Here is a 144179-nt window from a genome sequence, read left to right as displayed (position 1 = left end):
ACACCTCGCTGGTTTGGCTGCCATGTCCACTCAGGCAGCGTTGCTCGCAGAAATGAAGGCGTTCGTCCGCGAGGAAGTTGCCCGGCAACTCTCGTTGATGGATTTTGCACAGCCGCAGTCGGTACACGCGCCTACGCCAAGTTTTGCGCCTCCGCTTCGCCGCGTCATAGCGCAAGAACTGCACGAGGTTTTACCTGAGCACCACCAGCGTGTTCCTGCGGCTGCGCCTCACAGCTACGCCGAAGTCATGGCCAGGCCCCAACAGATCCCGACGGCTGTGCCACTCAGCTACGCGGAAGTCGTCACCCAGCCTCAACAACTCCCTCAACGGGGACCTCTCACGTACGCCGAAGTCCTCGCTATGCCCCGACAACAGCCTGCTATGCAATCACTTCACCAGGCGCCACGTCCAACGCGTCCTTCCACATGGATGGGACCTGCCGCAACGACTCGGTGGCGTACAGCGGACAATCGACCAATATGTTTTGCGTGCGGCTATGCAGGCTACGTCGCACGCTACTGTAGTCGCGTGCAGTCACCTAGCGCTACACCTTATGGGCCAAGTTCTATGGCGGGTTCTCCGCGCCCTTATTACGACGACGAACCTCGGGCTGCGTCACCACCATTCCGCCGGTCCGCCAACATCCGCCGCTCAACTTCTCCACGCCGACGCTCCCCATCACCGATGCGGCCTCGTCCCGAAGCTCGGGATGAGGAAAACTAATTGTCGCAGTCCATGAGGCAAGGGCTGCGACGCCGTCGAAACGCGGAAGTCCTCAACGTAGCCCGACCAATGTGATAGACGTGTTAGTTGACGGTGTGCGCACATATGCCCTCGTGGATACCGGAGCCGCTGTATCAGTTATGGACGCAAAGCTTTGTCGCTTCCTTCGAAAGGTTACGATGCCCATTGCTGGATTCGCCCTCCGCACAGCAGGCGCACAGCGTATTCACCCGATTGCGGCGTGCACCGCTCGTGTTCTCATCGAGGACGTTGTATACGCCGTCGAATTTATTGTGATTTCCTCGTGCTCCCACGAAGTTATCCTGGGGTGGGACTTTCTCGCCCGCCACGATGCCGTCATTCATTGCGCACGGGCCGAACTAGAACTGTCGCCGATCTCAGATATGACGCTTGCCGATAATGCATCTTTTGCAAACAAACTACTCGTCAGGCACGACACCAACGTTCCTCCCAACTCGTCAGTGATTGTATCAATGCATTGCAGCAGCCTCTCTGACGCCATCGCACTACTTTCTCCATCAGGCCGCTTTTACACTCGAAAACGTCTGCTGCTGCCTTTTGCGACTGTGAACGTCAAACAGGGCTCCACAGCTATTTTTGTCTATAACCCCTTCTCATACCCTGTGATGCTGCTTCAAGGCGAATGTCTTGGCCACGTGGAAGTGATCGACGCCGTACAAATTACGGATGTTCCCGAAGACACGTCCTGCACCTGTTACAACACGCTCGGTTCTCTCGCGACGTCCGACCCTTTGCCCACAGGTGTGTTCGATTCATCTATTGCCGATGGCCTTACCCCACCTCAGCGTTCGCAGCTTCTGCGCATCTTAGAAGAATTTCGTTCTTCTTTTGATGTCGAGCAACCTTCCTTGGGCCGGGCGTCTGCTGTCACGCACCATATTGACACTGGCTCCCAACCGCCATTGCGGCAACGACCATATCGCGTCTCGGCCACGGAACGTCGTGTGATTAATGAGCAAGTGGACGATATGCTTCGCCGCGAAGTGATCCGACCCTCGAACAGTCCATGGGCATCCCCTGTCGTCCTTGTTACGAAAAAAGATGGCTCGGTACGGTTCTGTGTAGACTATCGCCGCCTGAACAAGATCACTTGCAAAGATGTATACCCGCTGCCTCGAATTGATGACGCCATCGATAGCCTACAAGGAGCAGAATTCTTTTCATCTCTAGATTTACGCTCCGGCTATTGGCAAGTACCCATGGCTGGCGTCGATAGGCCGAAGACAGCCTTTGTCACACCCGACGGCTTCTACGAATTTAACGTCATGCCGTTTGGACTTTGTAATGCGCCAGCAACTTTTGAACGCATGATGGACACAGTCCTCCGCGGTTTGAAGTGGCACACGTGCTTATGTTATCTCGACGACGTTGTTGTTTTTGCCTCTGACTTCACCACGCACCTTCAACGCCTACGGCATGTTTTGACTTGCTTAGCGAACGCTGGCCTTCAACTGAACCTAAAGAAGTGCCGTTTTGCGGCGCGGCAGCTCATGATACTAGGTTATGTCGTCTTGAAGGATGGAATCCTCCCCGATCCAGCCAAACTTCGTGCCGTAGCTGAATTTCCTAAACCGACGTCCGTCAAAGAACTGCGCAGTTTTGTAGGTTTGTGTTCCTACTTCAGGCGCTTCATTCGCAATTTCGCCGCCGTCATATCACCCCTGACGAAGCTCCTTGGCAGCAACGGACCTCTCCATTCGTGGTCGTCCGAGTGCGACGAGGCGTTCACTAAGCTCTGTCGTTTGCTGACGTCTCCTCCCATTTTGCGCCACTACGATCCAACGGCACTTATTGAGGTACACACAGATGCCAGCGGTGTTGGCCTCGGCGCTGTCTTAGCACAGCGCAAAGAAGGGTTTCCTGAATATGTTGTGGCATATGCCAGCCGTATGCTTACTCAAGCCGAGACCAATTACACCGTCACGGAAAAAGAATGTCTGGCGATCATCTGGGCGCTTACCAAGTTCCGGCCCTATTTGTATGGTCGCCAATTTGATGTCGTCACGGACCACCATGCACTATGCTGGCTGTCGTCATTGAAGGATCCCTCAGGCCGTCTCGCCCGCTGGGCGCTTCGCTTACAGGATTACGATATCCGCGTACTGTACCGCAACGGACGCCAGCATGCTGCTGCTGACGCCCTCTCACGTTCTCCCTTGCCGGACGACAATGCCTGCTGCGCAATATCCCAGCTTGACGTCTCTTCCGTCGACATTGGGACCATCGCTTCTGAGCAGCGCAAGGACCCCTGGATTGCCTCCATCATAGACTGCCTTGCTGATCCGTCATCGCAGCCAACCACTCGTGCACTGCGCCGTCAAGCTCGCCATTTCGCCATTCGCGACGACCTGCTTCATCGACGCAATTACACCTCTGACGGCCGCCAGTGGTTATTAGTTGTACCTCGAACCCTGCGTTCTGAAATCTGCGCATCGTTCCACTCTGATCCACAGTGTGCGCATTCGGGACTTTTCAAAACCTACCAGCTCCTCCGACGACGCTACTACTGGCGAGGAATGTACAACTACATTCAAAAGTTTGTTCATTCATGCCCCGACTGCCAGCGCCGAAAATCTCCACCCCACCTCTCGCCAGCTGGCCTGCAGCCTCTACCCTGCCCTACCCAACCGTTCGGGCGCGTTGGCATCGATTTGTATGGACCACTTCCCCTGACGTCGGCTGGTAACCGCTGGGCCATTGTGGCAGTAGATCACCTTACCCGATACGGTGAAACCGCCGCTCTCCCAGCAGCTACAGCGCGCGATGTTGCATCATTCCTGCTTCGCCGATTCATCCTGCGGCATGGCCCACCCCAAGAATTGCTCTGCGATCGCGGACGCGTCTTCCTGTCGGAGGTAGTTGAAGCGATTCTCAAAGAGTGCCACGTTGTTCATCGTACGACTACGGCGTACCACCCTCAAACGAATAGCCTCACAGAACGCTTCAACCGTACGCTCGGCGACATGCTTTCAATGTACGTTGCCTCCGACCACACGAACTGGGACTCCATTCTGCCATTCGTCACCTACGCGTATAATACCGCTACGCAGAGCACCACTGGATTTTCCCCCTATTTCTTGCTGTATGGTCGGCACCCTTCGCACACCATCGACACCATTCTTCCGTACCGGCCGGATGCATCCGAGTACGTCCCTATTTCTGACACGGTCCGACATGCAGAAGAGTGCCGCGACCTCGCACGGGCCTTTACTTCCGATGATCAAGAGCGCCGGAGGAGCACTCGCGGTGACGCCACTGCCACGGTCACCTTCGATCCGGGAGCGCTCGTGTGGCTCTCAGTCCCTTTAATTGCCCCTGGCCTCTCATCAAAACTGGTCCCTAAGTATGAAGGCCCTTATCGTGTTCTCGAACGCGCATCTCCTGTAAACTATGTCATCGAACCAGTTGAGCCATCTGAAGACATGCGCCGCCGTTGACGGGACATTGTCCATGTCGACCGTTTAAAGCCTTACTACGACCCGCTCATAGTGACGAGCTCTTAGGTCGCCGGACGGCTCCCTTCTCGCTCCCGGGGGGTGGTTGTAGCGAAGAGATTGTAGAAGAGACGCTAGTGGGTTCAGCGCTACTGGCTGTAAACGCTAGTGGGTCGAGCGCTCCTGCTCAGCAACGGCTCTCGTGCTTGGAAGCTGTGACTGCCCTGCCCGTCGACGTGGCGCTGCTCCCGAGCTCTGCCAAATAAACACCTTTAGAATATATATATATATAAATATATATATATATATATATATATATATATATATATATATATATATATATATATATGCGTTTGTGTGTGTGTGTGTGAGTGTGAGTGTGTGTGTGTGTGTGTGTGTGTGTGTGTGTGTGTGTGTGTGTGTGTGTGTGTGTGTGTGCGCGCGTGTACAATGTCACAAGCTGTCATGAACCACGCCTGCCGCGCAGACAACCAGATGAAAGAAAGAGGAGAACGACGGTAGCCAAGCTGCCGAGAGACCGCTCTTCAACAACCGCGCCTATCGACCAGATTCATCTAGTTGTGCATTAAACACCTCGTGTGCAACATTTGGTGGAGGTGCGGGGTAACTCCCACGACCTACAACGGAGCCACCAGCACAAGAGTTACGCCGAAGCCGTCGCCTCGCCGGACTTTCACCGTCGCGCTCAATCATGGACACAGAGCAAAATACTCTCACCAGCAGTGCCTCGGCGAGCCCAGTCCCTATCCAGCACTACCGAGAGCCACGCACGTTCTCGGCGAAGGCAGAGGAAGATGTAGATGAGTGGCTAACCCATTATGAAAGGGCAAGCCAATACAATAACTGGAACGCTGCCAGTCAGCTTAGGAATGTTGTCTTCTTCTTGGCCGGCATGGCGTTGGTATGGTACGACAAACACGCGGACATGCTAACTACATGAACACGCTTTGTTGAGGAGTCAGTGGTGAATCATTATACCCGGTCGGTGTGTGTAACGTGGATGTGTCTTTGGGTGGGAAAGTTTTTAATGCAGAGTTTACTGTTGTTCCTCGCTCCTCGCATGACGTGATTCTGGGGATTGACTTTTGCAATTGTGTGGTACGAATGTTGACTGCCGGACGGGAGAACTCAGTGTCGACACCAGTGTTTCACCTGTGCTCTTTGAAGGTGAAGCTTGCCCGGAGAGTGTGTTGTGCGTGTCTGAGGATACAGTTGTGCCCGCCTTATCCGCGATGCGTGTTGCCGCCGCCTGTTCATCTCCGACTCCTATCTCGTTCGATGCTGCAGTGGAACCTGTACATCGGAACTGCCTCAAGAAAAACGTGTTAGTTCCGCACTGCGTGGTCTCAGTGACCAATGGATGCTTGGGGCTGTGGGCGCTAAACTGTTCCACTGAAGAGGCAGTGCTACCTCAAGGCCTAAAGATTGCCACGTTTCAGGAAGACTCGCCCATATCGGTGGCAGTACTTAGAGAGCTGCCCGATGGAGGAGCAACCAGTGTCTCGAGCCCCGGGAGCTCGAAGATACTTTCCATGGTTGATAAGTCCCTCAGCGATCACGAGCGTCGAGTTTCGATGGCCCTGCTTACGAAACGTACCTCGGTATTCGACTTTGCGCAGCACGATGGCCCACCATCGATTCCTGTGTCCAGAACTCATCACCGCATCAACACAGGAGCCGCCCAGCCCATCCGACAAAAACCCTATCGTGTATCCCCGTCAGAACGCAAGATAATCAGCGATCAGGTCCAAGAAATGCTATGCAAAGGCGTCATTCGAGAATCATCTAGTCCTTGGGCAGCCCCCGTGATATTGGTGAAGAAAGACGGCACGTGGCGGTTCTGTGTTGATTACCGTCGCCTAAACGCCGTTACTAAGAAAGATGTATATCCGCTCCCACGAATTGACGACGCCATCGACTGTCTCTTTGCGGCATCTTACTTTTCCTCAATCGATTTACGGTCAGGTTACTGGCAAATTCCTATACACAAAGATGACAGAGAAAAAACAGCATTTGTAACACCCGGCGGACTAACGGACGTTCGAAAGGTTCATGGACACGATATTACGGGGCTTAAAATGGGAAGTTTGCATGTGCTACTTAGATGACGTTGTGATCTTCGGTCGAACGTTTCGTGAGCACAACAAACGTTTGGATTTGGTACTGAACTGCTTGGAGAAAGCGGGTCTTGTGCTCAATTAAAAAAATGCCGTTTTGGGGAACGACAACCTCTTGTGCTAGACCATCTGGTCGCTAAAGAATGCATCCGACCAGATCCACAAAAGACTGCGGCCGTAGAAGCATTCAGAGCACCCAACTCTGTAAAGCAGTTAAGAAGTTTCTTGGGCTTGTGCTCCTATTTTCGCCGATTCATTCCCCGGTTTGCTGTCATGGCTCATCCCCTTACACGCCTTCTCCAAAAAGGCGTTCCCTTTGAGTGGACTGCAGATTGCGACTCATCGTTTCGCCAGCTCAAGTTCCTGTTGACATCCCAACCAATTCTTCGCCACTTTGATCCTTCATCACCAACTGAGATTCACACCGATGCCAGCGGCGTAGACATCGGTACTGTGCTACTTCAGCGTGTTGGCGACAGTGAGCACGTGATCTCTTACGGTAGCCGGTCCTTGAGCCGCTCCGAGCGCAACTACACAGTCACCGAACAAGAGTATCTGGCGGTCATCTTCGCCGTGCAACGGTTTCGTTCGTATCTCTATGGGCACCCCTTCACTGTGGTAACAGATCATCATTCGCTATGCTGGCTTGTGAATCTGCGGGATCCCTCAGGACGACTAGCACGCTGGGCCCTCCGTCTACAGGAATACGATTTCGTTATTTGCTACAGAAGTGGCCGGCGACATGCTGACGCTGATTGTCTCTCTCGGATGCCACTTCAAACAATTGAATGTGATGCGGACAATTTTGATGAATACATCGCTTTTGTGTCCCCGGAATTTCCGGAAATGGGTACCGTCATATCCGAGCAGCACAAGGACGAGAGCTTACAACCGCTCTTCGCGGCAGCACAGGAGTCACCTGCAGGCAGTCGCTTTCGCCTACGTGATGGTGGCGCGCTGTATAAGAAGAGCTACTCGACCACCGGTGCACGCCACCTTTTAGTTGTCCCCAAGAACCTTCGCCACCAAGTATTACACGCCATGCGCGATGACCCAACTTCCGGTCATCTTGGTTCCACACGTACACTCTACCGGGCTGAAGAACGTTTTTACTGGCCTAAGATGCGGAAAGATATCGAATGGTACGTCGCCAGCTGCTCTCAATGCCAGCGCTACAAGTGTCCACCACAAGCGCCACATGGCCTGCTTCAACCAGTTCCCCCTTCTAGCGTCCCCTTTGAGCAAGATGGTATAGATCTTCTGGGCCCTTTCCCATGATCCTCCAAGGGTAATAGTTGGGTTATCGTTTGCGTAGATCACCTTACCCGCTATTGTGAGACCGCCGCATCGCCGTCGGCCACACCTACAGAAATTTCTATCTTCTTGCTGGCTAACGTTATACTCCGACATGGACCTCCTCGCATAGTAATCAGCGATCGTGGGCGACAGTTTACCGCGGACGTGGTTGAAGAAACCCTTCGTCTGTGTTCATGTAGCTTCCGCCATTCTACGCCCTACCATCCACAAACTAATGGTCTGGTCGAGCGCACAAACAGAACGTTTGCCAACATGCTGTCCATGTACGTCGATTCAGCACACAAGAATTGGGACAGTATCTTGCCTTTCACTACCTATGCCTTCAATACCGCGAGACACGAGACCTCTGGTTACTCACCATTTTTCCTTCTGTATGCTCGTCCGCCGCGCTACACCCTCGACACCATATTTCCCTACTTCACTCATTACAACAAATCAATTGATGAGATCCTACGTCGAGCAGAAGAAGCGCGACGTCTCGCTAGGCTACGCGCCCTAGCATCGCAAGACCGGTCCAAGATACGCTATGACGGGCGTCACCACCACGTTTACTTCGATCCTGGTGACCTTCTGTGGCTCTGGACGCCGTTGCGCAAGCGTGGCTTGTGCCAGAAGTTTCTCGCCCACTACGTCGGCCCTTACGTTATTCTGGAGCGCCTCAGCGAAGTAAACTACCGCATTGCGCGTCTCACGAGCAGTGGACGATGCTCGGCCAAGGCTGAAGTGACACACGTCACGCGTCTGAGACATTACAACCCACGAGATGACTGACTCGCCCGGCGGGCTTCGTCTGCCGGCGGGGAAATGTCACAAGCTGTCATGAACCACGCCTGCCGCGCAGACAACCAGATGAACGAAAGAGGAGAACGACGTTAGCCAAGCTTCCGAGAGACCGCTCTTCAACAACCGCGCCTATCAACCAGATTCATCTGGTTCTGCATTAAACACCTCGTGTGCAACAATATATATATATATATATATATATATATATATATACGGCTGTCGTAGACAGCCGTTTCTATGAAAGCAGGTTTATTCTGGGCGAATCAAAAACAACTCTCGAGCTTCGCTTCTTCGGACGTCGTTCTCTTTTTCGCCTCCTGTCGCGTGCCAGTGGTCCGATTCTCGCGCACGAACCGTCGATCTGACAGCACTGGCCCAGCGTTGGCTTGCGGTGCTTTGCTTGACGCTTGCGGTGTGGCGGCTCTTTGAAACGCAGTTGGGATGTGGCGGTCGTCTTTTTGCTATCGCAATGCTGGCGGCATTAGCCTCAGAAAATGCGTAGAAAAGGCTTAGAGATGCCAACTGCTTTAAAAGCACAGTGGTGAGAGGATGGCCGGTGTTAGGCATGATCGTATGTGCAAATTTTGTTATTCAATGCCTTTCATGATAAGGCTTCATTCGTACTACCTGTACGATCTCTGGACGAGTCCTGCGTTGTGTGTAGCAGACTTGGCCTTCAGTAGTTACCTCGTAATTCAAGGGACTTAGCCGGCGAAGTACTCTGTAGGGGCAAAAATAACGGCGCAGTAACTTCTCCGAAAGATCGGGCGTACGTATAGGCGTCCATACCCACACTTTCTCTCCGGGGTTGTACTGTACCTCTCTTCGCCCTAGGTTGTATTGGTTTGCGTCGACGTATTGCTGTTGTGTGATACGGTGCCTTGGCAACCGCCATGCTTCTTCTGCCCTTTCTATGTACTTACTAACGTTGAGGTCGTCTTCGCTGCTGTTGTTTACAGGTAACATCGCGTCTCGTGTCGTTGTTACTGTCCGACCGTAAACAAGTTCAAATGGCGTGAAATGTGTCGTCTCTTGTACTGCAGTATTATATGCAAAGGTAGCATATGGTACAATACTGTCCCATGTCCGGTGCTCGATGCCCGCGTAGATTGAGATCATGTCAGCGAGCGTTCTACTGACCCGTTCAATCAGGTCTTTTGTTTGCGGAGGGTACTCTGTGGTTTTTCTATGAGCAGTATGTGTTAGTTTCATAACAGACAGCATCAAACGGGCCATACAAGCTGTTCCTTTGTCTGTTATTAGTACCTTAGATGCGCCATGTCGTAACACCATGTGTGTGACAAAAAACTGAGCCACTTCAATGGCGGTTCCTTTTTCAAGAGACGATGTCTCAGCATACCGGGTCAGATAATCGGTTGCTACCACAATCCGCCGCTTTCCTGAGGTTCAAACGGGAAATGATCCAAGTAAATCCACTCCTGTTTGTTCAGATGGCACTGCTGGTGGCTGTATTGGTTCCAGAAAACCTGCCGGTTTGAGTGGCGGTGTTTTGCGTCTTTGACAATTTCGGCACGATTTGACATAGTGCTGCACTGAATTCATCAACTTCGGCCAGTAGTATTTTTGGCGGAATCTCGCCAGAGTCCTACTAACGCTTAAGTGGCCAGCTGCAGGATCACCCTGACAAGCTTCTAAGATCTCAGCTCGCAGCGATGATGGTAGGAGAAGTAGAAAAGTCTCACCACGGTGCTCGAAGCTCCGTTTGTAGAGGACGTTGTTGCGGAGGAAATACGAACACAATCGACGAGCGAAAACTCGAGGCACTTTCACTTGTAGACCCTTTAGGTACTCGATGAGCAGGAGTAATTCCGGATCAGTACGCTGATGATGAGCCATTTCCGTCGTACTGACAGCCCCAAGAAATGGGAAATCTTGCTCGTATTCATTTGACGTAGCTTCGATTGGTGCGCGTGATAAGCAAGCATCATTGTTCTTGAGACCGGACTTGTAAACGACCGCGATGTCATACTCTTGTAGAAGCAAACTCCATCTAGCGAGTCTTCCAGAAGGGTCCTTGATGTTCGCCAGCCAGCACAATGAATGGTGGTCGCTGATGGCTCGAAACAGTCTGCCATATAAGTGTAGCCGTAACTTACGGATGGCCCATATAACCACCAGGCATTCCTTTTCTGCGTCTTTCGATAAGGTTCGGCTTGCGTACGAATGACTTTTTCTTCTCCATTCGGCCACTGAATAAGTATGGCACCAAGACCAACGTTACTCGCGTCGGTGTGGATGTCGATTTCGGCATTTTCATCAAAATGCGCAGGTATAGGAGGACTCTGCAAGCGACTTCATAGCTCAGAGAAGGCGTCTTCTTGTTCTTCCTGCATCACAAAAGGGACATCTTATTTTGTCAGTCGCGTCAGTGGTTCCGCAATTTTAGAAAAATTTTCTACGAAACGCCTGTAGTAGGCACACAGTCCCAGGAAACGTCTAATAGCTTTTTTGTCTCTTGGCTTCGGGAACATTTCTACTGCAGTGATCTTCTCAAGATCTGGGCGGACGCCTCCAGCACTTTCAATGTGTCTGAGAAAGAGCAGCTCGCGAAAGCCGAAGTGCCATTTTTCGGGTTTTATGGTCAATCCCGCCGTGCGAATAGCATCCAGAACTGCTCTCAGTCGCTGCACGTGCTGCTCGAATGTAGTGGAGAAGACCACCACATCATCAAGATGTGGAATGACTGCCATTTCAGTCCGGAGACGAACAGTGTCCATCATCCGCTGGAAGGCGGTGGGCGCAGAACACAAGCCAGATGGAAGCACCTTAAACTCGTATAGACAATCCGGTGTCACAATTGCCGTTTTTTCGCGGTCTCGCTGGTCCACTTCTATCTGCCAGTATCCGCTTTTGAAGTCCCAAGAAGAGAAGTAAGCATTGCGTAGTTTGTCAAAGGTGTCGTCGATGCGCGGGATTGCATAAATATCCCGCTTCGTGACGAGGTTGTGTTTTCTGCAATCAACACAACATCGTAGGGTTTTATCCTTCTTTTTGACCAGGACTACCGGAGATGCCCGCAGGCTATTGGATGGCTGTATTACATCGTTCTTGAGCATTTCCTCTACTTGACTTCTTATCGCTTCTCTTTCTTTTGGAGCCACTCGGTACGGTTGTTCGCGCACTGGTCTTGCAGGTTCTTCAACCACAATGCGGTGTTTTGCGAAGGCAGTACGACGGACTTTCGATGAAGTCGAAAAGCATTCAGCAAACCCTGTGACCAAGCTCACAATCTTATCTCTTTGTGTTGATAACAGCTCTCGGTCAATGTCGATAGAGGCAAGGACACCGTCTAAAGTGACAGAAAATGGTGATGCTGCATCGAGGGTTGCCACATCCGCAAGTTGTACATAGTCATGAAGAGACGCTATGGCTGTTCCCTTCGCCACGTGTTGTGCCTCATTGCCAAAATTAGCCAAGAGGACATCCGCACATCCGTTACGCAGGTGAACTAGGCCTCTTGCCACGCATATTTGCTTTTCCAGTAGCAGCCCGATATCTCCGTCTGCAAGTCCCTCATAGTCACGAAATACGCTGCTCCTTACAACGACAGTCACACTGCACCGTGCCGGCATCGTCACGCGTTCATTCACAATACGGAGAAAGGAAATATGGGGCTGTTCTGTATCAGAAATGGTAACAGCATTTTCTGTAGAAAACAACACACGTGATTCTTGCAAGTCGAGAATGGCGCCATTCGTTTGCAAAAAGTCCATCCCCGGTATCAGATCACGGGAACACTCAGGGAGAACAATCAAGCTGCTGACGTATGTAAAGCCTCTAATTCCTATTCTTGCTGTGAACATTCCTACGGGGTCAACTAGTGTCCCCTCGCTGTAGGTATTGGAGATCTGGTCGAATGCGTAAATACCTTTTTTCAATTTTCTGGCGAGTAGACTGCTAATAACTGAATAGTCCGCCCCAGTGTCTATCAACGCACTCACTTCGAAGTCGTCGATGATGACGCGCAATTCAGAAGTAACGGCGTCATCACTGCACCTGTTCGTCGTTTCGTCACTGCCGACGTCTTGCCGGATTGTCGATGGACGGCTTTCGGTGTTCCGGGCGTCAGCGACCTTGCCTCCAGAGGTCGTTGGCTCTAGCTTACACGTCACGCACTTTGTGAGCGACGCCTCGGTGGAATGGAAGAGGGACGCGGACTGGGCGACATATAACGCATAGGCGCTGCCTATCGAGGTTCATGTTGCTGGGAGTTCCGAATAGCTTGACGCGTAGATAAAGATGCTTCAATTTCGTAGGGCGCTCACGGTTCCGAGGGCAAGGCGCATTCACAAAGAAAACACGCAGCACTACTCGGCGATACTGACATTCCCAGTATAGGTGACCAGCCTCTCCACAGTGGTAGCAGTCTGCGGTGCGCCATACATCGCTTTTACGTGGTCTGCCTTCTGCCATGGGCGGCAGTTTGCGAGGAAGTACCTGCGGTATTGTAGCCGTTCGTCCAATGTCGGTGCGTCCCAGGTCCTCACGTAAATCCTGGGCGTACGATATCCGCGGCTGACGCTCTGGTTTTGCGCGCGGCCGTACCTGAGGCTCTGGCTCACAAATCACTTGCCGGAGTTCTTCGCGTATGACATCGGCAAGTGAGGACACCGTAAGAAGGCTTCGGGCCAGCTGCAGTTTCTGCAGCTGTTCCCTTACTAAGGACCTCACCATTTCACGTAGTATGTCCATGTTGTTGGGGAGGGCGTCTGACCCAACGTCAAATGATGCGACGCTTACATCTCTGTTGTACTGCCTCGCACACTGCTGCAGCGTCTTCTCCATCTTCGTTGCCTCTGATCGAAATTCGGCTACACTGCGGGGCGGATTACGGACCAGGCCAGCGATGAGCTCCTGTTTCACAACGCGCATTAGGTGCCGCAATTTCTAGTCCTCAGCCCTGTTTGGGTCAACTCTGCGGAAGAGGTGGGCCATGTCTTCAATGTGCATGGTCACACTTTCGTTGTTCCGCTGGTTCCTCGCCTGAAGAGTGGCTTCTGCCCTCTCTCTGCTGTCGATGCTCGGGTATGTAGCAAGCAGCTCTCGTCGGAAGTCGTTCCACGATGATAACGACGCTTCGTGGTTTTGAAACCACGTGCGTGCAGATGCCGCCAGCGCGATCGTATACATACTGGAGTTTCTTTGTTTCATCCCAACCGTTACACCTGCCCACACGCTCGAAGTTTTCGAGCCAGTCCTCGGCATCCTCGAAAGTGTCTACGTGAAAGGATTCTGGCATCCGGGGTGGGTCAACGACGGCGTGAGGAGGGGTTACTTGAGTAGCCATTGCACTGGTACCTAGGCTGACTGCCACCGCTGCCCTGGGTGAATCGGCGAGAGGAGAGGAACAAGCTCGGGGGCCTCCCCTCGCATGCGGCGGCTCGTGCGTTGGTGGACAGACGTTAATTCCGTTGGCTCCAAACTTCGGGGATCCGGGCTACCTTCCCTGGAATGTGTGGGGCTTGGAATCATACCCCGCACCTCCGCCAGATATGTACCCAGCAGTTACGACAGCCGTTCCTATGAAAACCAGTTTATTCTGGGCGAACCTGTGCCCGTCAACAAAAACCGACTGTGCACTACACAAAAACGTCCCTCGAGCTTCGCTTCTTCGAACGTCGTTCTCCTCCTTTTCGCCTCCTGTCGCGTGCCAGGGGTCCGACAACTACATTAACGGCAGAATCGGTCTAAAAGCGCTCCAAATCTTCCTCCGCGCTGGCTCACAGAATAACCGCATTAGACACACCATCTTTTGGCTACCGGGGCATACTGAGATTGAGGGCAACCAAAGGGTAGATAGGATCGCTCGCGAGCATACAACCCGAGCGGACCTAAACAGAGATCCTTAGGACTTCATGACAGTGATCCCAACGTACTCTTACATACTAAATTACCATAGAGGGACGAGGATCAAATATCCCCCGCTTCACAATATACTCACTCAAGAACAGGCAGTTTACTGACGAAAGCTGCAGACAGGAACTTTCCCAAATTTACATAAGCTATGCAAAATGTTCCCAGGTCAATACAGGGACACATGCCCGTGGTGTGGCGCAATACCCACACTTTATCACATCACATGGGGGTGCAATACGAATAAGGCATTCCACAAAAAGGAAAATCCGAGTGCGGAGCAGTGGGAGAGCGTGCTCTCCAGCGGCGACCCTAGCCTCCAACGGAGGCTGGTGGATCATGCCCGACGAGCAGCCACGCTCAGTGGTCCAGTGGAATAGGGGCGCCAACCATGCAGGCCGGAGATCGGCATCAACCAATAGAAGATGAAGACATCCGGCCCCACCGCTGAATTACTCTTTCTAGGGCAATAAAGTTTACTTCCTCCTCCTCCTCCGATTCTCGCGCATGAGCCGCCGGTCTGTCAGCAACGGCCCAGCGTTGCCTTGCAGAGCTTTGCTTGACGCTTGCGGTGTGGCGGCTCTTTGAAACGCAGTTGGGATGTGGCGGTTATCTTTTTGTTATCGCAATGCTGACGGCAATATTACGGATCTTAACCTCTCTTTTAACACAAAACTTTCTGCTTACGGCTCTGTATTACACCGCCGAATGCCTAAAACATCTGATGTTGGCACCATACCATGTTACACTTGAATTACAAGTTTTGTGCGACAAATTCCCCACGTCACCTAATCTTAGAAAGACTGTCCTCATTTCTTTCACCGCTGCCGTAAATACGCAACTCCCACCTATCGCCTCTATGATGGGTCTATATTACCAGCGAACTCTATGAACTACCTTTACATTCGCTTTTCTTCTGATTTAGCATGAACTTTGCATATGACAGATCATAAATTCAGCTAGTAAAGCACTTGGATACATGCACCCTAGCCCACTCTAAAAACAGTCACGCCCTTTGGCGTGTATAATTGCCACACAACAATAATTGTCATCTGTTCTGCCCGCATTTCTTTTCTTTTACGCTGCGAGCCCAGTACTTCCAAGTCAGAAACGGCATGCGCGTTATCAGCATGACAGAGCATTCTCGACAGGAAAGTAACGAGAACAGCATTTTCGAGAAAGGAAGCACAAGCAAGACAGATGACAATTATTGTTGTGTGGCAAATATACATCCCAAATCGTGTAACTCTTTTAGAGTGTTGCCCTAGCAACCTCTATTGTCAACTGGCTAACCTCCCTGTCTTTATGTATATTTCTCCTCCTTCTCCTCCTCCTTTTTTGTTAAAGACCTCGCCTACACTACTTTCATACGCCCAAAATTAGAGTACGCTAGCGCTGTCGTTGTTCCGCATCAGTGGCACGATCGGAGATCACTGTTCAAAACGCGCGTTCACTTTGCGTTCAGTTTCGCATAGGCCAATCACTTGAAGCGAAACTGAACGCAAAGTGAACGCGCGTTTCGAACAATCATATCCGATCACGCCCCAGGTTAACCTAACAAGCATATCTGAATGAGTTCCCAAACCGCACAAGTAGATTCTTCTTTTGCATGTAGATTGATAACACTAGTATAACGGTACTAAAAATCAATTAATTTTACCACGCTTAGCCTCTCGCCGTGAGATTACACGCATTTGCCCTTATCAACAATTCTTCCATGTTCTCCCTGCGGGCAACAACTTTATCTGACCAACTCACTGCATTTCCCGTCACAGCCATTGAAATGCGATTGATCAACAGTGTGCAAATAAAAAAGATCTTCAGCACTCTTTTGTTTTTCAACATGCAGCTGAAGAATTGAATAATCTCTGCATCTATGAATGATCGATGAATGATCGGACTATGAATCACTCTCCTATATAACGGCCATCGAAATGCATAATTTTTCATAAATAATTTGCACTGCCTTTAAGAAATTATGAGACTAGTTTCACATGAAAGTCTGATGAATTTTGACATCACAGCCATTTGACTTTCTCATGTGTGTCTTTGGAATTTTCTGCTCTATTCCTAATGTCATTCTAAAACATATTGGCCACCATCATTCTGATTAACACTTGAATATTTTTCTTGTGAGCATGAGATGGCTTCGTAATGTGCGCACAAGAGCAGTTTTCTTGTGTTGTCACATGTCTTCCTAATGAGCGTCTAATGAGCTTATGCATTAAAATGCTGGCGTTACTAGCATTCCTATACCAAGATTAACCACGACCTGTGGTAACATTGTCTGTTGTCTCCAGATGGCAGTCAGACTTTATTTAAAGATGTTACCTGCGCCTGACCGTATATATATACAGGGTGTCCCAGCTAATTTTGACCAAGAGTTTAAAGATACCCAAGAGCTCTAGAGAAATCGTACCGACTGCATAGTAGCCATAGTCGTACGTATTTACGGCCAGCATTTCTTTAATCATGAAGTATGACTTAATTACTTTTACCTAGTGAACTTTTTTAATTATTGCTTGAATCGCAAACATATCAGTTACAAAGCTGTTGGGCACCTTAAATAACCTCCGAATCAAGCATTTGTTCAGTGCTCAGCTTTGCCTCGTTGTTTTTTCTGAGAAAAAACGAAAGCGCGCAAAACATCCAAAATACGAAATAGATAGACGCTGGCGTGCCGCTACTCAAGCGCTCCCAAGCGAATAGCCACGGATACACTCCTTTACTATCGGCGGCAGCTCGATACAGGGCTTCACGATATGTGATGGTCGTGGCCTCAAGAGAACACGCCACTGAAGCGTTGATAAGCATTGTGGAGCCTTGTATGATGGGACGATAAGAGAATGCAGCCGTATATCTTTTAATGATTGCTTGTAGGCGCTTGAGTAGCGGCGTGCGTGTGCGCATCTATTTCGTACTTCGCATATTTCGCGGGCTTTCTTTCTTTCTTGGAATAAACAACCAGGATCACTTCAGTACGATATAAATGCTTCGTTCAGAGGTTATTTAACGTGCCTCACAACTTTGCAATTGATATGTTTGTGATTCATGCAATAATTAAAAAGTTCACTAATTAAAAGTAATTAATTCAATAATACTTCGTGATTAAAGTAGATACGACTATGGCTACTATGCAGTCGGTACGATTTCTCTAGAGCTCTTGGGTATTTTAAAATCTTGGTCCAAGTTAGCTGGGACACCCTGTATTGAGGGCGAGCTCCACCACTAGAAAAGCTGGCGCCACCGTCGGCGTAACGTGGCATGACGGATCAGGTGGACACCGCGGCTGCGTCGGCTGCTTCGGAAGCGCCGAAGCGAGCTAAAAACGAAAGTTTAAAGTCCCACCTGCTCCGCGGTTCTGATTAAGTGGTGAGTCTTTACAGCGTTGGGTGTCTGCTTGACAACATTTGAAAGTACTATAATAGGTAGTGGCTGCCTTTGGAGGCGTGCAGAATGGTAGGATACTGCTCGGTGCCGCAGTGCCGGACGTACGCAACGGAGCCCGGTGTCAGTTTTATTCACACGTAGCCGCAGGCCAAGGAGCTGTGTGAAGCTTGGCTGGTGAAACTTAGAACCGGCAGACAGCCATCGGCTACAACTTGGGTATCCAGCAAACACATACGATTTGTGCTACGGCGCCGGGACTGCGCAGATGTTCGGTGAGTAGCAGAAAACGCCCACTGAGACGCTCGCCCACACCCGCTGCCCCGCTAATGTCAAGACGGTTAGGTCCATGAACTTGTTGATGCTAAATAGTAGCAAGTTCACTGGAACGGCAAGAGAGCGATAAGACGCACATTAAAAAAAAGGCATGGTATATGGTCCCGTTTGCGTTATGAATTAATGCACTTGATTACGTAAAAGAAATAGAGGGAAATCTCACGCTGAGAATACCGATAAACATACAGTGCGACGCAACTTCAGAGATAATATTGATATGTTCAAGAATTTATAAGACAAAAAAGATTAAATTGTGGCAACGGCACTTCACAGTCGCCGTAGGCGTCGAAATCTCTATAACGAAATTATGTTTGAACAGTTCTGATCGCGTCCACGCAACAATGGGGTTGCTAGTGTACTGTCAAATGCTCATATTCTGCGGCCTAAAGCTCCCGACATGGTGCGAAAACGCGCTCACAGCGAAAACGAAACATTCTGCGCAGACATGCATGCAGACGCGAAGTCGGTCGCGGCGAACCCGTGCTATCGCTGCATTGAGGCTTCATTCTTTTATGCCCTATTTGGTTATAGACAGCCTACTATAAGAACATAATTCACCTAGTTTGCTCACAGCGTTTGCCTACCTTTCACGCAAATAGCCGGTTCGCGCAGTGGAGTTCACTGCACGTATTCGGTAAAGAGAGATTTTCGTCTGTAAACGATTCTGCGCTTTCAGTTTGCCCAAGATTATTATACCGACAGTCAAATACTTCCCTCGTTTTGAGAGTACCTACATAAATGTACAGGAGGGCTGCCGCGTGGTGTTTTTATTGAGCGCCGTAAGCGAAAAGGAGCGCTCCGCGTGATCCTTCATACTACTACTACGCGCTTCCGACAGATGGCGACTCCGTAACTCCTCGCCACCAATATATATATATCAAGCGAAGGTGCAGCCTTTTTACAATATGTGCGTGGGCCCGTACATATGCTGCGTGTCCGACATTTCTCAACGAAAGAATGTGCACGAAAACATTAATTGAGCATATCCACGTTTACTTGAACGCAGGAGGAGGTAAATGGAAGGAAAACATATTATCCGTCTGGGTACGGTTGTGATATTTTCCTTTCATTTAATCTCGCTACTTATCATTAAGGAGACGATATTCTTGAGGTTGGGGGTCGTACTCGTGAAGTGAGTGTACGTGTATCCTGCATCGTAGAAAGGTCAGAAAATTAACGAGACCTGGCAATAAACCACAGAGATACGCACTATATCACTTGCTGCAGAACGATGTGGAGACGTTACAGCTAGTTCTGCGAAACATTTACGAGACGTCGGTTCACACAAAGTTGTTGAGGAACCACTGTGTGGCCTTTTGGTGCAGCAGTAAACACAGTGCGCAGAAATTGATCTTGGCTTTACAAACCTGCAACGTGGATCAGCTGTGGCGTGTGTACATGTTGTGAACTACTTCGGCGGTATCGGTTTCCACTCGACAAAGATCAGCAGTGTCCTTGGATTGCTAGCGTGAATTGGAAAATCTTCTCACTACCTTATTACTGGGCCTGGAAAAGAGCATAGCAGAAGCGCTCGCGTACAGGCAACTCAATGTATCCCCGAGACATCCGAGTACCAGTCGTTATATAATAATTGCGTCAGCCACCAGCATAGCTCTCGTACATTATAAGTCTACTATGTCGTGCCTGTGCTAACGTCGAGTATGATGGCATACATTTCAAACGAGAAATACACCACGCCATGTCAGGTGTTCTTTATCGCTTACACCAAAGCGCTTCTTTCAGAGGCAAGGCACAAGTTGAATAACAACTGTATAAAAGCATGATAAACAATACTTGCATAAAAAAATTGACTAAATCAGCATGGCGACTGCTGTCGATGTGTTTACAGTGTTCCTCTTCGTCATGTAACCATAATGGTAGTGATTTTATGCATTTGTATTGCAACTTCTGCCTTCCCTCAAAAATTAAATTGTACATAATACAAGCGCACACCCAGTGCTATTTTTTTAATCCTTCCATCAACATGAAAAGTCAGTTGTTAGCCGAGAAAAAGAGTGGTTGGTATCTGTTGGCAGGCTATAGTGTGTGCAAACCACGGAGTAAGACATTTAGGAGGTGAAACTCCCGTCAGCGCGAGCGAGCGCGGGCGACCAGATAAGGTCACAATTGTTGTATGCGCCGACGGGGCCGTATAAAGTGGCGGCGCCACGCGGCGCGTCGTACAAGCCGCAGCGGAAAGAAAAATGCAGCGCCTGGGCTGGCGGCTCCGGCGCGCTCTCAACGGCAGTAATTTCTTTCCAGGCCGCCAGGCGCCGCCATCCCAATAACGGCTCCGCGGGCTTGTGACCTTTTCTGGTCGCCGCAAACAGCGGAGTTTCCCCTCCTAAATATTTCTGCCTCCGTGCTGCAAACTAGCTTCAACATGGCTGCAGTAGACACAGGCTCACAACTGCTGTGGGCAGGTTTCAAGGAATATAAAGAAAGGGATAGAAAACACAGCACGCTTACCATAAAACACCTCACTACGGAAGTAAACGCAGCACAATGTGTACTGGCCTTCCTATTCCAAGAAATACGAGCTCATCAAATGTGTATTTGCCAGTGACAGGTATTCTGAGAACAAGACAGAAAATTTTCAAAATTATAATCTTAAACAATGGTATGCACGCTGAATGCTTAGACCTGTGGCATATTTGGCACAACGCTTCGAATTCTTATATGGACAAAAACTGCACATGCGTGTAGCATAAGCAGTACGACAAATACAGAAATAAATGCTACAGCATAGGAAACAGTTTCAAACCAATAAAACTAACATAAAAAGAGAACTATACTGTGTACTAAGCCGAAATAAAATTTAACTTAAGGCCCAGCGATTGATGCCAGAAAAAATACTAAACGTTAGGACTTCTTAGGTATAGTTTTATATAGAACACAATGATGCGTGCACAATGTTTGCGAACACAAATAGCCAGCAAGTGGTATAAAGTTTGATAAATATTAAGCCTACTTAGTAAGATGCGTTAAGTATAAGGTCAAAAAACTTATGCATGAATGATACCGAGATCCTACTACTTGGAAGACGTACACTCAATACGTACATGAGCGTGACCATCCAGGTTAAACGACATGCTGCTGCAGCCATGACCACAGGTTCCATGGATTTCTGGGGGGGGGGGGGGGGGGTCCTCTAATATGTGGACATTGTTGTGGGCCACGGCATCACCACTAAAAAAATGAATTCTGTGTTAACCTATAGCTGTGTCACAATAAGACTGTGATATTCTTTTATCATGCAACTTCAATAGAAAAGCGGGAGCTCAGCACAGGTGCGCATGATGAACACGAATATTTCCTAGTGTAATCTTTCTCATCGGAATAAAACGCTTATCGATGTTTTCAATTTCGCTATAAGGCAACAAATTTGCGTAAATAAATTCGGACTCCCGCCGTTCAGCAAGCATCAGCATAGGTTTCACTGTTGTCATGGGGGTTCTCTTTTCTACGTTCGCAAGGCACTTTGTGCCCACACGAGAAGCACGCACAACACGTGTGTGGTTAGCAAGCACGGCTACTCACCTTTCGAATGACACGACGCGGTGGAAACGCGCCCTCCATGCTGCCGGTGCTGCGATGTTAGTACTTCCTGCATACATGCAGTTGCGTATTGGATGAGCTGTGGCACGCTAATAATACGCATTCTTTGTGACGTCCACCCAGCTTTCCACGACAACCATAGACAAAGGGAACGCATTCCACGGCATGAACATCGTTGGTACACATTTGTTACAGGTGCCCTCTTTGGCCCAAGACAAACAACGGCGTCCCGTCTCGAAGATGGATTACGGATGTCATGCGTCATTGGCATAGGTAGATGCAGAGGGCAACGCACGGGGCTCAAGTGGCTCGAGAATCGGAGGCGCGTGAGCTGTTGTGTAGTTGGGACGCTCGTTTCACTGAACACCACGCACCAGGCGCGTCCCAGTTCTGCACTTTTAGAACTTGTAATAAATGAATTACTTCAGTTCTAGAGCGCATCACTATCGAACACACTTGAGGTATAATAAATAAATACTCTCCATTTGGATATTGGCATCTCACGTATACTGAGGCATCTTAGCGTGACCCTCGCGCGGCGGGTTCGGTGGGACTTGTCGCACACATTGCCCATGGTAATACGATGTTCTTAAATCAGTCTGTGACTGAAACTCGATACCTCTAAGGAGCGCTCGGAATACTTGTGAAGAAGTATGAGTAGGTTCTTTTGCCTGTGCTTCGTCAAAGCAGGGCTGAGGTCGAAGTTGTGACTGTAATCTACCTTCAAGGTTGCTTCGTAGGATGACTGTGAGAGGGCCAAAGAAATATTTGTTTCGGCGTCTTCCAGAAACGCCACCATGGTACACATGTCGAAGCACTTGTGGTTCGCATTGAAGTTATAAGAACATTTGCTCAGCCTTGATGAAGACGGCCCACCTCAAACTCAATGGTTAAAACGCACCCGATGGCGTTCTTGACCTGCATATACGTTGCACAAGATCCGCATTGAGCAGCATGGTGACTTGGTCCTGATGATGTTTCAAACTGGGGCCACCCTCAACATGCTACTCTACCTGCCGATAAAGCAATGAACTTTCACTATATGGCAATCCGTCGTGCCTTGTGGTCACTCGGAAAGTGTATGCAGAGGAACACATCTCAAGAGCATGGTTGCGGATGTTCATTCCCAGAGTCTAAGGGTGGCTTCGGCCTGTCACCTCCAAATGACATGTTTCTGTCGACTTTAGAGGGCTCTTGGAGGGCACAGGCGGGCGCCTAGCATCTAGTTCCCCTCTTTCTTGGCGCTGCAGTCGTGAATGCTGCGATTTCAGTGTACTTCTCTTTTTTCTTTTCTCTCTAATTGCCCCTTCCAGTCCCTAATGTGTGGGGCCGTGCTTCTCATGTGCTGCGGAAAATAGTGCATCGTCTCTCTCTCTCTCTCTCTCTCTCTCTCCGCTCGACTACTGTGTGGATTTCTCAGCCATCCCACACACTGGTGACCTTGCTCAACTGCCCCACAAACTGTCTGCTCATCACTGAGCAATAAATGCCAGTTTCTACAAGTGCGGTCATGGGACATCCGTCAATGGCCGCTTGCAAATCTAGACTTGACATCATCATATGATATTCGTCGGCCATCGAGAGCGCGAAAGTGGCTTTGTAAGCTCCCGCCGGCGTTGGGCCGATGTCCCGTGTCAGAGACTTGCGGCATCGAGTAATTTCGTCGCGACTTCGCATCATAGTTGTAGGAGTGGAAGAATTTTGCTATGTAGCGGCAGCGCATTCAAACAACGCTAGTTATCTTTTTCCTCGGCTAAAGCAAGGTGACTGTGCATGCTTAGCTGCCGCGCAGTTGGTGCGTCTAAAGAAAGAACAGAGGGAGGTTACTTCGACTTCTTGACGTCACTGACTTCGGCTTCAATGATGAGCGTCGACGGCGAAGCAAAGCAGACATGCGAGTACGTAGCGTCAATCTAGAGAAAGGTGGCTGTGTTTCCTAGAGTTGAAGCCCAGAGGGAGATCAGTGATGCGGTGATCAGGGCCGACTCACGCGCGAATCGCACACCTTCTGCACACGTTCTATTCTGTCCAGTCGGTCGTGCGGAGGTCTCGAAAAACATTCGTGAATCTTTTACGCTTTGCGGTAACTGCACATCTGCTCATCTCTAATTGGCTGATCCAATATGGCAGCGGTGAGACGCCTTCACTATAAACAGGGCTCTGCTCTTAGAGAAGCGGGGCGTGAGGTCTCGACTGCACCTAAGCTAAGCCGTCTAAGGCGAAAGCCTTAGACTGCTTTCGCCTATAATCCTATGTCCGGCTTTCTGCCGTTTGACGTTATGGCAAAAAAATTCATTGCAATAAAATTGTAGAGATTCGAACCCACAAAATTTGGTGGACGTCGAACCCATTTGGACAGATGAGTCAACCAGCCATATCTCCAAGTTGCATTCCAAGTGACATATTGAAGGTCGAGAGTCGAACCCACTACTTCTGTGGCAGTTGAACCATCAACCTTTTGATAGGCGTCGAATCCACTTGGAAATATGGGTGAAACAGCCATATCTCCAAGTTGAATTTTAGTTGACATCTTGAAGGTAGATTCGAACCCATTTGGAGACATGGGCGAACTGGCCATATTTCAAAGTTGGATTCTAATTTCCATCGCGAACGTCGAGAGTCAAATATACGACCTTTGGTGGGCGTTGAACTCTTGGCCTCTGGCGGGAGTCGAATCCACTTGGAGATATGCGCGAAATAGCCATATCTCCAAGTTGCATTCCAAGTGACATTGTGAAGTTCCAGAGTCGAACCCACCATCCTCAGTATTATATAAGGCAAAGTCAGTTAATGTATGGGTAATTAGGAGTGAACTAAATAAGGCACTCGAACCCACGACCTTTGCTGTGAGGCTTCAAATCCTATCATGGCAACGAAAATCGTAACAGAGCATTGACCAACGAGTCTCTAAGGTTGAACAAACATCGTCTACAACCCATTACCAAGACCTGTAGTGAAGTGGCAAGTCGAGCACGCATGCTAGAGACATGCGTTAACGTGCGAGCTCTGCCAAAACATCGACGAGACATGAAGCATTACATCAACATAATGGACCACAACCACATATTCTGTGCTTGGCATCAACAAGCATCGAACCAGCAGATCCCTGAGAGTTGTCTGGGTATTGTTGCGTGTGTGGCGCACGACGTCATGACAACAGTGCAGCAGGCGTAGCCATTTACGTTAAAAACACAGTACACGCAACACTCGTGGATCTGAACGGTCAATTCGACATTGGCGAAATCAATGCGGTACGATTGTCGACAGGTTTCACTGTCGTCTGCGCCTACTTCGCACACCCAATTTGTCAGAAAAAGGAGCGCGCAACGTCATCGTCCGAAACACGCCCCCCGACATCCGCCAACGCCCAATGTTTATGGTAGATGGTTTCATTCAAAACCTTCAGACAAATGCAGCATTGCTCAAGCACATGGAAGCGGTTCTAGGTCTAGACCTTGCCGCGTTTAAAGAAGTGGCGTCAACGATTCGAGGAACGTCCATCGACTTGGCATTCCACAATGAAAATTACATAAAGGATATCACGTACGTCGGATACTACTTCACAGATCACAAGGCCATTGTAATATCCGTGGACCCACACCTACCAACGCGGCAACTAAATGACGCAGTGGGGTCAGAAGATTTGCATCCATCTGACGATAAAATGTGAGGTCTACGCGACACGCGCTATGTGAAGATAAAACAAATTCATTCAGTGAACCGGCGTGTTTGTCTTAATGCTCTTCATACAGTTGGCACCTTCGTTCTAACGTCCCAAAAATCACGCAGAACAAGTGGCAATTTCTAGGCAACCTAACAAAGAGAATAAGAGAACTAGTAAAGAGAAAACAACTAACAGGAATCAACAACGCATTGGAATGATAATGACAAATTCAATTAAGTTCCCATGAGCGCGCAGGGTTTCACCGGCATCCTCTTTAGTGACTGTAAACATTTTCGTCATTTTTGTGATCATTACAAGACTTATCCAGCACCCCCGGAGATACTCATCGAAGGCAGCTAGCCGGTGTGCCCTTCTTCACATCATCAGTGCCTACGATTGCTAACATAGGCATACAGAGTGCATCAAGTGTGTGTGAATAAGGCCGTTACAATGAAAGCCTTTCTAAGCATGATACATATTCATTAGGCGCCGTGTTGAAAATATAATTGTGCTATTGCCGCACGCGGCGTACGCTACTTGGATATGTTCAGCGTACGCGCTTCATCGTATCGAAGAGTGTCCGTCAATGTTTGCGTTATTGGTGAACGGCCGTCCTCTACAAGTTGCAGAAATGATGATATGATTAGTAGCATTAGGTTTTATTGCCTCGTTATCACTGTCATTTGTCATTCCGTGGGAACTGCTTTGCCTGCTACTATGCGCCGCGGTGATTGTGAGCCCGTGCAGATCGTATCGTGTTCGAGTGTTCGGTTATTTGATTTTACAAAGTTTGTTCAGGGAGATACAAATCGTGATATCAGCGATGTGTCGTAATTGTGGGAGGCTTAAATGTGATTGTTTTGTGTGATGTGCTTGTGCTTTGAAGTGAACCGTGCATAAGCGTTTCCGGTAGACATTTCTCATGGAACTCGATGTAGAAATTTCATGAAAACGGCTTATTTTTGTCCCCAAAAATCTAGTTTGCTTCTAAAGTGCTCCCTGCCCTTTCAAATATACTTATTTCGGTGGGGATAGCTAGGAACCGCCTTCAAAGTAGCATGTATTGAGAAATGGGAGCGCACCTGATTGCGCTGCTGTCGTGAATGTACATTTGGGGTAGCAGTCATTTTCTACATGTGGACGTCGGTGTATGCGAAGTAAAATGCTTCATATTATGGAGAGGGGGAGCGGGTTATAAGCAGCTTGCACAACTGGAACCAAACCTGTGTGGTTTTGCTGGTGCCCAAGCACTGAGTCTGTTTGTGCAGATTCGATGCTTGGGCACGTTATAGATGTGAACTGGAAGTTTTCGTTTCATTCCTAACAAATTTGCCTGTTCTAATAAAACGTCACATACACGTAAAGAAAACATGCAACTCTCTGAACAACAAAGTACAGTAAATATTTTGTGAGAAGTGAATTTTCGGCTGGCCGAATCACATAAAAAATTCTGCTTGCAATTCGTCCGCATTGACCAGCCGTGGTCCCTTCACTACTTCCTGCAGGGTGATCCAATGGAAAATTAGTCGGCACTTTGTAGATCAACCTTAGTCAATTGTTCTGTGGTTCGTGCCGTTCTTTCCTTCCGTCGGCCTTTCGGTAAATGCTAACAAAATTTGCACTTCTACCAGCATAATCTGCCTGCTCAGTGCTTTAGTCTGAACCTTTCTGTTCGCTTTGCCTGCAGTCACTGCCGACATAGAGGGCTTATGCCTGCAGACTGTGACCTTAAAGTATTTCACCGATGATCTTCTATCTAGCTGTAGTTGCACTATCACTTACCATTTGAAGGTGTAGCATGCTGGATGATCCAATAGGACATCCCGTTCGCTTGTTCAGCTTGTTAACCCCACGATTTGTAGCTGCTACATCGAACTCTGGAGAGAGGCACGTTTGCTTCTTTTTGCTTGTTGGCAGGCTGACGGCCCTGGTCCTTTGCATCTCAGAAATCAGACAGTGTCGCAATAACAGCTGCAGTAAAATTATTCTGGACAGAACTTCTCGCAAATATGTCGCCACTCGTGACATGGCCGAACTCAGCTAATGAAGACAAATCGCAAGTGGAATCTTTGTCGAGCGACTGCGATAGCCGCTGTCGAAGTATCCACTCGCTATATAATGATCGTGTGGTTTTCGTAGGAGCTCTAGATTTTTCTATTAACATAAGTTTACTCAACAACCACATTAAATATCGCCTACCATATGTTTGAAAACCACAGGCAGAGGCACTTTTATACCTTTCCCCATTTTGTAATTGCCATTTCAATTGTTCAGCTTAGTTGGACAGAATTATCTCAACTCTGCGCACTTGCTGTGTGTGAAAAACAATGTATCACGTTGCGTCCACTCATATGAATTAGTCCTGCGCGCAATACAGTATTTACGTCTTGAGTGTAAAACTTGTGCTTCTGAAGTAAAACGCGCAGGAATACAGAAATGAATATATATATATATATATATATATATATATATATATATATATATATACCGTCCCGTTTTATTCCAACAGAGCTCGTGGTGCTGCCACCACGAAGTTCAAGCTGTGTAGCTGATGCTTATATATACAGATGAGAAAGATGTACAATGGCTGATATGTAGAGCTGAAGAAGTTGAAGCTCAGGCACGTGTTGCGCTCACGTCAGTTCCCTGTCGGTGCGGAAGCGCCCGCCCGGCCGCGCGGGAGAATTATGAAATGCGTCGAGTATATGGTTTTAAACGAGAGACATGCGCTGTCTCTATCCCACGGCAACGGTGATAGGACGGCGTTCTAAGGGGCGAGACGCGGTAATTAGCAGATGTATGCTGAGTCACTGTTTAAGGCGGAATAATCCGAGTAAGAATTTTTTTGCATAAGCCGGGAACACGCACAGGAGTCCAAGAACTTGGTCGCCAGGAGAAAAGTCGCAGCGCGATGAGTCGAGTAGTAGCGAGACTTCCGAGTGCCCTGGGTCATGTCGGTGTTCGTGCGGGCGAGGGGACGGCGGTTCGCGAGGCGAGACAAACATTTTTTTCTGAGAAAGAAGCTTGTTGTCGAACTTGTTGTCAGTGTTTGTGGAAGATGTACGCGGGCTCTGCCATTTCGACTGCTCGTGCCGGGTTATGTTCCCGCCTCCGAAAAGTGATCACGCCTTACTCCGGCCCTCTGTTCGTGTAGAAACCAACGCTATTATACGTCAACTTGCGCAATTCCTCGAGCGGCCAGTCACGCGGCAATTTTGCCTGTATTTGGGGGCTTCTTTCACGCTCGGAAAAACACTTTGATGTAGCGCGCATTGAGAGTTTTTCATGTTGCTCTGCAATTTTTTGATTGACACTTTTCATCTATTTATATTTCAGAAGCTGATCGTTTATTTTGTCTAACTATCTAATTAGGCGGTTAATTAAACGATTAATCCGCATATCTCCAAGCGACGCCAGACATCATTACGTTGGGTCAGTCCACCTGGCATTTGCATACTTTAATGTATGGCTCACGTTACGTGGGACACCCTGTATACACTAACAAAGTAGTTTCCTTAAAGCCCTGGGTCTAGTCCGCTGACCTTCAAGTAGTTCAGACCAAACTTTGTACTTTCTCTTCATACATTAGCTATGGTAGTTTGTCTTCATACATTACCTGTGCTATCAAATTGTTGTAATGCTCTTGTTCTTCGGGACGTTGTGCTGAATTGTGTGTGATTACTGCACACTGACTAAACTAGAAAAAGTTAGCCTCACTTTGTTATGTAACCGAGTCAGGACTTCCGGGGAAAATGCGTGCAACAATTCAGGAGGCACTGCATGCTAATAAAATTATTATTATTAAATCATAATCATTGGAAGCGTCACCCGCATCGTAGAGAAAGGTCTTTATTTGTAGGAAATGAAGCTGTTAAGGAGCTCTTAAAGACATGATAAGGGTTAAAAAATTGATATTGCCACGCTTTGACAGTGAGGAATGATGCAGGTTCAAAACTGGGAGTTATAAATTTAACACTTCGTTGCGTGAACTTGTGCTCAGAAAACCAAGTGCAACGGCGGGAGAGCTGTCGGGCTTCTTCGGAGCGTCGGAGATAGGCGGCGTGGTCGAGATTCTCTTCGTCGGTAACGTGTGGCAGCATTGTGTCGAGAGTCGTTGGCTGGTTTCTTCTTTAAACCAACTTGAACGACGTGGTCTGCTTTGTTTCTTGCACTGCCGTGTTATAAGATAAGGTTGCGTACGGAAGCACGGCATCCCAAGTCTTGTGCTGGACGTCAACGTACATCGCTAACATGAAGGCAAGGGCCTTGTTCAGCCGCTCCATAGGACCATTCATCTGCGGGTGGTAAGTAGTTGTCCTCCTGAGGCTCGCCTGGCTGAATGGCAGAATGGCTTGGGTTGGCTCTGCTGTCAAGGCCGTACCTCTGTCGGTGAAGAAGACTTCTGGGGCACCATATCGCAGCAGAATATCCTCGACGAGCGATTTAGAAAATTCGCCGCACTGCTTTCAGGCAATGCTTTAGTTTCGGCGTAGCGGGTGAGGTAGTCGGTAGCCACGATGATCCACTTATCTCTAGATGTTCATGTCGGAAAGGATCCCAATGAATCCATCTTCATCTGCTGAAATGGTCGGCAAGGAGGCTAGATCGGCTGTGGTAATCCTGCTGGCCTTGTCAGTGGTGTCTTGCGTCGCTGTAGCCTGGGCATGTCTTGGCGTGACGGGCAACGTTGGTGGCCAGGCACGGTCGGTAATACTTTCCCTGTATCCTCGATAGCGTCTGGGAGTCCAGACGTATGCCCAGTGGTCAAATCGTCATGTAGGGCGTGATGCACCTCTGGATGCATTGCTGAGGGGAGAACTAGAAGGTAGTTGGCGCGGACTGGTGAGAAGTTATTCTTTAAAGCTCCCTCACACTAGGCCGCCCCGACACCGGCGCACACTAGAGAACATGACAAAAACGCCGCTGATCGGCCGAGTAGTCAGAAGACTGTGTCGCAAAGAGGCATTCAGTCACATTAAGCCGACAGCACCGTCAACGCGACCGACGACAGCGAATCGTCGCAGTGTGACAGCATTTCGTGACGCTGACAGCGACAAAACCAGTCTGCACACTGTCTTTCAGCAGGTCTTCGTGAAATTGGCCGCAGAGAGAAAACATCGCACCAACAACGAGATTGCCGCAGTTGCTGCGCTTCTATATATACTTATTTGTGCTCAGAATTAATTGAAACATACTTCCAAAGTTGAGATGCATGATCGGCAGCCCTTGCGTGCAGTTTGCAGCAGAGCCGGTGCTGATTTTGGTCAGCGAAGAACATACCTGTAGCCGAGGAGTTCGTGGACGTATACCCATAACTGCGGGCCTGAACTAACGGCCCTGTCACGTTGGGCTGATACGACGCTGATTTTAGTCCCTCGAGTTCAGCGTAGTTCACTTCTGCCCGCAGCAACATCAAATGAACCACTCTTCGTACAATCCGGAGGCAAGAAGCGACTGACGTGGCACGGAAAGCGACAACTTACAAAATCAGAAGTTAGAATCATTTGCCAAGTCCGGCCGCTCATATATCAGTTGGTCTCTGCGTTATGCGAGGCCGATGGTAAGCGCAAATTTGTATATTTGAAGCATTCCATCAGTATTCCAGGTCGGAGCTGCATGGTTTCCACTAGTTCCCGCAAGAACGTTGACTTCCGCTATATTGAACGCAAACCACGAGCGGCGGCAAGTATTAACATAAATTAGCCTTTTGGCGCCTTCTGTTGAGCAAAAAATTTGCAAGCATTCATAATGTATCACCTCTGAGATCTGACAGCGCTTATAATTTCAGAGGCTATGTCCAGCTTACATAGCTGCCTTTAATAGGCCTAATGGATGAAAAAACCGAGAATGGAAGTCGTAAAGAGCTCCACGTTGCCGCTAATAGTTTGTTGTCGAAGCATCGTTACTCAAATCAAAAGCAAATACAGGTATATGCAGGGAGCGCTAGCTCGAAACGGTGCAGGACGAAGCACCGGCTTTCGCCTCGAAGGCGCCGCCATATTCAGTCATGCATGGTCATGTCATTGCAGTGTGCAAAGAAAATCGCCTGACTCTCTGCGGGCAAGTCCGTTCCCGCCGACGTTCCGCTGATACACTCGTCAGCCATCCGTTTGCACACTGTTGGCGTCGGTGCAGTGTGACAGTGGCGCCAACAGTACGGGCCATATTTTTTGTTCGAAAATGAAAATCCTGTGCACGTCCGCACAAACTCAATCGCGGACGTATTAGTACGTCATGTTTCGGATTGCAAAAGGATGTCCGCAGGACAATGCCCATGGAGTGTTGCGCAGTACACTGGATGCAGATTGTTTATTGCAGAAAGCCACGTGGGCTTTTCTGTCTGTCTGCTGTGCTTTTTAGGAAGTAGTTTAACCATTTTTAACCAATTTGTCAATTTGCGTGGATTATATTTACGCATAGGCCGTAAAAAACTATATTTCTCGGCAGTGAGCGCAGAGCCAGCTGTAAATGTACACTACATACCACCTTTGTCACTATTTACGCCGTCACATAAACATCGCACGATGCATGCATATTACTAAATCTAATCGAGGCGAACACATTAAAGACTACAGAAAAATAACATATTCAGGCCATATTCTCTCGGTAAACAGTGTGTTTGGACGCCGAGGGCCAACTTTATTGGTGTCTCTCCATCAGCGAGATTTTTCTTTCTGTAACATAATTAAATCATGACAAAAGGATTCATCGGCTGTCTATTTCATATACGATATATCTACCAATGAACACAGAACCCTCTCTTAAGATCGCATTTGAGAAACCACGGACACTGGAATAACACGTTTATGCAGGATAATAAAAATCTCGTTGCGGACACAAAATACTCTTGCGCGACTTTCTCTTTTCTACAATAAGGAAGTTGTGCTTAATGCAAAACGTGCTGTCATTTTTTATATACCTTTCTTTATGTCTAACGCGCGCCTTCGTGCTTGTTTACAGCCAGCGATAATAATAATGATGGTAGACCTAACGAAGTTACTAATTTACCCCATCAATAAAACGTGCACTTTTTAATGGTATATTAATTTGATTATAGAACCCACAAATGTGGAAGCGTCGTCGTGAGCACGGTGCATGGGTCACGCGTTGCCGCAAGTTACAAGTGCTACAAGCGAGGTAATGCCTGCGGCTTCGGCCAATAAATTGCTTCGGCTTACACTCGCATTCCCGCGTATTTTGTGCGTGCAGCATTTTGTGTGTTTGTGTAGGGTGACCATAGATCCAGGCCTTGGTCATTCGTTTGTTTTGTTTTTTACTCGCGCCTCTCAAGAAACCCAAAATGTAGCCGAGTTACTTTAGTTCCGGTGCGTGCTTCTGCCAAGAAGGTGAGTCTTCTTTCTTTTAAATTTGTTGTCTCGAAAGGTAGCGATTGGGCGATGGCGAGCTGTTCGCTTGTGGCATGTTTGTTTTGTTTGAAAGTCTCGACAACGCGACAACGCGTAGATTTCGCTGTAGATAGGCTAATGAGAATATGGCGAAAGAGAGGAGAAAACATTGAGGCACCTCTATAATTGTCTGCGCTGGCCTGGCGCCTCAGAGTAAACGCTGGTAGCTGAAAACGCAATTTCAGATGAGTTGTGGTTCTTCGGAAGCCACGCAGACTTATCAAATGGCAGATTACGAAGTCAACGGCACCTGCGAGCATTATGCCCAAGGCGAACAGTGTGCCATATCACTGATAGCAGCGGCGTCAGTGCCAATGCGATGACACATTGCGCCACGCCGATTTTCGAGTCGAGCGCAACGCAATCCCGCACTCTGTATGCAGAACGTCATGGTGCAGTGACTGACCAATGTTGCACAGACGCCTTACGGTGCTGGCCGGTAGACAGTTGTTTTAATAGGAGGCTGCTCACTGAACAGTTAAAATTGTTCATACAGCAAAAGGGCTTCTCGGATCTTACGTACGATGCGAACGACGCGGGCGGCCTCTTTAAGGCTCATTCACACTAGGAAGACACGACAACGATTTCGGTCTGCCCACTGTCGGCAACAGCGTTTTTTCCTTCGTGTCGGCCCCTCTGTCACACTGTACCGACGCCGACAATCTGCCGATGGTCGACGGAGAGCTCGGCGTTCGTACAATGTGACAGAGGTGCCGACACGAAGAAAAAAAAAACGCTGTCGCCGACAGTCGGCAGATCGAAATCAGTGTCATGTTGGCCTACTGTGAGTGAGCCTTTACAGCTTCCGCCAAAATCTGCAGCGACAAGTTTTTAGATGTTGTCATGAGTACAGACTACAATAGCCACTTTGGATTCGTGTCTGGCCTGCCGCATGCGTTAGGGCACGGAGACAGCTTTCCTCCTGTCGTCCTCCTCGCAGTAAGCGTGGATTGGATTCAACTGGCCAAAAGCTCTAAAACACAACCCTGTTCAATTTAGTGCGCCATTAATGACTGGTTATCTTGCACCAATTGTTGTTGGGGCATACGCAGGTCTTCCGAAGCCAACATTTGTGAATGAATTGCTGCTGATAGGCGCATTCAGAAACATACTGAAAAATACTTTTGGGGAGACGCTGTTTAATGCCAGTCAATGAAAACTGATATATAACTGTGTATTGCATTTGCACCTATTGTTTATTAATTTTCATTGACTGTGTTCACATGCCTCCAACTGCCGGGTACCGCAATTGAAGTAATGTATTGTTCTGCACTGAATTCAATTTCAGCTACAATGAGTTGGCTGTCGGATGGAGCGGCACCTATGGTTAAGGCACATATCAACTCATGGTTACGGCGTGTGCCCTAGCGTCTCAGAGCAAGACTTGAAAAAGCCTCATAAGGCTTGTACAGAATCTTTTAAAATCTAAAGTGCCTTTAGAACTTTGCATTAAGCTTTTCTGTCTTGCACAAGGAAAAATTCTTACACAAAGCTCTAAAAACATATCAAAGAAAAGAACTCCGGTACAGACTTTAGGAGCAACTCAAGCAGGTGTCGCTATTTGAGTGTCAAGTATTTTTGTTTTACTGCATCGACATTAAAGCGGTACTAACATGCAATCTTCAACTGGCTTTTTGCGTTAAGGGAAGGACTTAAATCTCTAAACTTTATAGAATATTGTGACAAGCCTCAGGATACTCTTAGAATATTATTATAATAACTTCTCTCTAGCCAGTTTTGGTGTCTCCCCTGGGGGATACTGTGACGCGATGACACGGCATGGGGTCACATCAGAGTAGGAAATTGTGACCTTTTTACACTCTCTCTGGCTTGCTTGGTCGCTTCGTATGCTTTTACTCGCTTTGAGAACCAGTGCAGCAGCTTAGTGGATGGCAGAGTGAGGTGAAGCGTGTGTCAAAACTTCACAATGTCCTGCTTTGACGTGACCACATACTACGCCATGACGTCACAACACTGTAGAAATGAAACTGAGACTAGCGGTATGAAAGCTATTGTATTAAATCATTTACGGTGTTCTGAGGCTTGGCAATATATTTTTGTGGGGTTTAGAGGTACCCCGTCTTCATTCAAGGAAAGAAACGAAGGCTTGAAAAGATTGGGTCATTGCCATTTCAATTGTTCTAATACATGGACCCCGCGCTGCTTGGTGTTTTGTATGTCTTATTTTAGTTCGACAGCGAGCTAGAGAGAATTTACTACTTACTTTTTACACCAAACGAAGTATATGTCATGTAAAAGTGCTACATTTATGTTTACTTTGTGACAGTAACAGCAACCACTTGACAATTTGTGATATTTCTCATTTTTCTAACACATATTAGTGTCATTAGCCAAAGTGACTGTAATACATTGTCCATGTGAATTTTTTCTTCGACTTGTGGCCTCCTTCGCAGCTTAGTGACTCTCTTCACGTTAGATCATATGCCCAATCATATACCATCCATGTTAGCATCATGATATTTTTAAATTCACTTACGCTAAATATAATGTGTAACCGACACCAAAGTGGAGCTAGTTGTGTTCGCGAAGGGCTTCTCATAATTTTGAAACAAGGCTCAGTCCAAGTTGCGAGATCTGTGTGGCTTGTGCAGTTCACCAATTGCACTGGTTAGTGACTGTAGCAAATTTGATGTTGATACCAAAATTTTTCAACGTGCTTTGCAACATTCTACTTTATGGTAACATTGACAAAAGCATTATTCTCTGTGCATGTCCTTATAATGTAATGTAGCAAATGTGACTTACTTATGTGTTGCATCAACTTCTATTCGTACCGCCATGTATGTCTATGAACTGTCGCCAGAGATAAATTGCTATTTTACTTTAAATTTCAGAGTTGCAGCAAAATATTTGTGTGATGCACATTCAAGTGCTTAGCTGAGAGGTCTCAACGAGAAGAAAGAGGGTTAACCGAGGGGCCCGATTTTTATTAATCATATCATAAGAAGCCAACGAAAACATCAAGAGAAACATAGGGGAATTCACTTGTACCTACGAATTAAATTAGAGAAATGAAAAATTAATGAAAATGAAAGTGGACAAAAACAACTTGCCGCAGGTGAGGAACGATCTCACCACTTCGCATTACGCGTTCGATGCTCTAACCAATTGAGCTACCGCCACGAGCTTTCCCCATCCACTTCCTTGCGTATTTATCTGTTACAACTAGAACCAACCTTGTGAGCGTCAGCCAGCGCCACCTCTAACACTCCTTGGTGGCGGATGTGGAACATCCTTTCTGTCGCAAGTATCATGAGTACACGATCTTTCTGGTGAAGGCAAGTGGTCCATAAACCCGCACATGCTACCTGAAGGCATCAATGCTGACAGATTCGAGACCCTCGTTATGCGAAAATGAGAAGAAAGGGGGATAGCCGCGGAGTCCGATTGTTATTAATCATATTATGACAACCCAACAACCAAAGACACCAAGGAAACATAGGGGAAAACTTGTATTTACCGATTGAAATAAATAAAATATCAATAAATTACAATGAAGGTGAATGAAAGACTATGGTATTGCTGTTGTTCTGCTAAGGCCGAGGACGCGGGATCACATCCCAGCCACGGCGGCCACATTCGCCGGGGGTGTATTAAAAAAACGCATACCTTGCACTAGGTGCACATAAAGAACCTCAGATGGACAAAAATTATTCCGGAGTCCCCAGGCTACTGTGTGGGTCATAATCATATCGTGGTTTTGGCACGTAAGAACTTCAGAATATTTGTCATATTTCACATATTCGTGTTATTTAGTCAAGGTGTCGAAAATATTATGCTAATCGTGTTTGTGATAATATTTATGGCGTCCTTGGTGTCTAGTGAGCCTCCTCGAGTAAGATATCGCGACACTTCATACCATTCGTGTTGGCATCATATTTTGTTGCCTTAATTCAATACTTTCTAAGAATTCGTTTATACTATACAAGTTTATTTCTGTGTTATAGTTTTTAATCAGTTTTTCACCATTTGCCCTTTTTTTGCGAGACTATACCATGTGTTCAGTCACTCATGTTTGTAGTTTGTGTGGTCAAGAGTTGAGCCATGCTCATCTAGCCACAATGCACCATGCATTCAATATTTTCTGTCTTTATGAAGTTAGGCTTTGTTGTGTGACAGTTCGCCATTTGTTGTTGCTGCTTTTACTAATGAAAATATGTCTACCTGTTTTAGCCGGCTGAGGCCTCAATTCACGATATACAGCAAACCCTCACTAAATTGAACTTCAAGTGACCCTCCCTAAGGAAATAGTTCATTTATCTGAATGTTCACTAAACTGACTACTCACTAGAACATAGAGCAGTGTTGGGCACAGTATACAACGGATCAAAAGTGTGAAATGCAATTTAAGGAGATATGTATATGAAATATACGAAGTGCTTAACAGTTATGTTGCTGCCTATCTCATTTAAAAAAAAAATCTGCAATTTTCTTTTGCACTGGTGCTCATAAAGCACAAGTAACTCTATTATTAAGGCGTAAAGCTGTCGTTGGCCACTTTTAGAAAATAAATGAATTGAAATGAACACCCCTGTACAGAGAGGCTATGTTTTTGTGCAATTCCTCCGGCATGGCTTGTTGCGGAGATACGGAAGACTTGCAACTTTCCAAGGCATAATACAGCCTCGAATAGAGTTGCAGTATTTGAATCTTCCTCTGCCATTGCATCTTCCTCGTCACACTCTTCTAAGGGATGAACACTGGAAATAATTTCCAGATCTACTAGCTCAGCACCGGCAACGAACTCACTGTCACGACATATAAACTTCAAACAAAGTGTTCTCGTCAATATCTAGCTGGCCACAGACCTCTGTCCACATCGTGGGGTCGATCACCTCATCGCGCTGTTCCTCTTGCTTGTTTTTACCGCACAGGTGGGAAAGGCCGTGCATATGCCAGCTCTTTCTAATTCTGGCTGGTGTAACTGTACACCAGGAGCCTCAAGATGGTTCAACTGAAATATTCGCTGTTCAGAATTTTGTTTAACTGAAAAATTTTTGCATAGAACGCATAGGAAACTCGGTGGGGTTTCCTAAAATCTTGTTATTCTGAAATATTTGTTAAACCAACGTTCCTAGAGCTGAAAGTTTACTGTAAATGTTTTTGAGATGTACACATACTCTTAATGGCATATGCGGAACTAAAGTTTGCTCAAGCCAACAGTGCCCACATATATACCTGAAATGGGACAAGAGCTTTACTGACAGAGTAAGTTGCACTATATGCAGTGAATTCACAATAAAGATTGAAGTAGACTGCCTCGAAGTAGAGAAATCATCTTTGTTTTCGAAATGAAAATAATGTATGCGCCAGAAGAGTAGCAGCGTACAGAACAGTACGTGTGTCACTCTTTTCATGCCAATTCCTGTCTTTGTGCACTGCCTCTTTTCTGTTTATATGTACTAGTGAGCCAGTGTCTGTTCTCTACTCCATTCACGCTTTGTGTAGTGGCTTATAATTTGAAAGATTGTGCGTAAAAAAGCTACAGCGATGTCAACTAAAAGTTATACAATCTACTCACATGAGTGCAAATTCCAGCAAAACTGAAATTTTGCCTGCCATATAATTTTTCGGTGACTTGTACAGATATTCTTAGTGAGGACTCTATACTCGAGAAATATAGGGCACCACACAACCCGCGAAAACAAAGGACACAGCAGGCTCTGACAGAGCGTAGAGCCTGTACAGTAGGATAGTGATGTCCAAAGAGAAAAAGAAGTTCGTGTTCTAGTGGACAAATTTGCCCGAAAATTCAAAAGATACTGACCACGATCTAGATTACTTCCGCTGTTCGGGTGTGTGCATTTTTTATTTAAGAAATCAATTTACCAGTTGGCAACTTTCCTGTCCATTTGTTGCTGGTCATACAGAGTGCTTCTTTTTAGCACACAGATTTTTTATAAAAAGAAGCTCTGAGCGTAGCAGACTTGGCATTTCTGCAGAGGAGCTTCCTAGGCGAGGCCGACATACTTTCCCGCTAATAGCGCTAGTTTCAGGACAGTTACAAATTCTTTGTAATTTACTATTCTATTAGGGCTTTGAGGGTAGCTAAGTGGCAAACTTACAGCCACTCAAATTTGAATGAACCCCATTAAAAATAACCTTGAAAATTGCACCCTATTCAAGATATTCATAAACGAATTTACAAGCTAATTGCAGGCAGTATCGAAAAAGGAGCACACCGGGAGCACAGTAAAGGCAGCCCCGCTATCATATCAGATAGAAATGCCCCGTAACGAAACGTGCGACAAAGTTTGAAACTGAACATCGCGGCAAACACTAATGCGGCCCATTTTGCTTGGAGCACGTGCGCCGCAACGTGCCGTACCATTACTAGCCTCGACATGCCATCATTTAAAATTAGTCACAGGACGTTTCGGTGTGTCGTAGTGGTGAGGCGTGCTCGGTTTCGATATTGCTTGAATTGAGCTTCACAATATTCCATGAAGGACACCACCGCGATCGTCGTTCTTTTCGACGGACTCCAACGTTCTTTTCGACGTTATTTTTTTGTTCTTTTCGACCTTCTTTTTGACGGACATTAAGTGCCGAACTACGTAATGTGCGGCGCCAGCTTGCTTTGCTGTAGGCTCGACAGACGACAGACGGACGTTTGCTATGCCTGCGGGAGGCTGGGTCATCGCGCCGACGTGTGCCCGGCCCCAGAGAAAACGATTTGAGGGAGATGCGGACTCGCGTCCCCCGAGGAAGGCCACAAGTGCTCGCCCAAGTGCGCCCTCTGCGGGGGGCCTCACGGCGCACAAAGCCTGCAAGCAACGCTTCCAAGTGCCCCACGTCGTCCGTCGCAGAAGGGGGCGGCGAAAGCGCGCCGAGAAAACACCTGCGCCGCAAGTGACGCCCAGCCCGCCCAGCTGCCAAGTACGTGATCCGAGCGTGCCCAAGGCGTCCTCGAGGGGGCGCTGCGCCACGCCGGCCGGCCGCGGCAGCCGATCCAGAGGATGCGCCCGCTTCAGGGGGTGTTCTCGCTCGAGAGTCACGATCCAGGAGACCACCTGGGCCGATCGAGCGAAGCCACTTAGAGCAGGAGAACCCGCAGCTCAGAGCTGTGTTGCGACAGCTCAGGGCCGAGTTCCAGTCCTTTCGCGAATCGGGTTCGTCCGCGCCGGCTCCCGCGGAGCTCCCCGCTGATGCGCCGGCGCCGGTGCGGTTCACCAAAAGAAGGCCGTCGCAGCCCCCGGTGAAGAGAAGTGACTTCGTCGATTTCCAAAGCGAGATTAGGAACACTGAAGGAATTTAGTGAGTCAATACACAGCCTCCAAGGCTCAGTCACGCACCTAGTAGGAGTAGTGGCTGCTTTCACGAGCAGGGTCAACACCCTCGAAACTGGGGCTGGTCTCGGACAGCCAACTCCCGGGTCTGCGGGCGCGGTTAAAAATGGCCTACACTCGGAGGCGGAGGGTTTCAGACGCGGTTCCCCATATGTAAGATCAAGCAAAAGCTCCAAACCTGGTGGGTCAGGATACCGTATTCCTCTTCTGGTAGTGGAACTGCGCAGGGTTCATGTCAAAAAGGGTGGTCCTCCAGCAGTTTGTTCGTTCACGCTAACGTAAACCATAAGTCCTTTTACTACAGGAAACTCTCAGGGAGACAGTTTCGCTGCAAGGTTACAGGTCTCATTCTGTCTTAGGCGGGGGCAGGAAGCATTTGCTTTCTCGTGTCCAAGCGATGTTATTTTGTCGTACCCCCAAGCGCATGGACCACAGCAAGGTCGTGCATTCGCTAATCGAAATCGTTCCAAACGCCTGGCTAAAAGCCAACATCTTTATTCTCACCATTCTCCAGGGACCATAGACACCGCTATGCGTCCCTTATGGCGAAGGCCGCAGGGCTGGCGGTGGGCGCCCTGCTAGTGGTCGCGGGCGATATCAACGCCCCGCACCGCGAGTGGGGCTACCCGTCGTCGACCGCTAAGGGGAGCTACTTCTGGCAAGCGCCCGCCTATCACGCTCTCGTATTATTGACGAAGCCGTCCTCCCCACCAGAACTGGCACTTAAAGAGGGACACCAGGCCGGATCTCATTTTCGTAAAGGGGGCGGGGCCGACCTCGTGTAGTATCCTGCATGAGAACGTAGGTAGCGATCACTTCGTACTGGCCACCTCCTTCGAGGTGTCGAACAGGCCTCCCCCCGAATTCAGGGTAACGAATTGGGACCTCTTTCGCAATATAAGTAAGGGAAAAACAGCGGATCACACAGACCTTAACGAATGGTTGTCGCAACTGAAAAGGGACGTCGAGTCCGCCACCAAGGCGGTCCGCACGGACCCCAAGGTGGACAGGATGGACGGTCATCTCGCCCATCTCCTTGAGACCAAGACTGCTCGCCTGGTTAGGTGGAAGCGGCAACGGCTCAATCGTAGACGCCGTAAGAGGATAGCTGAGCTCAATCGCACCATTAAGGAACATTGTCGCACGCTAGCTAAGCAACAGTGGGGCGAGATTTGTAATTCGCTCGACCGGCAGATGCGCACGGGAAGCAAATGGAACCTCCTGAAGCAGCTCCTAGACGAACCAGACTCCAAGTCAAACTAGAGACTAGCTATAGATAAGATTTTGCACGAAGCCGAACGGGAGGGCTCCATGGTGTAGGACATTATCCTGCCGTTAGCAGACAGATACCTACGCTCGGGCCTCTCGGACGACGTAGATTACAAAAGCTACTGATTCCTCCAGAGGCAGGACCTGGACGAGCCTTTGTGTAAAACCAAGGTCAGGGAAGCCCCTTTTTAACTTTAACGGCCGATCAGTCCCGGGGCCAGACGGCATTTCGAACAGGCTACTTCGCAATCTGGACAAAGAGGCCATCGCCACAATAACGGAAGAGATCAATCGCGTGCGGAAACTCGCGTCGGTAGTTCTCATTCCTAAGCCAGGTCGGACCCCCAGCCTAAACAACCTCCGACCAATCTCACTCACATCGTGCGTGGGAATGGTCGCGGAACATGCCATTCACAACCGGATGCCTAGGTACATTGAGCAACGCGAACTCTTCCCCTACAACATGGTGGGCTTCTGCCCATCCATATCGACTCAGGACGTCATGAAACTCAATACACATCACATCATCGATAGGGGCACCAGAAACGTCAAGGGTATCCTAGCGCTGGAACTTGAAAAGGCATTCGCCAACATATCGCGCAGGCATGTCCTCGATTCGGTTTCGGACATGGGCCTCATGTCCAAGTTTCACGGGTTCGTCAGTTCGTTCCTTCGGGGCAGGCACGCCATTATCAAGGTGGCGAGGTAAAGTCTGATCCCTTCGAGCAGGGGGCGAGTTCCAGCCCTCAGGGCACGGTCATCTCGCCGCTCCTCTTCAACGTCACCATGCACGGCCTCCCCGCGCGTGTCTCCGAGGTGGACGGCGTTAATCACATTCTTTACGCTCATGACAGCACGTTGTGGTGCGACGGCAGCAGTAAAGGCAGAGTCGAGGAATTGCTACAGGCGGCTCTGAGCTGCAAGGAGGAATTCTTGGCAGGCACGGGGCTCCGGCTCTCCCCATCCAAGTCCAAACTCCTTTTGTATCGACCGACAAGGAGGGGGCGCATTCTCAAACGGCAGGTCCCTCTCGGGAAGGTCGAAATCTCAAGTCACATGGCAATCGGGCATGTCATTCCCAGGGTGGAGGTAACCTCCATACTCTGTATGCTGATCGTGGCAAACGGTTGTAACGGACGAATGATCACTCGTATCGCCACCAAAACAGACAGCATGGTCAGGCTCCTGACTAGGGTCTGCAACAGTCGCGGAGGGCTGGGGGAGGGCAACTTTCTTAGATTGTACCACGCCTTCCTAATCAGTAACATAACATACGTGGGCGCCGGGCATCACTGGCACGTACTCGAAAGGGCAAAGCACGAAGCGATGATGCGCAAGAGCATAAAAAATGTGCTCGGCATCACCATAGTCGCCAGCACGGAGAAGCACATGCAGCTGGGGGTCGACAACACCCTCGATGAGGTTGTCGAGGCACACCAGACAGCTAATGTTGTCAGGCTCTCTTCCTAGCTTGCGGGTAGGTGGATCCTGGAGGCGCTGGACTGCAGTCCCACTGTCGTCAGGGAAAGGCGGTGCGCGCTCGACGCGGGGACGTGGCAGGCCGTCACGGTCTCGCCGTTCCAGCGCAACGTGTACCCGCAAACATGGTAGGCAGACGCCGGGCCAGAGAGGCCGCACTTCTCGGATCCGTCGGCGGCGATCCACGATCGGTCGCGTTCGTCGACCCCGCCCAATACAGTTCGTCCGACGAGTTCATGGCAGCCGTGGTGGATCGCGGGGGCAATCTTCTTAAGCCGCGTCGGTGCGGGGCTCATCCCCAGCACTGTCGGAACAGGTCGCGCCATAGCGCAGCGGAGTGATGTGGGAGAGATAGATAAAAGAGATTAGAAAGGCAGGGAGGTTAACCAGAAGGTAGATATCCAGTTTGCTACCCTGCACTGGGAAAGGGGTAAGGGGAGACAGAGCGGTCTTGAAAAATGCACGCATATGAAAGGAGTGAGAGAGGGGAAAACGATTGGAAACACACACACACAAAGGAACGCAGGAGTGTCACAGTCAATCAAGCAGGTCGCTTGACCGGTGACGCCTCTGTAGCGCCTTCACTGCCGTCTGGTGTGAAGGTCGCATCAACTGGCACTCAGATTGTCTGCTCGGAACACGACCGGTCATCGAGGTGTGCCAACGCCATCACGAGTGACTGTCTCTGGGAGCTGCAGCGAGGACAATGACAGAAGATGTCTTCGATTGTTTCCTGGCTGCCACAACTATCACAGGTAGCACTGTCAGTCATTCCGATGCAGCAAGCAAATGCATTCTTGAAAGACACTCCTAGTCATCGTCCGCAGAGAACAGGTGTCTCGATTCGGTATAGTCCAGATGGAATGCTTAGCCCGAGGGATGGGTCCAGCTGGTCGAGTAGAGTATATCGGAAAGCAGGCGTGTTCCACATGAACTGTGTAGCATCACGCTCTAGTATGGGAAGCTTTGCTGCTGTGTCAGTTCTTGGTAGGGGGATGGGTTCCTTCAGGGCATCTTCGTGAGCCCTCCTAGCAGCTTGATCGGCGTTTTCGTTGCCATTGATGCCGCAGTGGCGTGGGAGCCATTGAAAAATGATTTCATGTACTTTCTCTGCTAGCTAGTAATATAACTGCCTTACTTCTAGCACAAGTTGGTCTTGTGGTCCACGACGTAAAGCGGATAGCAAACAATACAGGGCTGCCTTCGAGTTGGTGAATATGCTCCATCTTCGAGGTAGGCCTTCAAGGATCATGCGAAGTGCGCTGCAATGTGCAGCAAGCTCGGCAGCAGTTGACGTTGTGCGGTGAGTTGTTTGAAGCTGAATGGTCATGGCTTTTTTCGGAAAGATCACAGCTCTTGTACATCTATCCGCAGTTGTCGAGCCATCAGTGTAAATCTGGAGATGATCCTTCTATGCCTCGTGCAGAATTATTATAAATAGCTGAAAGACGCATGGAGTAAAGCGGAGAGGAGGTTGCAGCGCTACCAGAGGTGCGTTTTTGCAGGAATACCTATTTTCATGCCAATGCTTTATTACGTGACGTCAGCGCTTTGGTAAATAGTGGGCGCATAGGCACATCGTTCTTTGAATAGTCCAATCAAAAGCTGCCTCAATTGGCTGGATGTTTCTTTCGTATTCTATTCTCTTTTTCCGGGGATGTGTAACAAACTTGTTTTGTGAAACAACATTTCATAAAAGCACAGTTCCATGCTGCGTAAAGCGAACTTGCTTTATAAGCTTACAATGCAAAAGCTGCCATAGTTTAAGAAAAGCAAACGCAATTGCTCTTATTTTTGAAGACGTAGTCATATATTTGTCGAATCTGCATCCAATACATGCCGTAGGGCGCAGTCGAAATGGCGGCCTCTATTGAACCCGAACAACTGATCCTCGAGCTTCTACGCTACTCCTTAAGTTGGCGCAACTAATTGCGGCCCACAGCGCTGTACTTTCGTCTGAGAAGAATTTCAGACGCTACTTCCGGGAGCCGTGAGATACCACAGTGGCATGAGTAAATATTGCTTGTTTTGTGCTACTATTGTTGTGTGATTTTCACTGCATGTATTGCATGACGTGTGATCCTTCTCTTTTAGGAAGAGCCAACAAGGATTATTCATAACACCGGAGGACAAAGCTTGCCACATGGTGGATCGAGAAATGTCACGACACTGAGCACCTTTGATACGGCACCGCCACGACAGCACAATAGCTTCGTTAAAATGATCGCAGCGACGGTAATTCTTCCTCTGTCAGTCACTTCTGCAATGGAAGTTACAAGGAGCCGTTACAAAGATAAATGCGAGCATGGACATTAACTTTTTTGTACACTAACACTATGAAAAGGTAAAAAAGAAGTAGTAAATCAAAGTAAGCATTTCATATGGGCGTTAAGCTTAGACAAAATGTTTGCCTCTACGCATATTTTGTTTAGGTATTTTATGTGGGAAACACAGCTTAATGTAAAAAATGATGCCTGAAAATTTATGTTCGATGTGCACAGACAATAGCTGTTCATGTAGCTCTATATAAATATCCGGGAGTACTCTTCCCTTTCTTGAGAATAGCAGGCAGGAGCTTTTAAGGGCATTTAGCCCAATTTCTTTCTCAAAGGCTCATGTTTACGTTTTAATCAGGCCAAGTACGATCTGTCGTTCACAGACTGCGAGGTTACAGGACTTGAAGCATATATACACGTCATCAACGTAAGTAAAATAAAACTTATCTCGTGGAATGTATGCACGTAGAGAAATAATTTTTACTATAGAAAGAGTGCAACTGAGTACGCCACCCTGTTGTACACAAGTTCCCTGAACAAATGGCCTGGATCGGGCGTGGCCAACTGTAACACGAAATGTAAGGTTTGATAGGTGACTTTCGATTATATAAAGGATTTTACCACGGTCGCCCATCTCCGAGAAGTCTCTCAAGATTCCGTACCACCAAGTTGTGTCGTATGCTTTTTGGATGTTAAGGAACACGGACAGAACTAATTGTTTCTGATCGAAAACGTCATGAATGCATGCGTCAAGCGTACGAGGTGGTCGGTTGTAGAACGGCCATCTCTAATACCACATTGATAAGGCTGATGTAATTTGTTTTATTTACGGAGATGTAATAGCTGACAAATAACCATATTTTCAAATACGTTTCAGAGGCAGCTTGTTAGTGCTTTGGGCCGGTAACTTGCAACTAAGGTAGGATCTTTTTCTTCTTTCAAGAAATGTACCACAATAGCTTTGCTAGCGCGACCGAAGAGCAATAGACCGTAAGCGGTGAGTTCCAAACACAGACTAGCTTTTTATTACCTCACGAGATGGGGGAGGTGGGGGCAGTGCGCCAGCAGACTTGCCTGTCACGTGCATGACATGGAGTCACGGGTTGACACTATAAACTAGCCATATAAACGCGCGCTAGTTATAGTGGTGCGCGGATGGCATTCACTCTACCATTCCCTTTCCAGTGAGCTGCCCGAAGGTTACAGATCCAGTCGAATGGTTGAAGTGATTCGCCTTCCAATGCGTATGCGCCGCACTGTTGTTCGGGAAGAAGTCGCAGTGGTTTCTTTTATCGCTCTGCCAAGAGTCGCCACAGCCGCGACACATGCCGGGTCAGAATTATGCGTATACGGACAGGTTTCACGCGCCTCGCATGTACCAGGAACGTCCATAGTAAATTGCTCCTTTGCGTGATGGGGCGCTTTCAATGGTCCGTCGGTGGTTTGAGAAGTCGCCGCACTGCGTGACGCCTTACGAACACATGGGAGCTAAACAAAAGTTCAGAGTGTAAGTGGATGGGTAGCGGTGCCGGCTGACGAGGTGGTGCAGCACGAAGCTTGTCCATGATGTCCCGAAAGCAGCTGGCGTAGTCGCCAGTAGCAACTGGTCTTTCACCCTTCACAGCGTATGAAAAATTCGCCAGGCCGTCACAGTAGGGTTCCATAAACCAGCTCGGCGGCGGTGCAGCAAATGTCGACTTTCAGCGTTGCGCGAATACCAAGGACGAGCGGTGGCGCTTCTGTCCAACTGTAGCCTTCCGTAGCCATCAAAGCTGCTTTCAAATGGCGGTGAAAGAGCTCCACTGCGCCGTTGCTCTGAGGATGTTAGGCAGTAGTTCTGATGTGAGAGGCGTCGATAAGCCGTGTTATGCCGGCGAAAAAAGCAGATTCAAACTACCGGCAGTGGTCAGTCGTAACTGTGGACGGCGCGCCGAAGCGAGCCACCCAGTGGTACAGAAAAGCATGGGCGATTGTGTCAGCGGTGCCGTCCGCGTTAGACCCAAGTTCAACCCAGCGTGTGAATCTGTCCACGCAGGCGAGTAAATACGACTCACCATTACAAAGCGGTAGCGGTCCGACAATGTCCCAGTGTCCATGCTCAAATCGCGCATCTGGCGCTGGAAACCGCGCCAGTGACGTCACGGTATGGCGGTTGACTTTGGAGCGCTGGCAGGCGATGCACTGTCGCATCCACTTCCACACGTCTCTATTTATGCATAGCCAGACATATCTCGCCGTCACTAGCTCTTGTCTGGCCCCAACTCCCGCACGTGCCACCTTGTGCAGCGATTGGAAGATGGTACGATGAAGGCCAAGGGAACGAAAGGACTAGGGTTGTCCGCTGATACGCCGCAGCACACTCAATCTTTTGAGCCGGGCACAGATAGCCATCGCAACTACAGTGCGGTTACTCTTGTCAGCAACGGACTCAGTTCTTCATCTGTTTGCATAGCTAAAACCAGCTGAGTCAAATCAGTTCCCTCGGAAAGGCTAACGGCGTTGACAGGTTTGCGTGACAGGGCGTCTAGGACTATGCACATCCGGCCGCTCACGTGCCGGATGTCTGTAGTGAACTACGATATGTGACATCTGACGTAGCTCACGGGCAGTGTGCATTCCTCTGTCCGATGTAGAGAGACACAGGGCGTATGTGAGAGATTTGGGGTCCGTAAGCAAAGAAATCTGCGCCTTCCAGATAATCACGAAAAGGCCGGATAGCGGCATAGATTGCAAGTAGCTCTCGGCCGAAACTCTTCTAACGCTCTTGTGAAGGGGCCAGCTTTCTCAAGAAGAAAAATTTCGGGCGCCAGACTCCCTTGCATCCATACATCGATCGGTGCTGCTGTAGCACTGCACCGATGGATGTGTCTGAGGCATCAACCATGATGTACTGTGGTATGTCTGGCTGTATATACACGAGCAAAGCAGCGTTTGCCAAAGCCTCCTTGACTCGATGGAAAGCACTGCATGCTTCGTCAGTCCAAGCGAGGGTTCCCACTGTGCTCTCCGTAGTTGCTAGTAGCCAATTAGAGGGTGAAGGATAGCTGCGCACTGAGGTACAAAACGGCCATAGAGGTTCACCAGTCTAAGGAACCGGCGGAGCTGCCTCTTATTGTTAGGTTTCGGGAATTCTCGCGCAGCTTTGACCTTTCTCGGGTGGGAGCGAATTCCCGCACTCGATATAGTATGGTCCATGAAGGTCAGCTTGGAAACACCCAGCTGGAATTTTGCGGCATTGACGACAATGACATGTGCAGAAAAAAGTCGAAAATGGTTCGCAAGTGTTCCCCGTTGTCAGATGGAGTGGCGACAGCGATAAGATCACCCAGGTGAACGTGCCAAAAATCTAGATCGTTTACAAAACCGTCCGTAAACTGCTGAAACGTCTGTCCGCAGTTGCGAAGTCCGAATGGCATTCGAAGGAATTCAAATAGGCCGAAAGTTGTTGCTGTCGTGGTGTTCGGGACATCCTCTGGGGCCACTGCTATCTGTTGGTAGGCATTCACAAGGTCCGCCTTGGAAAAAAATTGTGGCATTGTGCTAGGTTGTTGCAATATCATGAATGTGTGACACAGGATAACGGTCTGCTTCAGTTTTTCGATTCAGTGCTCAGTAATGTCAGCATGGCCGCCAGTCATCTGATGCCGCTTTTTGTACCATGTTAAGCAGAGACGCTCAAGCGATTGACGACGGCCGGATTATGCGAAGGTCCAGCATGTGATTGGATGTTTGGCCAGTCCAACAGAGCTAAACAAGGGAAATGTGGTGTGGCCTTTGATGCACGGAAGGACCAGTCATAGACCCAAGACCCATTATGGACCACGTTATGTCGAGCCGCAGTGTACGCTTTAGCTTGGTGCATAAGTTCTATAAAGTCCTTCAGTATTGCCACAAAGCGTGATGATCCGGCTGGCTCGTCCAAGGTAGGGCTTAACAGAGGGTGTCTTGAGGGTTTGCCGTGAACTGTTGCTTGTGACACAGGATCAGATAAATATCGTTTGCGCGCGTCTGCCAAAAGACAAACATGACGCAGGAAATTGGCCTCGAAGATTTCAAATTTTACTTCGGCAAGTATGAAAATTTAGCAAAATGTTCTATTATTTTTTGTCTAAGTTGAGAGAGACAGCCATCGATGACCGTAAGTAGTGATCGATGGGTTGTTGCCTGCTTGCAGCAAAGGACAGGCACAGCAGGCAGCTTGGTCTATCTGGCAGTAAGTACTGTGGGTAATGCTATAAAATGTGGGCTGTTTTTTATTCAGTAGGCATATAACGAGCTCACGAGGAACTACTCTATCATGTGGCCCCTCACGTCACACCGCAAGTCTCCCCAAAGCAAGTTATGTGCGTTAAAATCACCGAGCAAAATAAATGGCTACGGGGCTGGTCTACTATCGATCCGAACGCTAATCCGATGAGTCTAAAGTTAAGAGGCATGTATATCAAGCAAGTTGCTACTATTTTCTACAGTATCGAAGCACGAACGGCCACTGCCTCAAGTAGAGTTTGAGGTGTCAACTTCCAGCTAGCTATACTGCTTACTGCGATGACTGCAGCGCCACCTGATGGGAATATGCCGTCATCGCGGTATTTATGGAATATAAATATTGGTTTAAGAAATTTGATTTTACTCTTTTAAAGTTTGTTTCGGGAATACAGATTACTTTAAGAATAAATTTCTCTATTGGTTCACTAATGCCATCCAGATTACGTAGGAGACATCTAGCTTTCCACTGGAGTATCTGCATCGCCATTGTAATTTAATTGAAGCTGACTTCGTATACTAGGGTTACCACACTTAAGTGTAGTTTTTCTTCCCTCGGCCTCTTACCCCGCTTTTTCTTTCACGGCATTCTCAATAAAACTGTGCTAGTCCTTCGACACTATAGGTGTCGAGGTGGCTGGAGTTGTGTCCATTACCTAGAGGGAGGCCCTAGATAAGTGGGCTGGGCACGAATGGATACGACTTTTAGGCCTCCCCCGCGAGGAGCGACCCTTAGGACCACCGAGCCACTAGGCTGCTGGCCCTTTGATGATGGCAAAGCGGCAACTGTGCGTCCGCCTTGGATGCAGGAGGTGGACCCGGCAGCCTGAAGTTTAAGGTCCGAGCAGCCGCTGTAGGCCGTTGTGACACTGCCCCCGTCTGTGCCACATCGGCGTAAGTAGTGCGTTGCACAATTGAGAAGCGCTTTTGTGCTCCCTTGAACGAGATGCTTTCTTTGACTTTGAGTGTTATTGATTCTGTTTCCTTTTTTCATGCAAGGTAAGACCGAGAGTACGAAGGGTGTCCACTATGGCAATTCAGACAATGGGGTGTCTTGTCACAGCTATCTGCAGGGTGATCATGGTTGCCGCGTTTTGCACAGGTGAGCCGTCCGCGACAGCTCTGAGATCCATTGCAGTACCCCTGGCAGTTAGAGAAGCTCCGTGGATTCGGTATGTATGCTCTGACGCGAACTTTCATGTAGCCGGTTTGTACGTACTGTGATAGCATGCTTGTTCTGAAAGTAAGGATGAGGTACTTTGTCAGTATTTTTTTGTTATCACGACGCATCTTAATTGTCTGGACATCAATAACATTATGCTTTTTCCAGCCCTGAAGCAGTTCCGTTTAACTAAGGTTGATGAAGTCGTCGTGTGAGGCTACTGCACTGACATTATTCATTGATTTGTGCTGCGGAATCGGTAATGGAACACCACCGAATGTCAGGAGGCTACTGAGTTTGTCATGTTGGTTTTCATGGCGCAGTTCCAAGAGCAAGCCACTGCTCACTATTTTTGTCACTTTGCAATCAGGTACAAGGATCTCCGTTAGACACTTTGTCACAAGGAAAGATGATATTTATTTCGCTGGTGGTTCAAGGCGCTCGCTGAGATGAGATGCAATTAGGGTAATGGGTCCTTGCTGAGGCTTAGGAAGTCGAACGTTGCATCGGTGCGCTCCCTGTTCTGAGGAAGATAAGGAAGGGCGTGAGAATTTGCCATAGCAGTCTAGCTTTGTTCGGCAGCAATGGTAGCAGCTCACCACGCAGCCGAATGAGGTGATGCTAAAAGATGTGAAGATAACCTGCAGATGCCAGCTATGCATCGCCCCGCTATAACCTAATATAGATACCCGAAATTCGACATGATACGCAAAGTTAACCCTAGCAACCTGGAAATTCGGAACCAAGGAGAAGAGAGTTGTAGAAAGGAAAGATATAAAATTAAGAGAGATGGGAAAATGTTGGAGAGGGGAACCGGAAAAGGCGACTGCCGACTTACCTCGGATGGGTCGGTCTAGGGGTACCGTCTAGGTGAAGCGAAGGCGAAAGAGGTGCGTTGCCTCCACTGAGCTCCGCAAAGCTCCAAACTCCATAAAGGTCCAAGCACCCGGCATTCGCTCAACACCAAGCATCCGCTTTTCCTCGGACACGGCTAAGCCACGCACGGCTAAATGCGGGAATTTTCGACACTCATGTACTTGGGGGTGTGGTGTCGCAACAGACCAAACGCCTGCTGACGCAGGCGCCCCTGTGGGCATCACCACTATTGTACGCACTTGTGCAGTGAGTTTACGGCACTCGCGCACCCGCTGAAGCGTAAACGATATCATTGTTTTGCATGAAAACCTCCGCAGTTTTTTCACCATTCCACCTTACGCGCAGCGCAATATGAGGACCCGCGTGTAAGCGCACCGCTTCATTCTTGTGAACCAGCGTGCAGCGAATCAGATTCGAGCTGCTGCAGCTCCTCGGTTACGCGCCAGCAGCGACGAATGGTGTAGCAAAAGTAAAGGCTTTTCAAGAACGTCGCACACAGCGGCCGACATTTCGCTTTTTCAGAGCAGATGCAGTTGTTTTTACTTTTATTTTTCGATTATATATGAGATGCATCGACGAATTCGCCCCAAAATTTATTTAAGAGTTAAGCCACCGCGGCCTATAACGATTATATTCCGCGTACTGAATTTAATACTTCGACCTAACAATTTGGTGGAGGCGTGAGGAACACCCCGACGACAGTACTCTGCATCTGACACCATCTCAAAACTACCACCATGCCGCGAGGTGACCGCGCCGTGGTTGCTTAGTGAAATTTTGTGTTGTTCTGCTAAGCACTAGATCGCGTCATCAAGTCCCGGCCACGGCGGCCGCGTTTCGATGGCGGTAAAATGCAGTAACACGAGTGGTTAATGAACCCAAGGTAGACAAAATAAAACCAAGGTCCCTCACTTCGGCGCGCCTCATAATGAGATCGTGGTTTTGGTACGTAAAGCCTCATAATCAGTTTTTTTTTGTGCCACCAGGTTAAGACACATCGCCACCAACTAACCTGTCCATCACCACACATCGCCCTGTCCACCTTTTCGGGACGGGCGGCTTTGAAGTTGACCTTTGGCTGTATGAGTGTGAGGAAGACTGTATGAGTATGTCAGCAAACAAAACCGCTGGGCACTGTTAGGTGAGGGCCGTTACCTCAGCTCTTGTGAGCTTTCTGAAGCAAAAAAGAGAATTCCTCTATGTTAAGTGCAGGGCATTATTGGCCCGTATACGCGCTCCCTGAGCCCTTCTTCGGTATTACGCGTTGACCTACTTGATCGTTTTCCACCAACTGCATCTGGAAACATCTGGGCTGTCATCGCCGCTGTTTTCGATACGTGCGACGAAATAATACGAGCTTTTAGAACCAGCTGCGAGCGCAGATGTAGACTTTTCCTTCCCGTCATTTTAGCGGACAGCGCTGTGCAGCGCTCAATGATTGACCGCAATAGTAATTTTACCTGTAGTTATTCACAACATACTGTATTTCTGCTTCACTCAGTACAGACCAACGTCAACTAGGTAGCACCAGGCATGTTTACTCCGAGCTATGACATCATGCTAGTTGGCCCGACTGCCATAGAATCGGATGGGCGTGCTCCCGAGCAGGCCGTGGTGATTTTGACGACACCACTTTTATCACGCCAACTTTGGCAATGGAAACTTCGCGCCAGGTAGCATGACGTCATGAATCGCAGTGAACAGGCCTTATGTTATTTAGGTGGTGTTTTACAAACTCACCACGTTGTACTACTCCCAGACCTACACGCTCACCATGCGCCTAAAGCGAACCCAGGTGGACATGCTTTTTAAGTAGGCGTCGGCCCTTCCGCATAACTGGGATATTGTGTTACCACATGTGACATTCACTTAAAGTTCTTATAAACACGATGCTGGTATATAGTTCCACTTTTACCTTTTGTTTGGCCACTTGCAATCTTTGTCGCTGCATACCTTCTTTCCCTCCGCTGCATCTTCAAGCAGTGACTGTGGGCTTGATGCCGCTGCTCTGTTTCATCACGCGTGGAAGCTTGCTCGTAGTTCGCTTGCCACTGCCCAAGACAACCAAAATCACCTTTACGACCAGATTCACCGATACGCATTCTTTTGTGCTCCCTTGTTTCCCGTCTCGTCGCGTGAGGATTTCATAAGTGCTCCTTTCTTGTTACTCTTATCTATGCTCTGTCAATCCAAAAGCGATTGACGTCGCGTATGAGATCGTGAACCACAGGCCTACAACTTTTACGCGATTGTTCACTGACGTCGATGTCTTCAGATTGAAGGCTTGCCACTCTTCTTCTGCTGCTCCTTAGACATGCTATGACGGCGCATCGGCCGCCATTGACCATGCTATCATCATCATCATCATCATCATCATCAGCCTGGTTACGCCCACTGCAGGGCAAAGGCCTCTCCCATACTTCTCCAACAACCCCGGTCATGTACTAATTGTGGCCATGCCGTCCCTGCAAACTTCTTAATCTCATCCGCCCACCTGACTTTCTGCCGCCCCCTGCTACGCTTCCCTTCCCTTGGGATCCAGTCCGTAACCCTTAATGACCATCGGTTATCTTCCCACCTCATTAAATGTCCTGCCCATGCCCATTTCTTTTTCTTGATTTTAACTAAGATGTCATTAACTCGCGTTTGTTCCCTCACCCAATCTGCTCTTTTCTTATCCCTTAACGTTACACCTATCATTCTTCTTTCCATAGCTCGTTGTGTCGTCCTCAATTTGAGTAGAACCCTTTTCGTAAGCCTCCAGGTTTCTGCCCCGTAGGTGAGTACTGGTAAGACACAGCTATTATATACTTTTCTCTTGAGGGATAACGGCAACCTGCTGTTCATGATTTGGGAATGCCTGCCAAACGCACTCCAGCCCATTCTTACTCTTCTGATTATTTCCGTCTCATGATCCGGATCCGCCGTCACTACCTGCCCTAAGTAGATGTATTCCCTTACGACTTCCAGTGCCTCGCTGCCTATTGTAAATTGCTGTTCTCTCCCGAGACTGTTAAGCATTACTTTAGTTTTCTGCATAATAATTTTTAGACCCACTCTTCTGCTTCGCCTCTCCAGGTCAGTGAGCATGCATTGCAATTGGTCCCCTGAGTTACTAAGCAAGGCTGACCATGCTGTGTAACGCTCCAAAGGAAAACCTCCACTAAACTGAACGGCGACGACGCGTCTTGCTTCGTCTGTACTGCCCTTCATCTTTTCCATAGCTTGTTGAGCCCAAACTTGTAACTATGACGTGTAAAAATATTTTCATCTTGTAATTTTTTCCGCAAGTCAAAAATATTACCGCTTTCAGGAACGTTAGTGTGGCTCTCGCATATACTTGTATTGACACGCCCCGAGACCATTGAACCTTCTGAATCCTCAGCTAAACCTGATCAGAGAAACCAAATGCACTTATCACTCAGGTCAGCAGAAGATTCTTTAGGCTTCCAGGCTAAAAATTGACTGGCCTTTAGGATCGCACAAGACAGTCTGACTTTGTCATTCTCGACATTTCGGAGAGCCCGGACAAAACGCAAGCACTGCTCAAAGAAACTAGTTTAGGAAGCGTTTCGATATAAAATGAAAGTGCAGTATGATTCGACAGGGCGTATCCACCGACTTGGTAAAAAGAAAGGAAGAAGGAAACAAAAGGAAAGGAAAGAACTGAACGAAAATAATACCATACAAGCAAATTAAAGAAACTGAACAGGTCCAGTATATTTATAACTATCACTCGGAGGCGACATTAAAGATACGCAAGCTACTTTGGTACAGCGCAAAAAAGGCAAGCAACAAAGAAAGAAAGTATGCTTGATTATCGATAAGCTTAGGATTGACAGGTACGCATGTATCTGAGATGAGAACCAAACTAAACATGTAAGAATGACAGATCGGCAAAGCAACCAGGTAAAAGCATGGCGTGATACCAATTTGGCAGGAAAAAATTTCGCGCCTGATAAGTCTAATTGCCTGTAGCATGCAAAATAAAACTGACGCAATAGAAATATTACTAACGCAGAGTTTACTCTTTTCATCTAGCAATATTACTCAAGAACAACAATACCTCTTCTTACTACTAAATTGTCAAATGCCCTCCCAAACGTGAATACCATCCTCAGTAGATACTACCCAATTAACACCAGCAACCAGAAACTTAAGATTTTTCCCAACCCGCCCAGAATAGCCTACAGACGCAACACTAATTTTAAAAATATTCTTGTGCATCCCAAACTAAGGACAAAGACGAAGTTGGCAACCGGTCCCTGTGGCCGCCCCAAGTGCTCTACATGCAAACATATTCATTTTACTACTAGAGTAAAAAGTACAGCGTCGACTTACGCAAACAAGGTAACTTCGGCTTTCTCCTGCACATCAAGCAACGTAGCCTACTGTCTAGAATGTGCAGCTTGTAGCAAACAATACATAGGTGAGACTGGACAACAAATTCATGCAAGACTCAACGGTCACCGCGCGGACACAAAACATAATTTACCTAAAGCAGTAGCCAGCCACTTTATTGAAGATGGTCATATATTCGACAAAGCAAGGCTCTATATTCTACAAACAAATTTCCGTTCACCTCGCGAAAGGAAATATATGGGATCATACCTCATACACAAGTTTCATTGACTGCACCCCACGGGAAACAATTTGGAACGTGGAAACCTGAATCTTTAATAGCGGTAAGTTAATTCTGAAATTATCATATTATCAACCAAGGCGCAAGAAACATTATGCCATCCAGTTAACCTTAATTCTTAACCTCACTTGTTTCTCCATTTCGAAATTTTTTTCCTGCCTACTACTCAATTTATTATACTCTTTCATATTTTTTGCGTTTATATCAACTGCACGACCCCCTATTCCCATGCACACCGGCCCCCGCCCGCTTCTGCGCATGTCACCCTCCTATTTGTTATTGCGGTTTCGGTTCCCCTCCCCGTCTATTTTCTTTTTTGTCTGTTTTTTATTATATGTTTTGTGAAACACCTTCACCAACACATTCCAAAATCCCAGACGTCAGTGTACCTTTATCGGCGCCTCAGTCACACAGGGTGTCGCCATTTCTGTATACCACCGTAATGAGAGCTACGTTGAGCTACTGGGGCTAACGTCCCTTGAAAGACCGTTCCGCTGCCTACCAGTTAGCCCATACATTCCACCCCAGACTCTTTGTCGCCATCTTAACTATTTCAAGATTACTCGACGCATTGCTTTATTTCCACGTTTTTCCAGTCCGTATTTGTACCCGATAAAAACTTCATTCCTTCTTCCACTAATACAGTTTGTTCTGAAGCAAACACTGACATAGGAATTCTTGGTTCGCTATTCCTTGTGGTCATCAATATATCTGACGGTGATATACAACAAATCTTTATCATCAGCCACTATTGCCATGTCTTTATCATCTCCCTCATGGAAGTTAGCTAAAGTGCTTCCTCTATTTAATTCTGGGGATAAGCAGTCTATCGAACTACAAACCTATTTCACTAACATCACAGTCATGCAATGTCTTAGAACATAAAAAATTATGGGTTTAATTATGACAGCCATGATCTGATTATGAGGCACGCATTTAGAACACATCAATAATAAACACATAGTGCTTTACCTTGAATCACATAATCTGTTATCTAACATACAGCACGGGTTTAGGCGCGGTTTTAGTACGACGACGCAGTTGGTTGAGTTTGCGCATGACATTTTCCATAACCTTAATGCTGGCAACCATGTTGACGCTATCTTTATAGACTTCTCTAAAGCATTGGGCACAGTATCACATTCTAAATTTCTTGCTAAACTGAACGCTGTACTAAATAATCCTCAACAAATTAAATGAATTTCAAGCTTTCTTTCACATCATACCAAGTTTGTCCCTTACAGCTCGACCGTCTCTACTGCTATTGATGTGACATCTGGAGTGCCCCAAAGCTCCTGTTCTTAGGCCACTGCTTTTTTTAATTTACATAAATAAGTTGCTGGTTAACATATCTTGTAACATTCGTCTTTAGGACAATAATTATGTTTTATACGAAGTTAATAACTGTTCTAATGATCATTACCGCCTCCAAATGTCATTCGCTAGTTTTCGCACTTGGTCCAATGCCTATCAAATTAACATTAACTTTGACAAAACCATCGTTATGTCATTTTATAAAAATATCCTTTTTTTCATTACTCCTTCAATAACCAAGTTTGTGTAGGGTATCAGAGTATAAGTATCTCGGTGTTATTTTTACGTATAACATGCCATGGTCTAATCACATTGATTACATTTGTAACAAAGCACTAAAACAATCTGGTCGCCTAAGTCTTACACTATCCAATCTCTAAAATTTACTAAGCTACTGGTATATACATTGCTAATCCGTCCTGTTGTTGACTACGCATCTGTCGTTTGGAGCCCTTATAAGCAGTGTGAGATTAACAAGCTAGAAACAACTGAGAAAAAACCTGTAAGATTCATGTCACCGTCATGATCGTGAATTTCCACCCTTTTCTCCACGTCGTTCCTCAAATTTACCTTCGCTTTATTCGTTATTGGTATAGCATTGTTAGATTTCTTTCGCAGCATTGCCAATTCTTTCGTCAGACTTAGAAAACAACTATACTAACCTCGCGCCAGATTCATTGACGAGACGACACCTCAACATGAATTTGACGCCCTAATTTGCACGCCCACTAATATGCTTAAATTCAGGTTTTTTCTACATTTCATAGAAAACTGGAATTCATTACTTGGGTTCATCCTGAATTCCTTACCTGGGTTCAAACTGAATTCCTTACCTCACGCTCGCGCCTAACTTTTTATCCTCCATTTAGGATGAATGTTCCCAGCACAACCCCCTCATTGTATCATATTTTTCTGTGCGTGATTTCCCTCAGTTAACCCACTGCTGCTATAGCGCTTATTGCGCTGCAGTATGTACAAATAAGCAAATGATGATGGCAAGACGACAGTCGTGTTACGAAGCTGGAGTTATGACGATAGAATTACCACGACGCATCATGATCGCAGTGTGGCAACAATGCAGTACGACAGCATGAAGACGATGGCGTGACGATGACGGTATGACAAGTGTCTGATGACGAAGTTGAAATGACGACGATGCTACGACCCCGATGGCACCATGATCACGAACCAATACATAAATGCATAAACTGTAGATAGATAGATAGATAGATAGATAGATAGATAGATAGATAGATAGATAGATAGATAGATAGATAGATAGATAGATAGATAGATAGATAGATAGATAGACAGACAGACAGACAGACAGACAGACAGACAGACAGACAGACAGACAGACAGACAGACAGACAGACAGACAGACAGACAGACAGACAGACAGACAGACAGACAGACAGACAGACAGATAGATAGATAGATAGATAGATAGATAGATAGATAGATAGATAGATAGATAGATAGATAGATAGATAGATAGATAGATAGATAGATAGATAGATAGATAGATAGATAGATAGATAGATAGATAGATAGATATTGTTACGTAGGAAGACACCGACGAAAAGCTATTTACAAGTACATTTACAAGGCAATACGCTGCGCTTGGCCAAAAGGCAACAGCCCGCGCTAGCTTCTAATCGTCGTCGTCGTCTTCACACTGTCGATTATGTCGATTAGATGTGAGAATGCAGAGGCCTCGTTATCGCCCCACTGGAAAGGGCGTCTTTTTTCAAAAGCTCGGTTAGTGGTCGTGCTATGGCGACGAAATTTCTCACGAAACGGCGGAAGTACGAACAAAGGCCGATGAAGCTGCGCACATCCTTGACACACTTCGGAACAGGGAAGTGCGCAACAGCATGGATCTTGCCTGGGTCCGGTTGCACTCCGTTCGCGTCAACGAGATGTCCAAGGACGGTAATCTGGCGACGGCCGAATTGGCACTTGGATGCGTTGAGTTGCAGACCGGCTCGACGAAAAACGTCCAGGACTGCTGAGAGGCGCTCGAGGTGCGTAGCGAGCGTTGGGGAGAATACGTTAACGTCGTTCAGGTAGCACAGGCACGTGGACCATTTGAATCCGTGAAGAAGGGAGTCCATCATGCGTTCAAAAGTGGCAGGGGCGTTACATAGACCGAACGGCATCACTTTGAATTGATAAAAACCGTCGGGTGTGACAAAAGCAGTCTTCTCGCGGTTGAGATCGTCCACGGCAATCTGCCAGTAGCCGGAGCGAAGGTCAATAGAGAAGAAATAGCGAGCACCATGGAGGCAGTCAAGGGCGTCATCAATCCGAGGTAGGGGATACACGTCCTTTTTGGTAACCCTATTAAGGTGCCAATAATCCACGCAAAAGCGCCATGGGCCATCCTTCTGTTTGACCAGTACTACAGGTGACGCCCATGAACTGTATGATGGTTCAATAATGTTCTTGGCAAGCATTTTGCGAACTTCTGCGTGAATAACTTGACGCTCAGCTGGTGACACTCGATACGGGCGGCGATGAATAGGAGGGGCATCGCCGGTATTAATGCGATGTTTGACAGCTGTAGTCTTGGCGAAAGGACGATCGTTAAAGTCAAAAATATCGTGGTAGGAAAACAGAACGCGGTAGAGTTCACGAGCGTGCTCGGACGGCAAGTCGGGGACAATGACAAACGAGGAATCGCTGAACAATTCAATGTACACTTTAACAAAGTCTTAATAACAATGCACACTGCTTCGCCTGATGGTGCTCTCTCTGGGATTTATAGATAGATAGATAGATAGATATTACAATGACAAACGAGGAATCGCTGAACAATTCAATATACACTTTAACAAAGTCTTAATAACAATGCACACTGCTTCTCCTGATGGTGCTCTCTCTGGGATTTTTATTAACTATCCAAAAGTGCTATCTATGTTACACAACCTGAAAACTAAAACTTCTCTACATAATAACATGCCGAATGTTTCCTTGGACGATACGCCAAGGCACTCACACGTACCTGGTTATCATATTTCGTGCTTCTCTTTCGTGTTGAAAGGAACCGACTAACTGTAATACAACCGGTGTGGAGCCCATCTTTAAAACGGGCGATCATCTGCTTTTAGAAAATTAGCGTCGAATCTCACCAATGTCAACTTGCTGCAAGCTAATATGCCACACTATTGGAAAAAGCATGGACGAGTTTCTTGAACCGAACAAATTACTAAGAAACCCTCAACATTGTTTTAGGAAAGTATACTGCGTAGCTACGCAAATAGTCTCTATACTTCACTCTCGCATCTTGAAAGTCGAATAACAACAAATTGGTTCAACTTGTTCTTGATTTAGTAAAGCTTTCCATAAGGTACCTCACCGCTTCACTAATGCTCCGGTGGCGTAGCGAGGGGGGGGGGGGTCTTATGGAGCTGCAGCTCCTCCCCCGAAATTTTTTCGGGCTGTCCATGCACCGCCGACCAAAACAACCCCCGGCTCCGGAAATCAGTCTGAATTTTGTTTAGAATGTCTTTTTTCCCGCTCGAAAAGACACCTCAGCGCGTGCATTGCGAACTCGCCCTAGATTTCGCGGTACCGCCCATGCACCAGGAGTCACATAACGCAAGGAGCCCCACCCGAGCACATAGTTTCAAGGGCGTTTTGATGGCGAGCGGGCTAGTCGCGGCATCTCGCGGAGGCCGCGGAATCTACGTAGCGCATAGATTTCAATTCCAAAACTTTATGGGTATAAAGTTCTCACAAACTTTTGATGGGAAAGGTGCATTGACATTTCTAAAGTTGTGCTTTAGATTTTTCAATTCCAGAGCTTTGTGGGTTGAATGTTCTTATAAACATTTGACGCCAAAGGTGCACTGATTTTCTAAAGTCGTACATCAGAACATACAACGAGACAAACCAAACCAACACACTATCAGACAAGTTGACAAAGCACGCAGCGAGGTCCGATGAGACGAAGCGTTGTGGTGGTTTATTTGTGTTGTCATGTCACAGAAAGAATATCAACATTCTTTTCACCTGTGCCAAAGCATCCATGTCAAGTCACTAAAGCCAGAAAAAATTAACTACGTTCGTGTTTATTTTCCTATTTAGCCTCTTATTCGCGAGAACACATTGAGCCTCTTCAATTTTGTTGTTCTCACTACCCGCGGGCGGCCAGAGCCAGCCAGAGCGTATGCGTTTTTCTCGCGTTGCCCCAACCACCGCGCAGCGCACTACGGTGCGCGTTCCTTTTTCTTTAGTCCAGTGGATTTTCACCTGGCAGAGTTTTGGACGCCTTCTGGCTAGCAGACGAGAAAAAGAAACAATGGTCGCTCGCCGCCATTCCTGTGAGTACTTAAAGTATTGCAACGCGTTCGCTTGAGCGCAACCTCTCCGGAGTCTTGTCTCGCTGGTGTAGGATACCAAGCAGTATGCGTCGTTGAAATTAAGAACAAACGACGTGGAAAACTGACGAATGGGGTCATCTTGCTCCACGACAATTCCAGTGCCCACGTCGCTGGTGTGGTTATTACAAAACTGGCAAAGTTCTATTGGGAAACGCTGCAACATTCGCCATACAGCCCAGAACTGTCGCCTTGCGACTTCCGCATTTTGGGGCAATTGAAGAAAACAGCTCAGGGGTACCAGATTTGTACCGGACGATGAGGTAAAAGGGGTCGGTTACACACTTTTTGAAGCAGCAGCCCGAGAAGATTTATGAGACGTTAATGACGCGACTCTAGTGAGTGGGACAAATGTCTAAATGCTCATGGAGGCTTTTTTTAATCAAAGTACCCCGTTTGTCATATAATCCCATTGGCTCACTCTCATTTGACTCGCCCTCGTATGTTTTGCAGAACTCCTGCTTTCCATATGTCCTCTCTTTTGCGACTACATTTTTGGTGCAATAACGATGAACGAACGGTGATAGCTGCTCCTGCGCAATACATTGGAACAAAGGACAGCGCCATTGAGATTCTTCCCTGCCGTTGCATATGCACAAAAATGTAAACAGGGTTCTTGAATGACAAAGTTTCATTACAATATTTGTCCTCAATTTGTTCATTTCAGGGCCTTTACATTTTTCATATCAGCAGCATGCACTGCTATGCTTGTTTCTAACTGATATAGTTCTAAAGTTCGTGTGATATTTTCTTTACTTACTAAATAGGCAAAAAAGATGGAAGCATTGATACCATTTCTTTCGGACATAAGAGCGTATGCTTTTATGAAAAAATACATATTTTACTTGTCTTGACAGTGCGTAGCTTTCAAGAATTTGTCTGCAGCATCTTTCATAATGACAATGCAGTTATTATTAATCTATTCGATCCCTTGACAAATTCTATAAAGAGGAGGTCGAGCTGCAACGTGAGGCTCCCCCCCCCCCCCTCCGAACCAAATTTCTGGTTACGCCACTGTTAGGCTCGGCTCATAAACTATGGCATTCCAGAATTGGTTGTTTCTTGGATCTCAGAATGCTTAACCGATCGCGAACAGTTTGTGGATGTGGGCGAGCAGCATTCGCCTTGCCTTGGAGTTGCATTTGGGGTAGCGCACTTCAGTGCACTTCACCTTTTATTGCTTATTTTGTATGTCATTCACATTGTTTATGTTGTCAAGCCAAATGTTAAAATACGCATATTTGCTGACGATTGCACTTTGCTTAATGAGATCACCTGTAGTAGAAACCGAAATAGCCTGAATGACAGCCTGTCAAATAGCTTTGATTAGTGCAAGTAATGCAGGATGGCCAGAAATGCAGAGAGAGTGTGTGTGTGAACTTTAATGAGCACCAGCATTTCAGTCGGCTAGGCCAGGGCTCCCACAATGGGACGTCGAGGTCTTGCCTCTTCGCCGCTTCGTAGGCGTACTGGGTCGCCCAGAGTTGGTCGTCGAGATGGGAGCTGCGCAGGGCGGCGTGCCATCTCGACGAGAGGGTCACGGGATTAAGGTTTGTGTATTGATGTTTGCACTCCCATAGCATGTGGGGGAGTGTTGCTGATTCAGTTTTACAGGCCTTGCACGTCTGGCTAGGGTAAATGTCGGGGTATACAGTGTGATAGCGTGTGAGGGAGGGGTATGTATTCGTCTGTAACAGGCGAAGGGTGGTTGCCTGTGCCCTGTTTAACTTGGGGTGAGGGGTGAGGCAGGTTCTTTTTGCGAGGTAAAATAACTTCACAAGGTCGTTGCATCTTGTAAGGCGCGTCCTGCGGGTGCACCTGCACCGTCTCCGGCACGGTTGACTAGTCCTCGTACTAGAGGGGTTTGTAACCTCGTTGAGGTTGGTGAGGTGCGGGTGGACAACGCCGGCGTGTGCTGGGATCCAGACGAGGGTAATTTGATTTTCAGGCGAATGCGGGGCTTCTTGTAAGATACGGAGTGATTGCTGAAAAATACAACCTTTCGTGTAGGTCTTGATTGCTGCGCGAGAATCGCTCAGTATGGTGTGACAGGCTGGGTCAAGAGTGGCCAGGGCGATGGCCACTTCTTCGGCCGTCTCGGCATTTTTGGTAACGATGATGGCAGCATGTTGGAGCAAGCCACCTGCCGTGGTAACCACCGCAAAGCGCCGTCCATCTTGGTACTCACCTGCGTCGATGAAGGTGACGCCCGCGGTGTTGGCATAAGCTTTGATGAGGGAGGTAGCTCGTGCCTTCCTGCGTTCTTTGTTGCAGTCTGGGTGCATGATTTTCGGAATAGGGTCGGCGTGTATCCACTGCTGAATGTCGCGTGGTATTGGGTGTTTGTCTCCATGTTGACGATGGTAGGTGATATTAAGCTTGTTTAGAATGCTGCGGCCCGTTTCCGTTAGGGTAAGGCGCTCTAGTTGGGATCGACGCTGGGCTTCGATTAACTCGTCTAGCGTGTTGTGGATACCTAATTGTAGTAGAAGTTCCGTGCTGGTGTGGTTGGGTAGTCCTAAGGCCTGCTTATAGGCTCCTCTGACGATGATGTCCAGTTTAGTCTTTTCAGCTTTGTACCAGTTGAGAAAGGGCGCAACGTAAGTAACGTGACAGACGATAAAAGATTGGACAAGGCGGATGAGGCTTTCTTCCTTCATACCCCCTCGCCGGTTGGTCACTCGGTTCAGCAGCCTGGATGTATTAGGGGTTTGTCGAAGGATCTTGGAGATAGTCGTAGACTATCTCCAAGATCCTTCGACAAACCGTTGGCTCCTATGGTCATACCAAGAACGCGGATGCTAGGGACCACGGGTATAGGTCTGCCATCCCTCAAATTGAGCTCTATTTCCTCGTATTGGCGTTTATTCGTGGAGCCCCGCGGGGGGCGCCCACGGAGTTTGGGGCGGTATAGGAGAAGCTCCGACTTTTCAGGGGAACAGCGGAGTCCCGTGCTTTCAAGATAATTTTCTACGACGTCAATGGCGTCTTGTAGGGCAATTTCGATTTGGCCGTCACTGCCCTTTGCAGCGCAGATTGTAATGTCGCCGGCGTATGTGGTGTGTTCAATGCCGTCGAGATTTTGTAGTTCTTGTGCTAATCCGAGCATAACCAGATTAAACAGTATTGGGGAAATGGCAGAGCCTTGCGGTGTGCCCATGCTGCCGAGGGAGAGTTCTTCCGATCGAATGTCTCCGACCGACAGGAAGGCCTTCCGATTGGATAGAAAGTCTCTTACGTAGTTGTGAGTGCGTTCTCCAAGGTTGAGCAAGGAGATGCCTTCGAGGATGGTGGAGTGCCTTATGTTATCGAAGGCACGCTCAAGGTCGAAGCCCAAGATCGCCTTCGTGGGACGGGATTTGCCATCTAGAATTTGATGCTGAAATTTGAGCATAGCGTCTTGGGTGCAAAGATGCTGTCTAAAGCCAATTATCGAGTGGGGGTACGCACATGTGTCTTCGAGGTGAGTGTTTACACGGGTTAGGAATACGTACTCCATGACCTTGCCTACACGTGAAGTTAGCGATATGGGTCGGAGATTGGCGAGGCTAGATGGCTTACGGGGTTTGGGGATGAGAATTACTTTGGCCGTTTTCCATGTCGGGGGAATAGATCCGTGGCGCCAGCAGTTAACGTATTTGGTGTGTTGTTGCACCGAGGGATCATCTAGATTTCTTAGTGTTTTATTCGTAACAACATCTGGGCCTGGCGCCAAACGGCTGTTCAGTTTACACAGAGCAGCATGAATCTCTGCCACGATGAAATCTTCATCAAGGGCAGGGTTGGAGGTCCCTGTGTATGGCTCGTGAGGTTGAGTGGGCCCAGATGGGATGCACTTTTGACATAAGCTATTCTTAACGTGGTCCTGGCCATGCGTCTTGCTTTCTGTGAATAAAAGCTTGATGAGGCGATCTTGTTGTTATGAGCGGGCGGTGGTGCTATCAATCAAATGTTTGAGGATTTTCCATGAGCTGGGGTGGTGGAGTTGCCCGTCTAAAGAGTGACAGAGCTCTGTCCATTGCTGTTGACTTAGAACGCGGCAGTGTGCTTCAATTTCCTTGTTGAGAAGTGCGACATTCCGTCTGAGTCTTCTATTGAGCCGTTGTCCCTTCCATCTACAGAGGATGGATGATTTGACCTCAATAAGGTGGGCGAGCCTACTGTCCATGCGCTCAGTCGGGGCATCTGTTGTGATAATGCGGGTGGCCGATTTAGTATCAGGCAGTAGATCGCATGACCATGATTCTATGTCGGTAATGGGAGTGTCCGTTGTTGCTGTTACACGGCGTTTACGGAACGCATCCCAGTCCGTCCAAGTAAAGTCCCTTGTTTTTCTGATAACGGCTGTTAGGTGTGGGAGAGTAATTCTGATGATAGAGTGATCGCTCCCGAGGTCGTGTTGGGTGTTGCGCCAATGGGCGTTGTCTGTGTCTTTGGTGAAAGTGAGGTCTGGTGTTGTGTCTCGTTCAGTAGAAGTGCCGAAGCGAGTGGGGAAGGCTCGGTCAGTAATGAGTGTAAGCCGGAGATCATGGAAGTCTTGCCATAAGTTACGACCTGCAGCAGAGCTCTGTCTGTAACCCCATCCTGTATGCGGGAGATTGAAGTCACCTCGGATGATAAGGGGGCTGCTGCCTGCGATGTTAAAGGCCTATTTGAAGAGGGTTAGAAATCGGCTATGGCGTTGAGATGGAGTATTGTAGATATTGAGGATAAATTCCTTCCTTTCGTTTTCTATGCGGGATGAGCTCAATGAAGAGGTATTCGATGCGCCGATCGTTCAGATCGTGTTCGATTGCGGTAATTTTTTTTCGAACGAGTGTGGAGACTCCGTGTGGAGCGTTGTTCGCAGTGAAAGGCTGATATCCTGGAAGGTTGACCGGAGTATCGTGCGTTTCCTGGAGTAAGATTACGTCGGGTTGACATGAAGTCGTACGGAGGTATTGACGGAGAACGGGTTGTTTATGGAGGCAGCCTCGGCAGTTCCACTGCCACAACTGCCTTAATGTTGTGTCAGTGTTAGTGTGGGCCATAATGAAAAATAGGGGATGCCACAGGTGGCAGGGTGGCGGCGACGGTTCCTGTGGTGTCCATGGCTACGGCTTGAGCGGTGGAAGCGGTTTGCGTGAAAAGGGTTTGAATATTAGCTTCCATGGCGGTGACTCTGTGCATAAGGACGATTAGAGAATGCTGTAAAGTTTCCACCGTGCTTTGGAGTGTTGTGAGCATATCCTCGACATCGGAGCGTACTTGGCCCTGAGCTCCTTGGAAATCTCGTTTTTTTGGGCTGGTCTTGAGAGCTCTTCGGGTTGGCTGTTGGTAGCGGTTTCTGCGGTGTTGGGTGTGGGTTGGGTTTTGGGTTAGATGAGGCTGTGAACCTCCTGGGTAAGCTTTTGGATTAAATCACGCACAACTGCGTTTTCTTTCTTAAGGTGTTCGATATCTGTATTGTCTGTGTTGGGTTTAGGCAGTGCGGGGGATTTTACGTGACCCTCTCGCGAGAAGCCCGTCAGGGCCTCTGCGAAGCTTTTCTGAGGTATATCTGGCTCCTGGAGTCGACCTGGATCTTCATCTGGAACGACCTCGGTCCGACGTTGGTCTGGAGAGGGAGCGGGACCGGGACCGGTGCTTGGTCTCCATGGACGGGAAATCTTCTGATTGAAGGGCTCAATGCTGTGCTACTCGGCGTTCTCCGAGGCATCTTCGTATAACGTACGGCGTTTTGTATCTGGCAGTACAAGCTTTGTCCGCTGTGGTGTGGGGTCCACCACACAACGTGCACTTGGGTGTACACTGATGATCTTGATCTGGGTTGCGAGCTCCGCAGCCCCGGCAGATCTTGTTATTAGGAAACGGGCAAACGTCCACGCGGTGCCCGAGACGGCCGCAGTGGTAACAGATATTGATCTGCTTGCGGTACAGGGAGCATGGGATTAGCATTGCGCCATACCGAACCATGTATGGTACGTCAGGTCCGTCGAAGGCAATGACGTTGGTCGTGGTGGAACCGATTCGCTTTGCGGCCAAGACTAGAGGATTACGACCATTTATGATGTTAGCATCGACTTGTCTGGCGCTATCGGTGAGAGGGATGCCTCTGATGACTCCTTTGGTAGAATTATCTGGGGCGGCTTCCTACGCGCTGACCTCGTGGGTTACCCCGTTGACTTGGATGGACTTGATTCTTACGTACCGTCCGCATTTTGCGGGCTAGGCATGCTGATCACCATGATGTTTTGCTGGTTGTTCGAGCATATTGTGTCGTTTTGACTCTTCTGAGATAAGTTGCGTTGCTTGAAGAATAGCTGCAGTCACTGTAGAGCTGACGACCTTGGAAATATTGAGGGCTCCTTTGGGTGTGACGAAGATCTTGATCTCATTTGCTGGTAGTGGGAGCACGCGCCCGACCTTGAGAACCTGAGTTCTAATTTGCTGCTTGGGTCTATAGCGAGAGCGAGAGTCTTGCGTCCTAGGTTGTTGTTCTTGGGATAGTTTTTGGCCCCGCTGCTCGTCTGGGCGACGGGCGGTACATCGACGGGAACGGGCGGTACACTAGCCCATCTCGGCGGGTAACTCTTCTGGGAAAATATCTTTGCCACATACTTGGACTTTCATGCTTCGCAAGTTTGGCCAGGGGCTTGTGCGTCGTAGAAGAGCTGGCACGGACACGCGCGGGAACGTGCCAGGTAGCCTGGTAGGCCGAGCACCTGGCACACGCGCTTAGCCTTAGCGCGGCGACGGCGTGCTCGTAACACGAAAGTGGTCGCAGTCCCGGAAAAATAAATGCCCCACCTGATAACTTGGTATCTGCAGAGTCCTGGTGGTCTCACGGTTCGAATGGTGCAAAATTAGGGCTGGTATCCACAGAAAAACACGGCGAAAACATTTCAAGATGGAGCCGATGTGAACACAAGCTATGGACGCTGCACTTCTTCCATCTGCCGCCAGAAATGTACAAAAATTCTTTTTCTTCCCATTTCTCGTAAGAAAGCGTTGCTCTTTTAAACTTATATGTCAGGCTCTTCTCTACTTAAAGAAGTTACGAACTACAAATATTTAGGTGTCGTCTTTCCTAGCGCCCTGTCCTGGAACTTTCCAGTTAACATATAGCTGCCTCTGAGTTTCGTAAACTATGTCTTTTTTATAAACATTTAAAAAGCGTTATCATTTGCCAATCTCCAACCTTATTATTGCCTAATTCGACCGAAGATGAAATACACCTGTATTTCCTACGACACCTGCACTCAGTGCAGCACAAATTGCTTCGAAAGAATGCAAAAACAGCGAGTCCGGCTTGTGTACAAGAAGTTTTTGCTTTCGATTGTGCCACTGAACTAGCGAGACATAATGAAATTCCATTACTTGAATTGCGCAGGAAATAATTACGGCTTGAATTTATTGGTCGAATACTCGATAGCAACCTGGCTCATAAGCATACAATGTATATAAGTTCACTAAAAACAATACCAACTCGCCACAATCATCACGGCGATTGAAACCCCTATTTTGGCCGAACACAGTTAAATACTCATTTTTCTCTCACCATTGATAATTGGAATCACTTGGCTTTATGAAATCGTATTTGCACTCTTGTGCTTTTGGGTTCACATGTTTTGCTAATTGTTTCATTTCGCTTATTTTCCCCTTCCGGCATGGGCGTCGTGTCAGCAGCATGTATGGAAATATCAAGAAATATATTATGCGTTTATTGATACATGCAGTTTATAATACTGTGGAAGTTTTCGTCTAAAGATGTTGATTTCGATGGGCTCAGTAAGGCATGACTTCATTACGAAGTTGTATCTTTTAATTTTCTTTGTCATCCTCAGCAAGCCAGTGGAGGTGGTATTTCCTTGCAATGGACCTTCCCACTCGACCCTTCCTTGACGCATGTCCCGTCCACATATTTTCCTGGCGTGGTAACATGCTGTAAATGCAAAATATACTGTCTTTAAAAAATTACGAAGGTTATAGCGTCCTGACCATAAAGCGTTCTTGATAATATCATTATCACACACGGCAGGGACTCCTTGATAAAGAGTCCCTGTCATTACATTTATCCACTGCATCCAGCCACAACAAAGTAAACCTATTTGACAGGGTATTTGTTCGGTTTTCTTTGGAATTGTAACAAATTACTACGTGTCTTATTCAGCAGGCCGACGTGTGGTTTCGGTTCCAGAAATGAACAAAGCCAGCTGCAACTTCAGACACGCAGAAAACACACTTTCTAAAAAACAGAAATCAAAGCAGTAGCAAACAGCGCTATGGCGTTTAGGCTACAAAACCACAACATCGATTGACAAGAAGGGGATTACAACGTGAAAGTGCAAACAGAAGTCATGCAAGATATCGCTCAAGGCCAAAACATAAACTTCTGGCTTAACCAAGTCCTGGCAAATGTACAGTTAACCAAAGAGTCCGAGTTCATCTCATCAAAACTGTGGAAAGAAAAAGTTCACCGGCTGTTTCTTTATCCTGATGAGAAGTCCGGACGGTGTAGGCAGCACAGTGACGCTCGCAGACGGCCGAGCCATGCAGATGTCTCGTCGTTAAAACGGCGCCCCGTCTGCGCAACAGCGGAAGAGACGCCACAGGTCGTCGGGAAACCACAATGCGTCCGGATGGAGGCCTCTGCGAGCCTGGGTCCAGGCGCCCCTCAAGACCGTGCCTCTGCATCCCAGCAGCCTTCTTCAAACGGTCCCTGCTTACGTCTTGCCCCGTAGACACCAGGCCATCGTGGAAGCTTCGATGCGGCTGGATGAAGGCCTCCTACGCTGGGGTCCTAGTTTCCCAATGAGCGTAAACCTCTGTCTCTTTCACTTGTTTCAGCATTAGTTGCAGTGACCACGGCGTTTATTGGGGGGCGGAGGTTTACGCTCGTTGGACCACAAGGACCTCAGCGTACAAGGCCTTCACCCAGCCGCATCGAAGCTTCCCCGATGGCCCGGTGTCTACCGGGTACGACGTCAGCAGGGACCATTCGAAGAAGGCTGATGGGGTGCGGAGACACCGGCTTGACAGACTCCTGGACCCAGGCTCGCAGAGGGCTCCACTCGAACGCATTCTGGTTTCCTGACGACCGGTGGCGTCTCTCCCGGTGTTGCGAAGACATGGCGGCATTTTAACGACCCCACTGCTGAAGGGCTCGGCCGTCCTCGAGCGTCTGCGGGCGGCACTGCGCTTGGACTTCTCATCAGGAGAAAGAAACAATTGACCTTTTTTGTTCAACAGTGTTGATGAAATCAATTCGGGCTCTTTGGTTAATTCTGTACAATTGCCAGGACGGCGTTAAGCCACAAGTTTTTGTTTTAACCATGTGTTATTTGTTGCGTATAATGGTCCTCTAACAATGCAGGCTTGTCGGTCCGTAGCACAAGTGCGGAAAGCTCGGCAAGAGGGTGAAGAAAAACTGAGTACCTGCTTTACTTCGAATAATTCATTCTGTGCTAAATAATCTTTTGTATCACATTAAGGTTATATGCTCTTTATCAAAATAATTTATACTCCCAACAGGAGCGTTGGTCCAACGCTATGATTGTAAGAGGCTCGACTAAAAATCCACGTCGAGCGGTATTTTTGATATCTTTGTTTAAGTACAATGTGAATAACTTGCTATGTGGGCTGACAATACAACGCCCAGAGTGACACGCCTTTTGCGCTCTATTTTCATTGACGTCCACCAGAAAAAAAACGTGCGCAGCTTGTACTAGCGGTGCAAGGCTGGAGTCAAGGGCGGAACTTGTGATCACCTAGGTTGTAGTTGGCTTGTATGAACCATTTGTAGGTTTTGCAAAGTTATTGGTAGACTTGGGTAAGTTGTTTGTAGGTTCTGTTTAGTTGTTGTCTCGGCGGGCTTGACGCTGGAAGTTTTCGAGCAGTCGCAAGCCGGGATCGCTTTCTCGGTGACGTCAAGTGTTCGGGTGCCGACTCTTACGTACCCTGGGCTGAAACTCGGGATCATCGACTCGGCGACGCCTCTTCTCAGACGCAGTTTGGGCGTGATGTTCCGGATCAGCTCGGCGGCGACGCATCGCTTCTCGCTTGGCAGTAGGCACTCTTCCTGATAAGCCGCCTCTTCTTCTGGTGTCCGGACTTTCTTAAGTCTCCCCATGGCAGGAGCACGTACGCGCGGCGTAGAGGAGGCGAGACGTGTGTCGCCGCGCCGGCTGTTCCGTGCTTTTACTCATCTGTGACGTCACGACTCCGCCCTATGCGTGTGAGGTACGAGGATGTTACGTGGCTCGGTGCTCTCGCAGGTGGTTGCTAGGCAACACGAGACGGCACACAGCTGGGCTGTGTTTCCTGGTAGCCCTTCACGGCGGAACTAAAACCTAAACAGCTCCGCTGTTAAAGTATGGCAGTGCCCTTACTCGTTTATATAATAAAACAAAATGTTCTTTTTGCTTCGTTTCCAGTTCCAGCTCTCCGATTCATAAATACTTTTAAAGAAATAATGCATCATGACTTTTTAAAGAATGCAGTAACGAACAAGCGACATATTGTCACGTTGTAGTGACGATCACGAAAACAGCGGGAAAACTGTGAATGAAGAAACTAACATTTTATTGGGTGAACCTGTGCCCACAAAGCAGCTTACACCCAAAGCACAACAACAGCGGCGAAAACAGTCGGCGATCGCTGAAATCTCATCTCCGGGACAAGAGCGTCGACTTTTATGCCTGAGTCATTGAAGATGCCCACGGGCTTTTGAACGGCTGGAAGATGTTGTCGCGCAGCATTTCACCTATTTGTTGCCTTATAACTTCAGGTTCTCACGTCGAAACTCGGTAAGGGCTCTGGCGGAGTGGTCGAGCGCACTCTTCGGTTATTATGCGGTGCTTTGGAACTATCATTAGTAGAATTCTGGATAACCTTGAAATGCCGTCTTTGTACCGTTGGAGAAAACATTTGACCTGTTGCTGCTTGTTCATGGGGAGACTTGGATTTACCTCGAAGTCTGATTCGGGAACCATGGTTGTCAAAGTATATGCGGCAGAAATCGGCAGGACAAGCGCATTGATGGTTGTGATGAGGCCGATGTGTTTGAACTCCCGGCTGTAGTTTGTCAGCATAACTTTCTCATTTCCTTCTTGCAGTAGAGCTATCCCTCTTGCGGTGTAAATTTCGCGGTCGAGCAGTAGACGTTCGTCGCCCTCAATGATGCATTCTACGCCTGCGGGTGTTTCGATACCGACGGAATTGAGATTGCTGGAGCAGGCGAGATGCTGATTTGGTTTCAAGTACTCTCATGACTTGCTGACTGGAAGTTGTCTCGGGTGGTATCGCTTGGTCTGTAGACAGCCTTATCGACTTCGACTTTATGTCAATGACTGCGCTTTGCTGATTCGGAAAGTCCATTTCGAGAATTACGTTGCAGCGCACTCTTGAATGATAACGAAGCTCGCAGTGTGAGTCTAGTCATGCACTGTAACTCTTGCTGTGCAGATGCCAATCGCCGTTATAAGGAGTCCTTAAGCTGTCCAGAAGTGAGGGCGGTGAAGGGTACACTGACGATGTAGTTGTCGGCTTCTGTGTCTATTAGAGCGGTGACATTGTGGCCGTCGAGAAGCACAATCGAGGTAGGCGGTTCTTCATCTTGCAATGCAATTGGGTTGTGCTTTCGCATCACGGCTACATCGCGTTTTTCTGTAGCTAGTACGTTTCTTCGTCAGGTCTTCTTACGTCGGCGTATGCCTGGCTTCGAAGCTTCGTTGGGGTGGCGCCATATCTTTCCTACGTCGTGAAGATATATATCGAAACGTCGTCGGTTGCGGCGGGGTATCTTCGGTATTTAGATGTACAGAAACCGCACCTTCATCGGTTGCTGCTTTTAGTTTTCCGGACATGGGCTTACGGACCATCCACGGGCTGGTCCTTCGTACGGTCGGCGCTACGGCGACAGGTAGCGTCCTGGTGACGGCGAACGCGAAGAGGGTCGGGGTCTCCACTGTGTTGCGGCGATGTAGTGGGCAATATCACGAGGCCGTTCGCGAAGCTGTGGTGACGGTGCGCTAACGGCGAAGCCTCGCCGGCCCAGGTCACGATTTGGGCACCGGCGGTAGGCGTGGCCCGCTTCTCCGCGGTGGTAGCAAAGTGGGCGATGGTCTGTAGCGCGCGATACATATGTCTTCTTTGTGTAGCTGCGCCAGGCGACGGGAGGGTGAGCTGGCGGCTGTGGTGGCAAACGACGGAACTGTGGCGTTACCGGGCCCTGGCGCGGGTGTAAAGGGGAAGCGTGACAGCGGCATAGGTCATCGCTTCCGGCTGAGGCCGCGGTGATCCGTGGACTCCAAGTGACTGCTGGATCTCCTCTCGTATAATGGCAACAGTGCATGCTACTTGAGGCTGCCTCAAAGGGAGCATCCTGTGCAGTTCTTTGCGTGCGACTGTTATAATGCTCTCTCGTCGCTAGTCGGATCCTTGTGCTTGAATTTCACTCTTTGTCGAAAGCACTTGGTGGTTGTATTGGCAGGTGCGTATTTTTAGCGTCTTCTCAATCGTCGTAGCCTCTGTTAAAAACTCAGCTACGACATTCGGGTGGTTGTGGATCAGTCCGGCGAAAGGTTCTTGCTTTAGGCCCCGGATCAGGAATTGAACTCTTTTCTCAGACATTTAGATCTCTGAGGAGAAATTGACGTTTGATTGAAGGCGAAATTCAAATGTAAGAAAATGTATCTACCGTTTGTTTATAGATATGTTTCTCTCTATCTTTCTTGCGGACAAGTGCTGTAGTTGCATTTTTTGTGACTTAATTCACCAGTCATGTATACGCATTGTATTTGTACGTCTATAACTTTGAGCGCTTGCATATTACCTTGCACATGTTTGTCTTTTTCCCGAATTAAGTTTCACTATCCGCACTGCAGCGTTGTTTTGACATATTTGTCGTGCCTTCTATGTACATTTTTTGCCTTTGTATTGTGACACGGTGAAGAAGAAGATGTTTTGATCATCGTAGGAAGAAGACGATGTTCTGGGTTTCGCGCGCTGGCTACCATCTTGTCAGTTGATATAATTATTGTAAATATTCTGTAAATACACGCCTGACTGTTTTTAACCCCGTAACATTTTGGTGGAGGTTGCGGGATCATTATCAAGATGGATTTACGCAGCGAGCGCTCCTTAACTGCATCTACAATGGCAGCGCAAGGCGAGGATGCTTCGGACCCGTCGGCGCCCACGCCCACCGTCATTCTAGCCCAACCCCACGACCCAGGAACCTTTTCTGGCACCGATGACACTGATGTTGAAGACTGGCTTCAACTATATGAGCGAGTGAGCGCCAGCACCCGCTGGGATCAGAATATAATGCTCGCGAATCTGATATTTTACCTCGTGGGCACGGCACGCATCTGGTTTCAGACCCACGAGGAGGAATTTACCAGCTGGGACATTTGTAAGCAGAAATTGAAAGATTTTTTTTGACAAGCCAGTTTGACGTCAGCGCGCTGCCCAAAAAGAACTCCCTTCGCGTGTCCAGACGTGAACAGAATCCTATCTCACTTACATCCAGGGCGTGCTCGCTCTGTGCCGCAAAGTAGATCCGAAGATGTCCGAGCCAGATAAGGTTGCACATATCATTGAGGGCATAAGAGATGATGCCTTCCATCTCCTTGTCTTCAAGAATTTTTCCACTGTGCAAGCCATCATTACAGAATGCCGGCGGTTTGAAGAAACCAAGAGTCGCGGCATTGCCCAGCCATTTCCCCGCCTTCCCAACACGGCTGCTACGTCCACCTGCGAACACCTCCGCAGTCCGCCCACACCCAATCGCTCTGATGACATCCTCCATGTCATCCGACGTGAAATAGAAGCCGCATCTCCTGTCATGGCCCCAACCCATGGCCCCGACAATTGCCAGGCGACCGTCTCAATGATACATTCCGTCGTGCGCCAAGAATTGGCCAACGTTGGCTTGACCAACGTCTGATCAGTTAATCGACCTGACTACACTCCGTGCAGCACTGTCATACGCACCAGCTGCCTGAATGCCCCAACGCGGTATCGCAACCCGGCCGAATGGCGTACTCCAGACGACAGGCCTATATGCTTCACTTGTGGCCGTGTCGGCCATATTTCACGTCACTGCCGGCCTTCGTGGAATTCGACCCCCTGGTCCTACCACCCATCCCACGGCTCTCATGCTGCCCCGCGGTTCGCCCCGCAAACGCAGCCAGCAAATTCTGGCGACACTTCTCGTCCTACCCACTCTAGCCGCTCTCCTTCGCCACGTCGCCGCTTCTCCCGATCGCCCCAATCTCGCCGATCAACGTCCTCTAGCTGTTTCCGGCGCATCCTTCGGGAAAACTAAGGGGTGCAGCAGCTGGAAGTGATGCTGCCAAACCGACCCGACGCAAAAATCCTCTTCTGACCTTGCCCACACATCGGAACCTCATTAAAGTGAACGTGGATGGTGTACCTGTCACGGATCTGATTGACACTGGCGCGCACGTATCTGTGATGAATGCTCAGCTTCGGAATCGTCTCAAGAAAGTCCTCACTCCTGCCCCTTCGCCTATGGTCCAAGTCGTCGACGATGGAACACCAGCCGTTATTGGCGTGTGTCCGGCTCGCCTGAGTGTCGCCGGATATCATAATTCTGTTTTATGTTATGTACTAGAGCACTGCCCTCACGACCTCATCCTGGGCCTTGACTTTTTGTCTACACATTCCGCTTTGATAGACTGCTCTGCTGGTATTGTGCAACTCGCTCTACCTGCTGCTATTGACCCTTATGATAGTTCTCCGATACGGCTATGTTCCACAGAGCATATTCGCCTCCCACACCGTGCCGTTGCCTACATAGGTGTCTACCCCGTTCCACCAATACCAGACGGTGACGGCATCGTATCCCCTAATCCGGATGTCCTGCTCTCGCATAACGTCGCTTTCCCTCACACCGTCGTTACAATTTCGGACAACACATCCTACCTTCCGCTTCTGAAATTTCGACTCCATACAGTATTCCCGCGCGGAATATCCCTGGCGCAAATAACGCCAGCCAGAGACTACCACATTTCGGCTTTAACTTGTGACAGCTCCTCGTGTTCAATGTATGCTTCGCCTCCTGTCCCTTCAGATTTGCATGCCCTAACAGAAATGATTGCTCCCGACCTTCCTCCCCAGCGTGCTCAAGAAATACGTTGCCTCCTTGCCTCATACTGGGATATATTCGACCTTGGAGAACGCTCTCTAGGACAAACATCTGTCGTAAAACAGCGAATAAACACCGGTGATGCGAGCCCGATCCATCGGCGACCCTACCGCGTCTCGCCTAGTGAGCGTCATATCATCCAACACGAAGTTGACAAGATGCTTTCACGAGACATCATCGAACCTTCTTGCAGCCCATGGGCATCCCCTGTTGTACTAGTTAAAAAGAAGGACAGCAGTTGGCGACTTTACGTCGATTATCGACACCTCAACAAGGTAACAAAGAAAGACGTCTATCCGCTACCACGCATTGACGATGCCCTGGATTGCCTGCATGGAGCGCAAAATTTTTTGTCCATCGACCTTCGCTCCGACTATTGGCAAATTGCCGTCGATGACATGGACCGCGAGAAGACAGCTTTTATTACTCCCGATGGCCTGTATCAGTTCAAAGTGGTGCCTTTCGGTTTATGTAATGCCCCGGCCACATTTGAACGAATGATGGACGCCCTCCTACACGGTTTCAGGTGGTCCATCTGCCTCTGTTACCTGGGCAACGTGATCGTTTTGTCTCCGACTTTTGCGACACGCCTCGAGCGCCTGTCGACAATCCTATCAGTTTTCCGTCAGGCGGGGCTACAAATAAATTCGTCCAAGTGCCACTTTGGTCATCGTGAAATTTCTGTACTTGGGCATCTCGTTGATTCTTCTGGTGTACGCCTTGATCACGATAAAGTACGGGCAGTCAAAGGCTTTCCCGTGCCAACATGTGCCAAGGATGTTCGCAGCTTCTTGGGCCTTTCCTCCAACTTCCGTCAGTTTGTTCGAAATTTTGCGAACGTTGCGCGCCCTCTCAATCAGCTCCTCAAGAAAGACGCTGCATTCAGTTGGTGCCCTGAGCAAGCTGGTGCTTTCACCGAGCTGACTGGGCTGCTTACGCCTCTGCCCATTCTCGCTCACTTTGACGCGTCAGCCCCAACAGAAGTTCGTACCGATGCCAGTGGCCACGGTATTGGAGCTATCTTGGCATAGAAACAACAAGGGCGAGAACGTGTTATTACCTACGCCAGCCGCCTTCTTTCCTCTGCAGAGAGCAATGATTGTATCACTGAACACGAGTGTATGGCTCTCGTTTGGGCAGTCGGTAAATTCCGTCCCTATTTCTACGGCCGCCAATTCACAGTTTTCACTGATCACCACGCTCTGTGTTGGCTTTCGTCCCTCAAAGATCCTTCAGGGTGCCTTGGCCGCTGGGCTCTGCGCCTCCAACAATACAACTATTCCGTTGTATACAAGACCGGCCGGTTACATCAAGATGCGGACTGCTTGTCGCGCCATCCTGTCGACCCTCCTGACGTTTCTGCGGCCGGCATACCTGTCACCGTTCTCTCTCTGGCTGCTTTTCGCGACATTGGAGCCGAACAACGTTGGAACCCCTCCTTGCAACACCTTATTCAACGGCTCACTTCAACGACGCCCGAGCCTTCCCTTCGCATGTTTGAACTTCAAGATGGTATATTGTACCGCTCTAATATGCGCCCAGACGGCCCTGCCCGACTCTTCGTTGTGCCTGAGCATCTGCGTCAGACTATTCTCGCCCAGCTTCATGATGTACCGACTGCAGATCACCTTGGCGTGTCACGGACTTATGACCGCATTCGTCGGCTCTTCTTTTGGCCTGGTCTATACCGTGACGTCTGCCATTATGTCGCTGCGTGTGATCTCTGTCAACGACGCAGAAAGCCGACCACTCTCCCTGCTGGTCGCCTTCAACCGCTTGACGTACCATCAGAACCATTCGTCCGCGTAGGTGTTAATCTTTTCGGCCCATTCCCTGCGTCTGCTTCGGGAAACAAGTAGATTGCTGTAGCAACAGACTACGCCACCCGATATGCAATCTCACGGGCTCTTCCGACATGCTGTGCAACAGATGTCGCCGACTTCCTCCTAGGAAACGTCATCCTTCACCACGGCGCCTCTCGACAGCTCCCCACCAACCGAGGCCGCTACTTTCTTTCTAAAGTGGTCAATGACATTCTACACTCGTGCGCGACTAAACACAAGCTTGCTGCTGCTTACCATCCACAAACGAACGGTCTAACCGAGCGCCTTAACCGCACCCTTACTGACATGCTGTCCCTGTATGTCTCCGATGATCATCGCGACTGGGACGTTGCTGTGCCGTTCGTTACTTTCGCCAATAATTCGTATCGCCATGATACCGCAGGTTTCTCTCCATTCTTCCTCTTGTTTGGTCGTGACCCTACGTTACCTTTCTACACCGTTCTGCCTGCTAGTCTGAATTCCACATCCGAGTAAGCCCGTGAAGCCAGCCTCAAAACACATGAAGCACGACATATTGCTCGACGTCGACTTGTGGAGTCGCAAGAAAATCAGCGGCGCTTATATAACTCCTGCCATCGTGACCTCCTTTACACACTGGGCGCCCTGGTTCTCCTTTGGTCGCCGTCGCGACGCGTTGGCCTCTCGGAGAAGTTACTTTCACGCTACTCCGGCCGTTACCGTGTCTTGCGTCAAATAACTGACGTCACGTACGAAATCGCCCCTCTTGAGCCAGCCGTGGCTCCGCATCGCTCCGACGTGGTCCACGTCGTGCGTCTTAAGTTGTATCACTCGCCCGCCTCCAAACCAGCACCGAGCCGGTGCTTGAGCCGCCGGGGGTCATGTGACACGCTGACGAAAGATATGTTTTCATCATCGTCGGAAGAAGACGATGTTCTGGGTTTCGCGCGCTGGCTACCATCTTGTCAGCTGATATAATTATTGTAAATATTCTGTACATACACGTCTGACTGTTTTTAACCCCGTAACAATATTATTACTGCCAATTGTATGGATACCGGGGCCTCGTCAGGCCTTACCGCCTTTTGTCCCGGTCCCCTCTTTTCCTTGAAAAGAAGAATAAACTTCACTTCACTTCACATTTCTGGGTCGGCGTGTCGGAAAAGACGGGTCATCTCTTCCGTGAATGTGGTTGTGGTCTCATTGGGCAGTGGAAGACAATGGGGTTTTACGTGCCACAACCACGATCTGATTATGAGGCTCGCCGTAGTGGAGGACTCCGGAAATTCGCACCCCCTGGGGCCCTTTAACGTGTACCTAAATCTAAGTACACGGGTATTTTCGCATTTCGCCCCCATCGGAATATGGCCGCCGTGGCCCCAGTAGGTTTCGCAGTGGCCCTCGGGTTCTCAGCAGAGCTTTCGCCCGCTCTTTGCGCACGATGCTCGTGAAGGTCCGTACGACGTCACGGCGAAATAGGCCTCCCCTTGTTAGGTGATTTCTCGATTATCGAACCATGTCCTTGTGGTGTCTTTCAATGAGAAGACATGGCACAGCTTCTCGTCACTATTCTAGTCGTTAAATGCAGCCACCTGTTATGATGTCGATAGTAGCGTGTGCATGGCGTGATTCGTGATAGCCTCAAGGGAACATGATGCTACCAGTGACAATACAATAATTTATTTGCCTTATTCTGCCAACAAGGTACCTGCTGCCTATCTTTTAACACTACTTCTCAGCTTTACCTGCAAATTGCTTCTATGGGGCTGCTTGGCACGGTCGTAGCAAAGCAAAAATATTTAATTGGATGGGTTGGATTGCTCAGTTTAAAAGCCCATTGAAGTTTTTCTTGCTGGAACTTTAAATGCAGAGAAAGCTCAGAATGGTATGTCATATCAGCGATTTCACAAGCGAATAGGCGGTCCATTCATCTTTACGCGCAACAGCAGTCCCGTACATCAACGCGTTAGCAATGCTTAAGAAGGAAGGACCGCACACGGTAACTGCAAAACCCACTAGTTCGAAAGGTATGTACAAAGGCCAAGTTTTTACTGCACGTGAGAACAACTTTGGTATTTCAATCTGAATGATACTAACGTGAAGACAACAAGATGAGTGCTTCGCTCCGGCTTGAAGGCGAGCGTACTTGCCCATTGCAAATTGGTATAGTTGTTTTCATGAATTTATGCAAGAGAAAATTGCTGAACAAGCAAGCGCCATGAACGTCTGCTAAATAGGACACATTGCGAGTATTTTGACGAACGATAGACATGAAACATTCGCTTCGCCTCTAGCTGTTACGTATATTGCACAGAAACAAATAGGTTCCAGTCAACATAGATAGCTTGTGCTACCTGGGCCCGGGTGGGCACTGGGATCCCCCTTAATCTTCGGTCCAAGACAAATCAGCGTAAACAAACCACTGTTTTACTTGATGTACGAGCTGCATTTGGCACTCATCTCCAAACAAATAAACAGAGTCCGTAAGTTTCTAGCGTGATATTGGGCGCGGAGCATTGCTAGTTCAATCGTCTAAATTACAAAAGCTCTAGCTGTAAGTGCCAAGCGCAACGTAGAAATTTCTCACCTAAAAACAGAGCGACAATCGAGACAAGAGAGAGGACATGGATGTTGGGACGGTTGTGTTCCTCTCAACTTACAGAAGTCACAACAGAAGCACTGCTGTTCCCTAGGAAATCGCTTACTGCACTGGCTGCGCTAAAACAAACTTCTGAAGACACTGTATGTGTTATAGGTCAATTCTTAAAACAGTCTACGACATAGCGTGCTAGTATTTGTCAAACAAAGTGGCAAGATATCTTACCCGACACTTTGTGCCTGGGAGAAAATAATTAAACTTCCTCTGTCCATTCTCGTAGCATGTAAACGCACAACCAACTTGATTACCAGAGGGACTCTGAAAGAAGACAATTAAAGATTTCCAAAATTGGCTTTCGAACTTTCGTTTTCCATAGACATGTAATAGACGGGACGGCTTCTCCTAACACAGCAATAATATTATGAACGTATATTTGCATTTCTTGTGTGCAAGCTATTTGATACAAGAACACAAATTTAATGAATTATTCAGAGATGCAGCATAAATGCTTGTAAACACAAGCTAGCATGCTTTGTCGCGATAAATGTAAACCACAAACGAACAGTACGCTTCTTTCTTTTTCAGCCCTCAGTGACCTCTTTCTTTGTGTGTATGTGTGTGCGCGCGTGTGTGTGTGTGACTGAATCGAAAATTCCAACCACGAAATATCACTGTTTAAAAATTGTCGTAACCTTTGTAAAGTGAAACCTCACAAACATAGATAAAGTAAAAGAATACCCGCGCAGCTGCATGAAAATCCTAAGATATCATTCGTTCAAAAAAAATTAAGTACTGAGGATCTACGCGCGAAAACTACGATATGATTACACGCCGTAGTGGGGGATGCCGGATTAACTTTGACCACCAGGGGTTCGTTAACGTGCATCTAAATCAAAGTACACAGGTGCGGCCGCCGTGGCCGGGATTTGATCCCGTGACCTCGTGCTTAGCCGGCGGCACATTATGAAAGCCACTGAGCAAGCACGGCGGGATTTTGTCATTCATTAAAGGTAGCCAAACTGCGTAAGGCAGTCCTCTCACTTTCGGGAAGTGATTCGTGCTCGGTTTTTCTTCGCTATAAATATCTCCAAGTTATTGCAAACGCTTTACTGTATTCAGTGACGTGCCTTCTCTATGCGTACTTTCATGCAGTTCATCATAATATCCCTGCTTAGTACTCATATATACTTCATTACTTTGGGCACTTGAGTACACAACGAGGGTAACTAAATACTCAAGTTACGTTTTCTTCTGCATTGCAAACTTAAATGCCTAACTGATATTGCAGCTGGAAGGGTTACTAACCGAGCAACCGAGCCATAAGCGAGTAGCCACCAAGTTTCTGAAAAGAATTGCACATTTATAAGCGTTACGGCAATAGATAATCTAGGTGAATTATACCTACTCTGACTGAGCGAGCTCTCTCTAACGCGGCCACTCCCGCTCGTATTGACAAAAGTACTGCCCAGCTACGCCTCTCAGAGTGTCGAGCGAGAGGCTAAAGCTATTTCCTATTGCGTATGTGGGGCGCAACGACAGCACCATTCCCGCACGCGACGCAAGCATGGTGCAATTATAGCTTCCTTCCCCTCCAAAAATAAACCAATGTAATATGCATGGGTGTTACGGTTGAAAAGAATAAGCGATATTACTATTACATGTTTTGGTTGCATTTCGTTACTTACAGGCAACGCTACATGCGGTTTTAGCAAATGGCCCTCTATGATGAGTGCAATCAAACATCTGGCGCCAGATATTCACGTCAAATAAGTCATTGTATAAATCAAGGCTCACTCTTAGTACCGTGTGTCCCGATTTATGTTGCTTCAAGAAATAAAATGTCATGCTTTGATTGAAGCAGTTCTCCCTTTAAAAGCATCGCATTGCAATTATTGCAAAGCAGTTCTCTTTTTCCTTCTTATTTTTGGTTATAAGGGAAGAAACGTCGTTTCGGTCTAACTACCACATCGCTTCCAAGATTTTCAAGGGAACCTTTCGTTGCTCGGTTTTTCTTCGCTAGACTTTCCTGACCATGGCTTCTGAGTGCTGCTGCTTTCTTGCCGAATAGCTCACACTCAACAAAAGAAGAATTGCATGCCTGATGGTTGAATCAAATCTCGTCTTCGCAGCACCCCAGTCCGACGGGACCGTCCTTCGCTAACAATCGCAGGTATATATGGTGCCAACGCCAACTACGGATCTTTGAGATGATCGCCGCGTTTTTCACGTTGTGTAGCACTGGTGCGCGAGAGAACATGGGCGCGCGCCAGTTTCCTTTGCGTCAAGTATACAAGAATGAAAATGGGCAAGCTTGTTGAAATTGTTTTACTGCATCACGAGGGCTTCACCTCGCATAGATTCCAAGACGTGCGTTTTATGTGCAGAATTCTTTTATTGCATCTTTTCTACGTTTTGTCGGCTAGAATTGTCGAGACTTCGGATGACTCTCTTCGAGGTCGGCGGTCGGAGGTCGGAGGTCGGTGTGAGCTTTCGCCACCCACCACTTTGAAGAAACCAAGCTAGAACGCGTCGTGAACAGTGTTTCCGTACGGCCACCGAAACGTCAATTTCGTCATTTTGCCTGTTGGTGCGAAGATCGATGTACTATGACTTTACCTGAGCAGACAATTTTCTGTCAAACCGTTGACTGCGCAGTCGAAGATGTCACTTTTGAAAGAAGAAGTGGATTGCAGGTTTAAAAAAGTAGCTGATATTGCTAGAAAGGTTATTTGCTTGAAAGTTTAACCATAATGGAATTTTAGGAGTGGGCCACGTCGGTTGTTTGGGTGTGGGCCACGGTGTCTGTCCGACGCCGCGGCTGTCCACTGTGGGATTTCACGATGCGAACGACAGCAGGTCCAGCTCCGGGAACGTGATGTTGTCACTTTGTCACGTGGGTTTTGCTACCATCAGATGGTAACGCCAGACGGACGACGGATTTTTCGTCTCATAGGGCACATGAGGCTTTCCCCACAATAAGTATCTAGTTATCTCATGGGAACACGCACATGAGTTTTTCTTATCACAATAACAAGTGATTCCTATAGATCCTTACCGGGTAACGCTTGTACTTTTCACAACCTTTTGGAATTGCGGTATATAGGCATTTTCCCTCTTGGCACGTGCCTCCCTTGTAGTCTGTTTCTTCATTATACCCAGGGGTTAGAACCTGGAATCAGTAAATCATCTATCAAAATATTTTCCCTTCATACAATAAAGTATCAACGAGTGCTGGATTCCTTATATTAATGCAGCAATTTATTGAGCGACAACATTTATAATAAATGTGACGGAGCTCGATGGAGTGGACTACGGATGAAGGACGAAATACACATTTTTTTAAAGCATTTCGGCGTTTGGCGAGCGTTTCAGTGATGAACCAACAATATATAGTGAATAAAAATAGCAGAAATAAAATGTTTCCTATGTGCATAGTTTCTTTACGAGCTTGTTAAGATGTTCGTAGATCACCACTGCAAAAAAGGGGGTGAAATTCATAAAGTATTTCGATCGTAAGAGATGAGCGCCATTAGCCTGCCGCCTTCTATAATTAAACACCTGCTCAGCAATACGATTGTCTGGCGTCTCCCCTTTGGAATAGTTTCGGAGTGCAATTTCTTTTTTTTTTTTTGTAAGAGTGAGCCTCTTATTTTTTTGCTTCTCTGTACATTGGAAAAAAAGGTCAGTGCACCATGACCTCATCCCGAGGTCAAGCTGTGTTTTACAGCGAAGCTGTAGGCCTCTAGTTGGCCAGATTTTTTCGTGGGCTCCGGCTCAGCCAACAACAGTACCGCCACCTAGGGGCCGTGGCCACTCAGACGTGCCTCAAACTACAGCTGGAAAAGGATTTTGTCTTTGAGTTTCCACGTGAGAGAATTACGTTTTCTCGTATATTCGAATTACAATCCCAAGCTATCACGTCTGCAGATTGTATGCAAGTCGCACTTTACGAATTTTCGGACGCAATTTACTTTGCAAAGTCAACGTTCAATTACTTACATAAAGCACTTACACTTGGCGTAGGGCCTAGTAGAATAAGGATGTACGCAGCACTTTCGCACATGTGGGTGCTCGCGTCACATACTGGGGCGCACACTGTATCTGCTCTTGATGAGTGGTGACTATGCCCGTTGTGTCTATCGCACGTCGTGTGCTGCGTCTATAGTCTATATTATGGCAAACATTTTCCAAAAACAGTGCCACCAGCCAGCGGCCGCGGTCACTTAGGCCCCAAACGGCAGCTGGAAAAAAACAAGACTTCGAGTTTCCGCGTAACATAACTATGTTTGCTCCTGTATTCGAATTGCAATACGAAACTATCATGCCTGAAGCTTGTGCGCAAATCGTATTTTAAGAATTTTCGGACGCAATTTACATTGAAAAATTGAATTATTTCAATAAGAAACTTGCGCTTGGCGGAGCACGTGACGTACTTCGCTCGTGATGATGGTGCTTGTCTAACGTCGTGAAACGTAAGCTAGAGGGTCATAAGAAGCGAACAAACGTTGATACCAATGACAGCATAGGGGAAATTACTTCTGCTTACTAAATGAATTAAACAAATGATAAATAATTGAACATGAAACTGGATGAAGAAACAACTTGCCGCAGGTGAGAAACGATCCCACGTCTTCGCATTACGCTTGCGATGCTCTACCAATCAAGCTACCGCGGCGCCGTTTGGTAGAGCATCGCACGCATACTGCGAAGACGTGGAATCGTTGCCCACCTGCAGGAAGTTGTTTTTCCATCCAGTTTCATTTTCAATTATTTATCATTTTAATCATTTAGCAAGTAGAAGTAATTTCCCCTATGTTCTCTTTGGTGTCACTATCAATGTTTGTTCGCTTTTATGATATGATGTATACAAATCAGGCTCCTCTGTTAGCCCCCTTTCATCTTGTTTGTCAGCTGGGGAGAGGGGGCGGTGGCACTTGTCTAGCGTCGCTTGTCTCTCTGATTGCTTCTCTCTAGCGTCGGCAGCAGCTTTGCTGCACATCCTTTACTGGGTGGAATGGAAGCAGATATTTAGAGCGCAGCTCAGGCGCCCGTTACTGCGTTGAGCATCAGCGTGCCTCGACATCCCTCAGCGTCGCTTGTAATCGAGGCACACAGAATAATGAAAGAACAAACGCGGAGCGCAGCGCGCGAGCGCGAGGAGGAAAGCGTAGGAGGAAAGTCTGACGACAGCGTGAGGTGGAAAGCGACGTGCCGCACGATACATGCTCAACAGCAGCAACCAGGCATACGGTGAGCGCTAAGGAAACGAAGCGCTGGCGGGGGCTTCAGAGACAGTGCGCCGCCGCCGCTGGAGAATGCATTCTGCAAAATGCGCGTGTTCCTGTGCTCACGCCTTCTTTCTTAACGATAGGCGACGCAACCGGTGAAAATGCTTCGTGTGCCGCTGCTAAACAAGCTGCCAGAGCAGAGGCTTAGCGCCGCCACTGAGAGGACTCTGTCGTTCAGAATGAAATTCTTTGCCACTGTATACCGCAAATTCAGAACACCCAAACAGCTGCGCCTAGAATTTGCATTAGGGCGTATGGTAATCGTCCGTGAATTTTTTATTACTTGTTCAACCTTCTTGCTAACAGCAGTTTCTTTTCATCACCTTGCCCTGTTGTAATTATTTCTGAAAATATTTGATGTTTCGCGTCTCCAAACCACCATCTGATTATGACGCAAGCCGTAAGGGAGGAGTGGGCATTAACTTTCTAAGTACACTAGCTTTTTCTCTGCATTGCCCCTATTGGAATGTAAAACCCACCGCCAGGATTGCACCAGCCAGCCGTAGCTCAGCAGAGCAACGCGATAGCCACTGCGCTACCGCGGCGCATGGTCAACCGTTTCACTTATAGAACCCAGAGCAATCCAAACCTACCCAAGCAACTTTCGATACCGTTTAATAATTAATTGTTTTCTAAACATGAAAGAGATAGTAAAGTAGGTGTCTGACCCAAACAGGGTGCGTTATTTTTTATTCTAATGTGCACAAAGAAGCCACAGCTGAGCAATCTACGATGCAGTGGTGGAAGTATGTTTGTCGCAGTTGTTTTATAATTTAATTTCTGCGTTCGAATAAACAAAATTGAGGGTAAGTGGGAAGGAATCAGCAGCCTTCAGCAATATCTGCTTACAACAATTTACTGCGGCAGCAGCAGGCTCAAAAAAGTGAAGCTCTCGACGACCGTCGCGTTCGTCATCACCAGACCGCTACCTGTCGCCGCAGCGCCGACCATACACTGGCCCAGCCCGGGGCCGGTCAGCGAGCCCATATCCGGAAAACTAAAAGCAGCAACCGGTGGAAGTGCGGTTGCTGTCCGTCGAACTGATGAAGATCGTCCGCCGCCGACGAAGACGCCGAAGAAACTACTTCGACGACATAACAACACGCCGCCGTCCCGACGAAGTCTGGAAGCAAAGAATGCGACGACGAAAGACGACCTGACGACGTCACATACCAGCCACAGGTCAACGCGACGCAGTCGTGATCCGACGCCAAGACCGAACTGTAACGCAAGACAAAGAACCACCGACCTCGACGTGCTTCTCGATGGCCACGCAGTCACCGCCTTAGTCGACATAGGGGTTGATTACTCCGTCATGAGTGGACACATCGCCGCCCAGTTGAAGAAAGTTAAGACAACGTGGGAAGGTCCTCAAATTCGGGCAGCTGGAGGACACCTCATAACGCCGACTGGAATGTGCACGGCAAGAATTACCATTCACGACCGGACTTACCCTGTCACCTTTGTTATCCTCCAACAGTGTTCACGAGACGTCATTCTCGGCATGGACTTCCTCAACCAACACGGCGCAGTCATCGACCTGAAGTCGAAGTCAATAACGCTGTCGGAAGATCATGCGATACCACCGGAGAGCCTTCGTAGCCACCACGCCTTGAGTGTGCTCGAAGATCAAGTGAGCATCCCGCCTCGCTCCAGCATTGTCATTTCGGTCGGCACCGAAACACCCGCTGACGTAGAAGGCGTCATCGAAGGCGACCAACGTCTACTGCTAGACCGTGAAATTTGCGTCGCAAGAGGGATCGCTCGACTGCACGGAGGAAACACGAAAGGGTTGCTGACAAACTTCAGCCAAGAGTTCAAGTACATCAACAAGGGCATGACAATCGCATACATCGAGGAAATTCTGGAAAACAGCAATGCGTTTCTCCTGTCGGATTGTGCCGCATCTACCCCGACGACCGTAGTTCCCGAGCCAGACTTCGACATAAATCCCAGTCTCCCCACGATTAAGCAACAACATCTCAGAAGTCTACTTCGACGATACAAAGAGTGCTTTTCCACGTCATCAAAGATTCGACGAACCCCAGTCGCAAAGCATCGCATAATAACCGAAGAGTGCACTCGACCTCTCCGCCAGAACCCATATCGAGTTTCGACGCGAGAACGTGAAGCTATAAGGCACCAAGTCGACGAAATGCTGCGCGAGGACATCATCGAGCCGTCCAAAAGCCCGTGGGCATCTCCTGTAGTCTTGGTGAAAAAAAAGGACGAAACCCTACGTTTCTGCGTCGATTATCGTCGCCTGAACAAGATCACGAAGAAGGAAGTATACCCCTCCCACGGATAGACGACGCATTGGATCGGCTCTGCAACGCTAAATACTTCTCGTCAATGGACCTCAAGTCTGGCTATTGGCAAATAGAAATCGGCGAAAGAGATCGCGAGAAGACGGCCTTCATCACCCCAGACGGCCTCAACGAGTTCAAGGTTATGCCATTCGCACTGTGCTTGGCGCCTGCAACGTTCCAGCGCGGGATGGACACGGTTTTAGCAGGACTGAAGTGGCAGACCTGTCTCGTTTACTTGGATGACGTCGTCGTCTTCGCCGGAAATTTATACGAACACCTGAGGCGGCTTGCGACAGTACTAGAGGCCATCAAGTCATCAGGGCTCACTCTGAAGCCGGAAAAGGGCCGCTTCGTTTACGATGAGCTTCTGTTCCTAGGTCACGTAATCAGCAAATCTGGTGTCCGCCCAAACATGCAAAAGACAGCCGCCATCGCACACTTCCCGCAACCCATTGACAAGAAGGGAGTGCGTAGATTCCTTGGCATGTGTGCCTACTACAGGCGCTTTGTCAAGGACTTTTTACGCATCGCTGAGCCGTTGACACGTTTAACTAAATCTGATGTTGAGTTGAAGTGAGAAACACCCCAGTCCGACACATTTGAAGAACTGAAACGACGCATGCAGTCACTGCCGGTACTTGCGCACTTCGACGAGTACCTCGATACAGAAATCCATACTGACGCCAATAGCCTAGGCCTCGGTGCCGTTCTAGTCCAGAGGAGAAACGGAGTCGAACAGGTGATAGCTTATGCTACCCAGTCGCTGTCAAAAGTGGAAGGCAACTATTCTACGACCGAAAAGGAATGCCTCGCTATCGTTTGGGCTACAGCTAAATTTCGCCCTTAGTATATTGCAGGCCATTCAAAGTCGTCAGCGACCATCACGCGTTGTGTTGGCTAGCGAATATAAAGGATCCTTCAGGACGACTGGCGCGGTGGAGCCTCAGACTACAAGAATATGACATCACAGTCCGGACGAAAACACTCCAATGCCGATTCCCTATCACGCGCCCCCATTGACCCGCCGCCGCAAGATGACGAGAATCACGACGCATTCCTTGGAATGATAAGCGCGGAAGACTTCCCCGAACAGCAACAGGCAGACCCGGAGCTAAAAGGCCTCGTCAAATATTTGGAAGGGCACACCGACGTTGTCCCCAGGGCCTTTAAGCGCGGGTTATCTTCCTTCACGCATGAAAACAATCTACTCGTGAAGAAGAACTTCTCACCAGTGCGCGCCAACTACCTTCTTGTTGTTCCGTCGGCGCTGCGTCCAGAAATACTTCGCGCCCTACATGACGATCCGACCACCGGGCACCTAGGCTTCTCCCGTACGCTATCCAGGATACAAGAAAGGTATTACTGGCCACGCCTAACAGCCAACGTCGCCCGTTATGTCAAGACATGCCGAGACTGTCAGCGACGCAAGACACCACTGACAAGGCCAGCGGGACTACTACAGCCGATCAAGCCCCCTTACCGACCTTTTCAGCAGATCGGGATGGACTTGTTGGGACCGTTTCCGACATCAACTTCCGGAAATAAGTGGATCGTCGAGGTGACGGACTATCTCACCCGCTTCGCTGAAACTAAAGCTCTACCAAAAGGCAGCGCAGCTGAAGTGGCGAAATTTTTGTCGAGAACATCGCGCTGCGACATGGTGCTCCATAAGTCCTCATCACCAACAGAGGAACGGCTTTTACAGCAGAGCTCCTGCAAGCCATTCTGCAATACAGCCAGACAAGTCACAGGAGGACAACTGCCTACCATCCGCAGACGAATGGGCTCACGGAGCGCCTGAACAAGACCCTCGCCGACATGCTAGCAATGTGCGTCGACGTCGAGCACAAGACGTGGGATGCGGTCCTGCCGTACGTAACATTCGCTTACAACACGGCGGTGCAAGAAACAGCACAGATCACGCCATTCAAGCTTATTTATGCCTGCAACCCGACGACGACGCTCGACGCCATGCTGCCGCACGTCACTGACGAGGAAAATCTTGACGTCGCTACCTATCTCCAGCGCGCCGAAGAAGCCCGACAGCTCACCCGCCTGCAAATCAAGAACCAGCAGAGGACCGACAGCCGACACTACAACCTCCGACGGCGCTTCGTCGAGTACCAACCCGGTGACCGTGTTTCGGTTTGGACCCCTATACGCCGACGAGGACTGAGCGAGAAGCTTTTGCGTCGCTATTTCGGACCGTACAAGATCATCCGACGTATTGGCGCACTGGACTATGAAGTCGTGCCAGACGGCATTTCGCTATCACAGCGGTGCCGCTCACGACCTGAAATAGTCCATGTTGGTGCGACTCAAGCCGTACTACCAGCGTTAATGAACTTTGGGGCTTCGCGTAACAGACCTTTGGACTTTGTTTCTTTTCGTTGTTTTGTTACTTATGTTTAATAAGTGTCCTTTTGTGTTTGGCTCTCTTATATTTGTAGCATCGGGACGATGCTTCTTAAGAGGGGGGTATTGAAACGTGTACTTTATCCGGCAACCACGTTTCGCCGCCTAGCAAATGTATACGCACAGCGTGGGACGTCCTGCATGTATCCGAAGTTTCTGGAAAGTTATCGATGCTTCTATCCGCTGTCTGTTGTTGCCGAACCTTATGTTATCTGATTTAATCACCTGACACGAATGGTGTAGAACTTTGTGGAAGGCACGCGGGTCCGAACGATTAGTCTGGAACATGCGACGACTGCTCTATAAAAGCCGACGCGCTTGACCCGCTGATCAAATTTTCGACGATCGCCGACCATGTTCGCCGCTATCATTGTGCTATAAGTGTAGCCTGTTTTGTGGGCACAGGTTCGCCCAATAAAAGCTAGTTTTGTCTTTCACAGTATTGCTACTGTGTTCTTCAACGTCACCACCGCGTGACAATATGTATGGTCACCTATACTGTCCCTACAGATGTGCTGGGTAACGACTTATTATCTCTACAAAGAAATCACGTAACGAAGCAAGAAACATTGTCTAAATATCCTCGCTGCAATAAATATACGCCCTCCCCCCCCCCCATCATGGCATATATCCTTCAATAAATAGAATGGTTTTCGAAGAGCGTACGTCTATATGCTTACGCTAAAAATCTTTGCTGATAGTTTAAATTGTGCACATTCAAGGTGAAGCTGAGGATGGAGAGGTGGTCTCATTATGACCTGGCCCTAACTCAAAGAGTAAATGAATGCAGCCAAACAAACACGATTTTCACTGCTGTAGAAGAAACCTCGTGCGAGAGAGTTGCCTGAAAGATGACTACGCCTGTTTGAAACCATTTAAATCACAGCAAAAGCAATTATGCATCTCAACAGTGTAGGTCACTCTGCCATAAATTCAGTTAAGACACATCGGCGCCTATGGGGGGTTTCCGTTTTCTTTCGGTTCGTCACTAGAGGAGTTATTTGTTCGTTACGCATTGTAAAACAACACACCAGCATATCATAAATGGCAAGAATTATCGCAACAATAATATACCGAACTTTCTGCGTTAACCATTATTTGCAGGACAGACTGCAGTTACACAGTGGGTATACAGCCCAACATTCAAGATGGTAAAAAGATCAAGTTACTATTCTGGCTAAAGGAAAAAAAGATTCAAGATCATTCCACCATGCAAAGGTGGATGACCAGCGGAGCTGTAAACATGGTGGTCAGAAAACTTGTGGTAAATACTTGATTGCATCACTCACTATCACTTAGCAATGCCGGTCGCAATGGTTTGTCGCCGATATGTTGTGCATTGATCGGCACTCTCGCAACTGCCGACGCATTCTTCGATAATATCAAATCGATGCACTTACGCCACTGGGTGGTCGGTTGGGCCGGATCGGTGCGGCATTGCAAGTGAAACGCCTCCAATATGAAAGGTGTAAACCCCTTTCTTTTCGATCATGGCACATCAGTATTACAATCACCGACAACCATCAGAGGGGTAGTGTCATCGCAATTAACCAAAGCAAACTGAGTAGAACCTTTCGACAACGCGTTTCGACATCGAACATACTTTTTCATCTCTTCGCCGCGTTCCCCGATTCGCGACATGCGTCGTCCCGTCTGACCTGCCGCTTACCGTCGGCCTCTCGGGCACCACGATCTTGGTGGTTGCCGTACGCCGCCGTCGCACGCTCGTCTAAGCTCGCGCCGTTGCGCTTCGTAAGCGAGCTGCTCTTCGGTAATCCTAACCACGCTTGACCTCCGCATCGCAACTTATACTCAACAATGCCCAACTAGGTTTCACCGAGGCATCCAATGACGGTTTTCGATGTGCCGTTATCTATGTTGTATGCCTAATTCCAAAAAATGTAAGCACAGTTCGCTTCACTTTACTGAGTGCTTGTAGCCTTAGGCTGACGGGGCTCTGCGCAATTGCACTCTTTGCTTGCTTACGGTGTTATTAGTGCCTACGTGGCGTGAGCCATTGATTAGGCGGGTATGAGTCATTGATAATGATAGTTTTTGTGTGCGGACACGAAAATTCTATGGTACCCTAGCCACACACACCTCCCCTGTAAGAAATAGGTAACAGGATGATACGTCGTTCAATTATGACCACTTGCCACTGAGTTTAGCATAAAATAATTGTGGAAAGAGTTGCCTGCAATTTTATGCTATTTTTTCGAAGATAGCACTGGAAACTGGCATGAAAACAGCATTTATGCTGTGATCATTTGTTTCCGAAGCACTTCAAAAAGCCAAGCCCAGGATACTAATTCACAGGAGACGAATGAATTTTGCTTCAAAAAGAACATAAATAAGCACTTTTTTCAACGCATGTACACGCGTTGTGGTGCTGTACATGAGCATTTTCGAATACAGTTCCCCGCAAAGTAAAAGTAATAATAATAGTAATACACGCATTTCTGTTTCACCTAGCACGCATTACTATTTACATAGGGGCTTAATTTTGTGCACCAATTAACTACATTTTCGACGCACAATTTCAACAAAAAAGAAGCCAGTTCGTAGGTGGGCTTGGCGGCTTTGCCACTGCGCAGGCCACTAATCCTTTCGTCTTCCTAATGCAGGTGCTCGGACCATTCATCGCGTGTCTTTTCCTTCCTGGACTGGCGACTACGCCACTGACTGCACCTTCATCTTTACCAACCCATCTCAGCGTGGATGTAACAGGCGCCCGTCAACGAACCACTGCCATCGCTTCACCCGTCTTTGGAACGACACACTCGTCCTTGGATTACCTGTCCCTCGCAGCAGAATGGGAAGCGCCATCGCATCCAGCATCACTACTAGGACCAGCTATAAAACAGGAGCAGCCACCAGTGGCACTTTGTGGGCTTGGCAGCTTTGCCACTGCGCAGGCCACTAATCCTTTCGTCTTCGTAATGCAGCTTGGTGAACGTTTCAGCCTCTTTGCCAAAAAGTCTAACAACTACTTCTTAGTACAGCTGCCAAGCCCTCAGTGCCTTAACGCTGTTCTTGCTGATTGTTTTCATCTCGTTCTTTCGCTGTTACTCCTACTTTCCGGTGATATAGAAACTAACCCCGGTCCGGATAAAGCAGCTATCCTCGCAGAGCTAAAGAAGATATCTACTGGCCAGTCCAAGCTTATTTCTGAAGTTCAAGATCTAAAATCTCAGTTATTAGCGACAGACAGAAATGTATCTGACCTCGGCAAACGTATGGCCGAACTTGAGAGCCATTACGAAAGCCTTGTAACACTTAAAACAGACACAGAAGTTCTCCGCGCCGACACAACTAAAGCTACTCGCTTAATTTCAAAACTAGAGGCACGTTTTGATCATGCGGAAAACCGAACGCGACGGAACAACTTAGTATTCTACGGACTCCCTGAAACTACACCTGAATCGTACGCACAATCAGAACAACTTATCATTAAACATTGCCGCGAGCATTTAGATATACACATCGACACAAAAGAGATAGAGCGCGCCCATCGTCTCGGACGTCATTCGAACGACAAACCCCGTCCAATAATAACAAAATTCACATTTTTCAAAACAAAAGAAACTGTCCTGTCGAGCGCCCGGAAACTAAAAGGTACCAATTATAGTATTGGCGAAGATTTTTCTCGTGCAGTTCGAATTGCTCGCAGCCAGCTCGTTGCATTTGCCAGACAGCAATCTGCCCCATTTAATCTGCGCTACAAAACCCTGCACATCGGACCGAAGCGCTATGTGTTTGATAGCGTATCTGAAACTGTAAGAGAAGTGTTATAGCAATCGTCCGCCCGAAAAAATGTGATTACCCGCCCCCAAACCATGCCAAGAAATAATCTTTCATTGTCTGTCATATTCACAAATATTCGCAGTTTCCTACCTAAGCGTGAACTCGTGTCTAACATCATGATTTCTTCAAACAGCAGCATACTTATACTAACTGAAACATGGCTTACCCCTGATGTCACTGATACAGAAGTACTTGCCGACTTGGCAGGTTTCGAAGTTTTTAGAAATGACCGCAGATGCACTCGAGGGGGCGGTGTCTTGATTGCTGTGGGCCCTAATTTATCGTGCACACCATTAGACATCGTCTCTGATCTGGAAATGTTATGGTTAATTTTTCGCTCACCGGCGCAATCCGTTTTGCTTGGTGTTTGCTACAGGGCACCGCATACTTCACCCAACTTTGCAAGTGAGCTGAACAGTATTCTGAGTGATCTCGGTACTGCACATCCAAATTCACATATATTGCTATTCGGAGATTTCAATTATCCCGGTATCGACTGGCAGAAACTAGCTCCCTCAGGTGCGAACCACAGAGAATTAAAGGATTTTATAGAAGTATGTTTGAATGCTAATCTCGCTCAGTTAGTAAGGGAACCAACGCGTGTTGCTGGCGTCAGTGCTAATATCTTGGATCTTATACTAACTACGAATCCTGAGAGCTTATCACATATAACTTACCTGCAAGAAATTAGTGATCACAAAGTTATCCACGCCGAGTTTTCGTTCTGCCTTGAACGGCGCGAAAAATGTAAGAAAACAATCCTTCTATATGAGAAAGGTAACTACGACGCAATTAACTACGAGCTTAGAAATTTTTTCCCGTTATTTGAAGCCCAATTTTACAGCATGCCTCTCCAGGAGAGCTGGGAGGTATTCAAATACAAAATACAGGACTTGGCCAACAAATTCATTCCTAAAATTACTTTCCGTGAAAATCGCCAAAAGCCATGGTACACTAAGGCACTTAAAACATTAGAAGGCAGAAAAAAGCGCTTCTTTCGTGCTGCTAAGGCAAGAGCCTCGTCTAATGCGTGGCAGCGGTACTATACTGCCGAGAATGCCTACCTGATTTCTGTGAGAAATGCTAAGTTCAAATTTTTCAACAATGATTTGACAAAATTGTTAAATGATAACCCGAGAAAATTTTGGAAGGTCATCAACCCTATCGAATCGCACGCTATCACTCTGACCAACGAATTGGGAGAAACCGTCGGGGACCTAGAATGCGCTAACACCTTCAACATTGCTTTTAGCACAGTTTTCACAAAAGAACCCAGCACACCTCTGCTTACGAAACCAGCTAAAACTCTGTCTACTATGCCTGCTATCACAATAACTCATGATGGAATTTTATCTTTGTTAGATAACATTAAGCTTTCTTCATCGACAGGCGTCGACGAAATCAATTCCAAGCTGTTAAGGAACACCAGACATACCATTACTGCGTATCTGTGTATTTTGTTTTCTCATTCACTCTCTGTAGGTCACTTGCCAAATGATTGGAAAGTGGGGAAGGTTGTTCCTGTCTACAAATCTGGTAAAAAAGATTCCCCGCTAAATTACCGCCCCATATCATTAACAAGCGTCCCGTGCAAAATCATGGAGCATGTCATTTATTCTAATATCATGGCATTTCTCGATAAAAATAACTTTTTTCATCCATCTCAGCATGGCTTTCGAAAGGGCTTCTCATGCGAGACCAAACTGGCCATTTTCATTCATGACTTGCATGTTAACCTCGACACCAACATAATAACTGATGCCATTTTCTTAGATTACGCAAACGCGTTTGATAAAGTGCCGCATCAACGATTACTTTTAAAACTAAACCAGTTAAACCTGGACCACAACATTCTGATTTGGATCAAGGAATTCTTGTCTAACCGGTCCCAACACGTCCTTGTTAATAATCATACCTCTGACCCTGTTCCTGTAACATCTGGTGTACCCCAAGGTTCTGTTCTCGGTCCTCTCCTATTTCTAATATATATTAACGACTTGCCTCAACACTTATCTTGCCAAATCCGTATGTTTGCTGACGACTGTGTAATTTACCGATCAGTTTCTAATCATTGCGACGCAGCAAAACTTCAGCATGATCTAGACCGTGTCCAGGAATGGTGCGACCGCTGGCTAATGACCCTTAATCCGAGTAAATGTAAACTTCTTTCCATTACTCGCCAAAAGCACCCCGTTACATTCCCGTACATAATTGCTAACGAACCTATAGAAGCAGTAACATCGTTCAAATACTTAGGCGTTACTTTGTCCAATGATCTCTCATGGCATGCACATACTACATACATCATATCATCGGCAAATAGAACTCTCGGTTTTCTGAAACGTCACCTTCGTAACGCTCCCCAACAAGTTAAATTACTGGCCTATAAGTCACTTATCCGTTCAAAACTTGAGTATGCGTCAGCCATATGGTCCCCACATCAAGCATGCGTCGTAGATGACCTTGAAGCGGTACAAAATCGTGCCGCCAGATTCATTCACTCATCTTATTCTCACGAAATCAGTGTTACCGCCCTCAAAGCGGAATCTGGGCTGCAAGCTTTATCCCTCCGCCGACGCATAGCAACACTTTGTCTATTCTATAAGCTTTACCATTCATCACTTAACAGTGCCCCTTACATAACACCACCCACATACATATCTCCTCGCACTGGTCACCAACTGCAAGTTTCCCGTACACGTATGAGAACTGTTAATTTTTCAGCATCTTTTTTTCCTCGTGCAGCCAAAGACTGGAACAGCCTTCCTCGCAATATCATCGTTCTCACCTGTCCATCATCTTTTTCTGCCAATGTGACTGAGTACCTGTCGTCACAAATTTGAGTGTTTTATTTTTTAGGTACACCCACCCCTTATGTAATACCCCCTAGTGGCGTCTTTAAGGTAAATAAATGAAATGAAATGAAACATTAGGCCCTGCGTAAAAATTAATATAACCTACATGTATCCAAGTTCCTGTTATCTTGGCAACAGAAGGCATTGGTGACCAAGCGAACTATGATATAGAAATTTGGAGGTATACTTACATAACAAAGACTTCCTGTATTCTGCACAGTTGCAGATGTGTGAGAGGCGTAGCAATCAAAGGAATCCAAAAACGAAGTAGAATGTATTATAAATGGTGTATACCAGCAGAACAATATACTATAAAAGCGCTAATATTCAAGAATAGTCTCTCAGCACAAACATATTCAGTGCTTAGCGCAAGTGTCTTTACGAAAACATATTAAAATATATAATTTAATCTAGAAGCCGTGATCTAGCTCATTCTAGAAAAATCGATGTAGATTTCCTGACATTCAACTTAGCGGAGAAATTAAACATAACCAACAGCTTTACCGCAATGATTATACAAGGTGTCCCACATAACTTGAGCCAAAAAATTTAAAGATGAAAGGCACATCGGTAGGGAATTGAACCGAACGCATACTATTGGCAATAGCCTATAGTAACTCAGCTAGATTATTTTTTTCACCTATAACTCACTCATGAATTAAGTTTAATTACCCAACTTTTTAATCCTTGGCTGAGGACCCCAAGTATGATGCGCAGATTAGTAGAGCACATTCAGAACCCACGGCTCAAGCTTCCTTTGCGATACGTCTCACGTAGTCTATTTTTCCGGGTTCCAAAGAAGTCCCGCGAAATATTAAAATAAAGTCACGTGACGAAGCGTTTGCGCAGCGGTATTGTGCTGCTCTCAAGCGTACGTTCGCTGAACAAGGTCGGCTGCATCGTGACTGGCGACGAAAAAGCGGCAGGACGTTCTTTATCTCATCGGCAGCACTCGGCCAGCAGCATGCATTTTCGCTGCCATGCGACGCGAACCGACCTTGTTCACCGAACGCACGCTTGAGAGCAGCACGATACCACTGCGCAAGCGCAAACGCTCCGTCACGTGGCTTTTTTTATTTTTTAAATTTACATTTAAGATAGTTGCCATATATGCGGGCGTAAACTAAGTGTAGTCATCAGAAAAATGTGACCACCGCGTGTAAGTTTTGAGATTGCCACGGCGTATCCCACTGCAATTCCTTTCATAGAAAAGTTGCTCTCAAACACGTGCATTGGCATCTACCCTTTTGTTTATAAGTGAGCTCACCTTTCCAAAGCACTGGGCGTCTTCTCGTTGCTCGATTAGACCCCACTGCGGTAATGGTGAACCTGGACGCAAAAAATGAAGGAGTACTTTTCAAAGCACCAGATACAAAAGCATCAAGCCTGCGTATGAGCCTGACATAATTATGCCGACTACACAAGTTCAAACAATATTCTATTTTGTTTTTATCAAGAAATTTTGAGGTGCTCTAAGTTACTCAAGCAAAACTGTCAGCGTACGAAAGATGTACAAAATTCATAGGTGGGAGTTTCTTTCTAAAAGAAGCGCTGATTTATTCTATGCAAACGAAAGAGATTACAAGTTTTTTGCAGTTACTTGATGAATTAATTGTTGGGCTGTTAGCAGAAGACAATAAAAAACGTGTCAATCATGTTGGTTCATTCATGCAACCATGATATATGTCTGGCGTGCATAGTGTAAAAAAAGAGTACACTCGATCAAGGAGCGCAGAAGCCCAGAATTCTCACAGCTGTACATGCGTCGGCCCCTTTGCGAATCGAACGCACAATACCAACATGCACTCGTAAAGACTATGCTGTATTGTCAATTTCATCCCATGCAGGGTGTCACAGCCTACAGCCATGAACGGATTGCACTGAAACGCAGTGCAGGCAAAAGATTTATTCTTTTTTGAAGGTTCTTCTTTCTCTCTTTTCCATTCTCGTTTTGCTGCAGGTGTTTCCTTCATGATTTATGTGTTGGTGAAGAACATACATAAAATTCCATCAGCCAGGAGTAATCTCAAACGTAGTAAAAGCCCACCGACGAAATGATCGCTGACTGGACGAATCTTCGGATACCCTGCTGGAAGAAAACGGAGGACATGAATGAGGCTAGCTACGGGCCCATCTAGCCTTCCAGAGGCATGATCCTGCTTCGATACAGATGGCCCAGTGGAGAGCCCAGGTCTGCTGCTGCATGCAAGCTTCACGCTTTTTTTTTTACGGATTATGGGATACCCTCTTATGGGTGTTCAGAAATGTCCATTTTTTCATTAGTAAGATCTTGATGAGGGCTAGTTGGTTCCTACTCATACCGGTTCATGCCGGCGGCACTGAAATTTTCTAAATGTTTGCCAAGAGTCTTGGTGGGTTCTGCAGGTTCTCTAGGACTCTGTAAACGTACAATGTAGTCAAAGTACTATAACTGCTATTCGCAGTAATGCAGTTGTCGATCACTGAGTCCCGTGATTTTATATGAATTATGATATACAATTTATGTCATGCTTCAGTGCGAATACAACTATTTGGATGCAGTTCTGAAAGCGCACTGCGACGAGGTGTATTGTCGTTCACAACGTTGTGGAACGCTTAGTAAAGGCCCTGCAAGGGCTGTCCGTAGCACGGGACTCGCTCGCGATCACGGCACGGTCCTTCGTCTTCCCCTTCATTCGGCACATACACAGGGGCGCGTCTGCTTTATTACAATGCTCTGGGAGCGAAGCGTAGCCATCCTGGCGACTCAGGGCGCGGAGAAGATGAGTGGGTCGTAATACTGTTTCAAGCGGTTGACATGTACTGTCTCTCGTCCATGACGACGCAGGTCTGGTGACACTGTGAGAGGCTCAACGATGTAGTTGACCGGTGAAGTGGCCTCGATGATACGGTACGGACCGTGATAACGCGCCAGGAGTTTAAAGGAAATGCCAGGAACGTGGGCTGGTATCCAAAGTCACACAAGCGAAGCAGGAGCAAAGTTGCGCAGTGGTTGATGAGCACAGTCATGTTTTGTCTTTTGACGTTCTTGTGTCTCACTAGTCAGGGCACGTGCCAGCTGGCGGCAATCTTCCACATATTTGGCAACTTCGGAAGGCGGAGTATACTCTGTAGCGTCAGGTTGGTACGACAGTATGGTGTCCAAAGGGCACGAAGGCTCACGGCCATACACAAGGAAAAAGGGGGGAAAGCCGCTGGTTGCTTGCGTCGCGGTGTTGTATAAGAACGTAACAAAAGGGAGTACGGTGTCCCAGTTGGAGTGATCGGATGAAATGTGCAACTACATCCGCAACATGTCGCGAAGTGTTCGATTGAGCCGCTCGGTCAGACCGTTCGTTTGAGGATGGTACGCGGTCGATTTGCGGTGAATAATCCTGCACTCAGTGAGGAGGCCCTGGACGCCCTCCGACAGGAAGACACGGCCTCTATCACTCAGTAGTTCTCGGGGAGCACAGTGGCGAAGAACAAAATTGCGAAGGATGAAGAAACCAACGTCACGGGCAGTCACTGCTGGCAGAGCTGCAGTCTCAGCGTAGCGAGTAAGGTGGTCTAAGCCGACAATAATCCACCGATTTCCACACCCGCTACATGGAAGCGGGCCGTAGGGGTCGATGCCGACGCGGTCGAACGGACGAGACGGGCACGGTAGCAGCTGCAACGGTTCTGTTAAACGCTGGGTAGGTCTCTTGCCTTGTTGGTATGTAGTATACGACTGTACTTTTGCACAAAGTTGTACATGCCTCGCCAATAATAGCGCTAACGTAACCTTGTGTTAGTTTTGAGGACGCCGGCATGAGCGCTTAGGGGATCAACATGAAAAGACGCGCAGATGTGAGAGCGCATATGACGAGGTATGACAAGGAGCCATTTCCGACCATCGGGCATGTAGTTGCGGCGATATAGAATGTTGTTCCGCACGGAAAAGTGGGTTGCTTGGCGACGCAGTGCTCTTGTCGAACGGACATCAGACGGAGCGGCAAGGTAGTCAAGTAACATTACAAGTGTTGGGTCCTTGCGCTGCTCTGTGAGCATGTCAGTGATGGTCAACGGTGACAGTGTGGACGAGGAAGGTGACAAAGACGCCAAATCAGGCGTCAGTGGGGAGCTAGAAAGCACATCAACGTCGGAGTGCTTGCGACCGGAGCGGTACATGACGCGGATGTCGTACTCTTGCAAGCGAAGCGCCCAAATTCCCAAGCGTCCCGACGGATCTTTCAAGGAAGAAAGCCAACAAAGGGGATGCTGGTCAGTAACTACGGCAAAAGAACGGCCGTAAAAGTATGGGCGAAACTTGCTTAATGCCCGGATGATCAGTAGGTACTCCTTTTTTGTGACGGAGTAATTTGATTCTGCTTTCTTTAAAGTACGGCTCGCATAAGCGACGACGTATTCATCATAGCCAGCTTTCCGTTGCGCTAAGACCGCGCTAAGGCCAACTCCGCTGGCGTCACTATGAACTTCCGTGGGAGCATCAGGATCGTGGTGGCGAAGAATCGGGGGTGAGGTCAACAAGTGGCGCAACTGCTGAAATGCTGCATCACATTCAGGTGACCACGCCGCTATGCCGTTACTGGCGGAAAGTAAACTTGTCAAGGGCGCCATGATGGATGCGAAATTGCGTACAAAGCGAGGAAATAGGAACATAAGCCAATAAAACTTCTGATGGTTTTGATATACGTGGGCTTTGGGAAGTCGGCAATGGCGCGGAGCTTGTCTGGGTCCGGGAGGACGCCGTCTTTTCAGATACCGTGACCTAAAATGGTTAGCTTGCTCGCAGCAAAACGGCACTTTTTGAGGTTAAGCTCTAGGCTGGCAGATCCGAAACAGGCCAGAATCTCATGCAGACGAGCGAGGTGTGTCGGAAAATCGGTTGAGAAGACGACGATGTCGTCTAGGTAACATAAACAGGTCTTCCATTTGTGGATGTGAAGTGGAGTCGATCATACGCTCAAGAGTGGCAGGCGCGTTGCACAGCCCGAAGGGCATGACATTAAACTCGTAGAGGCCATAGGGTGTAACAAATGCGGTATTCGGACGGTCAGGTTCGGCCATTGGAACTTCACAGTACCCGGAGCGCAGATCCAAGGAACTTAAATATTCTGCGCCTTGTAAACAGTCGAGAGCGTTATCGATCCGAGGCAGTGGTTAAACGTCTTTTCTCGTTATCTTGTTTAGGCGTCTGTAGTCGACACAAAAGCGAATGGAACCATCTTTTTTCTTACCAATACGACAGGTGAAGACCAAGGACTTTGAGAGGGACGGATGACTACGTTTGAGCATATCGTCCACTTGCTCTGTGATGATTCGGCGCACTTCGGCGGAGACACGATACGGGCGCTGCCGCAAAGGGGAGTGGGAACCGGTGTCGATGGTGTGAGAAACACCGGTGGCACGGCCCAGTGACGTCTGATGACAGTCGAAAGAAGAGAGAAACTTGTGAAGGAGAGTGAGAAGTTGGCGGTGGTGAGATGGGGAATAGCAGGGTCTATGGCGTTGTCAAAACCCACTGAAGGTGATGAATCTGAGACCGAAGCGATGGCGTCAACGTGACGGAGGGAGTCGGTAGGAACATCGAGATCGTCAACGTAGTCGACCGCCTGGAAGTATTGCACGGTCTCTCCACGCAGTAGGCTGATCGGGTACTGGTAGTAGTTGGTGACCAGAATCACAGTTGACCCAGATGTTGTAATAAGCACGGCAAACGGAAGAACAATGCCTTTGCGCTGAGCAAACAAATCGGACGGCGTGAACACTACAGTGGCGTCAGATGCGGCATCAGACGACAGGACAACAGCTATCGATGACTCAGGGGGTATGGTTGTGTCGGCACCAACAGTGAGTTTGTCGGCAAAGTGAAGAGAGCTGGTCGGCAGTGATTCACATAGTGGTAAAAGCGACACTTCTGCACGCGAACAGTCAATGACAGCATGATGACGTGACAGGAAATCCCAACCAAGGATGAGGCCGTGAGAGCATGATGGTAGCACGAAACACTCGATTATGTACAGAACGTCGTTGATGACGACACGGGCCGTGCATACAGCTGAATGGTGAATTCGCTGCGCGCTGGCAGTGGCGAGCACCAGGCCAGAGCGAGCTGTAATCACTTTTCGTAGCTTGCGGCAAAAGCTCTCGTGAACAACGGAAACGGCTGCTCCGATATCGACTATTGCCACTGCGGGAACTCCCTCTACGAAAACGGTAATAACATTTTGCGGCGAAGAATGAGGTCTTGAAAACGTCGATGTATTTGCAGTTCTTGCCTCGGGAACTGCACCAGTCAGTTTCCCTATTCAGTGGGAGCTTGACGGCGCAGGGGCGAAATGGAACGCCGACGAGGGGAAGGGGAACACCGAGTTTCCGACCGGCAATCAGTGTCAAGACGTCGCGGTGAAAATGGAGGCGCGGTGGCGTATTGTAGCACGTAGCTGGGCATGTCAAAGGTGGTACGCGTAGTTGGGCCGCGGCTGTGACAAAAGCGCGCCGCATGGCCAGCAATGCGCCAGTGCGCCAAGTCTCGGTGGGACGAAAAAACTGTGGTGACGGTCGGGCAACTGGAAATGAAGCCGGATGCACGGGCGATGAAAAGGAAGCTCTCAGCGCAGGTGGCCGGGCAACCACGGCTGCATAACTGAGCGGGAGCGACGTAGGAAGAGTTGCAAACTCGGTATGGGACAGCGGCACACTCAAAGGGTTGAGTGGGGAGGAGGGGGGAGGGTCGTAGGAGCTGCAGGAAGCGCTTCCGATGTCTGAGTCCTGATGGCTTGCTGCAGCATTGGAGGCAAAGCTACCGTAGGTGCGTCGCTGTGAGGCAGCAGCGAGAGCTGCCTGGCCACCTCTTCACGATTAAAATCATAGATATGCTATGAGAGGGTCGAGTTGGTCATGTCGGGAGAAAGCGCGATGCTCGAGACGGAATCGGCGTTCTGAATGTTCTGGTGGGCGATGGAACGTTGGTGGCGCAGCTCGTCAAAGCTCTGGCAGAGGTTAATGAGGACGGATACGCTAATTGGGCATTTGGCCAGCAGCATCTGGAATGCGCCGTCCTCGATGCCCTTGAGGATATGTTTGATCTTGTCATCCTCTGACATGCTGGAATTTACCTGCTTGCACAAATCGAGAACATCCTCAATGTAGCTGGAGAATGTCTCTCCAGGCTGCTGTGCGCGTTGGCGTAGGCGCTGTTGAGCGGGTAGCTTACGCACAGCTGGGCGATGAAACACTTCGGCAAAAAGAGTTTTAAACGCGGACCAGCTTGTAAAGTCGGATTCGTGGTTGAAGTACCAAAGTTTCACTACGTCCGCGAGGTAAAAAGATACGTGGGTCGGCTTAGACTGGTCATCCCATTTGTTATGGGCCCTTACACGTTCGTACGATAACAGCCAGTCTTCCACGTCGTGTTCGACGGTCCCACTGTAGATGCGTGGGTCGCGTTGACGAAGGACGCCGGCGCAGATGACAGTGGCAGCCGGTGGTGCAGGCAACGAGGTGGCGGGATCAGGCATAGTGCAGGGCCATGTTGTAGGCAGGGTTTGTGTGCCCAGCTCCAGGACGAGGCGAAGGATCTCAGCAACCTCCACCGAATGCGACGAGGTTTTGGAACGCTAGGTAAAGGTGCTGCAAGGGCTGTCCGTAGCACCAGGCTCGCTCGCGATCACGGCACGGTCCTTCGTTTTCCTCGTCGGTCGGCACATACACAGGGGCGCGTCTGCTTCATTACAGCACAATTAATTTTTTGCGGTTACTTCTTCTTGTGCTTATTTTGAAAAGCATGATTCATCTTTAAACAACGCACCGAAATTCGGCCTGCGCACCTCTGCATGCTCCATTCAAGTACACTGCAGGCTAACCAATCTGTCCGTCATGCTTCGTAATTTTCGCAAACTGGAAGTGTGGCCTGCTGAGGTGCGTGCCTCCTCTGGTCGACTCTGCGAGTGCTTTTGCAGTGTCGACTGTTTAGGGGACCTGCGATCTTAATCACGTCTCAATGTTCAAGTGGCGCATGCAAAAACGGTGCTAAGTCTAAGAGAGAGTAGCAACTCAGAGCTAGCGCAGGCGAACATGGAAGTACTTTGACAGAACACAACGTATGAGATTTCCTGCCGTTTTATAGGCTGTCGATGCGTCGTTGTCGTCATCCGGCGTTGCCATTGTGATCATATGACATCGACAAAGCGTTTATGTCCTCATGTCCTTGTCGCCATCGTCATGGCATCGTCATCGGCGCATCGTTGTCGTTATCCTCTGGCTGTCACGGTTGTTCTGATGTCGTTCAGCCGCCATCGTACTTGTGTCCTCGTGTTCGCCGAAATGCTCGATGTGGCGTTTCTTTTTTATCGTTATTAGAAAATTTCTCGCATTTCATTTATTTGTTTTTATTATTTTATAAGACTCATTTTTCACAGACTGTTAACAATTTATAGCCCGTTACTCTTCACTGTGGTAAAATTATTAACTGCCAGCACTCATTTATTATGCAAAATATATTGCCCTCTAACTCAAATCAGTACAATTTCCTAGCTATTTCAGCCAGCTCAGCTCATTGTAAAGTGGGTATCGTTTTTCCGGTAAAGCCTATAAAATAAACCTCGTAGTCGCAGCTTTATAGGCCTACAAATAACATTTCATAAAGTTCATATTCCTTTGCCGCCAGAGTATCTCAATTGGATTAAATTATGGAAGTTTAAGTGCCAAAACTACGTGATTACGAGGCACGCCGTAGTGAAGGACTCTGGAATAATTTTGGCACCTGGGGTTATTTAACATGCTCCTAAATCTAAGTACACGGGTGTCTGTGTTTCCCCCCATAGAAAAGCGGTCACTGTGGCCAGCGTTTGATCCCGCGGCCTTGTGGTTAGCAGCGCAACACCATAGCCACTAAGCAACCACGCGGGTAGCTCAATGCATCAACTCCAGCGGTCCGGCTCTAGGATTCTTTACGGAAAATCTTGCAGATCGTTTTTGGGCAGCAATGATTGTGTAATTATATGATTGATGCTGCATACGTACGGGAACGGTTGGTGGACACCCAAAATAATTATAACTTGACTAATAACCAGCGTACCCTATGTCTCAGATCAGGAACCACTAATGTTTAGTAAATGTAGTGAATAATGACTTTGCTATTTCACTTTCACATTTTGCCATATATTTGTAGACATGCATTTAGTGTTGCCCTGTGCAAACTACACCGTCAGTGTCCATTTCCTAAGAATAAATGCGTGTATGAGTGAATCGACAAAATTCACGTGTTTGTAAACAGAGATATGTTGTTTTTTACCCTTACATACACGTTATAATAATTTTGTTACATATACTAGGCCTATCTAGCATGATAGTCCTCGTTACGATCTTCCATATTTTGCTCAATATCTTTTAAAATCGTAAATACAACGGCCCAAATTTGGGCTATTCTGTAGTCTGGAATATTGCTGTTTAGTATGGTGACAAAAAGTGTGTTCGTGGTGTTTGTGTATACTTGTTTGCATTAAGAGGAGCTAGCGTATTAGTTAAAACTAATTTTTAAATGTTTAGGCGCATCGTTATTATGAAGTTAGCATTACAAATTCAGGGTCTGCATCATTCTTTAGGTGCGACATCTAAAGCATTGTTCTATATAAAGTTGCGTTCTCATTAGCCTTCGTATGAAGGCTACATGGCGCAGATCTGCACAACCTAATGGGTGAATGTCATTTATATTGTTTTCAAATCCAAAGTGTTGGAGGCGGTATGTGTAACGATTTCTTTTCTATATCATTCAATGTGAAAATGCGGGGGCATTACCCTTGGGCAACGTCGCAATATTTGTAGTTTCTCGTGTTTACCTAAAGCTTGGGAGTATACGTGGCGCCATTTACGTGCCCCATTATTCCTTTAGAGCCTCGGAGACTGTAAATCTGAATGTAGCCAAATGTTGTTTTCGGGAGGGGGGGGAGGCGAAGGAGCCTTGAAACGCGCCTCTATATCTCTTTAATTAGTTGACAGTCTCTTTTGCTTGTATTATATCTTTCGTGTGCATCTTTTCAAGGTGAGCACTTTCTTCTTTATTGCAAATTACGGCAGCTATTTGGGCACTCCAGGCGCATTTCCGCCGCCGATGTCACCGTGACATTCTGTATAGAGTTTAGAGGAGTTTATACGCCGATAAAAAAGACTGTCCTTGCTTCGTACAGCCGTCTACAGATTAGCTCTCGCAATCGGTGCTTCGACTTTCGGGCGAAACTGTGAGTTTTTCTGTTCATGCTGAATACCAGGAAAAGGCCGATCTATAAAAAATAAATATACATGCACAGTTGCTAGGCAGGAACCATGATGCTGATACTCACCGCTTTCCTATAGATGCACTATAGCCAGCCGGAAGCATGCTAATCGAGGCTTGCTATTTCTTGCAGCGTTTGTCCTTTTTTCACCGTGACAATTACATATGTTGTTTCTTTCCATGCGTTCGATAATTTTAGACATTTCTGCATAAGGCCTCCCTTTCAGTCTCGGTATTTATTTTCTCTCGCGACGTTAATTTATGATGACGTGTTCAATTTTGCCTCTTTTTAGGGCTTGTCATGCTTCGGTTTCTGCGTCATATCTTTGTATCCTGTCCAGAATTCAGTCCTTTTCTTGGCCTAATTATTACTCGCTGTTGGCATGTTATTTAGGTTTCTCACCTTTTTTTTTTGTATGCATGTTAGTGACTTCCTACAAATTGCGTATGTCTGTGGCAAGCACTCTTACAAAACACCTACTTACCGAATGGAAGCATCAGACTTAGAAGCGTTAAGCAGCTTAAGATCACCATCTGGACGAAACCTGCAAAATAATTTTCGCATTATAACCAGCTCAGGTAAACATATATAGTAGGCGTGAGCAAGTATTCGAAACTGTAGTGTAAAGAGTGTACACCGCCTATGCCGTAGTACATAAAAGCTCCCTACACTTGTATCTTTGTGTTTTACTTCTTTTGTGTGGCGCTGGTGGCGAAAATACTAATTAAATATTATTCCTCATATCACCCAGTTAAGCGTATCGTTCTTTGTATTTCTTGTCTCCTGAAAGGGAGCGAAAGTATGCTATTTTAGGTACGCAGACCAATTGTTCCACATTTTAATCATTCCTTCCGTTTTCTGTTACTCCTTCACAGCTCTTGGCATCGCCTCGTATATATTCACCATTCTCCTTGGGCACATAACGTCTGCTTTGCTATATTCGCTCGTTACAGCAGTACCTCGTACCCGAAAATATTGCACCCGTGCAGAACGAACGAATCACGTCCTCTTCCGTGCTTGCAATGACTTTCTCTGCAACAAGCCTACATTTTACAGCGTAAGGTGTTATGGGTTCATTCTAGTAGCTGCTTCCGCTGGCAATAGTGTCCGCCGCCACCACCGCCACCGCCGGTGCCCGGTGTCCGCCGCAGCTATCGCCTAGCGCACGAGAAGTCACGCGATGTCACAGGCGCGCAGCGTAGCGTAGATAGGTGCTGACTTTGCATTGCAGTTCCATACTGTGGTCCGTGTAAATCCATACCTATATAAGTGATTCGCGTTTTAATGTTTCGTGCCAGCATGCGCTTAACTTTCACGGTGAGACGATGCGTGATTTGAAAGGTAGGAATATGCCGCGTCTGTAGTATGCTAAGAACAATGATGAAAAGAAGACATACCGCCATTTAGAAGAAAAAGAAGCGCACAAGGAGTGACTAGCCCGCGGTATTCAACAATCCGTTCTTGTTACTGTTCCTGCTGGCTGAGTTATTTAGACCCTCCAGTTTCCAGTTGCATCGTATCGCGACACGTATCAAGGGATGTGGCATATGTATGCCGCATAGTCTCCCTGCCAGTGTTACCTCTTCGCAACGCGGTATGGCACCTCCTCGCAAGGTACCAACCGCTTCTGAAAGAAGCGACTCGTAGAGCTACGCGCGCTGCTGCAAACACGTAACATCAGGCTCAGCAGACCACTGAGCAGAGAGTAGCAAAAGCTGTAGGTCGTCGTCGACGCAGGGCGGACAGTTTATTTAGTTCTCGAGAAATTGGCGAAAGAAAACTTCTCCGCAAAGAGCGTCTAGTGCGTCCCGCTGAAAATGCCGCCCGACAGGTTTGCCGCCCGGACCCTCAAGTGCGGGCTGGCAAAAATGCGGCCCGGCTGCTTTACCGCGAAGACCCTCAAGTGCGTGTGGCCGAAAATCAGGCACAACTACGCGAATAACCTCACGTGCGCTCAGCCGAAAATGCAGTCCGACAGCTTCGCCGCTCAGACTCTCACGTGCGAACAGACGAAAATGAGGCCCGGGAGCTTCGCCGTATGTGATAACTCTCAACATAAGCCTAATGAACGGGCAGTTGAGAATTTCTCCCACACTGACGTAGACGAGTTGGGACTCGCAAAAAGCTTGCCGCTCAGGTTCGGCTCTAGTGCCACGGGAAGACTTGCCCGGTTAAAGGCGGCACCCTTGCGCAGTGTACTCGGGAGGGCAGTCCATCCCGATTGGGTACCAATTGAACAACGCACGGTGACCACAACGATGGAGCGTAAAGTTGACATCACATACCGCTGCACCGTTGTCCGTTGTGCAGGCTGCTGCAATAACGATTCATAAGTCTCAGGTTGGCACATATACTAGCGTCATTTACAAATACAACAAAAGTCATCCCCTGTAGCTTATGCACGTGGCACTGAGTCGAGCGACTTCACTTGATCGCCTTTACATCACGAACGCTGAAGACGACGTCCCGTGTTGCGACGCCGCCGAAAACCCACATGGAGCACTGTGCGACGGATTCCATAGACTTCAACAACGTCGTCTTGACGCCATCACGCAACGCTGATTAGCACTGCTTGATCAGCTCGACCAATTTGCCATCTGCTCTCTCAACGCACGTTTTCTGGCTGCGCACAAGCTTGGCGTCATGCACGACTACATCTTAATGCGAGTTCCCCGACTATGTTTCTCCGAGACCTGGGGTCGTCCACGTGACATCACCGGCTACAGGTGTGGCGTTTCAGCGAATAGCACTGCTCACAGGGCCTTGGCTGAGCAAATATACGAACGAAGAACTGAGTGTGTGCCATTCAAACTCGTAGGAGCACCGGAAGTAGACGTAGTAGACGCAGTTCGTAACTCAGAGGGTATTGTGATTGCCTCAGTGGACATGTTTCGCCATGTGCTCAACATGGGAAGATTGCGGACTTTGTTGGAATATACCTCCGTTCCTCACCACGATGCACCCCTAATTTTTACGGGTGATTTCAACGTAAACGCGAGGTATCCCCACAATCACTAGTTCGCACACTGTGTGCAAGAAGACCTCCGCATGGAATTTGTGTCAAATGCACAATGCAGCTCTTCGCTCACTGGTTTTTGGTATTTACTATATTATACATTTTGTATTTCGAAAGAGCAAAACACCCGTATTGCCACACTGCATGTCGTTCTCGACCGACTTTTCGGACCATAAAGCACAGCTGAGTGTGGTTCAATAAACCTACGCAAACAAAAACACGGTTTTCATTATACTTACTGCTTGCAATTACCCTGTTGAATCAGTTCACGATGTTCTCCTATGGAGATGCTCCCCCAGCTAAAGCTATGACTCTGCGGCGTTTGCCGCGCAGGCCTGTGGCTTTTCTAATAAGCAAATGGCGACATGAAAAGAAGCATCAAGGGCAATGCCTTTTGAAATATAGTTGAGGGAGTGGGAAGAAGTAGAATGGACCTTCAACTCTCGTTATGGCAGAGCGTGTTCATGGCCTACTAGATTCAGACTTCAAGTAATAATCGTAGCATTTACATGAGGAGCACAAGAAAGGTTCTCTCTTTGGCTTTATGATTCTCTGCTGTGCATCCCAAATACACGAACTCGAGCCAAGAATCTGGGGGACTGTTTTGCGGCGATCTGTTTCGGCGCCACTACCACGTGCCAGAGCTCCTGCCGCGTCACCCCTTCGCCCAGTGAGAAGCTACTCCCTAAGGCTGCGGGCTGCACATCTTGGCTTCGACATGAACAGCCGATAAGAACACTATCATATTGACTTGGGGCGCCTTCCTGGAAGCGACGAAGGTATAAGCATGCCTCCGCAAGACAAAGATTTCCAGTTATTCTGTACCTACAGGTGTACCGCAGGTTTTCTTTGGTTAGGCCGATTGTGCTTTTTTATATATACTGACTTCAGTGACATTCCACTCACGGGAACTAACTACTTCTTTACGTGAATGGCCCATTTTTTTCTTTTCTGGAGCACAATAAAAAACAAATAGGTGCTAACACAATTGTCAAATTAGCTAGTTGTAAACCAGCTTCAAATTATTGCTATGCAAACTAGGTAAGTAATTTTTAGGCCTCGAAACCCAAAAATTATTAGTCTTAATTTCCGTAACAACAAATAAAGCGCACGAAGAGTGCAAGATTTTGCGTATTATTTCCCAGGAAAATTTAAATTTGAATTTGCAATGAGAATTTATCATCAAAGCTTATTTTGAGATCCTTGAAACAGTAAAGTATCACGCATAATTAGGGGCGTGTGAATAACAGTTTTCAGACCGAATCACATACGAAATAGCGAGTCATCGGAAAATTTCATAAGCAAATCCAATAGATTATCGAATCTTTTTCAAGCAGTTTGAGAATATTGTAAAGCCACGTCACAGTTAATATTAAACAGTTTTAACGTCCTGGTATTCCCAACATTTCAACGTTCCTGTTACTACACTGTACATTATGAAGCGTGCATGATTATAAGGTGAAAGATGCATTAGGAAAAACTAAGAAGATTGTTCAAAAAGTCAGGGCTCTTAGAAGAACATGGGGCCATGCATTATTATATAAAGGTCATAAAGTTACATCGTGCGGGGCATGCGAACTACTAAGATCATGAATCAATTGTTACCTGTACACTGTCGTGACCATGCATATTCTATGTCGTTCGAACTGTTGTAGCAGATGGTGCCTCCGTTAAATCCAAAGTCGTTCTTTTGTAGGAAGCATCTTCCAACAAAATCTATTCGGCCTTAAACCGATAAGAGAACACCGATGCTGCATCTGCAAATAGTACTAAACAATATCCAGTGCAGAATGCTGTGTCTAAACAATGTTTCATTTCGAGTGATCGTGTTTAGTCGCAAACGTCTAGATGACTTAGAGACGCAGTGGCCTCTAGTACGTTTTCTTACCTGTGAATGGGGTGATAAAGGGTATCGCATTCTCGCTTCAATGTTTTGTCTTATTATGTGCAGTCTGTGACAGGAAATAATAAAAGCATCGGAAAGAAGTCGTAGTTACTCCCCAAATGGGAAGCAATATTCACAGTATTAGCACAGTAGTACGCAACTACGCCAAGTAAGCTTCGTAGTTTTATAGGCTATATAGACTGCAGCAAAACATACGCTTATGTTATGTCCGGGGCAGCCGTAATAAGAGGCGTTCATGCAAGGAACAGTGTTTATTTCAGATAGAATTGCGCGCAGCGTAGTCAAAAGTCGTCTCCAGTCGCTCTCTGTCTCTCGGGAGCCGCCGGCGGGGAGAGAGTGAGGAGGAGGGAAGACAGTGCGTAGTTGGCGGCTGGTGCGAGCGGAAACAAGGGGCCCTCGTAGATCTCGTAGAGGAGTAAGGGTGTGTGAATATTCCAAACTTTTCCTTAACGAATCGAATAGTGCCCTATTCGATTCGGTCTTCGAATCGACTAGTCACTATTCATAAATGCAGATATTTTTCGAATATTTTTAAAATATTTATAAATAAACGTCAACTTCACCCACATAACCATAAATCTGAAGCAAAAGTACGGTAACTTTTCAGCCCCGCGGTGATAAAACATGATACTTGTGTAGTGGCGCAGGCTCTCAGGTAGCCATGCGTTAAACTCTATATAGCGATCATTCACACTCTCTGAAGAGTCATGCGCATGCGAAGAAACTACTTGTTAATGCTTGAGCATCTTTTGGCGACAACCCCAGCAAAATCTGTCTGTCACCCAAAAAGTGCAATGCCTTGTATGTGCACAAAAATGCGCAAGTTGCGAAGTTAGAACATTTCATCGTTATACTAGTGTAACTGTAGATTGGTAGCTTTATAAGCCACAAGATACAGTTGAAACAAGGAAAACACTGATAAGAGAGAATTTTGTTAGAAAAATCGGATGCCTGATGAGAAACCTTACCATCGCTACATATAGCTCTATAAAATATGCATGGGGAACCCCATGGCAGAGGTGGGCCAGTTAAAAATTTGGGTGTGGGCCAACTTAATTTTTCAGCATGGGCCAACCTACATTTGGGGGATAGGCCAAATAAAAGCTGGGAGCTGGCCCTCTTGAAATTTGGGAGTCGGCCAACTTGAAATTTAGGAGTAGCCGAACTGAAATTTGGCGGCGGGCCAACTCAAATTTGTGGGTTCGCCAACCTAAATTAGCTGATGACACAACTCAAATTTGGGGGTGGACCAACTTTTCTGGGGGAGCCGCAGCGTTTGGGGGGGTGGCCCAAATTGAAATGTGGAGGTCGACCAAGTATAATCTGGGGGTAGGCCGACTTCAATTTTCAGGGTGAGCCACTTTGAAGTTCGGGGTTGCTCAGCTTACGTTTAGGCAGGCGTTGGAAACTAAAATTTGTGAATGGGCCACCTTAAAATTTCGGTTCGGCCGACTGAAATTTTGGTGTGAGCCAGATTAAATCTGTAGGTGGGCCAACTTAAATTTAGGTAGACGAAAACTTTGGGCCATTGTCGGAAACCACTTTCTCGGGAATCCCATGGCATGCAAAACATGGGTTTCAGTGGTTCAGTACAGCTGCGGACGTGAGTTTCTCCATCCGAACAAATTGAGGGTATCCCGAATAATAATCGGTAACTATGAACCACCACTGGCTCTTAAAGTGAAACAAGTCTATTAGAATGCGTTGCTACGGTCATTCTAGAAATTCGGAGCTTATTAGTGTAATTTTCCTGTTAACTCTTGTTTGAACACATTCCTGACATTGCTTCACCAGGGACGTGATGTGAGATCCAATAGTGGGCCGCCGGACACAATCGCTGGCTCGGGAAAGTGTCCTTGTTATGCCCAATTGTCCTTCATGTGAGAGTCGCTGGACTTCCCTTTGACAAGAAGCAGGGATGACAACTCGAGCGGCATAGAGGAGTAATTCGTTCTCCAGAGTGAGCTAGTATCGATGCTCGTAGAAGGGCTTTAGGTCCACTGGTAAATCTCGCCTGGAAGGTCATTCTTACTTGCTCAACCGGCAAAGTTCTGCACGACCAGGGTCTGTTTGTTGAGATTCCTTTACCCATTGAAGGCACTGTTCCTTGATGAGGATAGAGGTTTTCAAACTGCATACGAAATCTGCCATTTTTTCCGAGCTCCGTGTCGTTCCTAGAGGCTCTCTGGAAAGAGTGCCTGCGGCTACAAGGTATTTGCCTCGAACGTACGCAATCTCGCACTGGTATCGCATTATTCTTACCTATAGCCTCTGCAATCTGGGCGTCAGTTCGTCAAGGCTGTTAGAAGTTAAGATTGGAACCAACGGCTTATGATCCGTGTCCAGTTTGAACGCTTGGCGAAAAGTTAATCGCTGAACTACTCACGTGCCCAGACTAAGTCAAGAGCCTCTTTTTCGACTTGAACGTAACGCTTCTCGGTCTCTGAGAGTAATCTTAACGCATAAGCGATTATAGAAAACTTGCCATTCGTTTGCCTGATTTGCCTGATTAATGCTCCAAGTCCGAAGGACGAGGCATCTGCAGTGACGATTGTTTCTCTCTATGAATCGTAAACTCGAAGGACTGGAGGAGACGAGAGCACCGACTTCAACCTGTTGAACGCCTGCTGTTGTAGAGCATTCCAGTGAACTCTTGCTTTTTTGACAGCAAGACAGTAAGTGGTTGTAAAATTTCAGAGAGATTGGGAACGAATCTGGTGAGGTATCTTGTCATGCCAAGAACTCTCTGCAGCTCGGTGCTGTTTCTTGGGCTCTCCATCTTCAAATTGGTTTCAACCTTCTTTTCGTCGGATAGTATTCTGTCTTGCTCTAGCCAGTGCCAAAGTAAGGTAAGGCGCTGGATATTAAACAAGCATTTGCTTTCGTTCAGTGTCAGTTCAACCTTGACGAGTAGCTGGAACACATTTCTGAGTGTGTCATCGTGCTCATGTTCGTTCGAACTCCAGATCAGGATGTCAACCTGCCAACATTGTACGTGCTCCATCACACGGCGTCCCAAATTGGGCGCTCATCAAGACATCTTCTTCATCACCTCAGCCTCGTAAACTTTCCCTCGAACCCACAACATAGAGGGTCTGGGACGCGATGGAATGTTATCGCACTAGGATCTTTAGGAACCTCACAGCGAGGTTGGCGTCGATGGAAAAAATCGCATAGCCATCAAATAATGGCTGTGTGATTCGAGGACCAAATCGAATAGGAGAATATCCGACTCTATTCGAAAGAGAAATATTCGCTCACACCTACGCAGAACCTTTTCTATTGATACGCATTTATTTGACAAGGTTGCAAGGAAAGCCACGTATAAAAGTTATAGATACAACTTAAGGGGAACCTGATCATCTCAGAGTGCGCCATCATCGTCGTTAAACTTAAGAACATATATAGGGACGCGTATTTGCAGAACGCAGTTCCAAGAAGAACAGAATGTATATATATACTGCTCCCAGCCGGCGCAGAGTACTCCGAGCCAGTGCGCGCACACCCTAGTTCCTCTTTGTCTGCGTCAATCGCGCAGTGCTGCGACATTTTCCCCGAAGGTAGACAAAGCTCGCTGAGTGAGTTAAAGGGACCTGTGATGGTACTGCTTGAGTCTGGGCACGTGAACAACTTGCGTGGCACGTGAACGCCGATTACTTGCCGTCAAATTGGTGACGGCATGGTTCACATCAGTCAAGCGACTGAGTATAACGAAAGGTGCTATGTAAGTGGCGAGAAGTTTGCGGTACAGTCTCTTTTTAGGAACAGTTATCCACAATCAAACATAATCACTGGGAGTAAAGCTAACGGGGATATGCCGCACATCGTAGCGAATCTTACTGTTGCCTTGTGCGGACAACGTCCTAAGATACGCCCATCGACGTTCTTCTTCAGCACGACAGAGAGTTTGGGCGATGCAAAGAACTTCTTGACACGATGAAGGTAGAATAGTGTCCAGAAAACTCTGGGCGGCGCATATGCGCATATGCAGTACGGCGCATATGCAGTAAATTCCTGCTTGGCAGTATTGTACGCGTACGTTTCGAAAGGTAAGACGGCGTCCAGATTTTTGTGGTCACGAGCAACATATATTGATAGCATATTGGTAAGCGTTCGATTCGTACGCTCCGTGAGGCCATTGGTTTGCGGGTGGTAAGGAGCGGAATGATGATATGCGGAAGCACAAATCCGCAAAACTTCAACAACGTCGGTGGTGAACTGTCGTCCACGGTCACTGATGACAACCCTTGGAACGCCTTGATGTAGTATGACGTGCTGCAACAGTAAGGAAGACACATCTGCTGCAGTGGCAGATGGAAGTGCCGCCGTTTCCGTGTAGCAAGTAAGATAATCAACGCATACTATAATCTAGCGTTAGCCAGCTAACGTCTTTTGAAGCGGGCCGAGCAAATTGGTGCCGACGTTTTCAAAGGGCAATGTCGGTGGCCTAACTGGTTGCAAAAAGCCTGCTGGAGCCGTCGTCGTTTGCTTGTGTAGCTGGCAAACAGTACAGCTGCCGACATCCTGTTTCATTGTTTTCCAGAGCTTGGGCCAGAAAAATCTCTGATGGCGTCGGTGTAGTGTGCGTGCAAAGCCAACGTGCTCGGACGTGATATCGTCACGCATAGAACGAAGGACAGCACGGCGCAGTTTTTCGGGCACAACTAGAAGCAATGGAGAACCATCAGCCGGATATTTTTTTCTTTTCGTGCAGCAAACCATTACGAAAAGTAAACGGTGATGTTCCTGCTGGCTTAGCTGCAGCAGCCCGTAGGGATTTCAAGGTAGGGTCGTAACGTTGCTTGCTTTCGATAGCACTCAGGTCTGGAAAGCCGGAAGAGATGGAAACTAGGTAGTCATTGAAGTCATCATCTTCAGCTTTAGTGTGCGACGAAGGGAGACGGGATAGGCATGTGACATCGTCCACTCTTGAGGTTGACGAAAACGCTGTACTCTTGAAGGTGCAAAGCCCAGCGGGCCAACCGGCCAGACGGGTCGTGCAGCCCAACGAGCCAACCGAGTGAATCATGGTCAGTCACTATGGTGAATGCACGGCCGTGCAGATATGGATCGAACTTTTGAATGGCGAATACGACTGCTAGACACGTGAGTTCAGTAACAGTGTAGTTTTTCGCTGCTATTGTAAGTGTCCGACTAGCATAGGCAATGACATGCTGACGGTCATCGCAGATTTGAACAAGCGCAGCGCGAACATCCACACCACTGGCATCAGCATGCAGTTCAGTTGACGCATGCGGATCAAAATGCCGCAGAACCGGTCCAGAAGTCAACAAAAATTTCAGCTGTTGAAACGCCGACTTGCAGTCAGCAGTCCACAAGTATGAGGGGTTTTTGTGAAGCATAGACGTGAGGGGAGGAGCAAGCTGGGCGAAATTCTTGATGAAACGCCGGAAGTATGAGCAAAGACCGAAAAAACTTCGCAGCTCTTTCACCGTGTGTGGCTGTTGGAAGTGGCTAACCACTGCTATTTTTCCAATGTCTGGTGACATGCTGTCTTTTTCGACCATAAAGCCTAGTACGAGTGCCTGAGGCTCACCAAAATGACATTTCTTCGAGTTTCAAATAAGGCCAGCTTGCTGGATACAGTCAAGAATGACCGATAGGCGCTGATTGCGCTCGTGAAAGGTTCGGCCGTACATCACAACGTCGTCTAAAGAGCACACGCAAATTTCCCATTTGAATCCGCGGAGCACGGTATGCATAAATCGCTCGGATGTCGCTGGAGCGTTGCATAAGCCAAAGGGCATAACGTTGAACTCAGAGACCGTCAGGTGTCACGAACGCTATCTTATTGTCTGAGAGGTGCATTACAATTTGCCAATATCCTGACCATAAATCAACCGAAGGGAAATACGACGCGAAGTGGAGGCACTCGACCGCGTCGTGTATTCGTGGTAGGGGTACACGTCTTTCTTTGTGACGGTGTTTAGGCGGCGATAGGCCACACAGACTCTTCATGAGTTGCCTTTTTTCTTGACTACGATCACAGGAGTAGCCCAGGGGCTACATGATTCCTGGATCGCTCCTTACCGTAATATTTCTTCGACGTGCTCGGGAATGACTTTTCTCTCTGAAGGTGAAATGTGATAAGGCTTCTGACGAGTTGACGTCACTTGCCCTGTATGAATGCAGTGTTGCACACGAGACCCCCGTGGTATATGGGACGATCGTTAGTCTTAAGCAAAATCAAACACTGCGACGTAGCGAGCGAGCACTCCTTGAATCAGACACTGCTCACTAGAAGACAGCGACTTCTTAATAATGCGCTTAAAGTCAGCAAAATTATCATGGCTGCAATCAAGGTTGGATTTCTTCCCAGCAGTTGACCTTTCGACCTTTCCAACGCTGGCAATGGCTTTTTAGTCTCAACTTGCCAGTGTAAGTCCTAGCGGCAATGTTATGGATTAGGTTGAAAGTTCACTGTCCACAAACGAGTAGAACCATGTCTGGTGACAACGAGGGAGCGAAGAACTATCGCATTTTTCTTGAGCGGGTTGTCATAATTGGCTTGGCTAAACCACAAGAACCCGTATGAGGGTGGGAAGCGTTGACAGGTACAAACATTGCAGTCTGAGGGGGAAATCACGTATCTTTCGACTCGCAGAGAACGTCGGCGACATCACTGGTGCTATCCGTCATTGAAGTTCGCGCGCCGCGGCGAAGAGAAATCGCGCCGGTGCCACAATCCGAAGTTGCCCCCCATTCACGCAAGAAATCAATTCCTAAAATAATGTCATAAGTTGTGCGCGCATGCACAGTAAATTCACTTCGAAATGTCTGGTCCCCTATCATAACTGAAACAGAACAGACCCCAAGTGGGCGTAACATTTCCCCGCTAACTGCGCGAAAGGTAGCGTTTCGATCCCAAGAAAACATAAATTTTTGTCCTAAATGATTTTAGAAAGACACGCTCATAACAGAAACTGCAGCAACGGTATTAAGTAAAGCAAAAGCACTCACCTTGTCAACTGAAACACAAACTTTGTTTTTAAACATTATTGGACAAGGGGGTCTTGATGAAGATAATTATATTGGGGCCTCACCTCGGTCGGTCGCACCAGCTAGTTTCCCAGCGGCGGCGGCGGTGACAACGAGTGACGACGAGGTGATGGAGAGCGCCGTTGTCGTGTCGGTGGCGGTGTGAGGCTGCGCTCGGAAACGGGGGAATCACTGCGGTTCGCGCGTCCTTGCTGCAGCCGTTGGTAGAAACCGGGCTACGGCCAGGGCTCGCCAGCGGGCACACGGGGTGCCTAGGCATTACATCATGGAGCACTCTGCTTGCGGCGGTGGTAATACCTAGCAATGTGTCCAGACACACCACAGCTATAGTGAATGCGGGAGTCACGGCTTGTCACGGTTGACACCGGTGGCCTGTGGTGAGGTTGCTACTTTGCCTCATATGATCTGGGAGTGCGGGCCGCTGGGCCCGAAGTTCACCAAAGAAGAGTGGGACGCGCTCCTGCGAAGTCTCGTCTTTGAGGACCAGATCCTGGCCGTCCAGCGTGTCCGCGATCGGGCCGGCAGGTTAGATCTGTCAGTCACGTCGTGGGATTAGCCGGGCGTGCGTTTTATCGCGGTTGGCTGGACCCAATAAATGTTTATTCACTCACTCACTCCCTCACTTGACACCGGTGACATAGGTGCCGCTGGTAGAAACGAACTCGCCGGCTGGTTATATGAGGGAGGAGCCCGCGGAACAGCTCGTTGTGGCGGATCTTGCCGGCGTCCCGGACTTGTCGGTTGCGGGCGCAATTTGCTGTTTTCCAGACGATCAGCATAGGCCCTGCAAGGCTGCAAGGGGACGGGTGCATCTTGCCGGCGTCCCGGACTTGTCGGTTGCTTTCCAGACGGGAGCTTATGGGGCTTCAGCCCCGCCCCCCCCCCTCCCCGAAATTTTTTCGTGCTGTCCATGCACCGCCGACCAAAGCAACCCCCGGCCCCGGAAATCATTCTGGGTTTTGTCTAGAATGTCTTTTCCACGCTCGAAAAAACATTTCACCGCGAACATTGCGAACTCGGACGTGATTTCGCGACAACATCCATGCACCGAAAGTCACATAACGCAAGCAGCCCCATCCGAGCACAAAGTTTTGAGGGCGTTTCGATGGCGAACGGGCTCGCCGCGGCATCTCGCGGAGGCCGCGGAGTCTACGGAGAGCATAGATGTCAATTCCGAAACTTTATGGGTTTAAAGTTCTAATAAACTTTTCATGTGAAAGGTTCATTGGCATTTCCAAAGTTGTACTTTCGGTCTTCGACTGCGGAACTTTGTTGGTTTAATGCTGTTATAAACATTTGACGCCAAAGGTGTATTGACTTTTCCAAAGTGGTACATCAGAACATGCAACAAGGCAAGCCAAATCAACCCACTATCGGACAACTTGACGAAGCGCGAGGCGAGGTCCGATGAGACGAAGCGTTGTGGTGATTCATTGGTGCCGCCATCTCTCACAAAAATATCAACATTTTTTTTACCTACTCCAAAGCATCCATGTCAAGACACTAAAGCCAGCAAAGGTAGCTACTTTCTCGTTTATTTTTTCTAGTTTAACATTTATTCAAGAGGACACATTGAGCCTCTTCATTTGTTTTTTTTTTCTTTTTTGTTGTTCTTGCTACCCCACGTGCGGGCTGCCAGAGCCAGCCAGAGCGCATGCGTTTTTCTCTTGTTGCCCCGACCACCGCGCGGCGCACTTCGGTGCGCGTTCGCTTTTCTCTGGCAGAGTAGATTTTCGTCTAGGCCAGTTTTGGACGCTTTCTGGCTAGCAGACGAGAAAAAGAAACAATGGTTGCTCGCCGCCATCACTGTGGGGACTCGACGGATTGCACCGCGTTCGCTTGAGAGCAACATCTCCGGAACGTCTTGTCTAGCCGGTGTAGGATACCGAGCAGTATGCGCATGGTTCTCGCTGGACCAAACGCCTCACGTTTTCTTCAATATTCCTTCGGTAGCCACATTAGGGGCCCAAAGTAGGCATTGGATTGTGCCCAAAATACTTTCCTTGGCGTTTTTTTTTTCTTCTCAGTGCCCACGCCCCATAAAAGGAAAAAGAAGCCGTTGTGGCGCAGCGAATTGTCGAATAGTGAAAGTTCGATTTTGTTACTTCTTTTGTGGAAAGGAAGGCAATCGGCCACGGGACGCTTCACTTACCTGATGCTCGTATTATGTTATCAATTATACGGATACTAGCGGCCCATTCCTGCCATCGCCGTCGCCCTCGCGTTCCGCATAAAGCCCACGGGCGATAACATAGAGACCGCGCGCCGCATGCTGTATGTGCGAGTGAAAGCGTAGGGGGGGAGGGGGAGTGGCATGGGTGGGCCGACGATGGTGGCTCAGTCTTGTGTGCGCAAAGGCGAAAGCGGAGAGAAAGCGCGCCGCCTTCCGTCGCGGGTGATCCATCGGGGGAGTAGATGGAAGGGGGGCGGGATCTAGGATTCCGTGAATCTGTGATTGAGCAACATGTTTATTTGCATTATTTGATGGATTATACACATTGAACTTTTCTTGGATACGTAGATTTATCGGAGACTTATACGTATATTTAAATAACTTGTTGCGAGGTTTTGTGTATACGTGCAGCGAACTTGGTTTCCAGTGACACTTTTTTGCCCTTTATCTACCTTCATCTTCCAATTTGTACATTCCATTGTTTCTTAGAATTTCTAATGTACGAGGGCGAGTCAAATGAAAGTGAGCCTACCCACCCCGCGCAATAATGCTTCGGTTCATTATCTGTGGAGCATGCGCGTAGCACAAATGCATCTCTCATTTACAAAAGTGACACGCAGGTGTGAGGATAAATGTTCTTTAATGCTCTCATACACAGGGTTGAACATGGTTGCGTGACGTAATGGACGCTCCAGAAGTTTAGCGGCGTGGTGCCTTGAGGTTTTTGACAGCTGAAGGCGTTTCCTAAAAAGAAATTAGTCGTCATATGGCTGCCGTGTACGTAGAACATTTCACTTCATTGGCCACTGTGAAGAGTTGGAGCAAACGGTCCAAAAAAGGACGTGAAAGTTGCAAAGACGATCAGAGACCGGGCCAAAGCCACTGTGCAATTACCCCCAACAAAATTGCAAAGGTTGATGAGCTGATAAGACAAGAACGGAGGATAAGCATTGATGAACCAGCTGAGCGTGTGAACATCAGTCACGGTTCCGTTCACGCCATAATTCATGAACATCTCGGTTATCGGCTCTTGTGTACACAATCGATGCCCAAGATTTTGAACCACCGCCAGAAGACGGAGAAGTTCGGCGCTGCCTTGACTCATCTGATCAGGTATCACAATGAGGGTGGCGACTTCTTGTCTGCAGTTGTGATCGGGGACGAACCATGGTGCCACTACTGCGAGCCTGAAACACGACGGCAAACCTTACAGTGAAAACATTCGAATTCACCACCCTCAAGAAAACAAAGGCCTTCATTTCCGCCGGAAAGCTGTTGACTTTTTCGATCGTCAGGGACCATTACTGATAGAATTTGCTAAATCTTGAGAGACTATCAATTCTTTCCGATGTTGTGAAACGTGGGATCGACTACGTGTCGTAATCAAGAACAAAGGACGTGGAAATTTGACGAATGGTATCATTTCGTTCCACAACAATGCCCGTCCCCACGTCGTTGATGTGGTTAATATAAAGCTGGCGAAATTCAAGTGGGAAATACTGCAATATCCGCCATACAGCTCAGACCTGTCGCCTTGCGACTTCCACATTTTGAGACAACTGAAAAAAAAAACAGCTCAAGGGAACCAGATTCTTGTCAGACGATGGCGTGAAAAAATCAGTTGCAGACTTTTTAGAGCAGCAACCCAAGGAGCTTTATGAGACGGGAATCACGCGACTCGTAAGTCAATGGGACAAATGTCCAATTGCTCATGGAGACTACTTTTAAATAAAGTATTCCGTTTTCATGCATTCGCATTGGACCACTTTCATTTGACTTGCCCTCGTATATTTTGGAGAACTCCTGCTTTTTATGCGCGCTCTTTGTTGCGACTATAATTTCGGTGCAATTACTCACGATACAAGACCGGTGACAGCTGCTCCTGCGTAATGCATTAGAGCAAATGACAGCGTCATTCAGATTTTTCACTGGCCGTTGCATGTGTGCAAGGATGTAAACAAGGTTCTTGAATGACAAAGTTTCATTTACATATTTGTCCTCAACTTGTTCGTTTCATGGGCTTCGCATCTTTCATATCAGCGGCATGCAATGCTTTGCTGGTTTCGAACTGATATAGTTCTAAAGTTCGTGTGATATTTTCTTTGCTTAGACAAAAACATGGAAGCATTACTATCAGTTACTTTGGGTACAACTTTTGGCTCATAACAGTATGTTCTCTTATAAAAAAAAGAATTATTTTACTTGTTTCGACAGTGCGTAGCGTTCAAGAATTCGTTTGCAGCATCTTTGGCAATGGCAATTCAGTTATTATTAATGTATTTGATCCCTCGACAAATTGTTTAAGAGGAAGCTTTAGCTCGGGCGCAACTCCGACGCGATCTATTCAGATACATGTAAAATGCACAAACGCTTTTTTGAGATAACCCCTGGATAGCTTTTAATGAAATTTGTTGCATTTGAGATAAAAAGTTGAATTCTAGTGTCTGTTGGAAGCGGAATTTCGATTTAGGGCCTAAATTTTGTTATATTTTGAAAAATGCGAAATTTCGTAAAATATAGAAGCACGATATTTACAAACTAATAGCTCTGCATCAAGAACAGATATCGAGGTTCTGTAAACGGCATCTACTATAACAGTCAAAACGGACAAATTTGATATGTCCGTTTGTATCTTACGTGAATTGGTTACGTTGTGTACAATGTTTTTGCAAAAGCCGCATTTCCATAACACTAAGTTTTTTTTTGGATTCATGTGTAACGTATGAATTTTGTCCGCTATAGATGTACTATTAGGTGCATTTCACAGAATTGTGATATCATTTTTTACTGTTGAGTTAGAGTTTTAAACTTGATAGTTTTATTTTCTAAAAATTTGCGACTTTTGCCGATTCTTAAAAAAGAATTGACAATCTAAATGAAAAATTCGAAAAAACAGTCACTATAATTTAGGCTTTTCGTTTTAATGCAACAAACCTCGTCAAATTTGGTGCAGTGGTTGCCGAGAAAAACGAATTCTCCTTCTACATGTATTTTGATAGGCGCACCCGAACTAAGGCTTTCTCTTGAGGAGGAGGCCGAACTACAACGGGAGCTCACCCCCCCCCCCCCCCGAGCGATATTTCTGGCTACGCCACTGGCTGGGACGGACACACTTGCAATCATGGTAACATTGTCCAAGCGTCCGAACTTTGGGGCAATCCTTTTCATTTTCGGCGCTTCAAACGCCCGGAAGTGGTTCTTCAAATCAGACGGAGTATTGAGATCTACCTTCGGTTATAAGAAAATTATAAAAAATCTTCAGCGATTCCTTCAGGCAACTGTCCTTCTATCTCTTCGTCTGTCATGATGGCGCTGAGAGTTCCGTATAATTTCAAAACAGTCTATATGTACTTTGTACAAATTTCGCCAGGTAACTGAGCTCGTCGGGAAAGCGTCTGCTCAGCCTTCTTTTTCTTAGAGATCGGGTCCCCCAAGCACTTGGTGGATTCTTCTACAAGATTATCCCAGCTTCTCAGAACGTTCTCGTGGTTTTCGAACCAGAGGAGCGCGGTTCCAGCGAGAAAAAACAAAACACGTTATCGAGCTGCTTCGTAGTGGTACAGTGGTGTGGCGACTCACTCTTTCATGGTGTTTGAGCCGGTCCTCGATGACTTCGTTCGCCTTCCCCATAAACGTGATGGCTCCCTCAGCGGTGTCCCGTTGCCAGCCTGCTTTTCGCGATTCCTGTCTGGTCCGCCGTAGGTGGGGTCGTCATTGCCTTCTCCAGGATCGGACATGTCCACTGGTTGTGGTCGTAAACGGGCCAAGCGTCTACTCCGTCAAACAGTTGATAGAGCTGGGTCATCCAGGATCACCCACGATTTACCCCGCACTTCCACCAAAGATTTTACGCAATATGCTTATTTAGAGGGTGAAACAAGGTCCAGGGGAAAGCCACAGGCAAATCCCAGCCGGCGCGGTGTACCACGAGAAAAAGCGCGCGCACCCTACTTCCTCTTTCTCTGCGTCGGTCGCGCCGCCACAATATATATATATACATATATATATATATATATATATATATATATATATATATATATATATATAGAACCTATGCCAGATTCATGGTCGGGTCCCGTACTAACCGTACATATTCCAGTTTGAAACGAACAAGAGATTTCTTAACCCCAATTTAAAAGCAGTAGGTGCCCTTGAGAAACTATGCCGCAAATATGCAAGCACTCGTTAGCATTATTGACGATGTAATCAACATGCACTAGCCAGAAAAGGCTACCGGTTATGCAGATTCCGAGATATTTGCACACTTTACCGTGTTCGAGGAAAAAGCTCTCGATATAGTACACGCAGTGATTTGCCCGTTTAAAATTTTTATGAAACCTGCACCATTGCAGTGCCTCATTCAGTCTTCAGTTTCATTTCCCACCCTAATCTCTCAAAATTTTCTTCAGTTGTCACTCCCTTCCAATTAGTATGAAGAAGATTTAAACAAAACTTCTGGGCTAATAAAGTGCTTGCAGTAATATTGTTGCGTGGAAGCACAGTAGCTAAACTATTTTACACGGCGTATATACAAGGGGTAGCAAACACTGGCGAACATGGAAGCCAGCCAACATCAAGCAAAGTACGCCGTCGTCCTCATAACAACCAGAGACCGCTTACGGGTACGTCCCACTAAATTCAAGTGTTCTAATCATCTTTGAATAGCTCGTAGCATGAATCCCAGCCGCAGAAGCGCCGGCCTGGCGCCACTAAGGATACGCAGCAGAGTAAGGGTGGTGGTGCTAAAGTGTGGAAACGTGGACGACGTCTGCAGACAATGGAACAGAAGATACAATCTCGTACGTCACGTCAGTGACTTCTCGAAGGACGCGGTATGGACCCTTGTAGCGAGGAAAGAGCTTTCAGAAAGGCCAAGTCGGCTGAGAGTATAAAGTAGCACGACGGCACCCGGACCAAAACGCCTGTCCTGGTGTTGCTGGTCGTAAAGGCGCCTCTGGTTGTCTTGGGAAGCAGCAAGTCTACTATCGGCTATCTGCCGCGCATAAGCAGCTCGGGCAATGGCGTCGCGTGCATATTCACTTGTGGAAGTTGAAGGGAAGAAATGTGTGCAGCGGTAAAGCTGGTTCACGTCTGAACAAAAGGAAAAAGGGAGAGAATCCAGCAAGATCGTGGCTGGAGGAATTATGTGCGAATGTCACGTATGACAGTGCAAGGTTCCCATAATGGTGCTCAGCCGACACGTACTTTGAAAGCATATCCGTTAAGATCCGATTAAGCGCTCACTGAGCTCTTTCGTCTGGGGATAGTATGACGCTGTGATTTGCGCTGCGTGGAGCAGCAGCGCAGGATATCGTCGATTACTTTCGACAGGAATGTATGGCCTCGGTCAGTTAGCACTTGAAATGAGGCACTGTGTACAATAATTATGTCACGGAGGAGAAAATCTGCGACGTCTGCAGCACAGATGGTCGCCAGCGCGCGTGTCATTGCGTAGCGCGTCGCGTAAGGGTAGCGTCGGTGACCAATTTGTTTCCTGTAGCAGGTGTAGGAAAGGGTCAGGGATTGTCCAAACCGACGTCGATGGGCTGAAGGTACCTAGCCGGAAGCATAGACGACTTCTTTCACCGTTGACAGCGCTCGCAGGCGTTGACACAACACCGCACTGAGCGGGCTAGGCAAGTTCAATAGAAGCGACAGCGCGCGCGGTCATCCGTCCGAGTAGCACCAAGGTGGCCAGCGGTTGGGGCGTCGTGAAGCTTACGAAAAACTGCGGAGCGCCGGTGTGCTGGTATAACTAGGAGAAGATAAGGACCGCCAGGGTACTCGTTACGCCCACATAAGGCACCATCCTTCAGAGTGATGCGCACAGAAGCGTCGATGGGAGAGGATTCCAGGCGCTCGAATATTTCCCGTAAGTAGGCATCCTGACGCTGTTCGCCGGCTATGTTAAGAAATTAGCTCCCGGAAAAGACGCAGTCGAGGGATTCAATGCACGAAAATTTACAACCGGCCACAGGGTGGCGGGACAAACAATGCGCATCTTAGTGCAAGCTCCCTGTCTTGTATACTACCGTGTAGGCGTGCTCTTGCAGGCGTAGTGCCCATTGAGCTAGTCCGTCTATAGGATCTTTCAAAGACGCGAGCTGTAACAGTGCATTGTGGTGGGAAACTACTGTGAACAGTCGGCACAATAGATAAGGGAGACATTTTACAACTACCCATACAAGAGTGAGGCACTCACGTTTTGTAATTGAGTAATTTCGCTCAGATGCCGACAGCAGCCTCCTGGCATTAGCGAAGACGCAGTTCGCTGCTCGTTGACGTTGGGCCCAAGACAGCGCCTATTCCGTAACCGCTCGTGTCCGTGTGGTCTTCAGTTTGGGCTGATGGGTCGAAGTGGGCCAAAATAGGAGGTCTTGTTATTAGTGTGTTTAAACTCGGAGAAAGCCGCAGTTTTAGCAAGACCCCAGGTAAAGGGACGTCTTGTTTAAGATGTTTGAGCGAATTCGGAAATAATGCAAAATTCTTCATGAACCGGCGAAAACCGGCAGACTTCGGCACAGGGAAGCCTTTCGCGACTCGAATCTTTTTCGCGTTAGGTTGTATGCTGGCGGCATCCTCAATATGGCCAATTATCGTAAAGCGGCGACGGCGAAAACGGCACTTCAGGGAATTCAACTGGCATCCGGCATGGCGGAACAGGTCAACAATCGCTGAAAGGCGTTCCAGGTGTGTATCAAATGTAGGTGAAAACAGAATCACGTCGTCTAAATAACACGAGCTTTTACACCCCTTGTACCCATGGAACAGAGTCCATCATTCGCTCGTATGTGGCTGGAGCATTACACAGACCGAAAGGCATGAGCTTGAACGGGCGACGCCAATCAGCAGTTACAAAAGCCGTTTTCTCCTGGTCCATTGTGTCCACATCAATCTGCCAATAACCAGATCGAAGGTCTATAGAAGAGAAGTAGGCGGCACCGTGCAAACAATCAAGAACATCAATTCTCGGTAACGCGTAAGTGCCTTTCTTTGTAAAGTTGCTCATGTGGCGATAGTTCACACAAAATCTCCTCGATACATCCTTATTTTGAACTAAAACAACAGGGGATGCCTAGCGACAAAAGGATGGTGATGCCCTTCGCAACCACCTTCTTGAATTCCTGCTGGATAATGCTTCAATCAGACACAGACGCTCGATATGTGCACCGATGAACAAGGCTGGCATCTCCTGTGTGTATACGAAGAGTGACAACGGATGTCGTGCCCAAAGGCCGATGACCGAAGTCAAACATATCTCGGTACAACTCGAAAAAACGTCTAGGGGCTTCTGTTTACTCAAACGGAAGGTCATTGGCGACCATGCTGCGATTTTCGCAGCTCTCACAAGTTGTCGGCGTCGGAGTGCCTGTCGGAATACATGTAGCACCCAGTGCAAAAGCTTCTACCTGAAAATCTTCAGAGGTCAAAGGCGGGCTACGGGAAAACCCTGTGGCAGAACTGGCTTGATTCCCAAGTAGAATGCAGGTTTCCCAAGTAAAATTCCTAAGTAAAATTCCCAAATAGAATGCAGGTTTCCCAAGTAAAATTCCTAAGTAAAATTCCCAAGTAGAATGCAGGTTTTGTTAGCGTGAATGCTGTGTAGGGGTGCAGCGATACCATGGTGAGCAGGACGTCAATAAGAGGCGTCACGTAGTAGTCGCCATCTGAAACAGCTGGCGAACATGTTAGTTCAACACATGTCATGGTTTTAGATGTGACGTGAACAAAATCTGCAGTGTAAGCGGCAGCACGGAGGAGGATGGTGACTGGTTTCATGGAGGTGACGCAGATCAAGGTGTAGGACACCTGCAGCCCAAGTATAAGGTCGTGAGCGCACTGTGCAAGGATCCACCGTAAAATAACTACCACCTGTGATGTGTGGTGCGCGACATGGTGCGGTGATCGGGACGGTCAGGAGCAGACAACAAGGAGTGCGCGCATCAAGGCAAATTCCGTGCTGGAAGGAGAAAGACGACAACGCCGAACGGCGTCCGGCACGCGCGGCGCAAGAAAAACAACCAAGAGAAGAAAAGCAAACCAATTAGGTAGAACCACGGGGCATCAGGCAGCCAATCGGAGAATGCCTAATCGGACAGAAAGAAGGAAAACCGTGGTGCGCTGGCAGAAGGAGGAGACGCGGAGGAGACGCCGGGGAGACGCCAGGAGAGTTCCAGGAATCTACGGCAGGAGGAGGTCAACCACCGGAGCGGGTGTTGAAGACGGACCGTCGGGTTCCGGACCCGAGCCACCAGGACTTCACCCGACCGGGGCCTCCTGCCCACCTGTTCCTGTGCGTCGCCCGTCTACCTGAGCGTGCCGCCAGCTCCTCAAGGCCGGTGAGCTTCTGTGCTCGTGGGTACGACGAGAACAGTCGGGCTACGGGCCCGAGTTCTACGCCATCTACCCAGCCAGAACGCCGCCCCCGTCTGTCGTGCCACCTGCTGCCCGAGGCCAGCGTCCGAGCTTCTGTGCCCGTGGACAGGACAAGAGCAGTCGGGCTACGGGCCCGAGCTCTACACCCAGCTGCCCGGCCAGAACGCCGCCGCCGTCTACTCGTGCCACAAAGCCGCCTGGTTTCCTTCTCCGAGACAGAGCTAGCCAGCTCCGGTCGCCCGGTCAACCAACTTAGACCACGACCTTTGGTGAGACCGGCACCACTCCTTTCACCAACTTGTCGCAGCGTCGCAGCTTCGAGACTGTTATGTATCCCTGCCGTCGTGGCAAGCCCGGACTCGCGCACTACTTAGCTCCATACTAGCCCCAAATGTGTGTCATGATGTGTATTTGAGCGTTTCTTTTATGTTTGCTATTTTCTATTATTTATTTCTTTAGCCTTCTTTAGTTCCATTAAACGTTTGTGTGTGTGTTCGAAACGAACGGCTTTGTCCTTAATTGGTTTCTCGCAGGCTCCGCCTAAGAGAACCATCAGAACCTTTTGAGTACACGAACTTTTGTCCCCATATTAGGGTCATCACAAATTGGCGTCCGCGACAGGACAAAGCCGTTCGTTCGGATTTTTTTTTCTTTTTCTAACGGCTAGGAACTATGACTAGCACACGAGATCTGTTAGCCCTAGCCGAACGCATGGGGCTAGAAGGTGCGGAGTTGAGAGCATGGTTGAACGAGCAGGAAGCGCGTGCGCGAGAAGAGCGGGCAGCGGAGCGCGAAGCCAAGAAGGAGGAGCTTGTATTAGAGGAAAAGAATTTACAGTTGCGGCTAAAAGTCGCAGAGGCTGAGGGCGCATATGTGGGCAAGAAACAGCCAGAAAGTAGTTTATTTGATTTAGCCACCGTGGCCCAGCGATTGGGTTTGCATGGGGCAGACTTGAACAGGTGGGTTCAAGACAGATGGGTAATAATATGTGAGAAAGCTCAGAGGGAGCGCGACAGGCGAATGGCAGAACAGGCAGCTCAGACGGAACGCCTGGAGGAAGAGCTTCGCCGGGTGCGCGTTCGCATCAAGGCACTCGTGGATGCTTGCTCCGAAGGGACGAGCTCCATTGTTGAGGATGCAGCACAGCAGTGCAGGGGCGACCCGAGGGTTCCCTCCGGCAAGACGTCAGGCCTTGGCGAGCAAAAAGTGTCTCAAGGAGAGACAACTTGTGATAATGCCATTGTAGGCAAAGATACTGATGTTAGGTTGCAAGACAAGAAGCAGATTGCTTCCGTACCTGAACCCGTGCTGCGTGGGCTCGGCGCAGGCGATGACTGGTTTGTACGAGGTTCAGAGCTACCATGCATAAGCATGCTTGAGAAAACTAAACTGAGAACTGAGAACCTCCCACAGGCTAAATATAGTACGTCGGGGTGTTTGCGCCAGGGTCAAGATGGACCTGAAGATATCAGGGCTCCTGAGAAACCAGGTTTGGTTTCAATAAAAAGTATTGAGTTGTCCTTACTGCGTTCCTTGAATTCAACAAAGGCAACTGCTTGTGAACCTATGCGCACTCGGGAGGGCTCAGGCATGTGTACCCAATCAACACATGGCTTTGAGGAGTCAGAACATTATTTGTGTTATGCACTCGTGTGTGGTTCGACCATGGGCACTGATGCTGCAACCACACATTACAGCGTTGACTACCTTAGAACGCAGACAGTGACTTGGTTGACACCATGCAAAGGCATTATTGCCTGGAGCAATATTATCGCGGACTGGCCAGGGTTCTCTGACCGTTCTCTGACGGTTCTCTGACGGTTCTCTGATGTCTAGTTAGGTTGATATGGGAAAGGGTCACCTAAAGGAGCCGATGCTTCGCTTATGGCTCTTCACGGACTTTTGACCTCGGACTTGGTGACTTCAACTTGATGGTTTATAGAGTGTGTCGTGATAGCCTGTGATGCTACAGTTTCTTTCTTTTCAGTTGCTGTGGTTTCTTTGAATTGTGTTTTCCTTTAACGTATTTTTCTGCGTGATCAGCGAACTGTGCTATGGAACCACACAGTGCGTTCTTGTGAACGGACCATGACTGTAGTGTTGTGAACTATGTCGCGCACTGAGCGGCAGTTTTACTTCAGAAAAACTTGTTAAAAAGGGGGCTTATGTGATGTGTGGTGCGCGACATGGTGCGGGGATCGGAATGGTCAGGAGCAGACAACAAGAGAGAGAATAAACTTCATTCAAGAACCCCGGTCCGGGTTCGCCCGCTTTGTTCTAGTTGTCTGCCAAGCCGAGCGTCGTGATGAGCTCGATCATGGCACGTACGTAGTCGGAGGAGGAGTCCGCCAGCCACTCCTCAAGTGTCGTAGGTCTACGGGTGGGTGTGAGTTTGGCAAGGCTAGCCTGAATAGCGAGACGGCTCCCCGGACAATCCCACAGAATGTGAGCATTATCCGGGAAGCCGCCACATGCCTTGCAAGCAGGTTTACAGGCAAACCTTGTATGTAGTGTTGGAAGTGTGGGGACAAGAGAGAGTGCGTCTGTGCACGCCTCCATAGTACCGCCTCTCTTCGATTCATGTGTGTATCCGCTTGTGGATACTTCATGGAGTTGTTTAGTAAATCGTCAAGTTTTTCGCGCCTTTCCGCCCGCGCGAAGGCATATTGCTCATTCAGACTCAGTGGGTCCGGCCACCACAGAGGAGGGCCCGGGAGATTTGCGCGGGATGTGGCATGTGCCACTTCGTTCCCTCTGATCCCTGTGTGACTCGGAATCCACTGAATCCGCACTGTAATGTTAGGGTGTGCGTTGAGGTGCGTTGTTAATGCAGAGTGTAGTGCCGCGGAAACGTTTCTGGCTGCGAGTGCCCTGCATGCAGCCTGGCTATCTGTTCGAATGAGCAGATTTCGTTCGTGTGGATTTGGCATGGTCGCGGCTTCCACGACACCTGTAAGTTCCGCTTGACGTTGTGACGTAATATTGCAGTGTAGGCCCCATGATAAAGGTGTAGAGTCGGTTGCCACCACTGTGCAGAAGCCTCGATTATTTGGAGAGGCGTCCGTGTATAGGATCCAGCCTTCGGTGTCGTCCTTGAGGTGTAGTGCTCGACTTTATCGTCTTTCGGTTGTGTGTCTGCCCCCATATTTCGAGGTATTGGGTCGACGGTAATATGGTCTAGCGTGTCCCACGGGGGATATTGTTGTTCCCTCTCTGGGCATTGTGGGACATCGTAGGCTAGATCACGCATAAATGCCCGTCCCTGTCTAGATAGCTTCAGGCGACTAAATTGTGCCTCTTGGTGGAGTTGTTTCAGCTCATCCAGTTTAGGCAACACTGCCATCTCATCAACTCGGTTGGATCGCGAATATGCAGGGGTGCCTAGAATAACTCTCGTTATCTGCCGGAGCATGGCTTCAAGTTTGTCTTCTTGTGTTTTGGTGACTTGTAAGTATGGATATTGGTACATTGTTCGAGGTATAGCCATGGCCATGGTGAGTCTTCTGAGTTGGTGCTCTTTGATACCTCTCACCCTTTGTGTAATTCTTGTAAGTAGCCTCTTGACTTCATGGAGCTGCCGAATTGTTTGCTGCACCCAAACGTCCGCCTTACCATTGTCCTGCAGCCAAAAGCCCAGGACCTTGATATGCGTTTTTGTCGGGACAATATCTTGGTTTACTTGTAGTGTTATTAGTTTTCGTTCCTCTTCTGCCTGCGGTTCTCTTTGGTTGGTTACCACTATGTGCTCGCACTTGGCACTGGACAGGGCGAGGCCCCTTTCTTGAAGGTATAGCGCCGTGACGTTAATACCTGTTTGCAGTGTCTCTTGAATGTCAGCTGGAGATCCCCTGCTGGCCCAGAGCGTAATGTCGTCCGCATAAATTGTAAAGTGAAGGTCTTCTACATGCCTCAAGAGAGTTGGCAGCTTGCTTAATGCTAGCGAGAATAGTGTGGGTGAAAGAATCGACCCTTGGGGTACACCTCTTGTCAGGTACCTTTTTTCGGACTCTTCATTTACCTTCACGATAACTGTGCGGTTTGTAAGAAACCCTTTTACGTAGTTGTAAAGCTTTTGACCTGGTTGCATGGTCTGCAGTCCTTCGAGTACCACTTGGTGGGTAACGTTATCAAATGCTCTTTTGATATCCAACCCTACTACGGCTCTGAGTTGGCTGCTGCTCTGTGCTCTGTATATTTCTTGTATGGCAAGCATCGCATCCTGTGTGCACATGTGCTTTCGAAAACCAATGACTCGAGGATCGACAGAAGTGCAACATTCCTGCTGCCATAGGAGTCGTGTTAGGGCCATTCGTTCCATAATCTTTCCCGGGCATGATGTTAAAGAAATGGGGCGCAGGTGGCCAATGGCGCTTGGGGTCTTATTGGGCTTTGGTATTGGGATCACAGTAGCCATTTTCCAGGTCTCCGGTATGTCACCGCTTTCCCAAGCTTGGTTTATGATAGCCAGGAGCTGTTCCAGTTGTGTGTCTGGCATATTGCGTAGCATCTTGTTTGTGATGCGGTCCGCTCCAGGTGTCGTGTGTCTTTTGCTTACATTGATGGCTGCTTTAAGCTCCCCAATTGTAAATGGCTGGTCTGCAGGTACCTCGCCGCAATCTTGTGTGGATGGTAGTTGTCGCTGATCTTCCTGTAAGGTGGCCGAAGGGAAGAAATGGTTGGCTATTTGTTCTGCGAGATCGTGCGCTCCGATTTCCTCCCTCAGTTGGATTGCCTCCAGGTGGCGCTTTCTCCTGGGTTGCCCAAGAAGCACCCGAAAAAGCGACCAGGCTCGGCTTGTGTGCATGTTGTTTCCGGCTTGCTCGCATATCTGCATCCAGTTGTCAGTTGCGAGTTTGTCGGCGTATTCTTGCTCCTCCTTGGTGATGCTATCTATACGGCATTTTAAGCGCTTGTTCAGCTTGTTCTTTCGCCATTTTCTAAGTAGCTTGTGCCTATTGTCCCATAGATTAAGTAGGTGTCTGTCTATTTGCGGGTGGTCTTCAGTTCTTTGTACTGTCTTGGTTGTGCCCTTGTGCACGGTGCGTAGTGTTTTCGCCCATTCTTCCGGGTTATCAGAACGCGCTCCTTGGAGAAGACTCCTGAAAGCATCCCAGTCTGTGATATTTGTGGCTGTAGTGCGATTTCTTTTAGTCGTGCATTGCTTCTGTGGTACGGGAATGATTATTTCTATGATGCTGTGATCACTACCCAACGTTCCCCCGGTGTTTTTCCACTCCACTTCCTTAGCTGTCCGGCCCCAGGTCAGGTCTGGGTTTGTGTCTCTTTCCACTGAATTTCCAATACGAGTGGGAGTTTCTATGTCATTCAGAAGCGATAGGTGGGCACCACTTGCGTTTCGTAGCAGCTGCCTTCCATTTGGCGTACTATGATTGTAGCCCCACGCCTCGTGGTGGCTGTTGAAGTCGCCTACCCATAGCAAGTCCTTCTTGCCATGCTCTTTGAGCAAGCTCGTCCATGCTTTGCGATAAGCCCCTCCTTTAGGAGTACGGTAGGTGTTAATAATGGGTAAGTCGTATCGTTTGAAGAAGCGGCATTTAACCAATACGCTTTCCTCTTCCCCGTTGTTCATATGACTGAGGTCCTCGTGTAAGGCCGTATGTTGGTTCGCCACCAGTGTCACCGTCATTGTAGGATAACTAATCGGATCATCGTCGGTTCGCCTTCGGGACTGGTGTGTAATGCTTGGATTGTGGTAGGCCGTGTAACCCGGTAGGGAGATCGGTGCATTGGTCTCCTGAAGAGTTATTACGTCCGGTTTATGCGCAGTGTGTGTGAGGTATTGTATTAGAGAGTTCTTTTTACAGCGTATTCCTCTACAATTCCATTGCCATATTGTAACAGCCGTTTCGTGTAGTGAGTTACGTTTGGTGTCATTAATCTCCATAACTGCTAGAATGGCCTTGTTTATAGGGGTGCGCTTCCTCCCTGGCGGGAAGTCGTTTTTTCAAGGTGCGTTGTAAAGTTTCCACGCTTTGCGTTAGCGCGGCAAGTTGTTGTGTAATAGCAACGAGTTGTTTTTGCATTTCCGCTACTATTCTGTCGCGTTCTGCATCTTCTTTTTTCAAATCTACTTGCTCTTTTCGAATTTCTGCTATTTCTTTGAGAATGTAGGCAAGCGTGCTGTAATTGGTTGTTTCGTGGGTTGGGTTTCGCTGTGTTCCTGTATGCAGCTTTCCTGACCATGATTCTTGTCGTGCATGTGACTGAGTGGGGTTATGAGGAGGATTAGTTATGTTTTTGTCGTCAGTACGGCCCTGAGGAGTGGGAGCTGGCGGACTTACCTCTGCCTGTGATCTCCATGCTCCTTTGACTTCTGCACTGCCTTGTTGAGGTTTCTTGTTTGCCTTGTTCTTGGCGTTGTTGGTTGGTGGTGTAGTGCCCTTGTGTGGTTGTCGCCTACTGAGGTCAGGTAGGCTGCCGTAGTTTTCGGAGCGCCTCAGCACGTTCTCAGGTGTTGGTTCTCTTAGGCAGACGAAGCGATTCTGTGTCTTCAGCGTTGGGTAGTTGGTGTCGTTTTTAGGTGGTGGCTTATCGCGGTATGCTTTCGGGTGTTGATTGCTCGTGTTTTCTTTCCTTGACGTGTGTTGCTTGCGTTTTTCGGTCGCCAATCTGGCCATGCGGTCTGCTTGTTGTTTCTTTGGACAATCGGGATCTCTTGCCCCATGAGGCCCGCCGCAGTTCGCACACTTCATTTCGCACTCGTGCAGTGTTCTGTCCGGTCTTTGGTCCGGTGGGAATGGAAGCCCGCATTGTTCACACCGCACAAAATTCCGCGCGTTGGGGCAGACGTCGTCTCGATGCCCAATGGTGAAGCATGTTGCACACTGGACCGCCTTGGGACGGAATGGTTGTATTTTGGTGACTGATCTCCCAAGTAGGGTTCTCTTGGGTAGTTCTGGTCCCTTGACAGTGATGAGTATAGCTGTTGATCGGCCCAGTCTTCTCGCTGCTAGAAGTTCCCGATCTTCAAGCGTTATGACTGTTGTCAGTTCGTCGTCCGGGACGTCAAGTGGGAGCCCTTTAACCACACCCCTTGCGTTATCCGGCTCATGCGCCAGGTATGCTGTTATTTCGTGTTGTTCCCCTCCGAACTGCAACGTCTTGAGTGCGGCGAGCTTCTGCGTCGCAGATTCCCGCCGGCTTTCCGCAACTACAAGGTTCTGCAGCTGTCTAACTTGGGTAGTGACGTCCCGAGATTCGGTTGTGGTAAGTCCAGCTGCTGCCGTGATGGCAGCGCTCACATGGTAGGGCATGGCTCCTCTTAAGTTGATTTTAGTCCCCAGCCACAGAATGACGATCTTGGGCTTGGCGTGGCGTATCACGGTTGGCATAGTAATGAATTCTTCCTCACCGTTTTGATCGTGCGGTTCCATGGCTGCCTCTTCGTCCATGACGCTTCAGGCGTCGACGTGCCCAGCCGCCGGCGAGGCTCCGGCGGTTAGGGTTAGCGACTCCTTTTACACGTAGTCTTCGGAGGAGCAGCCGTAGAGCTTCGAAAAACCATTCAACTCACCACAAAATGCGTCCTGAGGTGCCGGTCCACTACGCGTTGCTCTGTGCCGAAAATGGCACCAATTCTGATTATATTTCTGGTGTTTCAAGTGATTTCAACGAAGCCGTTCCGTTGCGCGTCTTGTCGCCTCGAGCCGGTGTCTCTGTCTGAAAAACATTTATTTAGATAGGTTTTGCATCAACACTAGGTGGGCTCCCCCTTACGGGAGCCCATTGGCGTCGGCCGCCGCCCGGGCCCGCTCGACCAAGGCCCGTTGGGCCGTCAGGTCAGAGCAGCCGAGCAGGGCTGCCTCCCAGTCCTCCCGGGAAGGGTTGGGTAGGGGGGTTAGATTTGGGGTTTCTTGACGTGCCCATAGCATGTGGAAAATATCTGAGGACTTTTCCCCACAGTGCGGGCACTCCCCCGTGCAAGCGGGGTCAAAGTATGTTAAGGCTGCCGGGCACAGCAGAGTTTTGGTATAAAGGCGAAGGAGAATGCGCTCCTCCGCCTTTGTGAGGCCCTTACAGGGCTTGGGATAGATCGCATGGCCAGATTGGTAGAGCTGAACGATCTTTTTGACAGTATAGGCGGGATTGGGTTCGGGGTCCGGATCGGTGGGGGACGAAGGTGATGCCCGGAAAGTGAGCGCGCGGGCGACGGCATCGGGAGCGGGAGTCCAGATAATCTTACGGTGCGAGGGGGCACCGAGATAGTCGCTGTTTTGCAAAATTTTGTAGGCAAGGTACGGTATGTGCCCCTGCTCAATATTGCGGCAAGCACCCCTCGAGGCGGTGATGATGACCCGTGAGTGTTGATCTGCGGCGGCTATGGCAACCACCTCCGCGTGTGTAATGTTGTGTGCACGGAAAGTGAGTCCGTTTACTGCTGTGCTTTGGTGGACGACTGCGGCCGTGTACCAACCCCCATGGTACGGGCCGGAGGCGTCCACGTAGAAGACTCCGCGTTTGTGTCCGTAGTGGCGAGCGAAGGCTTCCGTCCGCGCGAGGCGTCTGCCACTATGGTCCTCTCGTGTCATGTTGACCGGAAGAGGACGCACGTGCAGGGCATACCTCCAGTGTGATGGGATATGTACGTGCTCTTCCGTATGTATTGAATGATGGATGTGTACTCGGGCAAGGAGGCGGCGACCCGACGGCGTTTTAGAGAGTCTCATGTATTGGTTCATCAAGTGTGCCTCTCGCAGCTCTTTAAAGGTGTTCACCATCCCCAGGCCCAGGAGGCGCAGGTTGGAGGTACTGACCGGGAGGTCGAGGGCACGCTTGTAGATTTTACGGAGAATGACTTCGAGTGCATTCTCGTCAAGTTTGCGTAGGTGGAGGTATGGAGCCGAGTAAAGGACTCGACTGGTTACAAATGCATGCGCCAGCCGCAAGGCGTCTTTGCATCGTAACCCCCCGCGCTTGTTCGAAACCCGGCGGACCATCCGGCCCACCTGGTCCCCCACCTTACGCAATTTGGCCAATGTTGTGTCAGCTTTGCGATTTTTGTGAATTGCGTTCCACCCAGACAACAAGGAGTGCGCGCGCCAAGGCAAATTCCGTGCTGGAAGGAGAAAGACGACAACGCCGAAGAGCGTCCGGCACGTCAACGCGCGGCGCAAGAAAAACAACTAAAAGAAGAAAAGCAAACCAATTAGGTAGACCACGGGGTATCAGGCAGCCAATCGGAGAATGCCTAATCGGACAGAAAGAAGAAAAACCGTGGTGCGCTGGCAGAAGGAGGAGACGCAGAGGAGACGCCGGGGAGACGCCAGGAGAGTTCCAGGAATCTACGGCAGGAGGAGGTCAACCACCGGAGCGGGTGTTGAAGACGGACCGTCGGGTTCCGGACCCGAGCCACCAGGACTTCACCCGACCGGGGCCTCCTGCCCACCTGTTCCTGTGCGTCGCCCGTCTACCTGAGCGTGCCGCCAGCTCCTCAAGGCCGGTGAGCTTCTGTGCTCGTGGGTACGACGAGAACAGTCGGGCTACGGGCCCGAGTTCTACGCCATCTACCCAGCCAGAACGCCGCCCCCGTCTGTCGTGCCACCTGCTGCCCGAGGCCAGCGTCCGAGCTTCTGTGCCCGTGGACAGGACAAGAGCAGTCGGGCTACGGGCCCGAGCTCTACACCCAGCTGCCCGGCCAGAACGCCGCCGCCGTCTACTCGTGCCACAAAGCCGCCTGGTTTCCTTCTCCGAGACAGAGCTAGCCAGCTCCGGTCGCCCGGTCAACCAACTTAGACCACGACCTTTGGTGAGACCGGCACCACTCCTTTCACCAACTTGTCGCAGCGTCGCAGCTTCGAGACTGTTATGTATCCCTGCCGTCGTGGCAAGCCCGGACTCGCGCACTACTTAGCTCCATACTAGCCCCAAATGTGTGTCATGATGTGTATTTGAGCGTTTCTTTTATGTTTGCTATTTTCTATTATTTCTTTTTTTAGCCTTCTTTAGTTCCATTAAACGTTTGTGTGTGTGTTCGAAACGAACGGCTTTGTCCTTAATTGGTTTCTCGCAGGCTCCGCCTAAGAGAACCATCAGAACCTTTTGAGTACACGAACTTTTGTCCCCATATTAGGGTCATCACAAATTGGCGTCCGCGACAGGACAAAGCCGTTCGTTCGGATTTTTTTTTCTTTTTCTAACGGCTAGGAACTATGACTAGCACACGAGATCTGTTAGCCCTAGCCGAACGCATGGGGCTAGAAGGTGCGGAGTTGAGAGCATGGTTGAACGAGCAGGAAGCGCGTGCGCGAGAAGAGCGGGCAGCGGAGCGCGAAGCCAAGAAGGAGGAGCTTGTATTAGAGGAAAAGAATTTACAGTTGCGGCTAAAAGTCGCAGAGGCTGAGGGCGCATATGTGGGCAAGAAACAGCCAGAAAGTAGTTTATTTGATTTAGCCACCGTGGCCCAGCGATTGGGTTTGCATGGGGCAGACTTGAACAGGTGGGTTCAAGACAGATGGGTAATAATATGTGAGAAAGCTCAGAGGGAGCGCGACAGGCGAATGGCAGAACAGGCAGCTCAGACGGAACGCCTGGAGGAAGAGCTTCGCCGGGTGCGCGTTCGCATCAAGGCACTCGTGGATGCTTGCTCCGAAGGGACGAGCTCCATTGTTGAGGATGCAGCACAGCAGTGCAGGGGCGACCCGAGGGTTCCCTCCGGCAAGACGTCAGGCCTTGGCGAGCAAAAAGTGTCTCAAGGAGAGACAACTTGTGATAATGCCATTGTAGGCAAAGATACTGATGTTAGGTTGCAAGACAAGAAGCAGATTGCTTCCGTACCTGAACCCGTGCTGCGTGGGCTCGGCGCAGGCGATGACTGGTTTGTACGAGGTTCAGAGCTACCATGCATAAGCATGCTTGAGAAAACTAAACTGAGAACTGAGAACCTCCCACAGGCTAAATATAGTACGTCGGGGTGTTTGCGCCAGGGTCAAGATGGACCTGAAGATATCAGGGCTCCTGAGAAACCAGGTTTGGTTTCAATAAAAAGTATTGAGTTGTCCTTACTGCGTTCCTTGAATTCAACAAAGGCAACTGCTTGTGAACCTATGCGCACTCGGGAGGGCTCAGGCATGTGTACCCAATCAACACATGGCTTTGAGGAGTCAGAACATTATTTGTGTTATGCACTCGTGTGTGGTTCGACCATGGGCACTGATGCTGCAACCACACATTACAGCGTTGACTACCTTAGAACGCAGACAGTGACTTGGTTGACACCATGCAAAGGCATTATTGCCTGGAGCAATATTATCGCGGACTGGCCAGGGTTCTCTGACCGTTCTCTGACGGTTCTCTGACGGTTCTCTGATGTCTAGTTAGGTTGATATGGGAAAGGGTCACCTAAAGGAGCCGATGCTTCGCTTATGGCTCTTCACGGACTTTTGACCTCGGACTTGGTGACTTCAACTTGATGGTTTATAGAGTGTGTCGTGATAGCCTGTGATGCTACAGTTTCTTTCTTTTCAGTTGCTGTGGTTTCTTTGAATTGTGTTTTCCTTTAACGTATTTTTCTGCGTGATCAGCGAACTGTGCTATGGAACCACACAGTGCGTTCTTGTGAACGGACCATGACTGTAGTGTTGTGAACTATGTCGCGCACTGAGCGGCAGTTTTACTTCAGAAAAACTTGTTAAAAAGGGGGCTTATGTGATGTGTGGTGCGCGACATGGTGCGGGGATCGGAATGGTCAGGAGCAGACAACAAGAGAGAGAATAAACTTCATTCAAGAACCCCGGTCCGGGTTCGCCCGCTTTGTTCTAGTTGTCTGCCAAGCCGAGCGTCGTGATGAGCTCGATCATGGCACGTACGTAGTCGGAGGAGGAGTCCGCCAGCCACTCCTCAAGTGTCGTAGGTCTACGGGTGGGTGTGAGTTTGGCAAGGCTAGCCTGAATAGCGAGACGGCTCCCCGGACAATCCCACAGAATGTGAGCATTATCCGGGAAGCCGCCACATGCCTTGCAAGCAGGTTTACAGGCAAACCTTGTATGTAGTGTTGGAAGTGTGGGGACAAGAGAGAGTGCGTCTGTGCACGCCTCCATAGTACCGCCTCTCTTCGATTCATGTGTGTATCCGCTTGTGGATACTTCATGGAGTTGTTTAGTAAATCGTCAAGTTTTTCGCGCCTTTCCGCCCGCGCGAAGGCATATTGCTCATTCAGACTCAGTGGGTCCGGCCACCACAGAGGAGGGCCCGGGAGATTTGCGCGGGATGTGGCATGTGCCACTTCGTTCCCTCTGATCCCTGTGTGACTCGGAATCCACTGAATCCGCACTGTAATGTTAGGGTGTGCGTTGAGGTGCGTTGTTAATGCTGAGTGTAGTGCCGCGGAAACGTTTCTGGCTGCGAGTGCCCTGCATGCAGCCTGGCTATCTGTTCGAATGAGCAGATTTCGTTCGTGTGGATTTGGCATGGTCGCGGCTTCCACGACACCTGTAAGTTCCGCTTGACGTTGTGACGTAATATTGCAGTGTAGGCCCCATGATAAAGGTGTAGAGTCGGTTGCCACCACTGTGCAGAAGCCTCGATTATTTGGAGAGGCGTCCGTGTATAGGATCCAGCCTTCGGTGTCGTCCTTGAGGTGTAGTGCTCGACTTTATCGTCTTTCGGTTGTGTGTCTGCCCCCATATTTCGAGGTATTGGGTCGACGGTAATATGGTCTAGCGTGTCCCACGGGGGATATTGTTGTTCCCTCTCTGGGCATTGTGGGACATCGTAGGCTAGATCACGCATAAATGCCCGTCCCTGTCTAGATAGCTTCAGGCGACTAAATTGTGCCTCTTGGTGGAGTTGTTTCAGCTCATCCAGTTTAGGCAACACTGCCATCTCATCAACTCGGTTGGATCGCGAATATGCAGGGGTGCCTAGAATAACTCTCGTTATCTGCCGGAGCATGGCTTCAAGTTTGTCTTCTTGTGTTTTGGTGACTTGTAAGTATGGATATTGGTACATTGTTCGAGGTATAGCCATGGCCATGGTGAGTCTTCTGAGTTGGTGCTCTTTGATACCTCTCACCCTTTGTGTAATTCTTGTAAGTAGCCTCTTGACTTCATGGAGCTGCCGAATTGTTTGCTGCACCCAAACGTCCGCCTTACCATTGTCCTGCAGCCAAAAGCCCAGGACCTTGATATGCGTTTTTGTCGGGACAATATCTTGGTTTACTTGTAGTGTTATTAGTTTTCGTTCCTCTTCTGCCTGCGGTTCTCTTTGGTTGGTTACCACTATGTGCTCGCACTTGGCACTGGACAGGGCGAGGCCCCTTTCTTGAAGGTATAGCGCCGTGACGTTAATACCTGTTTGCAGTGTCTCTTGAATGTCAGCTGGAGATCCCCTGCTGGCCCAGAGCGTAATGTCGTCCGCATAAATTGTAAAGTGAAGGTCTTCTACATGCCTCAAGAGAGTTGGCAGCTTGCTTAATGCTAGCGAGAATAGTGTGGGTGAAAGAATCGACCCTTGGGGTACACCTCTTGTCAGGTACCTTTTTTCGGACTCTTCATTTACCTTCACGATAACTGTGCGGTTTGTAAGAAACCCTTTTACGTAGTTGTAA

At 48.3% G+C, this 144179-nt stretch overlaps 2 protein-coding genes across 2 annotated transcripts; one reads left to right on the top strand and one right to left on the bottom strand.

Annotated features, from left to right (window-relative positions):
* Positions 1-69327: 69327 nt before the first annotated feature.
* On the bottom strand, positions 69328-111493 carry LOC142578021 (uncharacterized). Its single transcript, XM_075687448.1, has 7 exons — positions 111380-111493; positions 108609-108668; positions 99133-99194; positions 98057-98077; positions 84250-84363; positions 81420-81512; positions 69328-69563 (listed from the first exon to the last, which is right to left on the bottom strand). The coding sequence occupies exons 2-7, from the start codon at positions 108655-108657 to the stop codon at positions 69462-69464; spliced, it is 441 nt and encodes a 146-aa protein (XP_075543563.1). The 5' UTR covers positions 108658-108668; positions 111380-111493; the 3' UTR covers positions 69328-69461.
* LOC142577663 (uncharacterized) lies at positions 93825-95168 on the top strand. Its single transcript, XM_075687135.1, has one exon. It carries the CDS (start codon positions 93825-93827, stop codon positions 94998-95000), a length of 1176 nt encoding a protein of 391 aa, XP_075543250.1. The 3' UTR covers positions 95001-95168.
* Positions 111494-144179: the final 32686 nt, after the last annotated feature.

Source organism: Dermacentor variabilis, chromosome 4 (genome assembly GCF_050947875.1).
Source record: "Dermacentor variabilis isolate Ectoservices chromosome 4, ASM5094787v1, whole genome shotgun sequence".
NCBI lineage: Eukaryota > Metazoa > Arthropoda > Arachnida > Ixodida > Ixodidae > Dermacentor > Dermacentor variabilis.
The sequence above is the reverse complement of the archived record's forward strand: the minus strand, read 5'-3'. Positions and strand labels throughout refer to the sequence as shown.

Coding starts and splice junctions, on each gene's coding strand:
- LOC142577663 (XM_075687135.1), top strand. CDS start 93,825: ATGCAGGTGCTCGGACCATTCATCGCGTGTCTTTTCCTTCCTGGACTG.
- LOC142578021 (XM_075687448.1), bottom strand. CDS start 108,657: ATGGTGATCTTAAGCTGCTTAACGCTTCTAAGTCTGATGCTTCCATTC. Junction 99,195..108,608: donor AAGTCTGATGCTTCCATTCG/GTAAGTAGGTGT, acceptor TTTTGCGTCCAG/GTTCACCATTACCGCAGTGG. Junction 81,513..84,249: donor AAAAGTACAAGCGTTACCCG/GTAAGGATCTAT, acceptor GTCTTCTTTCAG/AGTCCCTCTGGTAATCAAGT.